General features: G+C 41.3%; 2 protein-coding genes across 4 annotated transcripts; one reads left to right on the forward strand and one right to left on the reverse strand.

Moving 5' to 3' along the window:
• Positions 1 to 15,536: 15,536 nt before the first annotated feature.
• On the reverse strand, positions 15,537 to 71,234 carry gkup (glucuronokinase with putative uridyl pyrophosphorylase). Its single transcript, XM_060846882.1, has 23 exons — positions 71,063 to 71,234; positions 60,920 to 61,026; positions 60,089 to 60,133; positions 58,699 to 58,852; positions 58,542 to 58,613; positions 56,862 to 56,950; positions 54,550 to 54,706; positions 50,776 to 50,853; positions 49,671 to 49,762; positions 47,693 to 47,798; positions 41,714 to 41,793; positions 37,753 to 37,821; positions 36,948 to 37,008; positions 35,521 to 35,537; positions 32,689 to 32,746; positions 31,794 to 31,886; positions 27,801 to 27,861; positions 26,451 to 26,564; positions 24,851 to 24,908; positions 22,690 to 22,758; positions 20,884 to 20,947; positions 19,954 to 20,025; positions 15,537 to 19,181 (listed from the first exon to the last, which is right to left on the reverse strand). Exons 1-23 carry the CDS (start codon positions 71,117 to 71,119, stop codon positions 19,113 to 19,115), a joined length of 1,842 nt encoding a protein of 613 aa, XP_060702865.1. The 5' UTR covers positions 71,120 to 71,234; the 3' UTR covers positions 15,537 to 19,112.
• A 14,121-nt stretch (positions 71,235 to 85,355) lies between these two features.
• On the forward strand, positions 85,356 to 95,525 carry sc5d (sterol-C5-desaturase). 3 transcript variants are annotated; one of them, XM_060846823.1, is made up of 6 exons: positions 85,356 to 85,445; positions 86,513 to 86,605; positions 91,088 to 91,305; positions 92,721 to 92,853; positions 93,706 to 93,806; positions 94,475 to 95,525. In XM_060846823.1, exons 3-6 carry the CDS (start codon positions 91,096 to 91,098, stop codon positions 94,919 to 94,921), a joined length of 891 nt encoding a protein of 296 aa, XP_060702806.1. In that variant the 5' UTR covers positions 85,356 to 85,445; positions 86,513 to 86,605; positions 91,088 to 91,095; the 3' UTR covers positions 94,922 to 95,525. The 3 variants fall into 3 exon arrangements, with proteins under 3 accessions (XP_060702806.1, XP_060702808.1, XP_060702809.1); XM_060846825.1 differs by lacking the exon at positions 86,513 to 86,605 and having other exon boundaries at positions 85,362 to 85,445; XM_060846826.1 differs by lacking the exons at positions 85,356 to 85,445; positions 86,513 to 86,605 and adding an exon at positions 87,661 to 87,709.
• The last annotated feature ends 7,705 nt before the right edge of the window (positions 95,526 to 103,230 follow it).

Here is a 103,230-nt window from a genome sequence, read left to right on the forward strand (position 1 = left end):
TGCAGTGCCCTCTCTGTCCTTGATTCGGAGATGCTGGCGTTGGACTGGGGTGTGCAAAGTTAAAAATCATACAACACCAGGTTATAATCCAACAGGTTTAATTGGAAGCACACTAGTTTTTGAAGCGCCCATTCCTTCATCAGGTGGTTGTCCACACAACCACCTGGTGATGGAGATGCGCTCTGAAAGCTAGTGTGCTTCCAATTAAACCTGTTGGACTATAACCTGGTGTTGTGTGGTTTTTAACTCACTGTGCTTAGCAGGGATGTAAAATGCCAGTCAGTGGCTTTAATTATTATGCTGTCAAAGGTGATGATTTGAATAAAGTTCTAGGAGGCCGGCCCAATTCCTTGCAACTGTTGTGGCAAACAACCCAATAACTTAACAATTACATACTGTAGATTAATATCTGTCAGTTTGCAAAAGGTGAAAACTATCCTAGTAAAAAGCAAAATCACAAAGCTATCAAAGTCTTCTTTCAGTTAATTTGTCAGTCTAAAACGTTCAGGGATACCAGCCTAGTCATAGGATTTTTATAGTAGCAGTCGATAAATTATGTTCACATGATGGTACATAACATGTCCAGAAATTTGGAGTTCAATGATAAGGTCCTTTGAAGGACACCGGATTGGAATTTATCTGGACAGTTTTCACCATTTGTAGCAGGCTCGTGTGACGCAGTGATAGATCCTAACATCTGAGCCAAAAGGCAGAGGTTCAAGTCTCATCTTCTCCAGAAGTGTTTGATAACAAGTCTGAATAGATTGATCAGGAAAAAACCTTACTTAGGAAAATGAGCAGACTGAAGTAAATGTGATTTTACATGAGATGGCAAAGCGTATAAGTAAAATGATCAAAATAAAATTTTAAAAAGTTCTACTTAGCAACTGTCTTTTACAATTATCAGCAGCTGCATCTGGAATCTCATTACTAAGACAACACTAATTTTTAAAATATTAATTCACAGCATGTGATGTCCCTGGCAAAGTCAGCACTTGCTATCCATTCCTAGGTACCTTTGGTACTGGTACGGGGCTGTCTGGGCTGTGGTAGACCCACAGTGATGTTAGAAAGCGAGTTCCAGGATTTTGACTCTGTGACAGCGAAGGAATGGCATTATGTTTCTGAATCAGGATGTGTCTTAGAGAGATGCAGGTGACAATGTTCCCATGCATCTGCATCCCTTGTAATTTTAGGTGGCAGAGGTCATCTAGATCCTAATCTGCTTGAAACTGACAAACATTTTAAATTGATAGTAAGCATTAGTAAACTGCTCAAAATATTGCACTTAAAATATCATAAGCTGAAAAATATAATCAAATCCCATGGTAATGGTAAATAGAAGTATTTGCCCTAGACAATCACGGTTAGTGTGGATGGTACAAGTGGTGAGGACTGTACTGAGCAGCTACGATGCATCACTGATTTAAAGACCTGACACGGTCTGCTTTTGGAATCAGTCAATGATCCTGAGCTCAAGGAAAAGCTAAAATAAAATCAAAAAGTATATAATCTGTGAAATCATTTTATATCCTGCTGTCCTAGATCAGAAACCTGCACCTTTCAATCAAACATGACACATCTAAGTTTGTAAATACCAACTTATTTTGAAGTTGCTTTTTATTAATGTGCAAGCATGTTGCACAACACTTGTGAAACATGAAAAAAGTATTTGTGGTAAGTTATGAAGAGTTAATAAAAAAATGAGCTGAATATTTAATCAGTTTAAATTTTAAGAAGAATGTTTTTTAAAGAAGTTGGGAGTTAATCCACTTCCAACAAAAGAGGTAGTGTCATTCTGATTTCTTTTAAAAACGAAATGCTCAGTAAATATTACACTGATGCTGAATTACCTTGCAATAATTTTTCTACTGATCCTGAATTAGAAGAGCACCCGCCTCCATCTGAAGTAGAAGTCGAAGCCACATGTCTTTTGGTTTGCATGGGAGTTTCACAATATTCATTCTATGATATGCAAGATGTAGAGACAGATTAGAATTATACCCTTGAATTCTGCATCATATATCAAAAACTTTTGCCTTTTCACTCTGGATCAACAGTGCAAAGATAACAGAATTTTTTTTTATTTTGCTAAACAAATGTACTTTTTCTTCTTTCAGCAGCTGATTAGGCAGTATGGCCATTAGATCAATTCCATCAGTCTGTACAACAACATTAGTAGGATTGGCCTACTGATTTTGAAAGAAAATTCAGTGCATTGGAACACATCGACATTTAATTAATGTTTTTGGATGGAGAGGGAGTATGAGTATGAAAGTACGATGATTCGAACTGTGCAACAAACAGTCGGATCACCGGCAAATAGTTCAATAAGGTTTAATTTAGGCTGGTTTCTGATCTTTCTACTTGTTCACACAAAATATCTGATCAAGAAAGTATGACAACCTACCTACACGCCTTCAAGAACAAATAAACAAATCCAATAATGTAAGACAATAACAGCAGTAGCTGTAGCATTTGATCCAGTGAGAGAGTGAGGTATAACCAAAAGCATAGGACCATAGGGTGAAACTATTTCAATCTTTGGAACAGGAATTCTTTCTGCACATGTAATGACAGGTTGGTAAAGGTTAGATGGGGGGAGTTTTCCTTGCTTTAGAATTCTAACCCTCAAGAATCTCTCTATAAATTAATAAACTGAAATAACTGCAAAGGGGCCGGTATCCTGTCAGCAAGTCACCCTTTATTTATACATGCTCAATACATGGGCTCGGTCCAGCAAGCTCAGAGAAAACCTTCTGAATCTCATGTTTTTACCTGTCAGCCAGAGTTCCTTGATTGGCCCAAGTTAACTCCAAGCAAGGATTTCATAATCATTGAGAAAGTTTATAGCCTTAAAACTTGTCCTTAAACATTTAGACTAAAACGTAATTTTGAATTGTAGAGCACATTTGCTGCACACTGGGCAGTGGACAGGCAGGGAGGGTAGGATGGTTGAGAACATTTGCCTTAACATCAGCAAATCCATTTAAACAAGACACCGAGTGATAACATTCACGGCTGTTCCTTCGTGAAATGAATAAACAATGTTTAATTCTGACCTCGGAATGAAACTCGGTACCAATTAACTTCTCTCCCGAATTATTGTCCTTCACTATTACCTGTCTAGTTCAGAACATGCAGTGCTTTCATTAACTTTTGTGTTTAAACAGTGATGCCTTTGTAAACCTGTGTATAAAAATAGTCTGTTTTTGATAGTATGACAGTGTGGCCTGCCACGACTCTTAAAGAGATCATGCTCTATTCTCCTGGATTAATAGAATCTAGTTAGCCTGTCCTGTAGGTATCAGTGTTATGTTGTAACAGTGATGCTATTAGTAAATGTAGGGAATGATTAAATTAAACTGTCTGTAAGAGTTTTTTTATTCCAGACTACCTAAGAGTACAATCTCTGGGACAAACCGTGAGAAAGGCTTACAGGTCTGAGTCCACAAGAGATTCCCTGAGCCGACTCAAATCTGTACTTCAACAAACCTGGCCCTAGTTTGAATCACTGTCGATATCAACTGAATCCATGTTACTTCCACCTTCAGTGGTCAACATCAATAACATGCACAGTATCCTAGATAGGCAAACTGAAAATATTAGCTAAGCCAGTTAATAGATGGAACATAATAGGACCTTGTTTTCCTGGATAAGAGCCAATAGAACTCCAAATAACTTGCACTTGAGTTGCCTGAATGTCTCCTGACCTTTAGTTTAAACACAGGCTGTAATTTCCAATAACCAATTTTCCTTTGCAAGATCATTAAAAAAAGTTACCTAATTTGATCTACCCAATTTGTCAGTCTTTTCTCTAATGATCCTTTACACAGCAATTCCCCATGTTCAAAGGTTTAGTTCTTAGTACTGATGAATGAACAAGGTTCATTCACAATCATTGGTAGTGATAAACAGTTCACACGAATAAAGTGCCTGTAACAAATGGGCAGCTCCAGTTTGAACTGAGAGGACCAGCTGATTGTTTGAATAATCCTGGCGCAATCAGATACCATAACAGGACAATTTTCACAGAATCACAGAACTATTATTGTGCAATGGTGCTATTGCTCAGTCCATCATGTCTGCATGGGCTTGCCAATTTCTTGTCCTTTTCCCCATAATCCTGCACATTATTTGAAACAATCATCCTTTGCTCTTTTGAATGCCCCAACTGACCTGTCTCAATCACAATTCCAGGCAGTGCATTCTAGACCCTAACTACATATCTCTTCTCAGCTTCCATTTGCTTCTTTTGCCAAACAGTAATTCTGTGCCCTTGGTTCCCAATCCTTTTACGAGTGGGAACAGTTTCTCCCCAACCACTCTGCTTGGGCTCCTCATAATTTTGAAAACTTCTGTCAAATCTCTTCTTATGCTTTTCATCTGGAAACAGAACATTCCCAACTTCTTGAATCTTTCCTCAAAGCTTAAGACTTTCATCCCTGCAACCATTCTCATAAATCTTTTCTGCTTAGTCTACAGTATGATAACATGCCACTTGAAACAAAACACAATACTCCAGATGATGTCTAACCAGTGTCTTATACAAGTTCATTATAACCTCAAATAATAGCAAAATAATGCAGATGCTGCATATCTGAAATATAGTTCAGAAGAAGAATCATTGGACTCAAAATAATAACTGCTTCTCTCTTCACAGATGCTGTCAGACCTGCTGAGTTTCTCTAGTATTTTCTGTTTTTATGTCATAGTACCCTCCCTGCTCTAATATGCTATGCCCCTATTAATGAAACATCAAATACTGTATGCTTAGTAAAAAACCAATCATGCTACTTTTAACGACCTATTCATCAAACAGTATTATCTCAAACTTTTCCGCACTGAACCCTCATCTACCTTTCCATTCTGTCTTGTTGATAATCTTTTAAAGTTCCAAACATTCTCCTCATAGTTTACATTTCTCCAAAGTTGTCTGTCGTCTTCAAAATTTGTAATTGTTCCCAGCACACCGAGATCTATATTATCATTATATATATAAAATAAAACAAGGATCCCAACTCCAAAACCTGAGAAATCCCATGACAAATGCTCTAGCCAAAAAAATGCATATAAACTGTTTCTTATCCCTCATTTAATCTTTATCCATGTAACTCATGTCCCTTTTACAACTTTAATATAATTTTAAAGCTGACACCACCAATTAGTCTGGATTAGATTGGGACGTCTTCAGAGATTTGAGTGCTAGAGGATCATTTGCCTGAGGTAGACACTCTTGATTGATAAACAGCAAGAATTGAGACGTATTGGCCACAGATTCACATTATGTCATGATGAGATGTTAAATTAAAATAGCTGCCCATATTATCTTATCATGTAAACGTCTTACTTATATTTACTATCACTATTAGTCTACTGAAAGCAAAATCTAAACTCAGAATACAAATATATCAACAGAGCAACAATGTGAAAATAACTAATAATGAACAGATTACAATATCAAAATCAAAAATGGCATTACACATGATTCTCTCCAGTAGTCTTTTAGATTTACTGCTTGTATCAAGTAGTGCATACCTGTTATGAAGTTAATCGTTGCACCGATAACATCATTTATCACCCAGCCCTAGCTGTCCTTGAGAAGGTGATGGTGAGCTGCCTTCTAGAATTACTGCAGTCTATTTTACATAGGTACACTCATAGTACCATTATGGAGGAATTCCAGGATTTTGATCCAGCAACATTGAGGAAATGGCATCTTATCTGCAAATCAGAATGGTGAGAGCCTTGGAGAAGAACTTGCAGGTGGTGGTATCCCTATGTATTTGTTGCCCTTTTCCTTCTAGGTGGTAGTGGTCAAGGGTTTAGAAAGTGCTGTCTATGGAACCTTGGTGAAATTCACCATTGCATCTTGTAGATTGTGCTCACTGCTGCTACTGAGTGTTGGTGGTAGAGGGAGTGAATGTTTGTGGATGTGGTGCCAATTAAGCAGGCTGCTTTGTTCTGGATGGTGTCAAATGTCTTAAGTGTTGTTGGAGATGCACTCATCCAAACAAGTGAGGAGTATTCCATCACATTCCTGACTTGTGCTTTGTAACTGGGCGGCACGGTGGCACAGTGGGCGGCACGGTGGCACAGTGGGCGGCACGGTGGCACAGTGGTTAGCACTGCTGCCTCACAGCGCCTGAAGACCCGGGTTCAATTCCCGACTCAGGCGACTGACTGTGTGGAGTTTGCACATTCTCCCCGTGTCTGCGTGGGTTTCCTCCGGGTGCTCCGGTTTCCTCCCACAGTCCAAAGATGTGCGGGTCAGGTGAATTGGCCATGCTAAATTGCCCGTAATGTTAGGTAAGGGGTAATGTAGGGGTATGGGTGGGTTTCGCTTCGGCGGGTCGGTGTGGACTTGTTGGGCCGAAGGGCCTGTTTCCACACTGTAAGTCTAATCTAATCTAATCTAAACTGGTGGGCAGACTTTAAAGAGTCAGGAAATGAAACATACATACCTTGGACCACTGATGCACAGCAGCAATGTATGAATGCTCCCCTGACAGCACCTTCTAAACTTGCAATCTCTATTATGTGGAAGGACAAGGACAACAGATGCATGAACATTATCTCCTGCAAGATGTGCCCCAAGCTGCACAACATCCTGTTTTGATCTAAATTGCTGCTCCTTCACCGTTGTTCCAATGGAATTCCCTCCTTACCCTGACCCCAGGACCACAATAGTTCAAGAAGGCAGTTCACTATCACCATTTCAAAGAAAATTAGGGATAAGCAACAAATAGTGGCCTAGCTAGCAACATCAATATCCTGTAAAATAACGCATGCTCAAAACTACTGAAAACGTATAGTTAAGAGTATTTATTTTTAACTCAGGCAAAGATCACTGGAGTACAAATTTGCCTTTACTGCACAAATATAAAGTTGGCAAAAGCAGAGAGAGACACTCGGCCAGAATTACATGCTTACAGCAGAGTCTGTCCACTGTGGTCTCCATTTAAATTAACAGAACAGCAAGGGGGTTTATAATCCTCTCCACCAAATACTTAATACCCAGATATTTGAAGCAAAAATCTATTCCTTTGAATAAAAGTTGCATGATGCTGCATACCTCCATTTCTTTTCTACGTTTTATCCCTTTAGTTTCAATAATTTTCACTGGAACAGCTGACATCTGACTCTAAACATATGAAGAGAAAGTCATATGAATTACTATTCCAATACGAAAAGCATTATATGCTATCAACATTGTTAAATGCTTACAGCACATCTTTCTCCATACTGTGATACAAATTATAGAGAAAATACAATGTTACAATGGATAAAATGGTGATTTTTTCTTAAGCCTACTGTTAAATTTCATGCACTATGAATTAACATTTTCAGCACATATTAGGGATGAAAAAGAACAAATTCATTGTGAAATGTTCAATTACACTTGTTGTAATATGGAGCATTGATGTTACATGGGTCCATGTTTGAGGCAGTGATTCTGGGCAGCTTGTCAAATGATAGAACCTCTATACTTTCAAATTGGTATCTACACACTTTGCGAATGGGCTTCACTGCCATCATTTTCTGTTTCTTTTAGGAGAATAAACTACAAATGCTTTTATCCAGAAATTGTTTGGCAAATGAAGCAGATGCAGCTAAGGTATATTCTTTACAATCAGGAAGTACCTGAATGATCCTTGCTAGCTACTACAAATATATCATTCCTAAATTCATATAATTTGGAGATGCCAGTGTTGGACTGGGATGTACAAAGTTAAAAATCACTCGACACCAGGTTATAGTCCAACAGAATTAATTGGAAGCACACTAGCTTTCGGAGCGCCGCTCCTTCATCAGGTGATTGTGGAGGACACAATTCTTAGACACAGAATTTATAGCAAAAATTTACAGTGTGATGTAACTGAAATTATACATTGAAAATACCTTGATTGTCTGTTGAGTCTTTCATCTCTTCGAATACCATGATAGCTTCACTTCGTTCATGTGTAAATCACAAAACCTTTTTTAAAAAAGTTGCATTCTCAGGTTAGCTGTAACAATGCTAGACAATATGTTGAAAGGTGTTAGCCCCCTGTGTTCTCTAGGTAAAAACAATGATTGCAGATGCTGGAATCCAGATTCTGGATTAGTGGTGCTGGAAGAGCATAACAGTTCAGGCAGCAAACGAGGAGCAGCGAAATCGACGTTTCAGGCAAAAGCCCTTCATCCTGATGAGGGGCTTTTGCCCAAAACGTCGATTTCGCTGCTCCTCGGATGCTGCCTGAACTGCTGTGCACTTCCAGCACCACTAATCCAGCCCCTGTGTTCTCTGTCTATGTCAAGATGTTTAGATTGATTCTAATCTAAAAAGTGAGATAACAGAGTTTTACATGAATTCATGCAGTCTTTGAACAAAGTAAAATGTGACTCTGCAAGAGATTCACCCCACAAAATGTATGTGTGCATGTGGGTCTTTGTGTCTGTCTGTGTGTGTGTCTATCTGGGTTGGGTTTGTGAGTGTGAGAGAAAGTGCATATGCGTGTGTAGTGAGTGTAGTGTCCTAAGTCTGTGAGGGGTGCATGTTTGAGTGTGTGTGCGTGTCTGGGGTGGGGGGTTGTGAGTGTCTGTGAGAGAGAGTGTATATGTGTGTGCATGAGTGTAGAGTGGTCTAAGTCTCTGAGAAGATGCCTGAGTGTGTGGGAGTGTGTATATCTGTAAGGATGTGTGTGAGTGCCTGTGTATATGTGTGTCCATGTGTATAGGAGTGCCTGTGTGTGTGTAGGAGTGTCTGTGTATGTATAGTGCAATGGTAGTCACCTGCAATGTGACAGGAACCCAAGGTCCCAGTTGAGGCCCTCCCTATGGTACCGAACTTAGCAATCAGCCTCTGCTCGACCACTTTTCGCTTCTGCCTGTCCCGAAGTCCGCCTGGGAGGATGGTCACCCGAAGGTCCGAGGTTGAATGTCCTGGACCACTGAAGTGTTCCCCAGGTGGGAGGGAACACTCCTGTCTGTTGATTGTCATGCGGTGTCCATTCATCTGTTGTCGTAGCCTTTGCTCAGTTTTCCCAATGTACCATTCCACACTCCGACATGTCTTGCAGCACCTACTGTGACAGGGTTGTATGGAGTAGCCCTGAGAGCCGGGCAGCTTGCTACGAACAATGATTTGTTTGAAGTTTGGCGGATGTTTAAAGGCAAGCAGTGGAGGTGTGGGGAAGGTCTTGGCGAGGTGCTATCCTCATTGATAATGTGTTGCAGGTCACAAAGAACATGGCATAGTTTTTCAACTCCTGGGAAGTACTGAACAACGAAGGGCACCCTTTCAGTTGCAGCACGTGTCTGTCTCCTGAGGAGGTCATTACGGTTCCTTGCTGTGGCATGTTGGAACTGGCGGTCGATGAGTTGAGCATCGTACCCCGTTCTTATGAGGGCATCCCTGAGTACTTCCAGGTGCCTCCTTATCTGAGCAGATCCGGTGTATGCGTAGGGCTTGTCCATAGAGATGGCTGTTTTAATGTGTTTTGGGTGGAAGCTGGAACAAATCATTATTCGTAGCAAGCTGCCTGGCTCTCAAGACGACTCCATACAACCCTGTCACTGTACACGCTGCAAGACATGTCCGAATGTGGACATGGATACCACCATTATACGTGGGGACACCTCCCACCTTGTACATGGCAGGTACTCATGTGGCCCAGCCAACGTTGTTGATCTCATACCTTGCAGGAAGAATGCCCTGATGCATGGTACATTGGGGAAACTGAGCAAAGGCTACAATGGATGAATGGGCACCGCACAACAATCAACAGACAGGAGTGTTCCCTCCCAGTTGGGGAACACTTCAGTGGACCAGGACATTCGACCTCGGACCTTCAGGTGACCATCCTCCAAGGCGGACTTCAGGACAGGCAGCAGCAAAAAGTGACCGAGCAGAGGCTGATTACTAAGTTCGGTACCCATAGGGTACCCTGGGTTCATGTCACATTACATGTCACACTGCACTATACACACACACACCCCTACAGACACACACACTCCCACACTCACACAGGCATCCTCTCAGAGACTTAGACTACTCTACACTCACTACACACATATACATTCTCTCTCACACTCACAACCCCCAACACAGGCAGATATACAGACAGACACGAAGACCCACATGCACACATATTTTGTGGGGTAAATTTGTACTTGCAGAGTTACATTGTACTTTGCTCAAACACTGCATGAATTCAGGTAAAACTCTGAACTCAAAAACTGCACAAATTCATGTAAAGCTCTGCTATCTCACTTTTTATATTAGAATCAATCTAAACATCATGGCATAGACAGGGAATACAAGGGGCTAACACCTTCAACATATTGTCTAGTTAACATCAATTGTTACAGCTAACCTGAGAATGCAACTTTTAAAAAAAGGTTTTGGGATTTACACATGAAAGAAGTGAAACTATCATGGTATTCGAAGAGATGAAAGACTCAACAGACAATCAAGGTATTTTTCAATGTATAATTTCAGTTACCTCACACAGTAAATTTTTGCTATAAATTCTGTGCCTTACAATTGTGTCCTCCACAATCACCTGATGAAGGAGCGTCGCTCCGACAGCTAGTGTGCTTCCAATTAAACCTGTTGGACTATAACCTGGTGTTGTGATTTTTAACTAAATTTCTATATGGTATTCAAAGATTTAACCACATAATCATGGTACTAAATAGGAGGTGGGACAGACCACCAATACCGTATCAAAACAGATTGACTATGTCACTCTAAGGAGGTGACGAAACGTCTGAAGAAAACCACAGCCGATCGGCAAATGAATATACGACCTCAATAATAATAGTACCCAATGTTTCATTGAACCTAAAAATCTGCCTCTGGAAATACTGTCCAATTGATATAGCATGACAAGAATAACCAAAGATATATACTCCGAACTTTGTTAGCTGCATGCTATTTTTATTCATAACAGTTACACATTCCACACAAATGTCTCAGCAAGTAGAACTAAATGTTTAGAAATAGTTAAACAAAGAAAGAATTTATAGGACAGCTTCAAGGCAGAAATTTAAGTAATGTTGCCAGCTAAAAGTGCATTGGTTTTCATCCAAAACTGCTTGTGCCTGTTAGGCTATTTGGCAAAATATTGAGATTCACCAGAAATTGTGAAATTCAGTATAGGATTGTAATATGAGCAACATTAAATTTTTATTTAACTCTTTAACACATATAGAACTTTCTCATTGCTCCTGTGAATCAGAATACAGCATGAAGGCTTGCATAACTTGCATAAAAATAAAAACTTTATGACGGTCGTGGAAGAGATGTTAGGTTTGGCCAATACTTTTCATCACCATTAGACAGAATTGATAACAGCTGATAATTGTATAAATGGACTGTGGGCCATGGAAGTAGTATTAAGGGCAGACCAAAGTAATGATTTTTGAGGAAGAAGATACAGGAGTGAGATGGGGAGGAAAAATGAAGTATTTGGAACTAACAACACAAAAAGCAGAGCCACCAATACTATAGCAAACGACTGATGTTGACAATTATGATCAAAATGTGTTTTCAGCATCTAACTTGACCTCACATTCCAGCCACCTCTTCCTAATAGATCTGTAAATAGCTCCACATCCCAGGAACTGCAACAGTTCAAGCAGTACATCGCAGCCTAGTAATGGGCAAATAAAGTGATGCCTACACGGCGATGCCCAGATTCCATGAACAAATAAAAAATACCAATGGGATTTTGCGGTGCAGTGGTAGTGTCCCTGCTCTGAGCTAGAAGGCCCAGGATCAAATCCTACCAGTTCCAGACATTTCATCACACATCTGAGCAGCTTGATTAAAAAGATACCCTTCTTGTGACAAAGTAGTCTTCTAAACCAACTGAAAATCAAACTCACTATCCAATAAAATGCCATTTGACCATCAGCCAAACCAGCCCTTTTCCCTACATTTTGATTTTGAACTTTGTCCATCCCAGTCCAATACTAGCATCTCTACATCATGGCTACCATTTACATTTAGAGTTCAAAGAAAATGCACAACTGAATTTTGCTTGATGTCCCTATTATATTTTCTTCCCCATAGTTTCTGCACAGCAATATCCCGGAGATTTGTTCTCAACTCCTGGACACTCCAGGTCAATGTTGCATCAATGGCAACCTCAGAAGAGTCATAGAGATGTACAGCATGGTAATAGACGCTTCTGCCCAACCTGTCCATGCCAAACATATGGCCCAACTCAATCTAGTCCCACCTGCCAGCACCCGGCCCATATCCCTACTTCTTACACATATACCCATCCAAATGCCTCTTAAATATTGTAATTGTACTAACCTCCACCACTTCCTCTGGCAGCTCATTCCATACACGTACCACCCTCTGTGTGAAAAGGTTGCCCCTTAGGTCTCTTATACCTTTCCCCTCTCACCCTAAACCTATGCCCTCTAGTTCTGGACTCCCCGACCCCAGGGAAAAGACTTTGTCTATTTATCCTATCCATGCCCCTCATGAGTTTTTAAACCTCTATAAGGTCACCCCTCAGCCTCCGACGCTCCAGGGAAAACAGCCCCAGCCTGTTCAGCCTCTCCCTGTAGCTCAGATCCTCCAACCCTGGCAACATCCTTATAAAGCTTTTCTGAACCCTTTCAAGTTTCACAACATCTTTCCGATAGGAAGGAGACCAGAATTGCACAGAATATTATTGCATGGCCTAACCAATGCCCTGCAGTGATGTGTAAAAGACAAGACTTTGAGAAATTATTGGTTCAGAATGCAATGATAAGACCTTAACCTGAAACACTAGCTCAGTTTCTCTCTCCAAACCTGTTGAATATTTACTGCTTTTATATCAGCGTCCACAGGGGTTGATGGTTGGAAAATATTGAATCACTGAGCGATTACAACACAGGAGACCATTCTACCCATCATGGCCATGCCAGACCTCTGCAACATCAGCATATCCTGTTCCATTCCCAAGGCTGTTATGGTCTGCAGAGATTTTCCCTTCGCACAGCCCTCTAATTCAGTCAGAGATGATGGCTTCAAGGATTTTGTTTTTAATTTTGAGGCACTGAAAAGCCAGAAGCCCATTTAATTTTCTACTCCCATCATCTCTTGTCAAATGAGCAAAGTCTTGCACCCACCATCCGAAAGACTGCAAATCTCTACAGACATTTGCCACAATAGTTTGGTTTTCTTCCCAGGTTGTGAATATAAACAGGAAGATCAGTCACATTGCTGTCTCCCACGCGCTGAGGCCGCTCGGAAAACCGTTTCTCAACTGGCGCCAAAAGCGGACTCCACGGGCGCCCCAGAAGCCCCGCCCCTTCCACTGCCTCGCAATGAAGCTCCGCCCCTTCAATTCACCACGCCCCCGCCCCTGACCGCGCCCAGAAGCCCCGCCCCTTCCATGGCCTCGCCCAGAAGCCCCCCTTCCTCGATTGATCACGTCCACGCCCCTTCCTTCGATCGTCTCACTTAGCCCCGCCGCTTCTATAGACCACGCCCCAAGCCCCGTCCCTTGTATTGGCCACGTTCCCACTGCCCCGACATAAACCCCGCCCATTCATTGACTGCACTCCACTATGGCCCCACCCACTCAATAAACCCCGCTTTTCTATTGACCACACCCCCGTTGTGACCCCGCCTAGTTACTGACTCCGCCCACCCTTTGGCCCCACCCTACTGAATATTTTTATACCACCAGTAATTGACCACTCATTCATCATACCCCTTCCCTTGTTCTTTATATACACCACACACAACTCCCTTCAGCTCAACAAGCCTATGCCAATTCCTAATCCTTATTTAAACCCACTACTTATAGCCCATGCGAGGTTTCTATCCCATTGTTGGTCTCCCATTCATGTGTCCATCATGATACACCTTAATGGTGCTAATGGGCATACTTCCATCGCCTTCTCTGGCAGTGTGTTACAGACACTGTGTGAAAAACTTTCTTTGGACTTCTCCATGAACATTCCCCCTCTCACCTTGATCCCGTGCCCGCTTGTCGCTGGTCTTTTTCACCCTTGGAAGAAATCTCTGACTATCCACTCTATCTATGCCTCTCATAATTTTGTAGACGTCTATCAGGTCAACCTTCGGCATCTGTCTTTCCAGTGAAAACAATCAGAGTTCATCCAACCTTTACTCATAACTAAAATGCTCCAGACCAGGCAACATCCTGGCAAATCTCCTCTGCATCCTCTCCAAAGCATCCAAGTCCTTCTGGTAGTGTAGCAACCAGAACTGCATGCAATATTCCAAATGTGGCCTAACTAAAGTTTTGTACAGCTGTGACACAATTTGCCAACTTTTATATTCGATGCCCAGGTCAAAGAAGACAAGTGTGCTATAAGCTTTCTTGACCACCTCATGCACCTGTGTTGCCACTTGCAGGGATCTGTACACTTGTTCCGCCTAGATCCCTCTGTATGACAATGCTCCTAAGAGTTCTGCTATTTATTGTATATTTTGCACCTGAATTTCAAAATGCATCACATTGCATTTGTCCGGATTAAACTCCATTTGCCCAAATCACCAATCTATCTATATCCTGCTATATCCTTTAACAAACCTCCTCACTGCCAGCAACTCTGCCAACTTTTGTGTCATCCACAAACCAACTCAGAAGACCATCTACATTTTCACCCAGATTACTTATATAAATTACAAATAACAAAGGTCCCAGCTCTGATCCCTGTGGAACACCACCAATTACTGAGCTCCATTCCGAAAAGCAATCTGCCACTGCTACTCTCTGTCTATAACCAAGCCAGTTTTGTATCCATCTAGCTAGCTCATCCTGGATCTCATGAGACTCTACCTTCTGTACTAGCTGGCCAAGAGGTACGTCATCAAATACCTTACTAAAACCCATGTAAACAGCATCCACAGCCCTTCCCTCATCAATCATTCTAGTCAGCTTCTCAAAAAATTCAATCAAATTGGTGGGGATGGCCTTCCCGCACAAACCCATGCTGCCTATCACTAACAAAGTCCATTCACTTCTAAATGTGAACAAATCCTGTCTCTCAGTATCTTCTCCAAAGGCATCCCCATTATTTACATGGAATTAACTGGATTATCTCTGAATCCCTTCTTAAAGAGGATCAACATTGGCCATTCTCCTATCCTCTGGAACCTCACCTGAGGCCAAAAAGGATGCAAAGCTATTTGTTAAAGCCTCAGCTATTTCCTTCCTTGCATCCCAGAGTATCCTGGGACAGATCCTGTCTGGCTCGAGGGACATGTCTACCTTAATTTATTTCTAAACACTCAACACTTCATCCTTCATTATATTGACCTGCCCAAATATATTCACATGCCTGTCCCCCTAACCTCAACAACCCTCATGTCCCTCTCTTTGGTGATTAGAGGTTATGGTTATTAAAATCTGAGATAAGAGACAAGACAGCTTTTTGATGTAGAAAATGTTTTAATGTTATTAATTCTTTCAATTAAAAAATATCCTTAAATCCATCATAGAAAAACACATACATCTATTATCAATCTCAACATAATTGTACCAATAAAATGACTGATAAGACATCAGGTACCATAAACTAAAGATGTGCAATTTTCTATATATTACATTATTAAGGCAGTGTATGATCAATATGCATCTAACATCACAGTATATTTGATTCATTATAAGAGCTTATTTATACATGTAAAAACTCACAACTCATTGGGGACAGATTTTGACATTCGGGTAATTGTTTATTCCATGACAAAGACAGAGTGATGAATTTGCTACTTGAACCCATCAGATAAATGGCCAGGCACGGTTGTGTAGCTTGATGTAGTAAAACTTGAAAGTCAGGTTAGTATTTCAACCAGCCAAGCCAGTTGTTTCAAGACTCTGTAACTGTGTTTGTGATCTCTGTAGCAGCAACAATCTCTGTGATAAATCAGTCCTGGTTGTCACATACATAAAGAAATGATAGGAGAAACTTCCAAAAATCTACTATTCTGGATAACATATATTTGATGTCCTGACTGCAATCTGAATTTAGAAATTGGATTGTTCGCCCCCATCCCCTGCCGCCACTTGAATTAATGGTAATAGTCCAGGCTTGTTCCATAGGAGGCAACTAAAGAACATTTCTTGCCATGAAAGGTTACAATAAGCTTGCAGCTGAATTCACAAGTTAATCAACACCGATTTATTTTTAGATACACAAAAAGTATTGCAGCAATTATTAGTCTCAAAGAATGAATGGAACAGCCCATCAAATTTAAAGGTAGAAGATGTCAAAGCCTTACCAGACCATAAGACCACTCTCTTATCAGAGAGAGATGACTGATGGAGGTTTGACCCAAGGGCCGCCATGCCTCAGACAAGGGCAGAAGGCAAAAAGGGGAGTCCTTCATAGTTACTTCAGCCAGTGTGGAACTTGAACTTCATACTCTTGTCATTATTCTGCAATACAAGCTAGCTGTCCAGCCAACTGAGCTAATAGATCAAATTTACTTTCACTATTAGTCATACAGATGACTTGAAGCAGTTTATAATCTTTGCTCCTGATTTCTAAATGGTATTAGCCTGGATTTACATTTATACTAGCTGTGGGACAGTCAGGATTCACCATTACTGTACAGTAAAAGAGACAACAATTTCTTGTGTTTACACATTTGCAAATCCAGAACACAGACATCCAGAAGCTGCTTTCAGAAATATCAACCTACCAGAAGGTGAACCACGGCAATTGTTAATGGGAGTGACATTAAGGTAACCCAACCGCATGAAGGTGGAGTACTTCCATGCTACCTCCTGACTAAGGATGCCAGAAAAGGTCAAGGCTGGTGTAATCAGGGTTAACAAAAATAATTTTTAATTACATAATTGTGATAATTGCTCCAAGTTCATTACTCTGCTTGAAAATATCATTTTACAAATGTGGAATTTTATTTCTTCTGAAGTTTATTAGTGCTTTTCTTTTACTTTTTCTGTCTGTCTCTTTGATCTCTTCTCCTAAGTTCCATCAGTCTCCCCTAACATTTATTTCACTTTCTTTATATGTAATTTAAATCCAACTTTTACCTCCTCCACCCCAATGACCTCAAAATCAGAGAGGTAGTGATAGATTAGGTAAGTGGACAAAAAGTAGGCAAATGGAGTATAATGTGGAAAAATGTAAAGTTGTTCAATTTGAAAGGAAGGACAAAAAAATGGGGTGGCACAGTGGCTCAGTGGTTAGCACTGCTGCCTCACAGCACCAGAGACCCAGGTTCGATCCCTGTCTTGGGTGACTGTCTGTGTGGAGTTTGCACATTCTCTCTGTGTCGATGTGGGTTTCCTCTGGGTGCTCTGGTTTCCTCTCACAATCCAAAGATGTGCAGGTCAGGTGAATTGGTCATGCTAAATTGCCCATAGTCTGGGGTAAATGTTGGGAACGGGATTAGGTCTGGGTGGGTTACTCTTTGGAGGATCGGTGTAAAAGTGTTGAGCTGAAGGGCCTGTTTCCATACTGTAGGGGATCTAATCTAAAAAAAAACAGAATATTATTTAAATTGAGAAAGCTGGAACACAAAAGGCCCTGGGGAGAATGATGCCTGAAACACAGAAAGCTAGCATCCAGGGGCTGTAGGTAATCAGGCTAATGAAATGTTGACACTTAATTCAAGGGAGTTGGAATTTAAGAGTAGGGAAGTCTTACTGCAACAATCTACAAGGGGCTGGTGAGACCACATCTGGAGCACTGTGGGCAGTTTCGGTCTCCTTTTTTAAGGTAAGATATTATTTCATTGGAGACAGTTCAGAGTCGGTTCACCACAATGATCCCTGGGATGGAGGAATTGTCTTATGAGCAAAGGCTAAACAGGTTGGGACTCCACTCACTGGAGTTTAGAAGGTTGAGAGGTGATCTCATTGTAACAAAGCAGATTCTTAAGGGGCTTGACAGGGTAAATTCTGAGAGGATATGTACCCTCACGGGAGAGTCGAGGACCAGAGAGCATCGTCTCACAATAAAGGGGAGCCGATTTAAGACTGAGATAAGGAGGAATTTCTTTTCAGAGGGGTAAGAGGTTTTGGAACTCTTTGCCACAGACAACTGTGGGGGCAGAGTCTTTGTACACTTAAGGCTGAGATAGATTCTGGATCAGTAGGGGAGTCAAGGATTATGGGGAAAGGGTACAAGAAAGAGGACATGTCGAATTTCAAATCAACCATGATCCAATTGAATGTGGAGTAAGTTGAAGGGTCGAATGGCCTGCTGTTGTTTCTAGTTCTTTTATCTTAATTTTCCTTCAACTCCATGTTCTATGTAACTCATTACACTATCTTGGGAAAAAGGGGTGCATCTTAACACTACCTTAACATTGAGTCATACAGCACAGAAACAGACCCTTCGGCCCAACCAGTTCAAGCATAATCCCAATCTAAACTAGTCTCACCTGCATGCTCCTGGCCCATATCCTTCCAAACCTTTCCTATTCATGTACTTACCTAGTGCCTTTTGTTCTGAAATAATTGTCTATTTTAGGATTATAAGCAGGAGTTACTCAGAATCAGTAAAATGGATGTCGGAAGCTTATTTTGGAAACAAATATTTCCCATTGTTCTGGAACTAGATACAATTCAGAGAGCATGGTAGTTGGATACAAATAACAATTCATGGCTGTCATTTATCCACTGGGCTCAAATGATATTTGTCAACCATTTTTGCAGTTGATAATGTTATTTAATATGCATTAGATCTCTTTGTCACTTCCTTTTGTGTATCCATTAGTGTATGATTCAGTAACATATTTAAAATTTGAGACATTATATAATGCATGTCTTAAACTCATTAGATCGGTGGATATTCACCAATGTTATGAATTTGGAAAATTGTCCATTAGTTTCAGTCAGAGATCCAATGGTCTTACCATGTTTGCAACATCTCTCAATCATCCGAACATCATTTCACATCAGCATCAGGTAGCTGAGCTTTTGTTCTTTGCAAGACAAAGTATCCTCTAAACTAATAGTGTTTAAACAAATTGTACCGTGGTAGTAGTTTTCTTCATTTTTCTTTCCAATTCAAGTCTAAGTGAATCATTTTGCTATTACATTTTTCATTTCAACCTACTTTCCTACTGATATAGCTCCTTTACAATTAATATGTTCAAAAAACTTTCATGAAACTCAAGGCCCATATGGAACAACATCGCAGATAACAAACCCAGCTTCCTGGAATGCTTTCTTTAACTCAACCTTGAAAGAAAATGGAAGAACATGTCAGCAATACATCAAATTCAATTCAAGGAAATCTTAAGTAAAGCAGACTAACAATAAACAGAAAACAGCTGGCTCAGAGTTTGCCGCAAAACTAACATGGTCAATGGTTGTGCCTGTTAGTCTCATTGACATTAAAATTTTTATCCTTTCCTGGGATGTGAGTATCACCGGTGCGGTCAGCATTTGTTGCTCATCCCAAATTGGCCTTAATAAAGTACTGGTGAGCTGCCTTTGTTAACCACTACAGTCCATGTGATAAAGGCACACTCATAAACTCAGGGAGTTCTAGTCAACTGTGAGGTAACATTGCTATAGTTGTAAGACTGGATGGTATATAATACGAAGGAAATTTTGAAAATGGCAGTGTTCCACACATCTGATGTTCTTGCTCTTCTTAATGGTAGAGGATACAGCTATGAAAGGTCTGTCGAAGGACACTGCAGTGCATTTGTGGATGGTATACACTGTTGCCACTGGAGCTGAAATAACTGAACTCCAACAAACACAACCATCTTCCTTTGTGACTTCAAGCAGTGGAGAGTTTCCTCTCAGATTCACATTGAACTCAATTTCTGTAGAGATGCTTGATGCCAGACTTAGTCAAATGTTGACTTGATGTCAAGGTCCTAAAGTGGGAACACATGCTTGCTTCTGAACGATTCTCAAAAGGATTTTGGTGAATTTCTTTTCTAACTCACAACTCCTGCAACTGACCTACTTTAATGCAGAAAGAATTATTTCGACCTACCAAGTTATCAGGATCTAGGCAGAGACCAATCACTGCTCCTCCACTGCCAGGAAGCTTTACTGCTGAGCCAAACTGCCAAATTAACAGACAGATAGTAAAGCATTTTCTTTCTGTAAATACTGGACCAAACATTAAATTTTGACAGTGCAGCATACAAACTGAAAACTATCAATTTAACAGAACATAGTCATTTGGTTAATTAAATCAAAAGTAAATTTTGCAACTTAAAATTTTAACCAAGAATCCTGGTGTTCTTAAAATTTTCATTGCGACAATGTCATACTGGAATTAATTTTGTTAGAGGTGACTTGCATTAAGTTTGTTGTTAACCATTCTGAAACAATAGTTTATTGCTTTTTACCATGTGACCAGAAGGCAGTCTGAAAGCAAAGTTACAGTAGTTTATGTGATAAGTCACAGTTTCTTAAGCAGGTTTTCCATTTTTAATTCTTCTGTCACATTTTAAATTCCATCTCCTTTAGTTTCCCTTAAACATACAGTCCCCAGGATATGAAAGGATTCCACTCCTGAGTACAGTCATAAGTTGATTTGTACATAATTCAGTATAAAACAGCCGTTTGTAAATATGAGTAATAATTCACATATCGGATCTTTACAGTTTTGTTAATACAGGATCTTGATCGAAAGTACACGTGTTTGTAAGTTGAATGTTTGCAAACTGGGGACTGCTTGTACCATCGTTTTTTGACAAATTAAACTACAATTAACTAAAATTTAAGGGAAATGTGCCACCACATGACAACGGAACCTTTCATTTCAATTGAATATAATGCATTTGTGACTACATTGTCAGTTGTCATGCAGTTGATAATGTACTTTATTTAAATATTTTATTACACCTAAATCCATTATTATACTTAATGTAAATATAGATTGTATTAGCCAGAAAAATAACAGTTTTGAAGAGACCTGTCTGCCAAGTTCCACCATCCTCAAATTTCCTTGGCCCAGACAAGCATCTGTGTATATAGACCTGTAACAACAGAAAATATTTAATACAGGCATTCAGAAAATATAAGTTTATTATTTAATCACTTAAGAACATTTTATTTCCCAATCAAATTTAACCATGGAACAGAATATTAGTATTATATCAGTTTCTCTTTCCTTTCCTAAGAGCTAAACTAATTGCTCAGCTGGTCCTGTCAGTGAAAGTGAACAGTATTGTACCAGGTGATAGGTGTGTATAGTCCAAAAATGATTTTCCTGACTGTTTTCCCATCAAGTCTGTGGGTAGTTCATGTGGTGTTCAAACGCAGCTGCCAAACATGAGACAGCAGATCAGAAACTTGTTCTCTTAGGAATTGTGAGCATGTAATCATGACATACCCGACCGGATTTCAACAACTTGCTCAATCTCTTGCTGAATGGTGTCATATAACGTAAACCTAGGATTGTTCTTTGTGTATTAGGACTAGAGGACATAGTCTCAGAATATAGGGATGTCAATTTAAGACGGAAATTAGGTGGAATTTTCTTACATAGTGAATTGTGAATATTTGGAACTCCTTGCCACAGAGAGCTATGGGGGCAGGGTCCTTGCGTATATTGAAGACTGAGATCGATAGATTATTGGTCAGTAGGGGAATTAAGGGTTACAGGGAAAGGGCAGGAAAGTAGATATGAGGAATTTTGGATCAGCCATAATCCTATTGAATGTCAGAACAGGGGCCGATTGGCCTGTTCCTATTTCTTATGGTTTTATGCATGTTTGTTGAACCACACTTTTTAATGTTTAATATACCATATAATTCAGCAAAATGCAAAATTTAAATCAAATTCAATGGATAGCACAAGCCATTTAATGTGAAAGTAGTAATATAACACAGAGTAATTTTAACGTAACTCACAATGCAGAAAACACGCAGGATAAGGTAGAATGTCAGTTTTGTACCTTGCCCAATATTGCTCCCTGTTAATTTCAATTTGATTTGATTAATTATTGTCACATGTACCTAGGTACAGTGCAAAGTTTTGTTTTCCATGTACTAGAGGCAGGTCATACTATACAAAGTGCATTAGAGTAATAGAACAGAGCAAAGAATAATGTTATGGCTGCAGAGAAGGTGCACAAAAATGGAGATCAACATGAAATTTAAAATTTGAGAGGTCCATTCAGAAGTCTATTGACAGTGGGGAATAAGCTGTTCTTGAATCTGTTGGTATGTTGTATACAAACTGCCCGATGGAAGAGGATGAAAGAGAATATCAACCAGGTTGGGAGGGGTCTTTGATCATGTTAAATCACAATGTGTGTAAGACAGCATTGTACTGAACTCCTCAGTTTTCTGGTGAACGGTTTATGTTTATATTGCTTCTACAGATTGAGAGAATTCTCAGTTTAGACCTAAAATTAGATATCTTCCTTTCACAATCTGTGACTTCAGCTCTTTATAAAGTCATTTGAAGCCAGCTGAACAGTATTAGTTTTAATTAATATCTGTCAAAGTCAGATTTAAACACTAGGACAGAAATTGCGAGAAAGGCTCAGCAGCTGTGCCAGCATCTATGGAGAGAAAGCAAAAGTTAATGTTTCAGGTTCAGTGACCCTTCTTCAGAACTAAAGAAGGGTCATTGGACCAGAAATGTTAACTCTGCTTTCTGTCCACATTTGCTGCCAGAACTGCTGAGATTTTCCAACTACTTCTGTTTTTGTTTCTGATTTCTAACATCTGCACTTCATTGACATTTTTAACAAAAAACATGAGATCTTACCTGCGTAGTTCAAAATTTTTGTTCATCAGCTCAGAAAGTTGACTCCAATTCCTAGACTCTATGGCTAACCTGTGCAAAGGAGAAAAGGGATCCTTTTGACTGACAAAGGTGTGCCTTTTCCATAAACAAAGTAATACAGGTTTTCTATAGGTTATAGTAACTTTTTTTTAGCTCTGTCACAAAACTGTGATGTCAAACGTGGAGGAAGAAATCATTTTCAGAATTTACCAAGTAAAATGGAAAAGGTAGATTCATCACTGTGCATTTACTGCTATCTTTCATACAGGAATGAACTTTATAGAGGAATACAAATAGCTAGGAAATAAATAGCAAGCCAAGGAAAAGAGAATGCTTTTAAAGATAGAAGCAGGAGAGGAGGGGTGGAGGCATTTAAAGGGTTTCATACAGCTCCAAAAAAATGTGCAAAAAAGAGATACGTAAGAGTTTGAAAGACAATGGAGGTACAAGAGGGGATTTGGGAAAAATATGGAACGATAAAGTAGGGTAAGTCAGTGAAGGGTCTTGAAGTTTTTTTTTCTACATTAAAGCCATTATATCAATCCACACTGGGATTAATGTCAACTCTTTGAGAAATGTATACTTTGGTAGGACAGTAAACTTTGTTTTAACTGGCACCTTATCAACGGCACTATTGATAAACTGACAAAAGAATGGCATGGTGACTCAGTGATTAGCCCTCTGCCTCACAGCACTAGTGACCTGTGGTCAACTCCAGGTTTCGGCTGACTGTGTGGAGGTTGCGCATTCTCCCCGTGTCTGCGTGTGTTTCCTCCGGTTTTCTCCCACAATCCAAAGATGTACAAGTTAGGTGAATTGGCCATGCTAAATTGCCCATAGTGTTGAGGAATGTATAGCTTAATTACATTTACCCTGACTAATGCAAAGTAATAGAAAATGGGTCTAGGTAGGATAGTTTTTGGAGGATCAATGTGAATTTGTTGGGCCAAATGGCTGTTTCCACACTGGAAGGGTTCCATGAAACATTATCAACCATAATGCGTTAATGCTGTAAATAAAATATAACAATGATAATGTGCACCCCTGCATTATGCTTCTATGTGTTTCTACATTGATTTTAGGAAGGATGCTGATGTCTCAAAGCTTTGCTTGCTTACTGCGATATGCGTACCTCTTGATTATCTGGCATATTCGATCAACTGGAACGTACCTGGTCCAATAGGTGTTGATAAATAAAAGGTTTGCTGTAATTAATTTTTGAGTATCTTGTCCACTTATTAGACAAAGTTCCAGTAGAAATGGCAATCTCCATGGATGACAATTTATCTCTTGCTCTCTCTCGTTCTCTTTCTCTCACCCTCTCTCTGCCCTTTCAGACTATTTTGTTATATCAGAAATTGGCCAATGAAGATATAGGTGTATTGTACTACCACGTATTTTTCTACAAGGAGAAAAGGTGCATTTGCTTTGGCATTATCCGTTGAGCATGCAACTTCCCTGCCCCAAGTCAAAAGCAGCACCATCCTTATTATCAATCCTGTAAAAGGTAAACTGTCATCTCATGTTGCTGTATTTCTCTACACAAGCAATGAGGGAAAGGATTATACAGCCACACAGGAATTTGGAGTAACCAGGTCAGCCATGATATTGAATGCCAGAGCAGAATTGAGGGGCTGAATGGCCTACTTCTGCTCCCAATTCATTAAGTCGACCTGCTAGCCCTTGCCTCAATGTTATTCCAATTTCATCAATGCATAAAGTTTAAATTTGAATAGAATGCACCTTTTTGCTTTTTTTCTTCTTTGTCAATAGTTTGTAGATTTTTGCATGACTGAACACATATTTTAGTGGCATTGCGGTGCTAATATCATTGAAATATTTAGTTTTGCAATCCTGGTCTAAAATTTAAAACAATAATATTGGCGATCCAAGATAGTTCCTCTATAAATATCGTGCACAATAAAAAAAGCTCTAGATGTTCAATTTTAGCATTAATCTTATCAACATGAGAGGGTTGAAAAGTTTCTCTGGAAACTGCTGTTTCTTCCTCTCTTACCATTTACAGGCCATGGAAGAAAATTCTCCCCAACGCCAGTTAAGTTAACCACAATAAACTACTATGTAGAAAAAGTTTCATAGGTAATTCACCAGAATTATGCAACTTTTCTTAACAGTCACTTACTTAGCCAGATCAGTAAGTTCTGCAAATGTTTTCATTGCTGCCACAACATCAGAATCACCTGAAAATTAAAAACATTTACTATAAATTCCAATTCATTAGCAAAAACAATGTTGAAGATGCCACTGATTAAGACATTGACCCAAGTTACCCATCAACATTGAACAGGTAGAATGAATTTACTTCAGAATAATGAGGGTTGATGCTCCCAAATTCCTTGAGTATGGCTATGACGAGATGTGATAAGGGATGAAGATATGGACAGCAATAAGTGCAATTCTGAATAAGTCATACCAGACTCAAAAAGTCAATTCTGTTCCTCTCTCCATGGATGTTATCAGACCTGCAGTTTCTCCAACATGTGCTGTGTTTGTTTGATATGAAACGCAAATTCTCTTTGCAAGAGAGTGTGTGAATAAAAGGGCAAAGAACCGCAGATGGAACTGAAACAGATCTTGTGCACATTAATAGCCCCAATAAGACAGAACTGAAACTCAAATATCAAAAACAGAGGATGAAATAAAGAACCAGGGATTTCCTGCAAAATTCAACCAAACCCACAGCAGGTGTGGTAGAGTCCCTGAGAAAAAAAAAATGATAAGGAATTGATTTCTGTACTAAAACAATTCAAGAGGATAGGTCAAAAAAGTTTGCATTTCACATAGCTATTTCTTAACCAACCTATTCAGAGATGTGGAGCAGGAAGGACTCAACCCTGGGCTTCCTGGCTCATAGGTAAGACACTACAACATGCCAGAAGAATGCTCTACTTGAGTGTGGATACACTGCAAGCATTCAGATTGGAGCAGAACATGGTTCTTCAAGTGACAAACTCTATGTATCAAAGGTACCTTACATTATATAAAAGGTGCACTGGTAACTGTTTCATCCTGTCACCATGGGCTTCCAACACTTTCCTCTGTGAGTAACATGATTTCCCAGATTTCTTCCTTAAATTGTCCCTAAGTTTCTTTTCTCCCATTTCCTCCACCACTACATTTCAAGCATATACCTTTGGTCACAAAGCACTTCAGAATATCCTGAGGTTGTGAAAGGTGCTATGTAAATATAAATCCTTCTTTGCCAATAGTTTGCACAAGGGCCACTGGTTGATGTGATGATAAGTGGAAGTTACATCAAGCCAAAATAGCATGTAGTCTGGCAGATTATACCCTGTCCTTTCCCGAATCTTTGTACAACATGGACATCTAAACTACACTTGAATGTACACAACTGGTGCTCAGCTGGTATTGTTCCTTCCAGAAAACAATATTTAGCTGGAAATTGCTGCAGGTAACATTTCATACATGGGAATAAATAGCATTAGCACCTGCACTGTACAAAAGTAAGGTTAAACTGGAATTAGGTACCCACTCTGATATCATTTTCACTTCCTTATTTCTGGGTGGAATTAAGATCATGTTCTTTTCTATTTTTTGTTTAAAGCCCATTTTCTAATCAACCTGCTTGGAGATGTTATTACACATCTCCAGAGCAGGTAGGACTTGAACTCAGATCGCTTAGTCCAGGGGTAGGGACACTACCACTGTATCACAAGAGGGCTCCTTTAATATGCTTGTACCTAATAAAACAAGTAACAAACCATTGAGCCATCTCTGTCGCACGTTACTATGGATCTTCCCAGAATCACTTGGATCTCCCATATAAGCAAGCCAGAAGTGTGGCGCACAGCTTATATCCATGGGAACATAGCTACCTAAAATACAGAAGAGAAAATAAAATATATTAAGCAACAAGGACATTTATCTCAACAGACCTGTGATTAGAAGACTAAGGACAGGTGCATGATAATGATTATGTGTCACATCCAAGTTTCCTTCTATCATAGTGCATTCCTGACTTGGAAAGATATCATCATTCCCTCATCATTGCGGGATATTAGAATAGTCTATAGCAGCTTCATATCTTCAGTGGTTCAAGTCCAAAAGTCCACCATCACCTTCTCAAGGACAAATAAGCCAGGCACTAAGCACTGGTTTTGCCATTAATACTATGACTCAAAAAGAAAGCAAATAAATAATGAATTTATTTTACTTAATAGTAATCTGGAGATTTTAAAGAACATGACCCCTTTTACTGTAACTGACTGTTCTACCATTGCATTCAACTGCTGTTGCTAGATAAAAGAGGTACGGCATGATATTATAGCATAAAACTCTGGGTGTTATTCTGTGATGGGAGTTGTGTTGTAACAATGGAAGTGTATGGTGCAGTGACCTGATCTTAAATATGAGTTTCTGATTCACTCGTGAGACCTGGACATCATTGGCTGGACCAATATTTACTGTCCATCCTTAGTTCCCTTTGAGAAGATGGTGCAGTCAATTTGTTATTTCCTTTAAAGTTTAGATTAGATTCCCCACAATATGGAAACAGACCATTTGGCTCAACAAGTCCACACCAACCCACCCAGACCCATTTCCCCTACCCTACATTTACCCCTGACTAATGCACCTAATACCATGGGCAATTTAGCACAGCTAATTCACCTAACCTGCATATTTTTTGATTGTGGGAGAAAACTGGAGCACCTGGAGGGTGCCCACACAGAAACAGGGAGAATGTACAAACTCCACATAGAGAGTCATCCAAGGTAGGATTTGAACCCAGGTCTCTGATGCTGTGAGGTAGTACTCCTAACCACTGAACCACCATGCCACCCGAAGTTCTTGCTACTTTTACACGTGCACTTGTTATATTAGCAATGCAGAAACAGGCTGTCTGGCCAAGTGAGCCCAGGCTGATATTTATGTTGCATGTTAACTTCCTCCCACACTTTTTTTCAGCCAACGTATCTTTTTTCTCCTATCTACCTCATGGGCTGAATTTTCATGTCAATGACAAGTCAAGGATGACTCTAGCCCAAAGGTGATTTTACAGATTCTCTGATGGCACACAGATAAATACACAATTTTAAAAAGCATTCCCTCACCATAACCTTGTTTCTCCAACAACTCCTTGTTGAAATCCATGTAAACCAATCCCTCATAAACCTAAATTAAGAAAGAAAATTCACTTGTTGCCGATGTGACAGAGGCATTTTAAATGATGCATTCAATGTGTTATATTCCTTGGTACTGTAACATAAACCAACTGTTTCTGCAAATACTTTAGCACACCAATTTGCCACAGTGGTTGTGATCAAATGCAACAGGTGTTTTGGGCACAACAAGTTTCCACACTCAATACTAAGATAAATTATAAATTAATTATTTTTTAAAAATCCTTCACAAGAAGTAGACAAAGCCAATCTTTATTGCCTATCATTGAGCAGCCTTTTAGAAGGTGGTGATGAGTTGCCTTCTTGGTAAATGAGTGACTGGCTAGGCCATTTCAGAGGATACTATTTTGGGTCTGACTTCACTTACGGCCATATTTATTGTGAATGAGCTCAGAAACACAGCGTAGTGATGTGATGTCGCTGCCCAATGAGACAGTGGCAGTCGCTTCTCCCAAATATTTCCCAAACTGGGGAGGTGATGGCCTAGTGATAGTAATACCTGAACTATTAACCAAGAAACTCAGGTTCTGGGGACCTGGGTTTGAATACCATCACAGCAAATGGTGGCACTTGAATTCAATAACAACAAAAAAATCTGGAATTAAGCATCTACTGATGACTGCAAATCACAACGGTGCAGATAGGGGGAATTTGGCCAATCAAGTCTGCAATGACCTTCCAAACAGCATCCCAGACCCAACCTGTCCCTATAGCCCTGCCATAACTATGGCACAAACACTGAGCCTGTACATCTTTGGACTGTGGGAAGAAACCAGAGCACCTCGCAGAAACCCACTCAAACACAGGGAGAATGCACAAATTCTACATAGGCAGTCACCCAAGGTTGTAATCAAACCTGGGTCCCTCATGCTGTGAGGCAACAGTGCTTGTCACTGTGCCACCCAATTGATTGTTGCAAAAACCCATCTGGTTCTCTAATGTCCATTAGAATGAAATCTGCCAACCTCACCTGATCTGGCCTACATGTGACCCCAGACCCACAGTAATGTGGTTGTTTGTCTCAAGTGCCCTCTGAAATGGTCCAGCAAACCACTCAGTGCAAGGGCAGCCAGGGATAGGCAATAACTCCACCCAGAGACACCCACGTCCCACGAGTGAATAAAAAAGAACATCGTGCCAACCAGTGTCATCATCTACCCCCCTGTTCCAAACTGAATTGGTTTGACGATCTGGGAGAGCGTGCAATAGGGAGAGGCCAAGGGGATTCTTTTAAAATTAATCCACATTAATTATGCTGAAGCCTGTCACAGTGAGGTGCCATGACCAGCCTCATCTATGCATGCACTAGCGGTCATTTTATCCACCATTTTAGCATTAGGAGCAGTCACTCTGTTTATATGTTGACAAGATCAGGTATTAGCACTAGACTATTAATCAAGAAACTGAGGTTCTGGGAACCTGGGTTTGAATCACCCAGGTGAGAAGGGATCAGATTTACTTCCCTAAAGGGTAAGAATGAACCACTGGGTTTTTTTTTAATTACAGTATAATATTTCACTATTGCTAGGCATTATTGAGGTAGGCCAGGTCAATGGGAGAGCAGTTTCCATTTGGAATAGTGCAATAGAATCTTTAATGTATTCTCCAAACCAGATCAGGTTAAGTGTGGCCAAAATTTAAAATTTCTCAGGGTTTCTGAAAGGCAGAACTCCCTCAACATTGCACTGGAGTGCCAGCAGCATGTAGTGGATTTTCTCAAAATCCAGAATGAACAGATTTTTTAAAAATCTGGTCACGTCCAATTTGAAAAACAGGCTCATAATACATAAGACTTGTTTCTGGATCAGTGGTGCTGGAAGAGCACCACAGTTCAGGCAGCATCCAAGGAGCAGCAAAATCAATGTTTTGGGCAAAAGCCCTTCATCAGGAATAAAGGCAGGGAGCCTGAAGCGTGGAGAGATAAGCTAGAGGAGGGTGGGGGTGGGGAGAAAGTAGCATGGAGTACAATAGGTGAGTGGGGGAAGGGGATGAAGGTGATAGGTCAGGGAGGAGGGTGGAGTGGATAGGTGGAAAAGGAGATAGGCAGGTAGGACAAGTCCAGAGAAGTCATGGGGACAGTGCTGAGCTGGAAGTTTGGAAGTCGGGTGAGGTGGCGGAAGGGGAAATGAGGAAATTGTTGAAGTCCATATTGATGCCCTCGGGTTGAATTGTTCCGAGGCGGAAGATGAGACGTTCTTCCTCCAGGCGTCTGGTGGTGAGGGAGCCGCGGTGAAGGAGGCCCAGGACCTCCATGTCCTCGGCAAGTTTGAGGGGGCCGTTGAAATGTTGGGCCACAGGGCGGTGTGGTTGATTGGTGCGGGTGTCCCGGAGATGTTCCCTAAAGCGCTCTGCTAGGAGGCGCCCAGTCTCCCCAATGTAGAGGAGATCGCATCGGGAGCAATGGATACAATAAATGATATTAGTGGATGTGTGGGTAAAACTTTGATGGATGTGGAAGGCTCCTTTAGGGCCTTGGATAGAGGTGAGGGAGGAGGTGTGGGCGCAGGTTTTACAGTTCCTGCGGTGGCAGGGGAAGGTGCCAGGATGGGAGGGTGGGTTGTATGGGGGGGCGTGGACCTGACCAGGTAGTCATGGAGGGAATGGTCTTTGCGGAAGGCGGAAAGGGGTGGAGAGGGAAATATATCCCCGGTGGTGGGGTCTTTTTGGAGGTGGCGGAAATGTCAGCAGATTATTTGGTTTATGCTTTGGAGGTGGCGGAAATGTCATCTGCCGACATTTCCGCCACCTCCAAAAAGACCCCACCACCGGGGATATATTTCCCTCCCCACCCCTTTCCTCCTTCCGCAAAGACCGTTCCCTCCGTAACTATCTGGTCAGATCCATGCCCCCCCTTCCTTCAACCCACCCTCCCATCCTGGCACCTTCCCCTGCCACCGCAGGAACTGTAAAACCTGCGCCCACACCTCCTCCCTCACCTCTATCCAAGGCCTTAAAGGAGCCTTCCACATCCATCAAAGCTTTACCTGCACATCCACTAATATCATTTATTGTATCCGGTGCTCCTGATGCTGTCTCCTCTACATTGGGGAGAACGCGCACCTCCTCGAAGAGTGCTTTAGGGAATATCTCCGGGACATCCACACCAATCAACCACACCGCCCCATGGCCCAACATTTCAACTCCCCCTCCCACTCTGCCGAAGTCCTGGGCCTCCTTCACCGCGGCTCCCTCACCACCAGACGCCTGGAGGAAGAACGCCTCATCTTCCGCCTTGGAACACTTCAACCACAGAGCATCAATGTGGACTTCAACAATTTCCTCATTTCCCCTTCACCCACCTCACCCTAGTTCCAAACTTCCAGCTCAGCACTGTCCCCATGACTTGTCCGGACTTGCCCGACCTGCCTATCTCCTTTTCCACCTATCCACTCCACCCTCTCCTCCCTGACCTATCACCTTCATCCCCTCCCCCACTCACATATTGTACTCTATGCTACTTTCTCCCCACCCCCACCCTCCTCTAGCTTATCTATCCACGCTTCAGGCTCTCTGCCTTTATTCCTGATGAAGGGCTTTTGCCCGAAACGTTGATTTCGCTGTTCCTTGGATGCTGCCTGAACTGCTGTGCTCTTCCAGCACCACTAATCCAGAATCTGGTTTCCAGCATCTGGAGTCATTGTTTTTACCTTATATATGACTTGTGCCACCCTCTAACTTTGTCATAAGGCTGTCTTCTGGTTAGCAGATGTTTATACTCAAAATGCCATTATATTAAAATTATAGTATAATTACATATTTCAGACCTATTCATAATTTCCTGGTATTTGCACTGCTCTTTAGTACTACCTATTGCCCGTTCATTCTACTCCACAAACTTCTGACTAAAGTTTCAGTCAGGTTAAAATGATGCCTATTCTATCATTTAAATTTAATTCATGACAAACAATTATATTTGAACTATACCTGGACTACCCGATCCTGAAGTCCTGCTGTAATAATTAACTCTTCAGTCTCTACATTCAGAATGAAGTTTGCCCTGAGTGGCTTTGGCAAATCCTGTAACAGAAACTAAGTTACTTCAAAAGATTGAGGATTGTTAAATCTTTATTCTATTAAGACAGTTTCTGACTAAACGTGCTTTGTTTCCCTCATTGCTTCAATATACATTAAAAAGACATTTTGTGAAGTGACGATATGCTGCAGTAGTCTAGAGTTGGAGACAAATTCAACCTAGGCTCATTGGATAAAAGGGTTTTGGTGCCTCAGGAGCTGGAGGGTATATTTTTTACTTGGTGCCATCAGCATTATCCATAATATTCTGTCTATTCAAGCAGATAGAAAACTGGTAATTGTGTGTACAATTGATAGACGCTCTCAACCTTCAATAGCCTAGTACTGCTAACTGTGTAGGTGGGCAATTTGTCCTCATACTCAAGTTCTGCAGAAGGGTCACTGGACTCAAAACACTAACCCTGCTTTCTCTGCACTATGCTTCCACATCTGCTGAGTTTCACCAGCAATTTCTACTGTTTGTTTATTTCAGATCTCTAGCACCCACAGTTTTTTGTTTTATTTACATATTCATATGTTAAACTAGATCATGTCTTACCTATATTGTAACTTCACCTAGCTCTTTTGTTCTGTAACTCCTAATACCCTTACCCAACCTTGATATATAAAACCCAGTTTTAAATTCTTCAACTTCCCCAGTGAGGTGTCAGTACTTTCAAGTGAGACGGGAAGATAAGAATATTGGCAAAAGGAAGAGAGAGGTTCACAAAATTACTCCAAATGTCTTCGACTGTCATATTATAAAGCTATTGAAGATAAAAGTAAAGGTAAGCACAGGATTACTCACGTCATCAATTAAATCATAAAACTTCATCAAACACTTAAGTGTAGCTGACACAATAGCACTGTAAAAAAAAAGTGAAATTGAGACTGTCATGATTCCAGCAATATAGTCAGAACATGGAAATTTAGCAACAGATGTGAACTGACCATAATGTGATGCATTTTTAACATTTAGACACTTAAATGAAGGCACAAGACACAGTCTATAACAAGCCGTCAAAGTTAGAAAGAGTAAGACAAATGGTAAGCTAGGTGACAGCAGATCTGTGTTTTAAATACTTGCACATAACAGGATAAAGATAATGGATTCCTCTGTTTTGGGCCACTGAAATAAAATCAGTTCAGATCAGCCAATGGACTAATGTATTTTTTATTGAACACACGAGAACTAAAGAGAAGGAAGTCTGTATAAAAGAATCACTTGGTGCTTTTCACAATGTTAGGATGTCTCAAAGTGTTTCCCAGCCAATGATGTACTTTTAAGGAGTTGCAATATTAGATACAGCGAAGTGCTACAATAATGTGAAAAATGCCAGATTTTTAAGGTGCAATTTCAGTTGAGGGATAAATATTGGCTAGGACCTGGGGAAAACCTTTCAAGTACTTTTCAAAATCAGCGATCTTTCAGACAGGACACAGTTCAAAATCATATCAATCCTGACAAGGCAGTGATCTCTCAGCACTGTAATGGAGTAACTGTCGAGAATTTTTACTCAATTTTCTAGAGTGGAAGTGGAACCCTCAACTTTCTTACCCAGAGGAGTACTTCTGTCAATTGAACCATGTGATGTAGGCTGATTAAAGATGAGCTTGTATCCATTATCATAGTTCCCACAATCTCATAAAAGAGGAAACCAAGTAGAATAAAATTATTTATGAGGAAATAGGTGAAGATAAATACATTAGAATGGCCAGGAACTGGAGAGGATCATACTGGCTGACTGATACAAAACAGGATTGATTATAACTTACAAACAGAGGCTAAATTTACTGGTGACAGATGTATTCCAGTGAGAAAAGGAAAACAAATAAGAAATTAAATTTTGAAAAAAAAAATTCTGTCAGTTATGACTAACTTTACCAGGGATACAAGAAGAAAGTCAAAATTAAGTGGCAGAAAAGAGAGTTTATCTGTATGAAGTAGCCAGAGTATTTCAAGGGTAACAGCTGCTTTTCCAATAAGTCCTAATGTTTTTTGACTTCTAAGAACTTTTGATCTTGAGCTGACAAACTATCAAAGTCAAATAAGGACAGGATTACTACAGGCGTAGGGAGTATGATGATGATGCCACCTCATTTATTAAAGGTTTGTATCCGTTTCATTATAATTTGCCTGTTTTGCGCAAAGGCTAACATACTATCTATTCTTAACCTTTCTGCTTATCATGAAAGAATTGCCAAGTTACAAGTTATGACACAGATGGCCTCAGCACTACTGAGTGCCACTGATATCACATACGAAACGATAAACCACCATTTCAGAAAGAAAATGACTTAAAAGTATTTACGCAGTGTTTTTATTTTCACTATTATCCAACCATGCTCCCCCACTGCTTTCATTGTACAGTTCTCGGTTGTAAAGGAATTGAGATGCAGTCAATAATAACCTTAATTCAGTCTGACAAGAGGCATCTTTGGACCATATCATCTGGTTAATCTCGAACTTTCCAAGTGACCTGGTTGACCTTTCCAAAATTTCCTTTCCTGAGCACATCAGGCAAAATGCTCAACAGAACTCAGCCTTGCATTTGGCTCTCTCCTACAAATCAAATCTTCAGTTTTGTAGCAGACAGTCAAAATGCTAAGTTGCAAAATTGTTACCAAACTCTCTAATTGTTAACATCACATCTTCACTGACCCATCATAGCTTCTCTTCCCAAATTGTATTAAAATAGTTATATCTATCAACTGTCTCATTTCTACTGTGGTATTTAATTCCTTCCAGCCTCAAACCTTTACAACTATCAGGCAGAATATGGGCTTGACATGAGAAAGCTGAGGTCTTTAAAATTATGAAGTTTGATAAGGGTGAATAGAGATGTTTCCACATTTCAAAAGTATGTACCATCGACATAAGATACTCATAATCATGTCCAGTAACGCATTCAACTTAAATTAGAATGTGGAACTCAAGGAGTAATTGAGGTGAAGAACATTTATGGGAAAGCTAGACAAGCACATGTAGAATGAAAGAACAGAAGTGGTGGCATGGTGGCTCAGTGGTTAGCGCTGCTGCCTCACAGAGCCACGGAACCAGGTTCAATTCTACTCTCGAGCGACTAAGTGTGTTGAGTTTGAACATTCTCCCTGTGTCTGCATGGGTCCCCTCTGAGTGCTCTGGTTTCCTCCCACAGATATGCAGGTTAGGTGGGAAATGCAGAGATAGGGTGGGGGGTTGATCTGGATGGGATGCTGTTTGGAGAGTCGGTGTGGACTCGATGGGCTGAATGGCCTCCTTCCACACTGTAGGGATTCTATGATTCAAGAATATGATGGTCTGAAGTTCTTTTTGTGGAGGTTTTTTCTCATTAACACAGGTGTTTGGCAAACAAGCAGTTAACCCAAGTCGACACCCACTCAATGCATGTCACTCAGATGTGACGTTCCTGGGGGGGGGGGGGGGGGGCGGGGGGGGGGTTGCTGTTCTTACTTAGAAGTCTGCTCCTCTGGTAAGATTTTTAAAAATTTCACCATTAAACTGTCACTTATTCTGAAAATCAAAAAATTCCAAAAAACAGCTGGTCCAAGCATTTTGGATAAAGGATCGTCTACCTGTACAACATTTATTTAAAGAAATGGATGATTCAGTGTATTTGTTTGACATTTTAACACTAACCTGCTTCCAGCAAGGCCCTGTAGAAAGACAATAACAGAGAAAGTGAGATGAGATCCATTCCAAAGCTACACTATAAGTACTCTCAAAATGATTCCCTCAGCTGGTTTGATACTTTGAGCCACAGAAATTAGAATCATTGGTTTGAGGTGGGTGCTTGTGGCTGTAACACCCACTTACTTCTGTTCATTTCCAGGCACTGTACCAGATAATTTGCATGTCCTCCCCACTAACCTTCACACCGGTAGCGAAACAGTAACTTGGATTTCTGGGGCTTAATTAATGGCATATCTCAGCTGCTTGCAGAAACATACTCACCAATAACCGGGACACCAGAGATGGGAATATTTGGTGGGATGACTAAGACCTCAGTCCCTTAAGAATGAAAAAAAAACAGATTCCTGAACACAAAAGCTAGGCAGCTAAAAGCATGGTTCCCAATAATGGTGTAAAGGGAGTGAGGGGAGATATGCAAAACAATGCAAATCATTTGAGAGTTGCAGTTTGTAAAATCACAGAATATTCCAGAAATAGAGATGTAAAGCCATGAAGGATTTAAATCAGAGGACAAATTTTTAAATTGCAAACATTGAAGGTGTTACACTAGCACCGGTAAGTTTGGATGTTTTACATGATTTGTTTGGCATCTAACCTAGTTTGTGAAGTTAAATTGGAGCGCATTTTATCATGCCAAATGTTTTGTGAAGATACAGATTGCAATTGCTCATTGTTGAGATGCAGGGAGAGTTTTGGATTGCTTTTCCCAGTTGATATCAATGAGGGAACTGCATGTGATGTGCAAATGAATGTGCTGTGATGGAGTCTGTCCCATTGAGTTGACATATAAATTGCATAACACAACTTTGAAGTAGCACCAAATTTTAGCCCTAAGAGTCTTCCTTGACTGAGGAAAATAAGTCAGGGTCACAGCAGGGGAGGAGATGGAAGCACTACCCTAAAATGTCTGCTTTGATTGATGGATTTGTTGAATTATTGTTGTCACGTGTACCAAGATATAGTGAAAAGTGTTGTTTTGTGTGTCACATCATTGTGATCATACCATTGTGATCATACCATTCAAAACGCATCAGTGTAGCATAACAGTGTGTAGAATACAGTGTTACAGCCACAGAGAAGGTGCTTTGTGTGTAGATGCTCATTCCAATCAAAGTATAACACTCAGTGCAGAAACAGGAATTTATCCCAAAAGACCTTGCTGATATTTACTAATACTTTACAGAAAACATTATCTCACCATATCAGTATATCCTTCAATTACATTTGCCATTCAGATGTTTGTCTATAGTTACCCTTGAATATATTGTGTGTTAAGCCAAGTTGCATTTTGACCTGAATACTTCATCAGTTCTTGATGTGCCATTGTCTCAAAAAGTATGAGGAAACCTGAATCTGTTCAGGAATATACTTACCACCTGCCGTGGTATATTAGTATCATATTTCAGAGTAAAGTTTCGTTTGGCCAAAGCGATTCTGAAAATTGGAATACAATTTCAATAACAAATTTAGTTGAATTGCAGAAAAGAAACGATTCTTCAAAATCACGAGAAGTTTATTCCTTTCGAAAAAGTAAGGTCCTTTTTTTGTCGAGCAACATGGAAATGACTTCGAAAGAAAGAACTTGCATTTAAGATTTGTCCTTCAAAATCTCAGGACATTTCAAAGAACTTTAAAGACAATGAGTCGAGAGTGGAGTACTGGAAAAGCACAGCAGGTCAGGCAGCATCCGACAAGCAGGAGAATTGGCGTTTCATGCATAAGCCCTTCATCATGAAGGGCTGATTCCTGATGAAGGGCTCTTGCCCAAAACGTTGATTCTGCTGCTCCTTGGATGCTACCTGACCTGCTGTGCTTTTCCAGCACCACACTCTCGACTCTGATCTCCAGCATCTGCAGTCCTCACTTTCTCCTTTAAAGACAATGAGTTATCTGAAGTGTAGTAATCCACTGGATGAAACACAACAGCCATTGCATTCAGCAGGGTCCATCAACAGACCAGATCACTTACTTTAGCAATGTTGGCTGAGGAATAAACATTGACTAGTTATAGGGGAAAATTTCCTTGCTGTCCTTTAAGCAAGTAGCCCTGGGGTCAATTACATCCATCTGAGAGGGAGGATGGCAAATTGGTTTAAAATCTCATTGTTATGAAAAGCATTAGGGATAGTGATCCATTACCTAAACTGATGAATTCACAGAATCTCAAATTTCTCTTACCCTTGTTCAGAGCAGTACTGGTAGAATTTCTTACAAGTTGCTTGAAGCAGTCTCAGGCCACCCAGATACCTGTAAAACAGCCTCAATTTAACACAAGCCCATGGAAGTCTTGTTTCCCAAACTTCAGTATCACTGGGTGAAAATCCTGGAATTCCATCCCTAATTAGAGTATACCTACAGAAAATAAACTGCAATGATTCCAGAAGGCAGCTCACCATCACCTTCTCATGAGGCAACGATGGATGGTAATAAATGCTGGCCTAGCCAGCATTGCCCAGATCCAGTGAATCAATTAAAAATAAAAGCAAGGTTGGTATTAAAAGGTCTTCCTCCCTTAAGAATACCTTTCTCCCCGACCCAAGTGAAATTATGTTTTAAAAGGAGCCAATGTAATAGGCTTTCTTGAATTCACAGAGTGGTTTATTAATTACTGTATACAAGAAATACTAGTGCACCACATACAGATGGATTAGAAAAAAGGGGTGAGTCCTAAAGATCAAAGTAATAAATATATACAGATAAGAATCTGAATTTTCACAGAGAAGATAATTGATCATTGCAGCCATTGTAGTGGGACAATGAGTAGTGTTGACATTGGTAGCTGAACAATCAGTTCCAATATCCTTAATTTCAGAGATTAGTTGAGATTCTGTAATTCTGAAGCCTTTTATCTGTGACTAAATTCCAGCATTTGGGGTGAGAGACAGTCCCTTTGTTGTCCTACTTCCCTCTTGTCTGACTGACCTTGAGCTCTGAGGAAAAAATAGCCTTCACCTACAACACCGGGGTGCCTAGGGGATAATCTTCTTCTGTGATCATCATAGCAAGCCAATGTTCAAATCCAAGCTGGTACACATAAAAACATTTAGTTCCACAAGTACTGCTGCAGTAGAGTTCAGATGAAATTTCTTTTGAACCTCTATCTCTGACTATTCTTTAAAAGGTAAAATACAAAATGTGCCTGCAGTTTGGGTCATAATCCCCTGGGGGTGGTTTGCTGTTGAACAGAGAAGTCAAGTCCTCATTATCTTAAATCATTCTCTCTCCGTTGAAATTTGTTTGGCATGTTAGGTATTACATTCCATTTGTCTCACTTTGAATTTTTGCTAGTCCGGTTGCTGAATTTCTACCTGCAGTTATTTTGGGACTGCAGCAATCCACTTTTAAATGACACATTTTAGAATAGAGTTGTACAGAGCTATAGCATAGAAAAAGACTCTTCAGCCAATCATATCCATGCCATCAAAACTAACCATCTAACCATTCTAATCTAATTTTCCAGCACTTGGCCCATTGCCTTGTATGCTTTTTAAATGTTAGGAGGGTTACTGCTTCTACCACCCTTACAGTCAGTGAGTTCCAGATTTCCAATACCTTTGGATAAAAAAAGCTTTTCCTCACATTTGTAAGGGCTAAAAATATCCATACTATTTCAGGGTTCCGATCTTTTGTCAAAATAAGTTTTTTCAATCTTCTCATGGGATGTGGCTATCACTGGCTATGCCAACATCTATAGCCTCTTCTAAGCTGCCCTTGAGAAGGTGGGGGTGAGCTATCTTCTTGAAGTGCAGCAGTCCATATGCTACAGACCCTCAATGCCTTTAGGGAAAGGATTTCTAGGATTTTGATCCTAGTCCAGTGACATTACTGTCATACCATTGCCCTTCCCTTTATTGGATTTTAAGTAATGGAAGTTCATTTTACTTCTATGCATTCAGTAAGTTGGAAAAGTGGGTGAAAGGTGGTAGATGAAACAACGGGTTCATATGAGCTTTTACTAAGTTGGCACGGCAGGGCATGAGGTTTCACAGTGATAGATAGAGGGCATTATGTGGCATACATGGGGCATGGGGAGTGTTGAAGGAGTGTGAGGGATTCTGTTATGTGAATTTTTGGACATACTGCCATGCTCCCGAGAAAGGCTTTCTGCCCAGCCACCTGTCTCTGCACACCCTATCCAACAATGAAGATTGGGGATGCAATGTCCAGTCAATGTATGGGATGGAGTAAGGGTAAGTTTGGGTGAGAGTATATGTTATTCACTGTGGATTCCTACTAACTAGGAACAGAATTCCATGCATAGTTTTACCCATTCAAAAGATATCAAAGGAAGGAAAAACAAGAAACTATTTAAAAAATTTTCCATTCTTCATTAAACTGCATTTTTATTTTTTCAAGCAGGTGGGGATCATGTTCAAAGCATCAATGAAGAATTAACAATGTTTAAGGCAGCCTGCATATTCACAACAAACCCTGAATAAAATGGAGAGACTTGATGTAAGTAATTGGAATGAATTTTACGCAAAATCGAGTAACTATCCAACTCAGAGCAGATCAGAGTCATAGAGATGTACAGCACAGAAAATGACCCTTCGGTCCAACTCGTACATGCCAAGCAGATGTCCTAAATTAATCTAGTCTGCTTTGCCAGCATTTAGCCCATATTCCTCTAAACCCGTTCTATTCATACACCCATCGAGATGGTTTTATAATGTACCGTCTACCACCACTTTCTCTGGCAGCTCACTTCATACAGGCACTACCCTCTGCATGAAAACATTTCCCCATAGGTCCCTTTCAAATCTTTCCCCTCATCCATGCCCTTCATTATTTTATAAACTTCTATAAGGTCACCCCTCAGCCTCCAACACTCAGGGGAAAAAGCCACAGCCTATTCAGCCTCTCCCTTTAGCTCAAACCCTCCAATCCCATTAACATTTTTGTAAATCTCTTCTGCACCCTTTCAAGTTTCACAAGATCTTTCCTATAGCAGATTGCTGGAGAAGTAATTGTGTTTGTTATTGGAAGATCTTGGTGTAGTTTTGATCATGACTTCTGTTTGTTGTGGCTTTTACGGGCTCTGTATAAATAGAGTAGTTTTGCTGTAGACTGTTTACTGTTCTGTCCTTCACTAATTTCCAATCCTCCAACAACTCATTGGCTGATGCAATGTTGTTAGCACTCCCTTCAAAGTTTTTAACGAATACCATATGTCTGTTAACAAACTATTCAATAATGTTAGAATTAAACAAAATCATGGATGCCATTTGGCCATTCCTGTATTTGAAGGAGTGATCAAATTAGTCCAATTAGAGTTTGGAGTATAAGAGTACTGAAGTCTTACTGCAACAAAACAAGGTGCTGATGAGACCACATCCGGAGTACCGTGTGCAAGCTTGGTCCCTTATTTGAAGAAAGATATTATCTTATTGGAGGCAGTTCAGAGAAGATTCACTAGGATTATCTCTGATGTGGAGCGGTTATCTTATTAGCAAAACCTAAACAAGTTGGGACTGAATGCTGTGAAGTTTAGAAGAATGAGAGGCAATCTTATTGAAGCATACAGGATTCTTAAGGGGCTTGACAGGGTAGATGCTGAGAGGATGTTTCCCCTCATGGGAAAGTTGAGGAGCATAGGGCCTAAACTCAGAATAAAAGAGTGCCAATTTAAGACTGTGGTAAGAAGAAATACTTGTCTCAGAGGGCTGAGAGTCTTTGGAACTCCTTGCCACAGACAGCTTTAGGGGTAGAGTCCTTGTTTATATTTAAGGTTGAGATGGATAAGTTCTTGATCAATTGGGGAATCAAGGGTTATGGGCACAAGTCAGGACAGTGGATGTTAGGAACTTCAGATCGGCCATGATCCGACTGAACGGAAGAGCAGGCTTGAGGGGCCAAATGGTCTACTCATGTTTCACGTTCTATGGTCTTATGCTCCTTACTCCTTCCCCCAGCCCTTATAATGTTTTCCTGTGGAGTATTTAACCTACTCCATTTTCAAGATTGTGCCTTGCAGATCATAACTACTTGTTCCATTAAAGAAAAACCTGATTGGCAGAAGAATCGGGGAGACAAGTCAAAGCTATACAAGTGTGTGCTGAATTGAAAATGTTACTTTGCAAACTACAGGTGAAACAACTCACTGCACTGAAACATGTTTACAGAAATAACAGATACAAACCCTTCCTTCCGACTGATCCTGTGTAAATCTTGCAAGCTACCGAACTCTGTGGGATCATTGAGAGGGTGTGGTATTAGCACCTGAGGGAAATCAAAAACAGAAAGCAACTGTAGAGGAAAACGTGAAGATACTTTGTGGGAAATTCTCAACTGTCCTCATAATAATCTGTTCTTTAGCTATGAATTTTGTCCCTGAGGATGCAGAGAAACCAATTCATGGGTAGAATAAACCAATTGACTGCGATGCAACTGACTATCATTTGCATGTGAGATTGAGACTGATCTCAGGTGAACTATTGGACTATCAATGCAGCCAGACCAAACTCATTCAGCCTCTACCCATCACAAATATACAACACAAAGCATACACATGTTATAACTACCAATACTTGCATTTATGTAGTGCCCTTCACAAACTTAGGATGTGCTGAAGTATTTTAGTTAGAAGTTTTGAAGAGTAGAGCCTGAAGTTATTGTAAAAAGTGGTTGTAGTCCAGTAGCAATTATGAACGGAATCTGGTAGACTTTACTCCTTCCTGTTCTCTGATCCTCCTCTGAGACATTAATTTTGTACATAAGGTACAAAGAGTTAAATGCAAAGATATATCATACCTGTACAAATCACTGGCTAGAATTCAGTTTGATAAGTGTGTCCAGTTTTGGTACCTTGTTAAGAAAAAGATGTTACAGAAACCTCACCAAATGTCACCAGGGATAAAAGGACAGGTGTAGAAATGACAGATAATTTTGGTAGGACACGAAGAACATTCAGAGATAATGTGAACTTGCTCAAAATTATGATGGGCTTTGATAATGGAAATGAGTTGGCAATTAAAGGGCATAATTTATAAATCATCATCATAAGGGTGAGTTTTCCCGCATTAAAAGGAACTTACCTTGGGAGTCAAGCCTCCATTTGCCAAGAGGTGCGAGGGAGGAGCGAAAGGCTTCTGCGAAGTCATATATTTGTGTGGTTGCGTTACCCGAAACACTACTCAGGTAGTGTCTCCCACCCATCCTCCTCCTCTAACCAAAAAGAAAGGATCTGTGTCCCAGATTGGTAAGGTAACTAGTTTTTTTTTAATTCCTTATTTTTCCAACAGTTTCTTTGGGAATTTAGAATAGTGGGAATGGAGGTTAGGGCAGTTGAATGTTCCTCCTGCAGAATGTGGGAGGTAAGGGTCACTACTAGTGTCCCTGCTGACTACATCTGCGGGAAGTGCACCCAACTCCAGTTCCTCGAAAACCGCGTTAGGGAACTGGAGCTGGAGCTGGATGAACTTTGGATCATTCGGAAGGCAGAGGGGGGTTATTGAAAGGAGTTACAGGGAGGTAGTCATTCCTAAGGTACAAGAAAAAGGCAGATGGGTTACAATCAGGGAAAGGAAACTGGCAGGCAGTGCAGGGATCCCCTGTGGCCATTCCCCTCAACAATAAGTATACCATTTTGAATACTGTTGGGGGGGGGGGACTTACCAGGGGGAAGCAGTGGGGTGCAGAGCTCTGGCACAGAATCTGTCCATACTGCTCAGAAGGGAAAGGGGAAGAGGAGCAGAGCAGTAGTCATTGGGGACTCCATAGTTAGGGGGACAGACAGGAGGTTCTGTGGGGACGAGAGAGACTCACAGTTGGTGTGTTGCCTCCTAGGTGCCAGGGTTCATGATGTCTCTGATTGTGTTTTTGGGATCCTTAAGGGGAGGGGGAGCAGACCCAAGTCATGGTCCACATAGGCAACAACAACATAGGTAGGAAGAGAGATGGGGATTTAAGGCAGAAATTCAGGGAGCTGGGATGGAAGCTTAGAGCTAGGGCAAACAGAGTTGTTGTCTCTGGTTTGTTGCTTGTGCCACATGCTAGTGAGGCAAGGAATAGGGAGATAGAAGAGTCGAACACGTGGCTACAGGAATGGCGCAGGAGGGAGGGTTTTGGAATCTTGGATAATCGGGGCTCTTTCTGGGGTAGGTGGGACCTCTACAAGCAGGATGGTCTTCATCTGAACCTGAGGGGTACCAATACCCTGGGACATTTGTTAAGGCTATTGGGGTGGGTTTAAACTAATCCAGCAGGGGGATGGGAACCAAAATTATAGTTCGAGTATAGAAAAGGTTGAGAGTAGGGAGGTCCAAAATCAAGTTTCAGGGACGCAAGATGGCACTGGCAAGCAAGAAGTTGGTTTGAAGTGTGTCTGCTTCAATGCCAGGAGCATCCAGAATAAGGTGGGTGAACTTGCAGCATGGGTTGGTACCTGGGACTTCAATGTTGTGGCCATTTCCAAGACATGGTTAGAGCAGGGGCAGGAATTGTCGTTGCAAGTTCCAGGATTTAGATGTTTCAGTAAGACCACAGAAGATGGTAAAAGAGGGGGAGGTGTGGCATTGTTAGTCAAGGACAGTATTGCAGTTGCAGAAAGGATGTTTGGGGACTCGTCAACTGAGGGAGTATGGGCTGAAGTTAGAAACAGGAAAGGAGAGGTCACACTGTTGGGAGTTTTCTATAGGCTTCCGAATAGTTCCAGAAATGCAGAGGAAAGGATAGCAAAGATGATTCTCGATAGGAGTGAGAGAGACAGGGTAGTTGTCATGGGGGACTTCAACTTTCCAAATATTGACTGGGAACACTATAGTATGAGAACTATAGATGGGTCAGTTTTTGTCCAGTGTGTGTAGGCGGGCTTCCTGACACAGTATGTAGACAGGCCAACAAGGGGCGAAGCCACATTAGATTTGGTACTGGGTAATGAGCCCAGCCAGGTGTTAGATTTGAAAGTAGGTGAGCACTTTGGTGAGAGCGATCACAATTCTATTATGTTTACTTTAGTGATAGAAAGGGATAGGAGTATACCACTGGGCAAGAGTTACAGCTGGGGGAAAGGCAATTACAATGTGATTAGGCAAGATTTAGGAAGCACAGGATGGGGAAGGAAACTGCAGGGGATAGGCACATTAGAAATGTGGAGCTTATTCAAGGAAAAGCTACTGTGTATCATAGATAAGTATGTACCTGTCAGGCAGGGAGGAAGCTGTAGAGCACGGGAATCGTGGTTTACGAAGGAAGTGGAATCTCTGGTCAAGAGCAAGAAGAAGGCTTATGTTAGGATGAGATGTGAAGGCTCAGTTAGGGCGCTTGAGGGTTACAAGGTACCCAGGAAAGACCTAAAGAGAGAGGTCAGAAGAGCCAGGAGAAGACATGAGAAGTTGTTGGCGGATAGGATCAAGGTAAACCCTAAGGCTTTCTATAGGTATTTAAGGAATAAAAAAATGATGAGAGTAAGATCAGGGCCAATCAAGGATAGTAGTGGGATGTTGTGTGTGGAGTCAGAGGAGATAGGGGAAGCACTAAATGAATATTTTTCAACAGTCTTCACTCTAGAAAACGACAATGTTGTCAAGGAGAATACTGAGATACAGGCTACTAGACTAGGTGGGATTGAGGTTCACAAGGAAGAGGTATTAGAAATCCTGCAGAGTGGGAAAATAGATAAGTCCCCTGGGCCAGACAGGATTTATCCTAGGATCCTCTGAGAAGCCAGGGAGGAGATTGCTGAGCTTTTGGCATTGATCTTTAAATCGTCATTGTCTACAGGAATAGTGCCAGAAGACTGGAAGATAGCAAATGTGGTTCCCCTGTTTAAGAAGGAGAGTATAGCCAATCCTGGTAATTATAGACCAGTGAGCCTTACTTCAGTTGTTGGTAAAGTGTTGGAAAAGGTTATAGGAGACAGGATTTATAATCATCTAGAAAATAATAATTTGATTAGGGATAGTCAGTACGGTTTTGTGAAGGGTAGGTCGTGCCTCACAAACCTTATTGAGTTCTTTGTGAAGGTGACCAAACAGGTAGATGAGAGTAAGCTGGTTGATGTGGTGTATATGGATTTCAGCAAGGTGTTCGATAAGGTTCCCCACATTAGGCTATTGTACAATATGCGGAGGAATGGGATTGTGGGAGATATAGCAGTTTGGATCAGTAATTGGCCTGCTGAAAGAAGACAGAGGGTGGTGGTTGATGAGAAATGTTCATCCTGGAGTCCAGTTACCAGTGGTGTACCGCAAGGGTCGGTGTTGGGTCCACTGCTGTTCATCATTTTTATAAACGACTTGGATAAGGGTGTAGAAGGGTGGGTTAGTAAACTTGCAGACGACACTAAGATTGGTGGAGTTGTGGATAGTGACAAAGGATCTTGTAGGTTACAGAGAGACATAAATAAGCTGCAGAGCTGGGCTGAGAGGTGGCAAATAGAGTTTAATGTGGACAAGTGTGAGGTGATTCACTTTGATCGGAGTAACCAGAACGCAAAGTACTGGGCTAATGGTAAGATTTTTGGTAGTGTAGCTGAGCAGAGAGATCTCAGTGTCCAGGTACACAGATCCTTGAAAGTTACCACCCAGGTTGACAGGGTTGTTAAGAAGGCATACAGTGTTTTAGCTTTTATTAATAGGGGGACCGAGTTCCGGAACCATGAGGTTATGCTACAGCTGTACAAAACTCTGGTGCAGCCGCACTTGGAGTATTGTGTACAGTTCTGGTCACCGCATTATAAGAAGGATGTGGAAGCTTTGGAAAGGGTGCAGAGGAGATTTACTAGGATGTTGCCTGGTATGGAGGGAAGGTCTTACGAGGAAAGGCTGAGAGACTTGAGGCTGTTTTCGTTGGAGAGAAGAAGGTTGAGAGGTGACTTAATAGAGACATATAAGATAATCAGAGGGTTAGATAGGGTGGACAAGGAGAGCCTTTTTCCAAGAATGGTGATGGCGAACACGAGGGGGCTTTAAATTGAGGGGTGATAGATATAGGACAGATGTCAGAGGTAGTTACTTTACTCAGAGCGTAGTAAGGGTATGGAATGCTTTTCCTGCAATGGTAGTAGATTCGCCAACTTTACGTAGATTTAAGTCATCATTGGACAAGCATATGGACGTACATGGAATAGTGTAGGTTACATGGGCTTCAGATTGGTATGACAGGTCGGCACAACATCGAGGGCTGAAGGGCTGTACTGCACTGTAATGTTCTATGTTCTATCACCTCAAAAATACTTAAATAAGTGGCCCTGAAAATAACTTGGGTTTTCTTCTGAGGTTAAGATTCTTTGAAAGCAGCATGCTCTAACAGAAGCACGGGCAGAAGCAGAATACATAACAATTATTAAAAAATAAATGGACAAATATTGACTACGTATATATTTAACGGCATTTGAGAGAGATAGGGAAAGAAAGGAAGGGAGATGTTGGAAGCCAGCTGATGGCTCCATTCTGTATTGGAGGATCACTTCATTGTAAAACGTCCAAGACCTGTTATCTCAGCAAAGAAATCTTGTTCGTACAAGAATTACAAATATAAATCTGTTAGCTTTAAGAAAGTATATTGCACACTGTTAATTCACATTGCACTCAATGTGCATCAATGATTCGGAGATGCCGGTGTTGGACTGGGGTGTACAAAGTTAAAAATCACACAACACCAGGTTATAGTCCAACAGGTGTAATTGGAAGCACTAGCTTTCGGAGTGCTGCTCTTTCATCAGTTGGTTGTCCTGATGAAGGAGCATCGCTCCAAAAGCTGGTGCTTCCAATTAAATCTGTTGGACTATAACCTGGTGTTGTGTGATTTTTAACAATGTGCATCAACACTGCAAAAGTGACAAATTTGCAATATTTTTGCTGTTTGTTACTCAGGCCCATTAAACACATGATACCTAAAAGATGAATGCATAAATGTCTTTGAATCCAGCAGAAGGAATGCATATTATAAAGTTTTTTAAAATCTAGCGGCTTAACATTGTAAACTACATGAAATTGTGTTGCGGCTGTCTCTGAGAACTCACCAGTGACTATCCCTTGTGCTTGTTACGTTGCTTTGAGTTTGGAGTTCAGACAATTAATAGCAAAGTTAATTTAGTTGTAAATGGATTGTGGAAACAGCCACCATCTGTCACTGAGCATACTATTTACTAGTTATCTTGCGTGAAGATTTCACTTACGACTTTTTTGCTTTCAAAAATCATCGCATCAGCCCAGAAATTAGATATCGTCATGGCAATGGTTTTTCCGTGGAAGCCATCTGATGGATTTCCCATAATTCCTATCCTGAAAACAAGTGAGTGTCAGTGCAATGGTTCATCAAATTTCCACTGGATCTCCGGTATGAAAGAAAACCCATTCCCAAAGGTGTTCGCATTCCAACAAACCATTCCAGGACAAAACAAGAGCAAACTTACAGCTTCATGCAAGTGAGATTTTATGTCTTTTACCTGTCAATAAATTTTTAAAAATCTATTGAACTATATGAAGTAGTCTGAGTCATGTAATGATAAGATCCTGGACAAAACTAAGTGATTCCATTCAAAAATGTTCCATATATATAACTTCTCATGACTTCAGGATGTCACAAAGTACTTTGGAACTGATGCCAAACTGTGGAAGACAATCCCTTGTATAGAAACAGGTGACAGCCATCTTGCGCACAGCAAAGTCTGATAAATTACACTGCGATAAATAAAGGGAAAGATGTGTATATGCAGAGCTCCATTCATAGCCTCAGGAAACTCCAAAATGTTTTACAATCAATGAAGTACATTTTTAAGGATACTCGTACTAGAAGACGTGGCAGCTAACTTTCACACAACAAACTTCCACAAACAGCGATGGGAATAATTACCACTCTGTCTTTCTGCAGAGCAAAAGTACTGCCCCTTCTGGTCTTCAAAGTAATGCCATGAGATCTTTTATATCTACCTGAGGGCAATAGTTTACCTCCACCATCTGAAAGTACAACAGCAGCAGCCAAATGAGAACTCGCGATCTGCTGGTTTCCATCCAGGTCCTAACACGGAACTATACGACCACTCCTGAGTCAAAATCCTGGAAATTGCTCCTTAACAGCACCTTGGATGTACCAGATCAACTTCAGTGGTTCAAGAAGATGGTTCACCACCACTTTGTCAAGGGCAGTTAGGGAGGGACAACAAATGTTGGCTTTGCCATTAATGCTCACATCCCAACAGCATTTAAACAATATGCCTCCAGTGGTACAGCACTTCCTTGGAACTGCAAAAATGACCAAACTATGTTTAACACTCAATGTATTTACATCCTTCCTTTAATACAGAAACCAATACTGTGAAAAGTACTCTAGATATGGTCCCACCAATAAGCTGTATAAACTGAAGTGGAATCTCTCTTTTTTTAAAATTCAATTCCCCTTGCAATGAATGATAACATTCTATAATTTTTTTCAAATTAAAACAAATTCCCTGAGATCCCCTAGCATGTAATTATTATGTTATTTCCACATTATCTGCAGCATGTTTTAAATGACGCTGCAAATTATTCCTTCTGCAACATCAAAGTCAGTACAAATCAACAACACAACAATGCTCAATACACCAGCAATCAGCAGATACTGCAGTGAGGAGAGACAGGTAAATAAATAAGGACATGTATCTCATAACCAATTATCAACAAGTGTAAACATCATTTAAGCCTCTTTATCAGATTACAGCCAGTAACCCTTCCCTCCAATCTATTGAGTGCAGTTTTTAAGCCTGTTTTTCTTCCCTCCAGCTTTCAGAATCAGTCATTTGTTGTCAGTTTGGAAGACAATAATACATTTGAGAAGAATGACTGAAACTCCGAAAAGTCAATCTGTATTTAATGGGGCCATAAGTTGATAATGAAAACTTATCCAGGTCCTAGCTCTTTTTTGAACAGTCCTTGATCCACAACACAGACGTTTCTCCACCAACCCCAAGTTTCCTGGTATTCCTTATGTAATAGAACAAACAGAACCTAATAATAAGTTGGCGCCACATGACCACAGTATTTCCAGAAAAGTGCTTGCCACCAACCACTAACTTCTCAATCAGTCATTAACAAGAAAATAAACCTTTTGCTATGATTGCAAGTTCTCAGGCTGCATAGCATTCTAGTCCACCACAGTGATGTATGAGCAATGCTAACCTTGCATAGGAACGACAAGTGATTGATTTGGCAGCAATACCATGTTGCTTTGAAGAGTAGCACGCCAGCCACTTCTTGTACTCAGAGAGATCCTAACAACAAATAAGAGTATTAGAAGCAGAGAAATACAAGGCACGAACTGGAAAATCTCTACTGACAAGTGAAATTCAACTGGTAACCCTAGTTTTCCTAATTAAGAGTTTGTGAGTGATATATTTAAGGGAATTCTGGATAAACACAAGAAGAAAGGAATAGAAGGACATTCCGACAGAGTGCAATAAAGAGGGACACAGAAGGAAGCTTGCATGGGGCAAAAATACAGACATGGACCAGTCACACTGTGTGTCCTGTTTCTGTGCTGCAAGTTCTATGTAAACCTGACATCATCAAGTAGAAGAGAGATAGCGAGACAGAGAGCATTCTGAAGAGAGAGTTCTTAATGCTAAGCAGCTGCCGATACAGGCCCCACTAGGGGACAGGATTTGGAGATGCCACTGTTGGACTGGGGTGGACAAAGTTAAAAATTCTCTGAAGATTTTTGTGTTTTTCTGAATCTGTGTCTCTTGTTCCACCAGTTAAAAATCACACAACACCAGGTCACAGACCAACAGGTTAATTTGGAAGCACTAGCTTTCAGAGTGCTGCTCCTTCACCAGGTGGTTGTGGAGTATCTTATACGCCACAGCTATCTGACAAAGGAGCAGCGCTCCAAAAGCTAGTGCTTCCAAATAAACCTGTTGGACCAAAACCTGGTGCTGTGTGATTTTTCACTGGTGGAACAAGAGACACAGATTCAGAAAAACACAAAAATCTTCAGAGAATTATAGGGCTGCAGAAAAATATGGAGGGAATGATTTAGAGAGAGTAGTTTGGGCTTGTATTCACTGGAGTTTAGAAGAATGAGTGGAGACCTTATTGAAGCATACAAAATTTCTAGGAGACTTGACAGGGTAGATGTGGACAGGTTGCTTCCCCTTGTGGGAGAGTCCAGACCCAGAGGGCATCATCTCAGAGTAAGGGGTTGCACATTTAAGCATAAACATAGCTGTGTCAACAATCCATTGTTTAACCATAAAAGTCTGGGAGAACATATTGTCAATCTTACCACTTGTCCAATTAGCTGGAATCCAGTAGGCAGCTTCATTCCAAACACTGTGATTCCAGTCTTGTTGATAAGCCATTCCTGGAATTATAAAAGAGGAAATAATGAGGTTTCAAACATCACAATGTCAAAAGAAACACTAGTTTCATATGATATGAAAACAGTCTCTTTGTGGTTTGATTCAGAGAGTTATTATGAACCAACCAATTTCCTTCTGCAAGCTTCCACCAGCAGGCCTCAAGCTCCACATGGTATGTACATCAGGAAGCAACAGATTATTGACATTAAAAACACTCAATAATGTTTTTGTTTGTCTTTTCTGTAATTTAATAAAGTTTTCTCCTTTGCAAGAATAGCAGAGCAGGAAAAGTAAGTGTCTGGCCAACTCTCAGCTCCGAACCAAAAGGTCATGAGAAAATCTAGGATGACACTCACAGTGTAGTTCTAAGGAACAGCCACACTGAGAGAGGTGCTGAGAATTTAAATCATGGCTCTATCTACCTGCTCAGATAGATTTAGAGATCCTACAGGGTTCAATCAACCAAAAAGTAGGGATTTTCTCCTAGCTAATATTTATCACTGAATTAATATTAGAAAGAAACAAAATATCCGGTCATGACCACAATAGGGTTTGTGTGAACTTGCTGTGTGCAAATCGACTGTACCATTTCCTACAACACTACATAGCTTTGCCAAACCATCCAAACACTGCAATAAACAGAAAGCGCTGGAGAAACTCAGCAGGTCTGGCAACATTTGCAGAGAGAGAAACAAATGTTTCAAGTCCAGTGTGACTGTTCTTCCATTCTGACCTACTTTGTATGATTTAGATGTTGACTTCCAAGGTACCTTCGATTGTTTCTAAAATCAGTAAAACATTTATGGATGTCATAGAGTCATAAAGATGTACAGATGGAAACAGACCCTTCGGTCCAACTCGTTCATGCCGACCAGATATCCTAAATTAGTCCCATTTGCCAGACCTTGGCACATATCCCTCTATACCCTTCCTATTCATATACCCATCCAGATGTCTTTTAGATGTTGTAATTGTACGAGCCTCCACCACTTCCTCTGGCAGCTCATTCCACACACACACCACCCTCTGCATGAAAAAGTTGCCCCTCAGGTCCCTTCTAAATCTTTCCCCTCTCATCTTAAATCCCTGAGATCATAAAATGGAATTGTTTTTGACAGTCAACTTCTCCCAAAAAGATAGGATGGATTTACACCAATAACTTAAATTGAGACTTAATTCACCCAGTAAGTGCAAAATCATTTTATATGAATTCTTTGTCCCTTAAATAAACGTATGACTAACACTATAAACACGGTGACCACTGGTGGTAAAATAAATTTCTTAACTTATCTCATCCATCTGGCAAAACTCTAACATCATCCCTCTCTATCTCTGTATCCTCTTCCATCTCCACAAGTCGTTGAAACCTCGATGCTCCTCCAGCCCTAATCTTCTGTGCAACATATGTTTTATTCACTCTCACTGACAACCATGCCATAAGGCTATTTAGGCCTTGGGCTCTGAATTCCCTCCTTAAATATAAATCCTTTAAAATTTAAAGAATTTTTGTAATGTGAACATTTACAGCTAATGAAGTCAATACATCGAGTATAGTTACCTGACAAAGGAGCCGTGCTTCGAAAGCTACTGCTTCCAAATATTATCCTTTATGATACTCCTTAATACTAACCTCTTAAGCAAATCTTTAGTCATTTGCCCCAAGAGCTTGTTGTGAGGTTCAGTGTGAAATGGTGTTTGGCAAAGTCTTGGGATAGTTTAGTGTTTCACAGAGTGACATTCAAATGCAAGTTACTTTGTAGAAATGTAAAATGACAGTCAAAGGAAATGGCATTGGAGAACCCTAGTCCCATTTGATATACATAATGTAGAGGAGCCGGTGTTGGGCTGGGGTGGACAAAGTTAAAAATCACACAACACCAGGTTATAGTCCAACAGGTTTATTTGGAAGCAGTAGCTTTCGAACTCTGCTCCTTTGTCAGGTAACTATTCTCGATGTATTGACTTCATTAGTTGTAAATGTTCACATTACAAAAATTTTTTAAATTTTAAAGGATTTACAGCTGTTCACAAGATGATTCCACCTGGTAGGGGAGTTGAAAACTTGTGTTTCATTAATGTAAGATAATTTCCAATGAAACTAGTAGAGTATAAGACTAAGAAATTGGAGTAGGTGATTCCACCCCTCAGGCCTAAACTTCATCATTCAGTATCATGGCTGATCCAACATTCTTCACATCCACTGTCTTGCCCTTTCCCCATAGTCCATGATTCCCTGACAGATCAAGAATCTCTCTATCTCAGCCTTAAATATAAACAAGGATTCTACCCCCACAGCTCTGTGGCAAGGAATTCCAAAGACTCACTATCTACTGAGAGACAAAATTACTCCTCAGCTCAGTCTTAAATTGGCACCCTTTTATTTCAAGACTGTGCCTCTGGTCCTAGACTCTCTGATGAGGCGAAACATCCTCACAGCATTTACTCTGTCAAGTGCCTTAAGAATCCTTTATGAGCTCTCCTCTCATTGTTCTAAACTCCAGGGAGTAGAGTCCCGACCTGTTTAGCCTATGCTTATGAGACAATCCCTCCACACCGGAGATCATCCTGGTGAACCCTTTCTGAACTGCATCCATTGAAATGATATCCTTCCTTAAATAAGGGAACAAAAGCTGTTAACAGTATTCTGGATCAGGTCTCACCAGCAGTTTACACTGAATTGAATTGAATTTATTTATTGTCACATGTACTGAGGCACAGTGAAAAGCTTTGTCTTGCAAGCAATACAGGCAAATCACATAGTTAAGTAGCATAGATAGGTAAGTATAATTCAAGAGAAGTGTCTTGTCCAGAGTCCAGGTAGGATATGGAACTTGCTTATTGAAGTGAAGGGATTTGAAAGGAAGCCAAACACAAGAGAAAGGAAAAGAAGGATGTAGTGCCAAGGTGATATAAATACTGTTAATTTATAAAATCTCTTTGACTACCTTAAAATCTTTGGAATAAAGCAAAGAACTGCTGATGCTGAAATCAGAAACAAAAATAGAAATTGCTACAGAAACTCAGCATCTGTGAGGAGAAAGCAGAGTTAATGTTTCAGGTCCAGAGACTCTTCATCAGAACTGATAGCAGCTGGGAAAAGTAGTAATTATGCTGAGGATGGATTTGCGGATGGGGTGGGGGGAGAGATGAGCAGAAAGGTGGAGACGGAGCCCAGAGAGAGGGAGAGAGAGAGAGAGAGAGAGAGAGAAAAGGTGGGGGGGGAAGATGAGCAGAAAGCTGGAGACGGAGGCCAGAGAGAGAGAGAGAGAAGAGAGGGGGAAAGATGAGCAGAAAGGTGGAGATGTTGCCCAGACAGAAAGAGAGAGAGAGTGAGAGATGAAAGGGGTAGGTAAATGAGAGGATTATTGATAGCAAGCTGTGACAAGAAATCAGCTGAATAAGTAATAATGACAGCAAAGTGTAGGAGAGAACGTGCAGACCTTGCTGAAAGCAACATATGTCAATACAGGTCTGGGTTTCAGGGTGAATCACGCATGCCTGTGCACTTCCCTCCATTTCACCTGAGAAGGAGCAGCGCTCCGAAAGCTTGTGATTTTAAATAAATTTGTTGGACTATAGCCTGGTGTTGTGTGACTTCTGACTTTGACCATCCCAGTCCACCACAGGCATCACCATATTAAAGCGAACTGACAACTTTTGGTGGCAGTTTTACCCAATTGAACAGAAGATTTCCTCACCATATACTTCCCAAGCTTTCGATCCTCCACCAGCAGATGCATCTTCAAATATTCCCCGAGAGTCGGCAGTGTCTTGTTTTGGAAACAATAAAAGACAACACTTGCCAGCCTCGATTCTGTAACTTCTGAAGAGGGCTTCTCATAAAACTTGGTGATTCTGAAAAAAAACGGTCTTCAATATCTCTGCTCCTTGGAAAACAACACATGCGGATAGATTAGTAGGTCAATGATCATTTAGCAACTCACTGTAGAATTTAACCAGCAAGAGAAAATGTTATAAAGATTCATCAGATAATACAGAACAGAGTTAAGGTCTTTAATGTTTGTGAGCTCTGAAATCAGAAATGTTCAGATAGAGGTCAGAGTATAGAATCCCTAAGGTGTGAAAGCAGGCCATTCAGTCCATTGAGTCCACACTGACCCACCGAAGAGCATCACACCCATATCCATCCTATCCCTGCAACCCTGCATTTCTCATGGCCAATCCACTTGGCCTGCATAGTACGGAGCAATTTCCCATGGCCAATCTACCTAATATGCATACTTTTGGACTGTGGGAGGAGAGCAGAGCACCCAGAGGAAACCCACACAGGGAGAATGTGCAAACTCCACACAGACAGTCACACAAGGGTAGAGTCAAACCCACTCCCAGGCACTGTGAGGCAGCAGTACTAACCACTGAGCCACCATGCCGTAGGATCAATCAACTTCCAATACTTGCTTTGACTATGATGCCAGCATTTCTGAGAACCTCAGCCCATAAGCAGACCATTCACCCATTGTCCACATGCTAGTTCTAGTTACAAAACAGATTCTATATCCTTTCTCTTCACCTGTATTTTGTCCATTTCTGGGTCCCAAATAACAGAAAGGTTGCAAAGGATATTTATTAAGAATGGTGAAGAGCAACACAACACTGTCACATAGCTTGAACTCATCCAAAACACTCCTCACTCCCGTGAAGTTTATCTATCACACTTGTGCCCACAAATGTCTACTGGTTCCCATTCCAACAAGGCACTGATAATAAAAGATTCTGTTCTATTTCAAATCCATCTGTGACCATGCCCTTCATTCAAAGGCCATCCCCAAATCTTCAAGATGTCTGTGCTCCTTCTGACATCTTGGCACACATCCAATTTTATCTGCTCCATGGATGAAGCCCATACCTTTGCCTGGTTAGACTCCAAGCTCTGGAGCACTGTTACTAATGTATTTATGTTTCTTTTCTTGTTTAAGATGTGCCTAAAAACTACAGTTTGTTCTTATATAATGCGATAGTTCCATTCACATACGATTTCATGTTACAAGTTAAACTAATGGGGCTGGAATCGTGTTGTAGCCAATACAGGTAAGGAAAGTTCACATTCTACAAATAACAGTCTAAATTCTTCAATCGCATTCAGGTGACCGTATAGAGGCTTACAAAATTATGGGGGCATATAAAAGAGATATAAAAGAGACCTAAGGGGCAACTTTTTCACACAGTGTTTGCTACACGTATGAAATGAGCTGCCAAAGGAAGTGATGGAGGCTGGTACAATTTCAACATTTAAGAGGCATTTGGATGGGTATATGAATAGGAAGGGTTTGGAGGGATATGCGTGGGTGCTGGCAGGTGGGACTAGATTGGGTTGGGATATCTGGTTAGTATGGATGAGTTGGACTGAAGGGCCTGTTTCCATGCTGTACATTTCTATGATTCTATAACTCTTTAATTCGCGTTGAGGAAACACACATTAGAGCAGAACCAACTGTACTTTGATCAACCATTTGGAAACGTACTGTAGCATTCCTTTACAGTAATTCCTAACCCATCTGGGATGTTTTACATATATTAAATATGCCATAAAAATACACATTGCTGTTGGATGGACGAGAGAGGCTAGGACTGTTCTCTTCAGAGCAGAGAAAGTTAAGGGGAAATTTAATAAAGCAGATCAAGATCATTATTTGGCCATGGCATAGGAGTACTCTTGTGGGACAGTAGTAGTGTCCCTACCTTTGAGCCAAGTGGTCCTGGTTCAAATCTCATCAAATTCAATTGTGAGTAATTTCATCTCTGAACAGGATACTTAGAAAATACCTTTACAGTGATAGAACCGGTGTTTATTATCGGAGACAGATTTATGGTAATTGTTAGAAGAGCCAGAGGAGAAAGGAAACTGGATGAAGACTTGAAGTTTAAAAAGTTACAGGATGATTGGGAAAGGAAATAGGAAAGCTCTTACAAAGAGCAGACTTGGTTATGATGGACTGAATGGCATCCTTCAGGACTATTTATAAGAAAACTGACCGACTCACAAACATACCTGTGTGTCAAGGGGCACACCTCAACTATTCCCCGAGATTCTGTCTTCTCTCCTTCTTCCATTTCATAGTAAATTGCCAATTCTCCCTTCTGTCAGGCAAGTTAAAAAATAGTGATAATGTTAGCATTACTTCACATGAGCCAGTCATGACTCAGTTGGGAGTTGATTTTTATATTAAGTCCTGAGCACAAAACCTAAAATCACGCTTTATTGTCAAAGGTCTATCTTCCAAATGAGTCATTAAAGCAAGGCCCCATATTCCTTTTCTCAAGTGGACATGAAGATCACACAGTACAGTTTCAAAGCAGAGCAGATGAGTTATGCTGGTGTCTTGGTCAATATTTAATGCCAAACCTATATCACCAATCAGATGATGCGGTCATGATAGCATTGCTGTTTTTGGAAGCTTAAAGTCGGAAAATTAGATGTCACGTTCTACACTGCAACCTGACTTCATTTCAAAGATTATTTAATTGGATCTAAAACATTTTGTAATGTTCTGCGGTCATGAAAGGTGATATAAATGTGCATACTTTCTTCTCACTGTTTAAATTTGGCGTTAAACAAAATAACATATTTTGGTAACTAATTGTACATTTTTTGAAATGCTCCAAAATGCACATTGTTTGCAGTGTTCCAGGCTGGTGATAACTTTTGGAGTTCAGCTGGGCTCTGGAATGTTACAAGTGGCAGTCAAGTTTAACACTGCCTGAGGGGCTGGTGTGGGGGGGGACGGGGAATAAGCTCTCAAAGAGGGACTGTTACTAACCGTCTCTCCTTTCAACCTGGACACACTTTTCCCTTGCTTCTGCAAAAAGGAGGATCCTGGTCTTATTGTGTAAGATTCTTCCACTGAAGAAAACATTGCTTGCTCTCCAAACAGGCCAACTTTCTCAACTCTAACACTGAAAGGACTTTTTCCAAGATAGGTAGACCCCTCTTTCCCCACCGCAACAAACCCTTAAGACGCTATATAAATGTTATTGGTACTATTAATAAATGTGGACAAATGGTTTGGGCCCCAAGAAAAGTTAAAAAAGCAAACAATATAATCAACATTATGTTAAACAAAAGTGCCAGACTTGAGCAAATAGTATACAATCTCAGGATTTATCTCAAATCGTGTTTACGCTCATCTTGAATAAGCTTAGGAGCTAATCAATAAAAGCTGCAATCTGTGAAACAAGAGATTTAGCACGTCTCTAGTTTGAATGGTAATGCTACCAAGACTTTTTTAAAGTACAATAAATATTTATTTTTCATTAATATCTTGCATAAGGAAGTGTTTTTTGACTGAAGAAGGAATGGTCAGTGTCAGACTAAGTGCGTATGGAATGCAGATGAGCTAAAAATGATAATTTTGTATGTGGTTCCCTAGTCTTTGTCATACAACTATAAAGTCTTGACAACTCATGGACAATTTGCATTACATCCTTCGCACTATTGGGAGTTGTCTACGGCTAGTATATTTCTATCTAATTCTATCTGATGATCATGCCAGATACTGAGCTGAGCCATTAGGTGATTTCATTTATTTCACCTAAGCCTTTCATGAGCAAGGTTACATAATTTAAATTTCAAGCCCTGATCCCCAAGGCTATTTACATTAAACCAAATAGCTTTTCACATTAGGTCAATTCAACACCATGAAGAAACAAGAAACTATTGGTTCTTACTGACCTTAAACTTAAAGAACTTTAGAACTTCAGCTATATCAAAGTTCAAATCTTCACACAGCATATCCCCAGCAACCTGGAAGTACGTAAAGTTTGTGGTGAGACAGTGAGAGCAAAGAGCCTAAGATTCAGTAAACGGCCAACAATGAAATGTAACATACCACCATGACATCATCATTGAATCTCTTGCTCCTGATCACAAGCTCCAAGTCAGCCACTGCCCCTAACTGTGTTTGGCTGGTTGTTGACCCATCGTTAATAATGTTTTCCACTGGAAAATCATTGGCAGTTGCCCATCGTTCATAGTACTTGTACCTACATGTAGAAAGTTAACAATTAATTCAGACCAGTGCCCACAGTATTTCCATATCACTGAACAAGACCATACCAGCCCTGCTCACATTTTGGTGACTGTAGTAAACTAAAGATTTCATTCATCCAGCAGCTTTCATCACTTCAAAACATCCCAAAGCACTTTAAAAAGAACTGTTGCGATGTAGTCAATGTTCCAATGTAGGAAATATATCAGACAATCTGTACAGAGCCAGCTCCCACAGTCTGCAGTTGGATAATGGCCAGGCAGCTGCTTCATTTATGTGATGCTGACTGGGTAAAGTTTTGCCGTGGAGACTGCAGACAACTCCCCTGCTCCTCCAAGTCATGCATGAGACCTTTTACTCCTGACTCTCATTCCATTTATAGCTTTCATAAAGATAAAATCCTGCAGATGCTGGAAATCTGAAACAAAAACAGAGAATGCTGGAAAATTTCAATAGATCTGGGTATAGTTATGGAGAGAGAACCTGGACAGTTTGATGGCTCAGTGGTCAGCACTGCTGCCTCACAGCACCTATGACCTGCATTCAATTCCACTCTCAGGTGACTGCCTGTGCAGAGTTTGCACATTCTCCCCATGTCTGCATGGATTTCCTCTGGATGCTCCGGTTTCCTCCCACAGTCCAAAGATGTATAAGTCAGGTAGTCTGGCCATGCTAAATTGCCCATAGTATCCAGGGATGTGCAGACTTGGTGGATTAACCATGGGGAATGCAGGATTACAGCCTTAGAGTGGGGGTTGGGTCTTCAGACAGTCAGTGTGGATCCAATGGGCTGAATGGCCTGCTTCCACACTGTAGGGTTTCTATTAACTATTTGTCTTTCCACAGATGTTGTCAGACATGTTGAGATTCTCCAGCATTTTCTGTGTTTATTGTTTTCAAACCTTTGCACTCTTTTCTTGTAATCTGAGGTGGTGGAAGGATTCAGTTGCATCTCCATGGACACAGCCATGGACACAGCCATCTCTCCACAGCCATGAGGGTTGTTAGTCCCATGTTTCACATCATTATTCATTCCATACTCTCTTTGTCCCAGCTTACTACACTTGCTTATAAACTTCACCACGAACTGGGAAAAACAGCTGGATTGATACATCTGCCTGCTGAGCGTTTCTGGCATCTTCGTTTGTTATTTCAGATTTCCAGCAGTTTCCCTTTAGTTTTACTGACCATACTCTGCTTTGCTTCTAGTCTCAGCAGCAAGTATACTCACTTGTCTGCATTTGTGACAAGGTAGACATCACTGAAGAGCTGGCGTCTGCAAACAGAACAGAGAAGACATCATGATGTATGGCAAGTCAAATTAAGTTTCATACCGGAAGATAGAGGGTTAGAAGAGAGATTAGAGTTTGCATTTATATAGTGCCTTTCACAGCCTTGGTTTTTGACAGCAAATTAATTCCTTCCTGAAGTGTTTATCATGTTAGAAGCATCACTGCTAAATTGATAACAGTGAGATTCCAAAAACAACAATGAACTCAATAGCCAAGAATAATCTCTGTTTGTAATATTGGATAAAGGATTAACACTGGTTAGCTTGAATTCCCATACTCTGCCAAAATAGTCCAGGGGGATTTATAACATCCACCTGAGGGAGCAATCAGGGCCTTGGTCAAATACAGCTGTTGAAAGCCAGCACCTCTGCGAGTATAAGACAACTTTTACACATAACCAGAATTATCAACCTACAACTAAAGCTCAGATCTCTCGAGTGGGATTCGATCCCACAAACTCCTCAGCCAGAGGTAAGAGTGATATCTACTCAGCTAAAGCCGACACTAGAGAAAATCTGGTTAATCTTCATGGAACCTGAGTGTTCCATCCTCTTGACTGTGGAAAAGCTTGCTTCTGGAAGAACATTTTCCGGTGGTCACAATTCCTTTCTCACCGTCCCCTGTTTTCTAATCTTTTACATTACTTGTCCTAGACTGGTTATCTTAGTCAGGTGAGATTTAAATGAAATTAATTTAAAAAATAAATAATACTACAAAACAAAAACAGCTCTTGCATGCAACATCAGGAACAAACGTGGTAGCACACTCACATGTTCACAACTTCCCACCAGAAATCCAGAATCTTTTTCCCACCAACTCCCGGTAACAGAGCCTTTGGGATCCCAACTAAATGGCTGTAGAGGCCTGTGGCTTCATTCTGTGAAGAAATTATTTCAGTGAACTGCACAGTACACCAAAAGACCTGTTCACGGTTCATGTAGGAAATAACAGAATACTACTTGCATTTATATGGTGCTTATCACAATCTCAGAATGTCCTAAACTGCTTTTTTTTTGAAAATATAGTCACTATTGTAGGAAAAGTGGAAACAAACACACGCAGCAAGCCCCTACAAACAAATATGGGAAAACGATCAAATAACGTGTCTTAATAATAACATTAAACAAGGTTCTGTGAAATAAAAGAGTAAAAAGTGAGGTCTGCAGATGCTGGAGATCAGAGCTGAAAATGTGGTGCTGGTTAAAGCGCAGCAGGTCAGGCAGCAGGTTAAACCTACTGCAAATCCTCTTGCAAGGATGCTTCCTTGAAGAAGCTCTCTTCCTCCCTCTCCAAGGATTTCAGTGAGTCTCTCTCTCACTGCACCCCCCAGGTCATCTCCTCTGCACAGAAGCTCCTCCATCGCCAGAACATAACAACACGACGGTTGGAGGAAGAGCGCCTCATTCTTCCGCCTGGGAACCCTCCAACCACAAGGGATGAACTCAGATTTCTCCAGTTTCCTCATTTCCCCTCCCCCCACCTTGTCTCAGTCGATTCCCTCGAACTCAGCACCGCCCTCCTAATCTGCAATTTTCTTCCTGACCTCTCCATCCCCACCCCACTCCGGCCTATCACCCTCACCTTGACCTCCTTCCACCTATCACATCTCCATCGCCCCTCCCCCAAGTCCCTCCTCCCTACCTTTTATCTTAGCCTGCTGGACACACTTTCCTCATTCCTGATGAAGGGCTTTAGCCCGAAACGTCGAATTTCCTGTTCCTTGTATGCTGCCTGACCTGCTGCGCTTTAACCAGCAACACATTTTCAGCTCTGTGAAATAAAAGCACATGTTCCAAGAAAGCTCTATTTCTGTACTTCAAAATAATATCATGAGAATCTTGTGCCTATCTGCAAAAATCATAGAATCCCCACAATGTGAAAACAGGCTATTCAGCCCATCAACTCCACACTAACCCTCTGAAGAGCATCCCACACAGACACAGCACATCCCGTGGATGATCCACACACCCTGGACTCTATGGGCAATTTGACATAGAGTCCAGGGTCCACCTTTCTGATACTGAGTCTTTGAAATCTCTATTAAGTGTCTCCTTCATGTTTCTCATCCCACTCTTTCATTCTGCTACTCAGAATTGTTTCTCATTGTTTTCTTTTGACAATCCTTCCTTCAATTAGCAGCTCACAGTACATGTAGCCTAAACAAATATAAGACAAAATAAAGGCAAAATTCTGCAGCTGCTGGAAATCTGAAACAAACACTGAGCATGCTGGAGAAACTCAGCAGGTCCGTATGTAGATTAGCTCGCTGAGCTGGAGGGCTTATTTTCAGATGTTTCATCACCATACCAGGTAACATCATCGACTGGGACAACGTACACATCCTAGGACACGTGAAACAAAGACACACCCAAGAATTCTTAGAAGCATGGCATTCTGACCAGAACTCCATCAATAAACACATTGATTTGGATCCTATCTAACTTCGTTTGAAAAAATGAACCGGAAATGACATCACCCACTTTAAGAAACCAAGACCTATAAATAGAGAGGCAGGATATACCACCAGCACTTCACCGGAGACTCTCTCTGATGATATTACTTAGTCTTGATGACAAAACATCTGAAAACAAACCCTCTAGCTCCGTGAGCTAAATTACATATTTATCATCAACCTGAGCTACAAATCTCAAAAATCACTAACTCAGCAGGTCTGGTAGCATCTGTACAGAGACAAACAGAGTGAACAGTTTCAATCTGGTATGACACTTTTTCAGAACTGTTCTGGACTCAGGACACAGTATTGACTCTGTTCTTCGATCCACAGATGTTGCCAGACCTGCTAAGTTTCTCCAGTATTCTCTATGTTTAGTTCAAATAAAAGCACAATAGCATGGAGTTTGGATACTGTGGATGCAGGGTCACCTGGTTAAAATAGAGATGAAGCAACTTTATTTTTCTCTCAGAGGGTCGTGAATCTTTGCAACTCTTCCTGAAAAAGTAATGGAGATAAAGTCCTTGAATATGGTTAAGATAGATTCTTCTTAACTAAGGGGTAGGTGGCCATCAGGAGTAGGTGTGAATGTGGATTTAAGAATACTTTCCAATCAATCATGATCTTGTTGAATGGCAGAGCCAGGCTCAAGGGAACTGAATGTCCTCCTCCTTCTCCTAATTCATAAGGAAATCTAAAACAAAAGCAGAAATACTGGAAAATACTCAGCAGATCAGTGTGCATCTGCAGAGAGAGAAGCAGACCTTAAAAATTTTGGGTCATGACCTTTCATAAACCATTAATGCTATTTCTCTCTCCAATGATGTTGCCTGACCCACTCTGCCTTTGCAGTGTCACCTGTTTTTATTGGGATCCAACTAACACTGCTCACAGCAGTAACATTTTGTTTCTGATCTGTCCCTGATCCGGTTTAGTGCCTAAGTAGTACTTCCACTGTAGACGAGTTCCATATAGGATTTCTGGTTTTTAGCTATACCAGTATCACACAGCAGAGACCTCTCCTCTGCCATCACCCACTCCTGACACCAGCACCACCTTTCTGTTGAAAGAACTCTGAGGGTTTGAGCTTCTCCTGTGTCCTAACTCCAACCCTCACACAAGAGGTCTTGTTATCATATGGTCTGCTATTTCACAGAATTCATGATTAGCCACTAACAGTCCCCACTAATAGCTATTCATTCTCCCAGGCAGGCCATTATCCATTCCATTATCTGTCAACCATTCTTGTCTCTCTTTGGGCTCTATCTCCACCTATTGCTTATCCTTACCCACTCTCCCTACCCTATCTTCTGCAAAAAAGCCACATTTTCCCAGCTATCCCCATCAGTTCAAAGAAGGGCCACTGGATCCAAAATGTTAACTCTGATTTCCCTCCATAAATGCCAGCGATCAGCTCAGCTTTTTCAGCAAACTTTGATTTGACTCCCATTTTCCATTCCTTGATCCTTTGGTAGCTATTTCAGGTTTATTATCCACACTCAATCATATCTACTCCATACTGAGTTTGCATTGTTCCTCCTTATGGGAAAACTGCTACAAATCAAGGATTATGTCAGAGGTTAAAAATCACACAACACCAGGTTATAGTCCAACAGGTTTAATTGGAAGCACTAGCTTTCGGAGCGCTGCTCCTTCATCAGGTGATTGTGGAGGACACAATTGTAAGGCACAGAATTTATCACAAAAATTTACAGTGTGATGTAATTGAAATTATACATTGAAAAATACCTTGATTGTCTGTTGAATCTTTCATCTCTTCGAATACCATGATAGTTTTTCTTCTTTCATGTGTAAATCACAAAATCTTTTTTTAAAAGTTGCATTCTCAGGTTAGCTGTAACAATTGGTGTTAGCTAGACAATATGTTGAAGGTGTTAGCTCCCTGTGTTCTCTGTCTATGCCATGATGTTTAGATTGATTCTAATCTAAAAAGTGAGATAACAGAGTTTTACATGAATTCATACAGTTTTTGAGCTCAGAGTTTTACATGAATCTATGCAGTTTTTGAGCAAAGTACAATGTAACTCTGCAAGTACAAATTCACCCCACAAAATGTATGTGTGCATGTGGGTCTTTGTGTCTGTGTGTGTGTGTGTGTCTGTCTGTCTGTCTGTCTGAGTTGGGGGTTGTGAGTGTGATATGTATGTGTGTAGTGAATGCAGCTCAAAAACTGTATGAATTCATGTAAAACTCTGTTATCTCACTTTTTAGATTAGAATCAATCTAAACATCATGGCATAGACAGGGAATACAGGGAGCTAACACCAATTGTTACAGCTAACCTGAGAATGCAACTTTTAAAAAAAGGTTTTGTAATTTACACATGAAAGAAGTGAAACTATCATGGTATTCGAACAGATGAAGGACTCAACAGACAATCAAGCTATTTTTCAATGTATAATTTCAGTTACATCACGCTGTAAATTTTTGCTATAAATTCTGTGCCTTACAATTGTGTCCTCCAGAATCACCTGATGAAGGAGCGATGCTTCAAAGGCTAGTGTGCTTCCAATTAAAACACCTTTGATCACAAGTCCATCAGGAAGTGGTCAGCACGTAGCATCCTTGAGACCCTTCGGGAAAAGGAGAGGGTGGATCCTGTCGAGTGGTTCCCTGAGCAGACTGTCAAAGCAATTTGGCAGAATGCCTCATCGCCAGAACTTTCCAACAAGCACCAAGACATGGCTTGGCTGGTGGTGAGAAGGGCTCTACCTGTGAGATCATTTATGCACGCCCGGACTCTCAGCCGCACCGCACGCTGCCCTTGAAGTGGCTGCGGGGGGGAAGAGACTGTCACACACCTCCTTCTGGAATGTGCCTATGCAGAGGAAGTCTGGAGAGGAATGCAATGGTGTTTGTCGAGGTTCATCCCGAGCAGCGCCGTGACGCGGGACTCCGTGCTCTACGGCCTGTTCCCCGGGACACACACCGAGACGAACATCAACTGCGCCTGGAGGATCATCAACTCGGTGAAGGACGCTCTCTGGGTGGTCCGAAACCTGTTGATCTTCCAGCTGAAGGAGTTGACTCCGACTGAGTGTTGCACATTCCAAGGTCCAGGACTACGTGTTGAGGGATGCGCTGAAGCTTGGGGCAGCTGCCACCAAGGCACGGTGGGGAAAGACCACCATTTAACATCTGCCCGTCTAAAGAAGATCAGGGGGCCCTGCAGTCATTTGGGCTCTGCTGACGCCTCAGCTCAATATGTGAGTGAGAAATGCACAGATCTGTATGTAATAATGAAAATTCTGAGCTGTGTATGTAAATGTTGACATATGTATGGCATTACCAAATGTACAGTGTATCAAATATTTTATGAATATTTTATGAATAAAGTATATTTTTGAAATAAAAAAAAGTGTGCTTCCAATTAAACCTGTTGGACTATAACCTGGTGTTGTGTGATTTTTAACTTTGTACACTCCAGTCCAACACTGGCATCTCCAAATTATGTCAGAGGTAAAATGTTACTTCACAGAAGACATTACAACATTGAAATATTTAAAATAGTGTAGGCATAAACTATCATGTAATCTTAGAATCACAGAATCCCTACAGTGGGGAAACAGGCTATTTGGCACAACCAGTCCACACCAACCCTCTGAAAAGTATCCCACCCAGACCCATTCCCTACCCTATTACTCTATATTTCCTCTGACTAATGCACTAACCTACATATTTCTGAATACTATGGGCAATTTAGCATGGCCAATTTACTTAACACTTAATCACACCTCTCTCCCCTTCTTTCTCAAGCAAAGGTAGATACAGAAATAGACTGAGAAACAAATAGAGAAGGGATGCTTTCTCAGCACTCATAGGGAATGCTGAAGATAACTTTATTGGTCAAGCTTACTGAAATAACTCCACTAAGGCTGGTATTCCGTCACCATTTATATAAGTGGAGAGTCCTGAACAGTGATCCAGCTCCCTAAGAACCAGCTCTAAGAGTGAACAGAATGACTTACATTCGTGTTCTTATGTGTCAGCCAGGGCTCCCTGAGTGGACCAGATTGACAGCCCCAATCAGGGAACTCATATTCATTGAGGTCCACCTGGCTGACCCCATTACATTCACTACACTTACCCTTTATGAATTTAAGAACTATTGGAACGGGAAGTTTTGTTAAATCTTTTGAAGAATGACAATTGGTTCCAGAAAATCTTCAACAAAGGAAAACAAACAAGTGTTGGAGAAACTCAGCAGGTCTGGCACAGTATTTTGCTATTACTTCAACAAAGAAAAGTAAGTAGGGTCTCAAGGGATGTGGAGTGGGAAGGTTGAGTGTGAGAGTATTTAGTGGACATGGAGTTAGTACACAGACACAGTATGATTTGAAAGGACTCTGGGTAGACTGGCACTGAGGCTTGTTATTGAATGGATAGGGTTCTGTGGGCAGGAGATATTGCAAATCTAGGGTACTGCAAGGATCACTGGCTTTGTGTAACTAAGGCACTGTGCAATTTAGAGACTTGGTGTGCGACGTGCTGACTGCATGGGCCCCTGGTACACCACCATTCAACTTGTGAAGGATTTTAAATGATAACATAGACCCTAACAGCAAAGGCAATGACAGTTTCACATTCCAAGCACATTCCACTCACAAATTACAACATCCAAACATACATCAGCAATCTAATTTAGTTTTGTTCATTTTTTGTTAGTTTAAAAACAAATAATTAAAAGTTTTAAATGCAAGTCATTTAAATTTGGAACATTACAATGCTTTGAGGATTTTTTATTATTCTTTACACCTTGTAATTATTCGATAATCTTAATTTGCTCCTTACAACTGGATGGGGTCATTAATTAAGTCTGGTTATTGTTTTGGATTTAGTGCTGGAGCAATTGTTGATTACAACCTGTGAGAAATACTGCATTTGATTAAAATTCACACTGACTGCTTGAACCGTGTAATTAGGGCAGCAACATGATGCATCTCCTGTCAGTGTATCCCTAGTCAGGATATGACAATAATTAACACACTTAATAATATGATAAACAAAACAGACCTGGAACACTTTATATTACCAGATCAGCTGAATAGGCTCAAGACCAAGAGTCTATGGACACAGTGTCCAATGACTATGGATTGTATATGGAAAGTAGCATGGGATCTCTGCAGTCTCTATACATACCTCTGCCCATGGTTACATAGCAATGTTTCAATATTTGTTCACTTTACATGTTATCTTGAAAGGACCCCTCATATATTAGAGTTGATCTTTCTCTGCACCTTCTCTTTCACAGTAACACATTCTGTTCGTTACCCTGATGTACTTACAGATTTAGAGAAAGTGAGGACTGCAGATGCTGGAGATCATAGAGAAGTGTGGTGCTGGAAATGCACAGCAGGTTAAGCAGCATCCGATGTCACAAAGCTAGTTCCTTTTTTCTAGAAACTGTTCTTTGGCTCAAGGAGATCCTGTCCTTGATTTTTTTCAGAGGGGCAATAAACCAGACCAGGCTCCGATCAGTCTGATTTGGTACAGAGATGAAAAGGATTTTGAGGAGCCTTTTGTTAATATGTAAATAGATGAGACTTCAGGCCAAAGTGGTCATGTTTTAGAAGTGACCTGTATATTGAAAGGAGAGTGGTCAGCTTTTGAGCTGAGCCGAGCAGTTTTAGTTCAGTCTTATTGGGAAGGTCAACAGGGAGCTGTGTGGAAACTCTCTCTCTCTTTTCTGCCCTTCAACTTCACCCTGTAAGCGTGTGTTCCATTTATACTGGCTTTTAAAGGCAGTTTGCTTATTGGGATTGTTGTGTATATTTGGATCAGCATAATTAAGTCTAGTTGGATAGGCTGACTTCTGTAGGGGTTCTTTATTCTGTTCTTTGTGTTTCATTGTGTAATTTTGTGAATAAATTTTTTTGTCTGTTTTAAAATCTAGTAGTCAACCTATCTATCTTACTCTGGGTAATTTTCACTGTACACTTACTGAAACAAATTGCAAAGTTATGGTCTGGGACTGCCTGTTTAAGAATGTTTTGTGTTGTCTGGCCTAGTCCATAACACCAAGGAGCAGGAGAATCAATGTTTTGGACAAAGCCCTTCATCAGGAATTCCTGATGATGGGCTAATGCTGAAATTTAAATTCTCCTGCTCCTTGGATGCTGCCTGACCTCCTGTGCTTTTCCAGCAGCACACTCTCGACTCGTACTTACAGATTTGTTTGGAAAGCCAGCAAAACAATACTTTTCACTGTATCTAACAGTGACAGAAACCAAATCAAATCAAATCAAAACTTGTGCTGTAATGACAGCACTCTACCCTTCAGAGTATCCTTCAGGTATTTAGAGCATGGAGCGGGCATGAGCGATAGGTGGAGACAAAGCCCAGATAGAGAGGGGAGAGAAAAGTTAAGCAGACATAGGAATTGTGGATAGTAAGCTAGGGAAGAAGATAAACTAGATAGGTGATAATGGGGAACCATGATTGTGTGAAACATGGGTTGGCTGAGCTGAAAGCAACCCATATCATGGCGGGAAAGGGGGGTAATGGGTAAAGCACACGGTGGTCAACAGGGAGCTGTGTGGAAACTCTCTCTCTCTTTTCTGCCCTTCAACTTCACCCTGTAAGCGTGTGTTCCATTTATACTGGCTTTTAAAGGCAGTTTGCTTATTGGGATTGTTGTGTATATTTGGATCAGCATAATTAAGTCTAGTTGGATAGGCTGACTTCTGTAGGGGTTCTTTATTCTGTTCTTTGTGTTTCATTGTGTAATTTTGTGAATAAATTTTTTTGTCTGTTTTAAAATCTAGTAGTCAACCTATCTATCTTACTCTGGGTAATTTTCACTGTACACTTACTGAAACAAATTGCAAAGTTATGGTCTGGGACTGCCTGTTTAAGAATGTTTTGTGTTGTCTGGCCTAGTCCATAACACCAAGGAGCAGGAGAATCAATGTTTTGGACAAAGCCCTTCATCAGGAATTCCTGATGATGGGCTAATGCTGAAATTTAAATTCTCCTGCTCCTTGGATGCTGCCTGACCTCCTGTGCTTTTCCAGCAGCACACTCTCGACTCGTACTTACAGATTTGTTTGGAAAGCCAGCAAAACAATACTTTTCACTGTATCTAACAGTGACAGAAACCAAATCAAATCAAATCAAAACTTGTGCTGTAATGACAGCACTCTACCCTTCAGAGTATCCTTCAGGTATTTAGAGCATGGAGCGGGCATGAGCGATAGGTGGAGACAAAGCCCAGATAGAGAGGGGAGAGAAAAGTTAAGCAGACATAGGAATTGTGGATAGTAAGCTAGGGAAGAAGATAAACTAGATAGGTGATAATGGGGAACCATGATTGTGTGAAACATGGGTTGGCTGAGCTGAAAGCAACCCATATCATGGCGGGAAAGGGGGGTAATGGGTAAAGCACACGGTGGGAGGTCGTCAGGCTCTAAACGTATTTAATTGGTGAGTTTTGAGAAGATTTGTAGCTCAGGTTGAGGTTCTGGATACCTACATCCACTTATTTAGCTGCATTGCGAAGCGAGTGCTGCTAGGTCCCCACGCTGAAATGAGATGTTGTTTGTCCAGCCTGTGTGATATGGCTGTTGTGAGGAAAGAGCCCATCAGTACATGGGTGATGGACAAGAACCAGGAAGTTAAGGCATTGGGAATAATTTCAATTTCTCTACAACCATGATTACACTTCAAAGAAACTTTATAGTCTATAATTTTTTGTGAGACCCTTGAGGTAATGAACGGTGACATATAAATTTGCCCGAAACGTCGATTTTCCTGCTCCTCGGATGCTGCCTGGCCTGCTGTGTTTTTCCAGCACCACATTTTTCAACTCTGGTGACATATAAATGCCAGGTTCTGTCCCTCTAACAAGGATACAGCTGTTGTATTATCACCCTTGCGTGGCTACTGCTGAACCTTAATGTCTGTAGCAGGAGAAACGGAGGTTGAGGGTGCTAGGACTGAGAGGTGATGTGAAACATTGCCATTTGATGGAGTATTCGGTTGTGAAGCAGTTAGCTGTGGGGACTCACAGGGTTTTCTGACTGTAAAGATTTGCAGCTAAGAACCAGCCCCGTATCAACTTTGGACTTGGACACGAAACCTTTACACACGAGATAAAAGCAAGGCTTCCCCAGAACGAGCTGCAGTTATTCGCCCCCAAATTTCTTGTGAACAATTGCAGAAGCGCCATAAGTGAAGTCTGCTGGTGCAGACTGGATGTGAACTTGCAAGCACGCGGGAATGAGGCCCAAGAGGTGTTGCAGAGACCGGGAATCCAGTCTAAAACCCTGCAGGGATGCTGACTGCTCTGCTGCATGTACAACCCTGTCGCTCCTCACTCCTGAATCATGGCCGAAAGAGGCCCCGAGGCGATAGAAATCCGTCACTTTGGGACTATTAGATGCGGAGCTCTCAATGGGTTCAAACTCAATGCACTGTTTGTGAGGCAAGTTGCAGTAATCACCTTGATCTCGCTCTCCAGCAATGTCCCATGTCCAGCGACTAGCAGCACACAGATCATCAGGGCGACCCCACTAACCGGCTGGGCTGTCAGCACTGACTGGGACAAACTTGCATCAGCTCCCCCCAAGTTGATTTGTCAAAGAGATTAGTCGAGTGTCTCACAGCGTCTCTACTCAATGCACAGCGTCCTTACATCACAGGTTACAGGCGGAGTTACACCGATGGGATATCTCTTCCCCCGTGTGTTCAGTGTCTTTGCCCGTGCAATACATTCCGTGTACTGTAACTGAATGTAAAACCACACGCCGGATAATAGCTTCCTGTTACCTGTTTGTTGCTGCACCTGTCTCCAACAATGGAAATTGTCAGGGCTAGACTCAACGGTGACAAAAACAACCTGCAAAAATATTAAAAACAGGACGTGCTGGAGAAACTCAGCAAGTTTTGTGGAGAGAGAAAGAGAGCTGTGCCTGAAGAGTTAAAAAATATCACACCATATCAGGTTATAGTCCAACCTGCAAGTAGAATGTTTCGGAGCGGTGTTGGGGTGGGGAAGGATCATAGTACACAGAATTTATAAGAAATAAAATCAACGTGTCATACAACTGATGCGATGTATTAGACAAACCCAGATGGTTGTTAAATCTTTAATTACTTAGAATGGGGTGTTGCAGGTTTTGTTTAATATGTAAATCCCAGAATTTACTGCCCCGAGATAACTTAAGGTTTCATCAGTGTATTAAAAAAGTGACATCTCAGCTCAGACAATGCATAAATGATGTGAGTTTAGACTCTGTCTATATCTCAACTTTGAGTCAGACTGGGTCTATTTTCAAAGTAGGAATTTATAAAATGTCACATGGACTGACTGCCTACAGACTGTGTGCCTTGTGAACAAAATGGAATGTATCTGCAAATACAAGTCTGCAATTTCAACATAGACTGATATGTGTGTGTGTGTGGGAGAGAGAGGGAGAGAGTGTGTTTGTGTGTGTGTTTGGGAGAGAGAAAGTGTGAGAGTATGTGTGCATGTGTCCGTGCTTGATAGTGTACACAAGTGTGACAGAGTATGAGAAGGTGTGTATGTGAGTGAGGATGTGTGTCTGAGAGACAGCATGTGTATGAGAGAGGGTCTGTGCGAGTGTGATTGTGTGTAAGAATCTGTGAGTACATGTGCGAGAGTGTATAATGTAGTGGGGTCGCCAGTATTGTGACATGAACAATAGACAATAGGTGCAGGAGTAGGCCATTCTGCCCTTCGAGCCTGCACCACCATTCAATATGATCATGGCTGATCATCCTTAATCAGTATCCTGTTCCTGCCTTATCTCCATAACCCTTGATTCCACTATCCTTGAGAGCTCTATCCAACTCTTTCTTAAATGAATCCAGAGACTGTGCCTCCACTGCCCTCTGGGGCAGAGCATTCCACACAACCACCACTCTCTGGGTGAAGAAGTTTCTCCTCATCTCTGTCCTAAATGGTATACCCCGTATTTTTAAGCTGTGTCCTCTGGTTCGGCACTCACCCATCCGTGGAAACATGTTTCCTGCCTCCAGAGTGTCCAATCCTTTAATAATCTTATATGTCTCAATCATATCCCCTCTCAGTCTTCTAAACTCAAGGATATACAAGCCCAGTCGCTCCAGTCTTTCAGTGTAAGGTAGTCCCGCCATTCCAGGAATTGACCTTGTGAACCTACGCTGCACTCCCTCAATAGCCAGAATGTCTTTCCTCAAATTTGGAGACCAGAACTGCACAGAGTACTCCAGGTGTGGTCTCACCAGGGCCCTGTACAGCTGCAGAAGAACCCCTTTGCTTCTATACTCAATCTCTCTTGTTATGAGGGCCAGCATGCTATTAGCCTTCTTCACTACCTACTGTACCTGCATGCTTACCTTCATTGACTGGTGTACAAGAACACACTCTCTGTACTTAAATTGATTCCATTTAGGTAGTAATCTGCCTTCCTGTTCTTGCCACAATTGTGGATAACCATACATTTATCCACATAAACTGCATCTGCCATGCATCTGACCACTCACCTAACCTGTCCAGGTCACCCTGTGATCTCCTAACATCCTCCTCACATTTCACCCTACCACCCAGCTTTGTATCATCAGCAAATTTGCTAATGTTATTGCTAATACCATCTTCTATATCATTAACATATATTGTAGAAAGCTGTGGTCCCAGTACTGATCCCTGGGGTACCCCACCGGTCACTGCCTGCCATTCCGAAATGGAGCCGTTTATCACTACTCTTTGTTTCCTATCAGCCAACCAACTTTCAATCCAAATTAGTACTTTGCCCCCAATACCATGCACCCTAATGTTGCTCACTAACCTCCTATGTATGACTTTATCAAAAGCTTTTTGAAAGTCCAGGTACACTACATCTGCTGGATCTCCCTCGTCCATCTTCAGGGTTACATCCTCAAAAAATTCCAGAAGATTAGTCAAGCATGATTTCCCCTTCATAAATCCATGCTGACTCTGACTTATCCTGTTACTACTATCCAGATGTGTCATAATTTCATCCTTTATAATAGACTCCAGCATCTTTCCCACCACTGAGGTCAGACTAACTGGTCTATAATTTCCTGTTTTCTCTCTCCCACCTTTCTTAAAAAGTGGTACAACATTAGCCACCCTCCAATCCACAGGAACTGATCCTGAATCTATCAAACTCTGGAAAATAATCACAAACGTATCCATGATTTCTCGAGCCACCTTCCCTTGGATATAGACCATCAGGCCCCGGGGACTTATCAACCTTCAGACCTAACAGTCTCTCCAACACCAATTCCTGGCAAATATAAATTCCCTTAAGTTCAGGTCCTTCAGCTACTGTTACCTCAGGGAGATTGCTTGTGTCTTCCCCAGTGAACATAGATTTGAAGTACCAATTCAATTCTTCTGCCATTTCTTTGTTCCCCGTAATATATTCCCCTGTTTCTGTCTTCAAGGGCCCAATTTTAGTATTAACCATTTTTTTTGCCTTTCACACACCTAAAAAAACTTTTTACTATCCTCCTTTATATTTTTGGCCAGTTTACCTTCGTACCTCATTTTTCTCTGCGTATTTCCTTCTTAGTAATCCTCTTTAAAAGCTTCCCAGTCCTCCATTTTCCCACTTATCTTTGCTATGTTTTACTTTATCTCTTTTAACTTTATGTATCTTGACTTCCCTCATCAGCCACGGTCACCCATGCCTCCTCCTAGGATCTTTCTTCCCTTTTGGAATGAACTGATCCTGCATCTTCTGCATTATACACAGAAATATCTGCCATTGTTCCTCCACTGTCATCCCTGCTAAGGTATTGCACCATTGAACTTTGGCCAGCTCCTCCCTCATAGCTCCATAGTTCCCTTTATTCAACAGAAATATTGTCACTTCCGATTGTACCCTCTCCCTCTCAAATTGCAGATTGAAGCTGATTGTATTATGGTCACTACTTCCCAATGGCTCCTTCACTTCGAGGTCCCTGATCAATTCTGGTTCGTTGCACAATACCAGATCCAGAATTGCCTTCTCCCTGGTCGGCTCCAGCACTAGCTGTTCTAAGAATCCATCTCCACAAAGTCTCTTTCTTGAGGTCGAATATCATCCTGATTCTCCCAGTCTACCTGCATGTTGAAATCCCCCATAATAACTGTAGTAACATCTTTGCGACAGGCCAATTTCAGCTCCTGATTCAACTTACATCCGACATCCAGACTACTGTTTGGGGGCGTGTAGATAACTCCCAAGAGGGTCTTTTTACCCTTAGTATTTCTCAGCTCTATCTACACTGACTTTACATCCCCTGATTCTAGGTCCCCCCGAGCAAGGGACTGAATATCATCCCTTACCAACATGGCCACCCCACCCCCTCTGCCCGTCAGTCTGTCCTTACGATAGCACGTGTAGCCTTGAATATTTATTTCCCAGGCCCTGTCCACTTGAAGCCACGTCTCAGTTATCCCCACAATATCATATCTGCCAATTTCCAAAAGAGCCACAAGCTCATCCATCTTATTTCTAATGCTTCGTGCATTCATGTATAGTATTTTTAATTTGTTACTGCCCTCACCCTTCCCATCAACTCCTATTTCACTCAACCTTACAGCATGATCCTTTTCTGAGTTTTCTGCCTCATTGATACAGTTGTCTTTCTTGACTTCCCTTGTTCTAACTTTCCCTTCAATTTCCTTCTTAAACATCCAGTTTGTTCCCCCCCCCCCCCCACTACTTAATTTAAACATAGCTGTGTTGCAGTAGCAAACCTGCCTGCCAGAATGCTGGTCCCTAACCTATTAAGGTGCAAACCATCTCTCTTGTAGAATTTATGCTTACCACAAAACATACCCCAGTGATCCAAGAATTTAAATCCTTGCTTCCTGCACCAGTTTCCCCAGCCACACGTTCAAGTCATTATCTCCCTGTTTCTGGCCTCAACAGCCTGAGGAACTGGAAGCAAACTGGAGATAACCAGCTTGGACGTCCTGCTTTTCAGTCTTCTTCCTAGTTCTCCGAAGTTCCGCTGTAGTATGTTCCTCCTCTTCTTCGACATCATTTGTGCCAACATGTACCACCACCTCTGGCTCTTCACCTTCATCCTTGAGGATTTCCTGCACTCTGTCTGTGATGTCTTTAACCCTGGCACCAGGAACCAAGATCGCAATTGAGGTCGTCCTCACAGGTACCAAACTTGGCTATCCATCAACATCAACTTCACCAGTTTCCAAATGTCCCCTCCCCCCACCTCATCCCAGATCCAACCCTCCAACTCAGCACCGCTCTCCTGACCCGTCCTACCTGTCCAATGTCCTATCCACTGTCCTATTGTTACTATCACCCCCCTCCCCCCCACCCTGTATCCACCTTTCACCTTCCCAGGAACCTTCCCCACAGCCCCACCCCTCTATTTATCCCTCAGCCCCCTTCCCACTCCACGTTCCCAATGAAGGGCTTATGCCCAAAACATCGACTCTCCTGCTCCTCAGATGCTACCTGACCTGTGCTTGTCCAGTGCCACATTTTTCAACTCTCCAGCATCTGCAGTCCTCACTTTCTCCTATCAACCTCTGCTTGGTAACTCTACCTTGTTGTGTATCCTGAAGTCCACCCTGGAGGATGGTCACCCGAAGATCCGAGGTTCAGCCTGACCACTGAGGTGCTAGCTGACCGGGAGGAAACACCCCTGTCTGGTGATTGTTGCGCAGTGTCCATTCATCCGTTGTCATAGCGTCTGCTTGACCTTGCCAATGTACCAGGCCTCAGGACATCCTCGCCTGCAGTGAATGAGATAGGCGACATTGGCCAAGTCACATGAGTACCTGCTGAGTACATGGTGGGTGGTCTCCCCACGTGTAATGGTGATATCCATGCCAACACATGGGCTAACTCTTGTTGTATGGTGTTGTGGTTGATGTTGCTGGGCAGTTTGCTGGGAACAATAGTCTGTTTAAGGTTTGGTGGCTGTTTAAAGGTGAAAAATGGAGGTGTGGGGAAGATCATGGGGAGGTGCTCATCCTCACACCTTTAATGCATTGTCTGAGCTGAGATGTCACTTTTTTTATAAAACCTTAAGTTATCTCCGGACTGTGACTTGAAAGAATTCTGGGATTTACATATTAATCAAACAAAACCTGAAACCCACTCTAAGTGATGAAAGACTTATCAGCAATCTAGGTTTGTTCAATACATCGCATTAATTGTATAACACTTTGATCTTTTACTATAAATTCTGTGTCCTATGATCCTATTCCACTAGCTACCTGATCAACACTCTGAAAGCTTGTACTTCCAAATAAATCTGTTGAACTATAACTTAGTGTTGTGTGATTTTTAACTTTGTCCACAGATGATGCCAGATCTGCTGAATATTGTGCTGTGTTTTTCCAGCTATTTCTCTTTTTGACTGTTCCAGATCTCCAGCAACTACAGTTTATTTTTAAATTTTACTAGAGAAATATTACTTTAATTTCACTTCACCAAAAGGAATGAAAATCTTAGAATTACCCTGGTTAAACTCAGGGGTTGTTCATTTAAGATCAGGGAAGGTTTGATGGAGATGTTCAAATTCGTTCATGCTTTGATGGGGAGAAAATAAAACTGAGAAAAATGTAAAACCACAGTAGACAGATTCAAAATGATACATGAAAGAATCAGGCGTGCAAAGGAAGCTTTACTTTTACATGTTGAGTTGTTCGGACCTAGGACACAGTGTCCAAAACAAACACAGAGGTAGATTCAATGGTAACATTGTGAAAAGGGGATTGGTTAAGTACCTGAAAGGTAAAATGTGAATGAGTAGTGAATTGAGATTAACAGAAGGGCTCTACCAAAGAGCTGACACAGTCATGGTGGACTGAATGGCCTGGTGGATTAAATCAGTCTGTGATTCGGCACAAACCCATGGCAAAGGTTTACATTCCAAACATTTGGGTGTATTCAATTTATTTGTTACTGCTTTACACTGTTGCCTGACCAAGAGAGCAGCATCCAATTCACAGTTCTCAATAAGTCATATTTGACTTGAATCATTAACTCTGTTTCTCTCTGCACAGATGCTGCCAGGCCTGCTGAGTTTCTCCAGCACTCTCTGGTTTAAAGTCAGCATCCAACTCACCTTCTTAAAGTTCCATATCAAACAAGGAGATAGGTAGAAGTTTTATATTCATTTGGAAGTTCATGGAAGACCTCAATGATTTATGTCCCTCACTCTAAGCACTAAGCACAGACCCCAGTGCTTCTCTTGACCTGAAAATTTACTTCTTAGCCCAAGCACAGCTGTAAATCCTGCAACCTCAGCACTGTGGGCCCTTGGAGCTCTGGGTCTTAGTTGTTGAGCTTAAACCCATCTCCTGCATCTCCCAGACCACTTACACTTCACCAGCCAAAAATGCATAGAGAAAACTTTGAATAGATTCCTGGTTCTTTCTCCTTTTAAGAAAATTGTAACTTTGAATCGCTTGAGCAAGCGTTGTCTTTCAGACAAGATGTTTTCATAGACTCCCTACAGGGTGGAAACAAGCCATTAAGCCCATAAGTCCACACCAACTCTTTGAAGAGTATCCCACGCAGACCCATTTCCCCTACCCTAGTACTTTTAGATTTCCTCCAACTAATGCACCTAACCTGCACATCCCTAAACACTACGGGCAATTTAGCGTGGCCACTTCAGCTAACCTGCGTATCTTTGGACTATGGGAGGAAACCAGAGCACCCAGAGAAAACCCATACAGACACGGTGAGAATGCGAAAACTCGACACAGACAGTCCACCAAGACTGGAATTGAACCCGGGCCTCTGCTAACCATTGAGCCACCATGCTGCACAAGGCCCATTGTCCTCTTTGGTGGATATAAATGATTCCATGGTATTAATTTTGAAGAAGAGAAGGGAAATCCTTTCCATGTCCTGGAACAATATTCATCCTCAATCGACATTACTTAAACTTATTTGATCATTAACACATTGCCATTTGTGGGATCTTGCTATGTGTAGTTGTATTGGTGTGTTTCATGCATTAAAACAAAGATTAAACTTCAAAAGAACTTAATTGCTGTAAATCTCATTGAGATGTCCTGAGGTATGAAAGTTTCTTTATAAGCTTACTTTTCTTTAAATATTTAAAGGATTCAAGATTAAATGCACCTTACCAGGATTTGATGTAGAAATTGTTGTTTGAAAGCGTGAAGTCACACAACACCAGGTTATAGTCCAACAGGTTTATTTGAGATTACCAATTAATGATGTCAGAATGAAATTGAGAAACACCTCTTCACACAGTGGTAAGTGGAAATCTGGGATGTACTCTGTCCAACCAGAATGTAAAAACTGGAGAAAAGGTTTCATTAGCTCAGTTGGCTAAATGGCCAACTTGTGGTGCAGAGTGGGTTCAATTCATACACCAGGTGAGGTTACTGTGAAGGACTATCCTTCTCACCCTTTACCTGAGATATGGTGACCCTCAGGTTAAACCACCACCAGTCATCCTTCTGTAATGAGAGGACACCTCTAATGTCTGATAAGCCTGTGGTGACTATACATTTTGATGTTGTAGGTCAACTGAAATGTTCAAGACCAAGACTGACTAATTTTTATTCACCAAGAGTGTCAAAAGAAATGGAATCAAAATGACTGAATGGAATTTAGGTACAAATAAGCCACAAACCACATAAATGGTGGAACAGATGTGAGGGACTAAATGTATGTTATGCAAATGCTGAAGTACCAACTGAGATTGATCAAGTCCCTAGAGTGTCGCTTGAACCCACAAGCTTCAGACTTCACCATCATTAGGTTGTGTTAATGAGCATACTCAAATTATATCAGAAACCAGAAGAAGAGGTAATGATCATGTCACTTCCCTAATTTGTCCCACTATTATTGATGTTGACCTACATTGGTTCCTGGCTAAGCAACACCTTGAATAAATTCAAATAATCACCTTTATTTTTAAATGCTATGGCCCCACCCCTCTTTATTTCCTATCTCCTCCAACCTCAGATCCTCTAAGTTAAGCACTCTCCTTTAATTCTGGTCTCTTGAGCATCCCCAATTTTCTTCCCCTCTCGACAATCATGTTCAACTGCCTGGGCAACACATGTCTTTTAAATTCCTTAAGTGATAAAATCAAGATGAAATGTTGGAATACCACATTCCATTTTGACAAAACTGCCAAACAATTGCCAGAGTTGAGATATTGGAGACTCAGTCAGGGGACAAACCTTAAATGTCCTGAACAAGAGTCGGCCAAAGTGGTCAGTTTATGACACAAACAGAGTAATTGGCACCTTGATAGAGTAGTGTTATGGGCATCTTGGGTAACTCAGTACAAATGACGATGCCTGGAATTAAACTGCATTAAAAGGAACATATAAAGTTAAAAATCACACAACACCAGGTTATAGGAGAAAGTGAGGTCTGCAGATGCTGGAGCATCAGAGTTGAAAATGTGTTGCTGGAAAAGCGCAGCAGGTCAGGCAGCATCCAAGGAACAGGAAATTTGACGTTTCGGGCATAAGCCCTTCATCAGGAATGAGGAAAGTGTGTCCAGCAGGCTTATGCCCAAAACGTCAAATTTCCTGTTCCTTGGATGCTGCCTGACCTGCTGCGCTTTTCCAGCAACACATTTTCAACACCAGGTTATAGTCCAACAGGTTTAATTGGAAGCACACTAGCTTTTGGAGCGACGCTCCTTCAAGGACTATAACCTGGTGTTGTGTGATTTTATACACCCCAGTCCAACACCAGCATCTCCAAATCATAAAAGGAGCATGTTTGGGATAGAAATGCAATTCTGTAAAATGTGTCTCCTAGCTTGCATTAGTCATGTGACTTCTACCCTGAGGCCCACACTGGAGGTATCCACCTTTACCCCAGTTCACTAAAGACAGAGTAAATCTAAGACTGGTGTCCCATAAGCCTGTGACAAAAACTATCACATTTGCTTGTACTATAACAGTGGCTGCACATTAAAACAATTCACTGCACAGATAGTACATAGAGATCATTTCCATTAAAACCAGTATTCTCTTAACAAGAACATTGAGTAGAATCGCCTCAGTGGTGAAGTGGCCAAATTCAGACCTCAATATGCTGCTATGAAATCACTTTTAGGTAATTCAGTTCACTAAAGCAGGTAATTTCAGTTTTTTTTTGTTATTGGATCAACTCCAGTAAAATCTCCCTGACTTTATCCTGATCATTACTGATGAAGGGCTTTTGCCTGAAACATCGATTTTCCTGCTCCTCGGACGCTGCCTGACTTGTTGTGTTTTTCCAGCACACTCTAATCTTGACTCTAATCTCCAGCAACTACAGTACCCATTTATGTCCAGTAAAATCTTAGCTGGTGCAAAATTAACTTTTAAAAATATTTCATGTGATTGAAATTAGGAACTCAGCATTTAAAATCAGAAACCAAATAAAAATTGTGGAACAGTTTCAACAAATCAATTGCCTATAAACTGTTTGTACATTTTAAACTTCATTAATGTGGACAATGGTCAGAAAAGCTTTGACTATGGATAACCACTACTAAATCTTATTTAACCAGAGTAACGTAGCATTCCTACATAAATAGTATGAGCATTTTCTGAGACACTTGTTATAGACTACAACAAACCCCTCAAAATATATTAAGTCGATAGCCTAGACTCTAACTTTTATTCAAAGGCAAGTGTAAAGCGCTGTGTTCCAGATATGATTTGATTGGTCACACTACTTGGCTTTAAGTAAAACACACTTTACTCTTACACTAAAATTAAATTACAAACAAAAAAATTGGCATTAATTTTTATGCTATTAAAAGACTTAATGAGTAATATATTATTCAGCTGCTACTCATCAACTATCCTAATATAGCAGCATCCCATAAACATTTGCTTGGCAAGGACAAATTCAGTAAAACAGATTTCCCTCACTTGCTATCTCTTCCAGTCCAGGAGAAAGAACACCAACAGAATTAATCTAGCAGCTGAGAGAGAGAGAGCTGTATCTAACAGCTTTCACTCCAAAACTCCAACTTCAAAAATTGAAAGCAAAAACTAAGACCCTGAGTTTGTGTGAGTCTGACTCCATCACCTGTGCATCATTTGTATAAATTTCTTAAAAATTGATTTTGGTTTCCATGGAGCAGAAACCATTTCAACAGTTTTACAACACCCCGCTTCAAGAGAAACAGGACAGATCAAATCCTTCTTAAAGGCACATACCATCTCATACTAAACATGTAACGTATTCAGTCAGCACACATGATGCAAGGCATCATATTTGTATTATTCCAGCAATTATTCATTTACATCGAAATAGGTCATCATCTGCACCACATCTGACAAACCTGAACATCAGCATTAATGGAATAAGCAGAACACAAATACAGTATTAGGGAACAATGACCGACTTTAAATGATTAATTACTAGTTTCAAACTTGCCAGTTCCTTAATCAGGAACATATTAGCTGACAAGGCATGATTTCAGGGTCATAAATATTGGATTGACATTGATCAGAATTCATATTGATGTTTAAACTGATACAGCCACAGTCACAGAATGTTCATGTTGATCAGCTGATGTTCTCTGTCATTGCTCCAGACGGCAAAATACTCCAGGTGACAGAAATTTGAAGAGAATAAAAGTAACAAAGTGAGACACAGATGTGTTCTGATGAAAAGTAATTGACCTAAAATGAACTCTGTTTCTCACACCACAGATGCTGCTCAACCTATTGAGTATTTACAGCAATTGCTATTATTTCCAGAACTCAATTACACAGGCAATACTTAGTCAAGCAGCTTTTTCCAGAAGTGATTTGCTGTGAGTTTCCTCCATCATGATCCCTTGGTATGAACTACACATTGAGAGGATAGCTTCACTAAAGTTCAATGCACAATGATGGGTGATACATTTAACTTTGCTACCCATTTTATATTTTCCTGCCTTGATAAAATTGAGGTCATCCACAATTCTGTTACCATGCACTGGCTCACAATTAAGCAATGTTGCAATTTTTAAATTCTACTGCGTTGTTTCTAATCCTTTTGTGGTCTTGCTTCTCCCTAGTTCTGGAACCTCCGCCAGCTGCACAAACCACCAAACTGTCTGCTTTCCACTTGAGCATTCCTAGTTTAATTGATTCACCACTGGCACTCGTGTCTTCAACAACCAAGTCCTAAGTTCAGGAATTCCCTTCCTAAAGCTCTCTCCCATTTTTCTCTCCTTTCTCCTTAAACATTACCTTTCTGACCAAGATGAGAAGGTGCTGGTGTTGGAATGGGATAGACCAAGTCAGAAGTCACACAACACCAGGTTGATTTGAAATCGCAAGCTTTCAGAATGCTGTTCCTTCATCAGATGAAGTCACCTGACAAAGGAGCAGTGCTCTGAAAGCTCATGATTTCAAATAAACCTGTTGGACTATAACCTGGTGTCATGTGACTTCTGACCTGCCTTAGGTGTTCTTGGTGGCAAGAAATTTTGTTTGATTATTGCTTTCATTAACTACCTTGATGCATTTTACTATTTTAGAAATGCTCGTTAGATGCAATCTATTCGTTAATTTCAAAGATTGCAGTCCACTTAATTTCCAGGGTTACTGTCATTTTAAATTTTTCATTTGAATGATCAACTAAGATAAAAATTATCATCAACAGTAACAAGTACTCCTTTTGTTAATGGTGAAAACTTTAATGATTAACTCAAAGGAAATTTAATAAGTCAAAGCATGTTTTTCCCTGATCATAACTATGCATTTCAGTTCCTCTGGCACCTACATGTCAAGTAAGGCCTTGAGCATACCATTCAAAATCAATTGCTCATTCCCCAGAGATTCCTGGTCATTTTCATTTTGTGGAAGTGTAACAGACAGATGGTCTGCTATTATCTAATGGTCATCCACATTATTGTAGCCCATTAGAACCCCAGAGTTGAGGTTTCCATAACTGAATGATATCAGTAGACGAGAGTACAGATGGGAGGTTGAGAAGGGATTTGATTTCACACAGAACACAGCTGAAACATGCAGTCTGAAAGAACAGTAGAGGCAGAGGCACTGAGAATATTTAAGAAGTGGTTGGATTACACCTATGAAGTGCTGTGGATCAAGAGCTGGAAAGTGGAACTAGACTGTACTAACTAAACATTAACATTAAACACAAAACATTATAGAAAGCTGGAGAGAATCTGACTGAGATCCTATACTCTCCTATTCCATCCTCTTGTGATAATAATCTGACATAACACCCATGCACATGCTCAGTAGCTGTCAGTATTGATGCCCCATTAAATGCCAGTATTGTTTCCCTTTTAAATCCCAGAATTGCTACCCCTTTAAATGATAGGGTTACTGCCCCTTTGAATCCAAGAGATACTGACACTTTAAATCAAGAGTTATTGTCCCTTTAAATCCCAGGTTGACTGTCCCTTTAAATCCCAGGGATCTGTTCCTTTAGTCCCTGGGGTACTGCCCTTTTAAATTACCTTTAAATCCAAGGGTTACTGCCCCTTAAATCCAACGGGGTTGCCTCTTTAAAGCCTAGCATTACTGCCCCTTTAAATCCCAGGGAGCTGCCCCTTTAAATCCGAGGGATCTGCCCCTTTAAATCCGAGGGATCTGCTCCTTTAAATACCAGGGATCTGCCCCTTTAAATCTCAGGAGTCTGCCCCTTTAAATCCGAGGGATCTGCTCCTTTAATTCCCAGGGATCTGCCCCTTTAAATTCCAGGAGTCTGCCCCTTTAAATCCCAGGGATCTGCCCATTTAAAACCCAGGGATCTGCCCCTTTAAATCCCAGGGATCTGCTCCTTTAAATCCCAGGGATCTGCTCCTTTAAATCCGAGGGATCTGCCCCTTTAAATACCAGCAGTCTGCCCCTTTAAAACCCAGGGATCTGCTCCTTTAAATCCCAGGGATCTGCCCCTTTAAATTCCAGGAGTCTACCCCTTTAAATCCCAGGGATCTGCCCCTTTAAATACCAGCAGTCTGCCCCATTAAATCCCAGGGATCTGCCCCTTTAAATCCCAGCGATCTGCTCCTTTAAATCCAAGGAGTCTGCCCCTTTAAATCCCAGGGATCTGCTCCTTTAAATCCCAGGGTTCTGCCCCTTTAAATCCCAGGAGTCTACCCCTTTAAATCCCAGGGACCTGCCCCTTTAAATACCAGCAGTCTGCCCCATTAAATCCCAGGGATCTGCCCCTTTAAATCCCAGGGATCTGCTCCTTTAAATCCCAGGGTTCTGCCCCTTTAAATCCCAGGAGTCTGCCCCTTTAAATCCCAGGAATCTGCCCCATTAAATCCCAGGAATCTGCCCCTTTAAATCCCAGGGATGTACCCCTTTAAATCCCAGGAGTCTGCCCCTTTAAATCCCAGGGATCTGCCCCTTTAAATCCCAGGAGTTCTGCCCCTTTAAATCCCAGGAATCTGCCCCTTTAAATCCCAGGGATCTGCCCCTTTAAATCCCAGGGTTCTGCCCCTTTAAATCCCAGGAATCTGCCCCTTTAAATCCCAGGGATGTGCCTCTCTAAAAGAGAACGTCTGATGGTTCTATTAGTGACGTTACCATCAGGCCACCCAACAGCCAATGGGAGCCAAGGAGGTGTTCAGTCGGGCGAGCCATAAGCCCCGCCCATCCCCACATGAATGGTCAGAACGTAAGTACCGCCCTTTCTATGTCTTCACTTCATTGGCCTAGCCTGTGACATCAGGCGTCACAGACAGGCAGATGGTCCAATCGATGTGGAGGCTGCGGGCCCTGAATGGCTGAATCCTGCTGTCACTCACATCCTGGGGAGGCGAGGCCTGCGCGTTGCCTTAGCAACCGACCGGCGGAGTGGCCTGAGAGAGCTCGGCGCTTTAACATCCTTGTGCCTCCCTGGAGGATCGGGCAGCAGGTAGGAGCGGGGTAACCGGACCCGGGGAGACCTTAATGATCGGGGGGGGGAGGAATGGGGCAACCGGCTGGGGGTACGGGCATGGGGGGGGGGGTCAGAGAGAGTGGGGTACCAGGGTTAGGGGAGGGTTAACTGACCAAGCCCAGGGATACCTGACAAGGAGGCATCTCCTCCCCACTCCATCCCTCCAGTTTCCTGCTGAAGGTTGCACAGTCAGATTGGATTCTGGATTAACAAAAACCTTTGCATTCAAGTGCAAGGGTGTTAATTTCTGAGCCAGGAGTTAGCACCTCTGGCAGTGCTGCACCCCCTCAGTGCTGCAGTGGGTGTAACATCTGACCCTCTGCATGGATGGTTGCTCTGGACCCCCATTCACAAGCAGCTGGCTCCCAGATCATGAGCTAAGCCCCTGGGGAATTAATGTTGCTCCCTGCCACTACCACCACCCAATCCAATCCACCCATTCACTCCTCCTTGCCACCCCCCCCCTTCACTCTGCAAACAAAAACTGAAAGAACTGCAGATGCTGTAATCCTGAGTCAAAAACAGAAATTGCTGGAAGAGCTCAGCAGGTCTGGCAGCATCTGTGGAGAGAAGTCAGAGTTAACGTTTCAGGTTGAGCAAGCCTTCCTCAACTCTGTTCTGAGGAAGAGTCACTCAACCTGAAACATTCATTCTGATTTCTGTCCACATATGCTGCCTGACCTGCTGAGCTTTTCCAGCAATTTCAATGATCCTCCTTCAGAACTGAAGAGTATTAACATAAAGACTGCAACTGTTTTTTTATTTCTGTATTTTTGACTCTGGTCTAAAATGAAAAAGAACTTTTGTTAAACCTAGGAATGTGGAAGGAATAGCTGCATTTTTGAAAACAAGTTATGGAGCTTATGAGTTATGTTTACAGTGTTGCTTTGCAAGCAGTTGGGGAGATGAGATAAGACAGTATCACACCAGGGTATGGACTGAGTGAGATCAGTGAGCAGTTGGGTGTTGATTGGTTGGTGCATTTTTTGAACAGTTGTAAAACCCAAAGGTCATCAGCCTGATAACAACAATCTAATTCGCAGGCAGCTGAGTAGCTTATGTGGGTGAATGGTGCAGCGGTAGTGTCCCTACCTCCAAATGAGGATACCTGGATTCAAGTTTCACCTGTTCTAGAGGTTTGTACTGACATTGAAAGTTGATAAAAAAATTTCTACAGTGGTAAAAGGTCTTATGGAGCTTTGAGAAGATTTGTAGTTCAGGTTGAGTTTCTGGGTGTAGGTTTGATCGCTGAGCTGGAAGATTTATTTCCAGACATTTTATCACTCCACTAGGTAACATCTTCAGTGGGCCTTAGGGCGAAGCACTGCTGATGATGCCTGCTTTCTATATATATGTTTGGGTTTTTTGAGATGGTGATGTCATTTCCTGTTCTTTTTCTCAGGGGGTGGTATATGAGGCCTAATTCGATATTTAATAAGCTGTTGATTTTGACCAGTGACCTATGAAACTGAACAATTGATGAGTAAATTCCCTGTATCTTTGAAAAAGAACTGAGAATCTGGAATGAAGAACTTTGGAGAACCAAAAGTTTTGGGAATTAAAAAAAAAACACCTCCATCTAATGAGGACTGGTGCTAATGAACTGTGTTTCCCCAGCATTGTGTGTGTGTGTGTGTGTGTGTGTGTGTGTGGAGGGTGGGGGAGGGGTTTAAAAGGAGTGTTAGTTTCAGTTGTAGAATTGTATGTTGATGGTCATAACTGTTTACTCATGGTTAGAATTTACTTGTGACAAATTGTTTTATTAAGTACAGGATTCTGGTCAGTTTTCTGATCACCTGATTCCATCAAACTGGTAAACCTGAGGCTTTACATACTCTGGTTATATCATCAGTTTTTGCTATGAATCTGGCAGTAATGGGGTTCAAGAATTGGTGCACTTTTCCAAGTGGATTGTGGCAATAGATTCATTTTAACTTTGGTTCTCTCTCCACGAATGCTGCAAGACCAGTGGTTTTGCCTAAACTGCTTTTATTTGAGTTTTTCAGCAACCATAGTATTTTGCTTTTATTTGATCTCGAACTGAGCAATTTGGTTAGAGTCCAAAATAAAAAAAAATGTCTTGCATTTGTTCAGTCCTACACATGACCCCTGGACAAACTCCAAAATGCTTTACAGACAACAGTACTTTACTGAAGTGGAGTCATTGTTATAATTTTAGGAAGTGTTGAAACCAATGTGTATGTGGTGAGCTCAACAAACAGCAATTGGAAAATGACCAGGTAGGTTTGTTTTATTGTGAGGCTAATTAGGGGATAAATATTGGTTGGGGCACAGGGGAGAGCTATGTCCTGCTCTTCTTTGAAGTAGTGCCATGTGATCTCTTACATCCACAATTGTGGGCAGATGTGAGCCACTGGTTGATGTCCCATCTAATATATACAATAAATGAAACCACTGAAAGAAAGTGGCAGCCTAAAAGTTTACACAGCTGCTTTATCAGTGTTTACTGTTTACGATCTTGATTATAACAGTAAAGAGGTTTATATCTGTGAAATCCAGTGTGCCAGATTAATTGTGGCTTCGCAGTTGTCAGCTTTATAAAAGCTCCCACAAAAATGAAGCATGTTCCAGATTTTCACTTTATTTCAAAATAAAATTAAGATAATTGAGAAATGAAATATTAGGGTTGTTCTAACTTGCGTTTATATTTTTATTTGGATAACCTCAATGTGGCTGTCATCATTCTATATGTTTTAATGCAAAATAATTTTATTTGGAATTCAGCAATTTATCAGGCTGAATCCAGTGTTCTGTTTTAGGGTCATACCTGTTCAGTAACATTACTTTGTAGAATTTAATGGAAGAGTTTAAATATTTTGTGAATGAATATCTTACAGTAATTTCTGAGCATATTTTCTGTACTTAAGAGTTTCTGATATTGTGAATTACCAAACTCTTCTGATTTGAACTCCATCCTGGCTAACTTCCCACACTCCATCCTTCATGAACTTAAGCTTACCCAAAACTCTGCCTGTGTCTGAATTAGGACCTAGTTCCAACCATTTAGATTAGATTAGATTACTTACAGTGTGGAAACAGGCCCTTCGGCCCAACAAGTCCACACCGACCCGCCGAAGCGAAACCCACCCATACCCCTACATTTACCCCTTACCTAACACTACGGACAATTTAGCATCGCCAATTCACCTGACCTGCACATCTTTGGACTGTGGGAGGAAACCGGAGCACCCGGAGGAAACCCACGCAGACACGGGGAGAACGTGCAAACTCCACACAGTCTGTCGTCTGAGTCGGGAAATGAACCCGGGTCTCAGGCGCTGTGAGGCAGCAGTGCTAACCACTGTGCCACCGTGCCGCCCACTAATACCATCCCTAATCCTCACTGATATATGTTCGGTATCAGATTTAGCAAGGCATGTATTTTAAAGTTCTCTTTAGTTTCCAATCCTTGAAGCCTCACCCTCCTTAAAATCTCTATCCCTAAAATCTTCAGATTAATTCTGTTGACATTATTCAGCCATCTTGATTTTAAGATCCCTCGAGTCTTTCCACCTCTTTGTTCTCCTTTTTTAATGAAGTTCTATAAAACTTGAGTTTGTGTTCAGCTTTTGGACACCTCTCTTAATATCTCCTTGTGTTATTTGGTGTCAAACTTTATTTGATAAAGATTGCTGCACAGTGATGTCCCGACATATTTTGTCTGCTTGTTTCTCAGCAACAAACAGAACATTGTTTCAACATCAGAACATTATTTCATTGAGCCAACACACACTGCAGCACAGAGGAACTACACAGAGCAGCGGAAAATCACTTATACTGTGTATTCAAAAAGAATGGGTACTCAATGAACACAGTCCATCGATTTCTCGGCAACAAACCCAAATAAGCAGACAAAACACATTGGGAAACCTTAGCCACCCTCCCCTACAACAAAAACAGCTCGGGAGTGACTGCCAGACTACTCAGACCCCTTGGCATCATGATAGCCCACAAACCCGCCAACACCCTAAAACAGCAGCTAATGAACTTGAAAGACTCTATACAGGCAACGAGCAAAACTAAGGTCATTTACAAAATACCGTGCAAGGACTGTAACAAACACTACATTGGACAAACAGGGAGAAAACGAGCCACCAGGATACAGGAACACCAACTAACCACAAAACAACATGACCCCCTCTCACTAGTATCCTCACATACGGATGAGGAAGGACACCTCTTCGACTGGGAAAACACACCCATCCTAGGACAACCAAACAAAGACACGCACAAGAATTCCTAGAGGCACGGCATTCCAACCGGAACTCCATCAACAAACACATCGGATTAGATACCATCTACCACCACCTGAGAAAAAGAACAGGAAGTGACATCACCACAGGAAATGACATCACCAACCCAAAGAAACCCAAACATATGAATAGAAAGCAGGAATCATCAGCATTGCTTCACCTGAGGCCCACTGAAGATGTTCGAGGAGAAAGTGAGGTCTGCAGATGCTGGAGATCAGAGCTGAAAATGTGTTGCTGGAAAAACTTATGCCCGAAACATCGAATTTCCTGTTCCTTGGATGCTGCCTGACCTGTTGCGCTTTTCCAGCAACACATTTTCAGCTCTGGATTCCTGAAGAAGGGCTTATGCCCAAAACGTCGAATTTCCTGTTCCTTGGATGCTGCCTGACCTGTTGCGCTTTTCCAGCAACACATTTTCACCACTGAAGATGTTACCTAGTAGGGTGACGAAACATTTGGAAATGAACTTTCGAACTCCGTGAGCAAACCTACATCCAGCACTTTATTAGTCATAACTGTTTATGTAGCACCTCTCACCTCGAAATGACTGAGCACAAGAATTTAGACTATCACTAAACAGACTGATTTGAAATTCTCTTTTGCTTATTTAATGTTTTTGTATAAGTGAATGACGTAAGCATTATTGTTGAGCAATACCAGAATCTCTTTGAACACAGAACATTACAGCGCAGTACAGGCTCTTCGGCCCTTGATGTTGTGCCAACCTGTGAAACCAATCTGAAGCCCATCTAATCTACAATATTCCATTCTCATCCATATGCCTATCCAGTGACCATTTAAATGCCCTTAAAGTTGGTGAGTCTACTACTGTTGCAGGCAGTGTGTTTCATGCCCCTGCTAGTCTCTGAGGAAATCTGTCTTATACCCATCATCCCTCAATTTAAAGGTATGTCCCTTCATGCTAGTTACCGCCGTCCAAGGAAAAAGGCTCTCGCTGTTCAGCCTATCTAACCTCCATGATTATCTTATATGTCTCAATTATGATTTGGAGGTGCTGGTGTTGGAATGGGGTGTACAATGTTAAAAATCACACAACACTGGGTTATGGTAGAACAGGTTTATTTGAAAGCACCAGCTTTTGTAGTGCTGCTTTTTCATGAGGTGGTTGTGAAGGTGCAGCGCTCCGAAAGCTAGTGCTTCCAAATAAACCTGTTGGACAATAACCTGGTGTTGTGTGATTTTTTTTTAACTTGCATCTCAATTAAGGCACCTCTCCACCTTCCTGTCAGAGTCAGTGCAAATGAAGATTTGGGAAGAATGCTGTGTTCACAGGGAATTAATTTTCATACATGAATCACTAAGACCTCTTCTTTTGGTTTCCAGGTTATGCCATGGATATTATATTACATTATACAGACTACTACTTCTTCACACCGTATGTGTACCCCAGTTCCTGGCCAGAGGATGCTGCTGTTCGCCAGATAATCAGCCTCCTGGTTGTAACAAATCTGGGAGCTGCTGCTATCTACCTCCTCTTTGGAATGTTTAGCTATTATTTTATTTTTGATCACATGCTGAAAAAACATCCGCAGTATTTACCGGTATGTACTATATCCCTGATGTCTGTATTTGTGTTAGTTCATCTGATTTTTACATGGATTTTAAAGGAGCTGGCCAATTAGTCTCAGAAACCCTGACCCCCCCACTCTTTGTTGACAATCCTGAACATCTTTCCTGTTTTAGTACATATTCTGATCATAGTTTTTATAAACAGTGGAATTAAAGGCTTCATGACAGCTTGTGAGATGACCTACTGCATTGGCTCATCTGCAGGTAGAATATCTGTTATGTTGCATATAAAACCCTCTGCACCACGAGTTTCCATCATCCATTTGGAGGAAATGGTGTGAGAGTTCCTGAGACAGTACTTGATAGAAAAATAGAATCCTTATGTGATTTTAAAATTATTTTTTTCAACACTTGTTCAGACTAGCAAATGGGATTTATTTTAATTTGGAGTGCCTAATATTTTCTTGCTTATAAGTTACTATTTTGCCGCCACGTTTCACTAATTTCTTTTTATTTTACTTCCTATTCTTCTTTTCTCTGCCCAGCCTCTGCAGAGCAACTAGCCTCTAGCTGCCCTCTTAGATGGAGAGGCCGTACTGAATGAGGTGACAGCCCAGCAGCTCTAACCTCTCCTTCTTGCTTGCACTGGGGTTTTAAAATGTGAAACTTTCTAATCATTTTGGAATGCTGGCATCTCAATTTTTGTGTGTTACTTTATTATTTCTTCAAAATGAGATGCATTGTCTATGACTTGTTGTGCATTACTATTAACGAGGTTACAGTAAGGTACTGGAGGAGTCAGGGCTTCGATGTGTGGAACTGAGAAGGTTGAGATGAGTGATCTGATTAAGATCAAAGTAAATCGTTTCCCCTGGTCAATGGGATGTTGTTAAAGGCAGATGTTTAAGGCAGTCCAAACAGCAACTAAACTGGGAGTTAGGAAACATTTCTTCACACAGAATGATTGAAATCACAGAATCCCTACAATGTGGAAGCAGGGAATTCGGCCCATTGAGTCCACATCGAACTTTCGAAGAGCATCCTGTACAGTCACCTGAGGCTGGAATCTAACCTGGGTGCATGTTAAGCAGCAGTGCACACCGCTGAGCTGCTGTGCTGGCCTCAGGAATGTGGAAGCTCCATGCTGCAAAGCATTGTTGGAGCAGAGTTCATTTCATTCTCTCAAAAGGGAATTAAATAGTTTCTTGAGAGGTTATGATGTACAGTTCATGCGAAGTGGGCAGGATTTGTGATATATTTGGCTAACTGATGTGTAGAGAGAAACTGGCTCAGATATACTGGACCAGATTACCTGTTTCTGCCCTGAGACTTCAAAAACAAACACACATTCCATATGTGGTTCTTTGGAAATGTTGGTAATTGAATTTGATTTTCTGGATATTTTTAAAACCAATTTCTTTTTTTTTATCCCCCACCTCTTTTATAGAACCAAGTGCAGCGGGAGATAAAGTATGCTTTGAAGTCAATGCCTTGGATGAGCATTCCAACAGTGGCGTTATTCTTTGCAGAGGTCCGAGGCTACAGCAAATTGTATGACAATATTGAGGATTCCCATTATGGTAAGCGTTTTTAACAAAATAGGAATTCGATGCAGGGAAATGGATTCCAGCCAACATTTTATTTCATTCCCTAACACTGGGCAGCAAGCTGAACTCTGAACTCTGCATTGTTCTTGAACCCTGAGAGCAGGTGACACGGAAGGGCACGAGGAAACCATTTTCACCCTCCAGCCTGCTCTGCCTTTCTAGATCAGGACTGAATCGAAAATCTGATAGACTAGTTGCTTTGGAAATATCACCGTTGTATGAAACAAATTGTAATCTTATTCTCTGTAGCCTGCTATTGATTCCACTATTGTAGGACTTCGAGTTCTATTTTGAATTGGTTGCCTACGCCCCAAGCTGAAGCATTCCCCTTTCCAACATTTTTCATCTTTCATTCTTCCGTTCATTTGTGATTTGATCATTCTTCTGATCTTTTTCTCCCCTTTTTAATAACACTTCTTAAAACCTCCATCTTTTCCAAACCTTTGACCACTTGTCCCTTACCTTTTGAGTGACATGAAATAAAGTTTGTACAACAGCACACATGTGCAGGATCTTGGGATATTTCACTACTTTAAAGGTGCCATTTAAATGTAGCTGCTATTTATGGGCATTCGGTCTGAGTAAAGAGGGCCAAGGAAAGAGCCACTTTTTAAATAGCTGCAGAGCAGGGAAAGAGCAGTCCTTGGATATTAACTCTGGTGGGAGTTCTACCATCTCTCTCACACTCTTTCCCAAAACCCTCAAGCTTATGAACTGTGACTGTGCTCATAGCCACATGTGTATGATGAGCTGGAATAGGTGGGTAACCTGTGATTGTATCCTGAGCAGACTACCACTCTAACATTGGTCTTCCTGTTTAATCAGGTTGGTTTGGAGTAATCTTCAGTATGGCCTCCTTTCTTTTCTTCACGGACATGTGTATCTACTGGATCCACAGGTTTCTTCACCACCGGCTACTCTATAAGGTAAGTGTTAGAGTCACAAGGAAGTACAGTTTTTGTACACAGACAGAGTGACTTGAAAATTAAGTTTAGATTACATTTGTCACGATTAGATACACTTTTCAATGAAAAGGGGTTACTCAGGCATGTTAGCATTGATAACAATATTGATAGACCAGAAGGAGACTATTCGCCCCACTGAGGCAGCTCTCCATTTGACCCACTCCCCAGGTGTTGCCCCATACCCTGTAAATTTCTCCTTGAATACTGTTCAGCTTCCCCCTTTGTAAATTAATATTGATTGTCTGAAGAGAGTGTGTCAAGAATCTACTAATAATCTTATTTCCACTTCATAGGTTTATTTAAAAATGCTGATTTTTCTCGTTATTACATCTAGCCCAAATTTTGGATACTGAGAGGCATTTCAAGGCATGAGAACTGCATCATAATTGAACAGCATCTTGCGTAAATATAGAATTGCATCCCAAAAGAATCTTACGGCACCAACATTAATGTACACGCCTCTGGGCCAAAAGATCCATATTCAAGTCCCGTGATTCTTGGAGTTGTCATAATATGTCGAAACCAATCGAATTGTAAATGTTTGTTTAGCTTTTTAGAACTGCATTTTTTTCCTTTTTAAGCAATCACTAATGTGCTGATTATATATAATTTCTTTCTCTTATTTGCAGCGACTACACAAGCCCCACCATACCTGGAAGATTGCAACCCCATTTGCAAGTCATGCTTTTCATCCTGTAGATGGGTTCCTGCAGAGTATCCCATATCATATCTATCCCTTCCTGTTCCCGCTACACAAGCTGGTCTACCTGGGTCTTTACATCTTTGTCAACATCTGGACAGTGTCCATTCACGATGGGAATTACAGACTGCCTAAAGTCCTCGAGGAGGTCATCAATGGTGCAGCCCATCATACCGACCACCACCTGTACTTTGACTACAATTATGGGCAGTACTTTACACTCTGGGACAGAATCGGAGGCTCCTACAAGTGCCCGTCTGCCTATGAAGGTAAAGGACCCCATGACTATTTGAGGAAGCTGACAGCTGAGGGAAAGCTGTGTAGTTCTTCCTCCAATGGCCAGGCAGCCATCGAAAATGTCAGCAAAGAGGAATGAGCTGCTCCCATTGTCTACTTCCCTTGCTTTGCTCCAGTGAAGCACTATCATCTCTGCCAAGAGCAATACAACGAATAATACATAGTCCAGGCATCGCTCAGTATTTTAATTTGCCCTATCTTATTACTACAAAGTAAAATCTATTGGAAATGGGTAGCAGTAATAGACAGTTTGTTGCCTTGTGAATGAGGGGAATTTGAATTTACTAGCTATTCACAGACTGGAAATACTTTCTTTTATAAATAATTTATAGTACAATAATTGCTTAGGGCATTGACATATTACTGACTTAATAACTTTGTTAATGCTGTGCATGCCATTATCTAGGGTCTGGGTGATTATTGGTTGTCTTCTCATTGTAATTATGTATGATATTACCATAATTCATTTATTCTAATGATTCTGAGGAATTTTGAAACCGTGTGCTGTACAGCCTTTTATAAAGTAAAGAATTGAAGGGCAGAATCAAAGATTCCCATGTACTGGAGATGATACTTCATTTCAGATGCACTATTGTGAACCATTATTGAAGGTTGAGTTCATACCTTAAACAATTCTGTTTAATGTTTACTGCCTACATAATTTTGTGGTATTTCTTGGATTATTCTGTGGAATGTACAGTAAAATTCAATACTGCTTTCATGAGTGGGTTACTTATTTTCATCAAATTTTTATTTTTTATAAATATTTTTATTAAAAACTTCAAATCTTTTACAAAACAACTATATATAGAAATAAAGCAAAATACAAAAAATATAGAGATAGTATAATAGTCATATCACAATACTATTTAATGATAAACTACCTACTATTCTACCAGAACAAACGTATCTACTTAAACAAAACTACAATTAAATTAAGTTGAATTCAAATTAGCTTAAATTATATCATATTACTTTATTCTATTTCACTCACCACATCTCCACTAAAACTCCTACCTCTGGGGGCACAAGTCGTTGTACCTGTATTTCTTTTCACCTAGTTGACCCCTCCCAGGGCCCTACAGGCACCAAACTGATTTCCATGGCTATATCACAGCCCTAATTAATATTGTTGATAAGTCTGCGTCAATATAATTTAGAAAGGGCCGCCGTGTCTTATAAAACTGCTTCGTCCAACTCTATTTTGATTTAATCCCTGCCCTCCCCTTCATTGTTTGATCATACAGCGTTGCCCTCTGAGAAGGGCACTGCTTGTCACTGGCCACCCTGGGGTTTTGTTTTGTGGTGCACCATATTTGTGAGGTAATCTTGGGGGGGATGCTCCATCACCAGCCTACACTGCCCCATAAGACCTGGGGGGTTTTCCAACTTCCAATTCATTAAAATGTCCTCCCTTGCAAAGTGGGTAAGAATGTTACACAGTCTCTTTCCATGCTCCTTCAGACAGGGCAAATTTGGCAACCCCAGAAGAAGAAATACCAGATCCACTTTGAGTTCGATTCCCCGGATTTCCTTCAGCTCCCTTACTATGGCACTACAGAATCTCTGAATCTTTAAACATGACCAATAGCAGTGTATGAGAGTGCCTATGTTAATTTTACATTTGGGAAACCCTGGTGATGCTCCTGTCTTGAACTTAGCTAGCCTCTCTGGCACATATGAGCCCTGTGTAAAATCTTCAATTGCATGGCCTGCGCTTTGTTACATATTGAGATTTTCTTTACATTTTTCCATATATCTTCCAATTTTTCCAATAAAATATCCTCTCCTGGTTCCTGATTCCAAGTCCTACAGAGTCTCTCCACATCTAAGGCACATCCTTTCTGTAAATGATACAAAGTACTAACCGAAAGAGCGCCCGTGCACCGGAGTAGTCTTTTCTCTACGTCTGACTGGTAAGAAGCGTGGTCCTCCTCTGTGTATAATCCCTTATCTGAAAGTACCTGAAAAGGGCCCTATTAAACATTCTATATTTCTGACTTCGTTGGCTAAATGACACCAAGACCTCCCCCTTGAATAAATCTCCCAAACAGGAGATTTGCCTATTCTCCCACAGCTTAAAGCTGGAGTCCATTGCTCCAGGTTTAAATCCTGGGGCTCCCACCAAATGGGTAAATGGCGAGGTCTTAAGCCAATTGCCCTCGTCTTGCCTCATTACCCTCCAAGCTTTTACTGTATTCAAAATGATTGGGCTCTTACACTGTTTGATCACATTTCATCTTATCCATGAATAATAGATTAACTAGGGGACATCTCGATGGCGGGGCTTCAATGTCACGCCAAATTGATTAAGAATCCTCCCTGTACCCAGTTACCCACATATGCTAACAGGGTGCTTATTTGATATCTCTTTAAGTCTGGAAGGGCCACACCACCATCTCTCTCCCCCAATTTAATTAGAGGTTGCCTGCAACACAAATAAAGGACTGTCACCAACCATTGAGCCTCAGTAACACTCATCTGGGTAGCAACACCGGGAGCATTCTCAAGGGGTACAACAGGTGAGGAAGAACATTCATTTTAATCAGGGCTATTTGGCCTAACCATGATAATGGTAATCCCTCCCACTGTTGCAAATCCTGTTTTATCCTCTCCAGTAGTTGTGCATAGTTATCTTTATACAGCTGGTGGAAGGCAGGGGTAATATATATCCCCAAATCCAAAAAACCCTTTGGCGACCATCTAAATGGGTGATGCAGTCCACCATCAGATCAGGCACCTCCCCTAATCCCCTCACTGGCATAGCTTCTGACTTTTGTAAAGTTGATCCTGTATCCCGCTAAACTGCCAAATAAATTAATTTTTTGAATCAATCGAGGAACAGACTCCTCTGGATTGGCCAAGAACAAAAGGACATCATCAGCGTATAGGGTGATTTTATGGTCCCCCATTCCCACCCCTGGTGCCACTATTTCAGGATTCTTCCTGATTGTCTCGGCTAACAGCTCAATTGCCAAGGTAAATTACAGTGGTGAGAAAGGACAAACCTGTTGTCTACCTGTCCCAGTATTAAAGTTATCTGACTTAGTACCATTCATGATGACTGTTGCCTTCAGATCATTATACAATATCGCCACCCACCTGGCAAAGGCTCCCACCAGACCAAAGCGCTGTAGGACCCCAAACAGGTACAGCCATTCTATCCAGTCAAACTCCTTTTCTGCATCTAGGGAGACCACCAAACTTGGGATCCATCAATGCTGGCATACCTGTCTATGTTCAGTACCCTACTGATATTGTTGGAGGAGCTACGGCCCTTGATAAAACCCATCTGATCTACTTTTGTAAAATAGGGCAATACCTTTTCCAACCTCAGGGCCAGCATCTTTGATCGAATTTCAAAGTCTACATTCAACAGTGAAATTGGTCTGTATGAAGCACATTCTTCAGGGTCTTTCCTCTTCTTTAAAATAAGGGCGATATTCGCCTCCCTAAGAGAGGGCAGCAGACAAACCTGTGTATATAAATGGCTATAAATCCCCAAAAATGACTCCATCAACACATTTATGAATTCCTTATAAAACTCACTCCAGAATCCATCTGGCCCTGGTACTTTGCCAACCTAGTGATGCTTTATTGCTTCCTGCATCTCTTGTATCGTAGTAGACGCATTTAACAGGGAGACCTGTTCCATATTTATACTGGGGAGGTCCAAGTTCCAAAAAAAGAATGCATTCTCACTGTACCGTCTTTGCCGCCCTCTGACCAGTATAACTCTGCTGTATAAATCTAACATTGGTCTTCTTCAACTCATGGGTAACTGTGCCAGCCTTTTCTCTAACAGACATAATGGATTAGGAAGCATTTTTCTTTCTAGCCAGATATGCCTGGTATCTACCTGGCTTATCAGCAAAGTCAAATAATCTTTGTTTAGCAAAGAAGACGTCTTTTTTTTGCCACCTATATGTGCATTGAGTCATGAGTGGCCTGGAGAGCCGTGACCCCCTGCAGCTTGACCAATGAAGGCCCATTATAATATTCTTCCTCAGCTACCTTCAGCCGGGTCTCCAGCATCCGTTGCTGCTCCTTCCTCTGCTTCCTTCTAGTCATTGAATACAAAATAATGAGGCCTGGTAAATATGCCTTAGCGGCCTCCCAAAGTATTGCCGGATTACTGGCCATACCCGAGTTGATATCCCAGAAGGCTCTGAACTCACTTGTAAGGCACTCAACAAATTTCTCTCCCTTAACAGGAATAGATCCATGCGCCAGCACCGTATATCTATTCCACCACCCTTGATTTTAATATCTAAGTACATTTGAGGATGGTCCAAGATAGTTATATTCCCAAATGTTCTGTCCAAACTAACCAACGGCATAAGGAACATGTCAATTCGTATGTGGCACTTGTGTGAATTGGAATAAAAAGTAGTCTCCTCCTTTCAGGTGGAGGTGCCTCCACACATCCACTAATCCCATTTCCTCACTTATGTCCTCCAACTGTCCAGATTGCGCAAGTGTACCTGCCGGGCCCCTTAGTATCCTGTCTACCCCGGGATTCATTCGGAGCTTAAAATCCTCTCCTATGATCGTGTGGCGCACCTCAAGATTCATTAATTTAGCAACTGCATCAATTAGAAATTTAATTTCTAATTGATGCACTGGGGGACAATAAACATTCAGGACGCCATACTCTTCTCCTTGTATCGAGGTCACAAAACCAACAGCCTGTGACCTACCCTGAGCCATTACCCATTTACCTGCTACCCTATCCATCACTTACCTTTTGTAAGCCATAGAATACAGCAGCTACTTCTTCAAAAAGGGGCGTGGTCTTGGCATCAATTCTCACCACTACTGCTGGCTTGGTTTCCTGCACTGGATGGTCCTACTTTAGCTGGGAAGATTTCTGGCTTGGAAGTTTACCCAGGACACTCTTCTAAAGGCATCTGGTCAAACTCTGGGTTGGAAATAGGGATCCTGAGCAAGGTTAGATGATTGAGAACTTTATGCAGAGTTTATGACCACATTATATGTTCATGTCCAACCCAAAAGACCAAACACATAGCTAGGGATTGATTTTAACCAAATGATTAGTTTTGAAATTCCAAGCAATAATAACCAAGATGCTGCCAGCATCGACTTAGTTTGATAGTTTTTAATGTTTGAGAAGGCACATCACCTTTTAATAGTTTGACCATTTTGGGTAATGTCAGAAAGCATATCTTTGCACGAAGGATCAGGAAATCTGCAGTACACTCCTCTGAAGCAGAAAATTGATGGATTTTGTTTTGCATTTTTAATATTAAGGATTAGATAGATGGAGTTAAGATGTAGATCAGCTTTGACCTAATTAATTAGCAGAACAGACATGACAAGACGTCTGTTCCTATTCCTACAACATTACTGGTTACTGAATTATTTTATAATGTGTTTGAATTGATTACAGTTTCTGTCCATCATGATATAACCGATTAAACATCCCACTTAACATTACTGTCTAGGTGTACCTCATTGCGATACTGCTTGCCAAACTCCTCTTTAAAGTCACATTGTTCTTTTTCCAAAAGACCAATTGACCTCTCCTCCACAAAGGTGCTGACTGATCTACTTCTGGCATCTTCTGTCTCCTTTATAAATCTTCTGCATCTCCAGATTTTCTGTTAACAGCATCCTGATGGTGAGAAGTTAATGAGAACTATTTTCAAGCTGGTTAAAGGGGCCCTGTTGTAGTGCAAGTGTAGATTCCCCAACACTGAGGTAGGAGGAGAAAGTGAGGACTGCGGATGCTGGAGAGCAGAGTCAAAGAGTGTGGTGTTGGAAAAGCCAGTCAGGCAGCATCCGAGGAGCAGGAGAGTCGACACTTTGTGCATAAACATTCCTGGTGAAGACCTTATGTTTGAAACGCCGACTCTCCTGCTCCTTGGATGCCGCCTGACCAGCTGTGCTTTTCCAGCGCTACACTTTTTGACACTGAGGCAGGAGGCCGAGGTTCAAGTCTTGCCTGCTCTAGAGATCTGTAATAACTTCTGAACAGATTGGAAAATAACTTCAAGCTGTGAAAACTAATCTCGAAATTTGTGTTAATCAGCAATACCATCATTGTCCACTTGGGTGCAGCTCTGAGCACAGATCATATTTGCAGATAAGGTCATTAAAGTTTTGTGGTTGAAGATAAAGTTTAATTTAGATTCAAAACGTCATCACTCCTCCCCAAACCACTCTCACGGTTTCACTGAGGGGTCCCACAAGTTCCAAGCCTTGATGATGGGGTTACCAGACCAACCAACCCAACCACCCCGTGGCTCAACACTTCAACTCCCCCTCCCACTCCACCAAGGACATGCAAGTCCTTGGACTCGTCCATCGCCAGACCATAACAACACGACGGCTGGAGGAAGAGCGCCTCATCTTCCACCTAGGAACCCTCCAACCACAAGGGATGAACTCAGATTTGAAAATGCTTTGCTGGTTAAAGCACAGCAGGTCAGGCAGCATCCAAGGAAAAGGAAATTCGACGTTTCGGGCATAAGCCCTTCATCAGGAATGATGAAGGGCTTATGCCCGAAACGTCGAATTTCCTATTCCTTGGATGCTGCCTGACCTGCTGTGCTTTAACTAGCAACGCATTTTCAACTGTGATCTCCAGCATCTGCAGACCTCATTTTTTACCCCATGAACTCAGATTTCTCCAGTTTGCTCATTTCCCCTCCCCCCACCTTGTCTCAGTCAAATCCCTCGAACTCAGCACCGCCTTCCTAACCTGCAATCTTCTTCCTGACCTCTCTGCCCCCACCCCACTCCAGCCTATCACCCTCACCTTGACCTCCTTCCACCTATTGCATCTCCAACGCCCCTCCCCAAGTCCCTCCTCCCTACCTTTTATCTTAGCCTGCTGGACACACTTTCCTCATTCCTGAAGAAGGGCTTCTGCCCGAAAAGTCGATTCTCCTGTTCCTTGGCTGCTGCCTGACCTGCTGCGCTTTTCCAGCAACACATTTTCAGCTCTGATCTCCAGCAGCTGCAGTCCTCACTTTCTCCTCAGAGTGGGAAAAGGTTTGGGAAGCAGTGTCTTGCTGTAATTCCTTTCCTGTCTTGTCTCCATCTTGTGACGTGCTTTCGCTGTGTATGGAGGGAAGGTCGGCATGAAGTGCTTTTGTTTCGCAGAATCTCTGTTGTGGTATAACTGAAAACCATATCGGTGCACCTGAAGTCACCAGAGATTTTGGGGAAGGCAGAGGTCTAACTGTAATTTCTTCTGTGGTCAATTTCAAGGTGATCTCCCCAGCTACAGCTTCAGGTTATGTGCATTAGTTGGGGATTTCTCCATAAATAAAAATTGGCCACTAGAGGTAGTACGCTGGTAGTGTCCCAACCTCTGAACTAAGAAGCTCAGCTTCAGATCCAGAGCTGTGAAATAATGTTCTGAACAGGTTGATTAGCAAATATCAAAAATGCCCATTAATGATTAGATATTCCAACTCAAAAGAAGATTGCACGCTGCAAGACTTAGGAGTAGAAATTAGGCCATTCAGCCCATTGAGTCTGCTCCGCCATTCAATCATGGCTGATAAGTTTCTCAACTCCATTCTCCCTCTTTCTTCCCATAACCCTTGATCCCTTTGACAATCAATAACCTACCTATCTCAGAGTTAAATACACCCAATGATCTGGAATCCACAACCTTCTATGGCAGTGAATGCCATAGATTCACCACTCTGTCACTAAAATAACCCGTCTCCAGCAACCACATGTGTAGACTTGCTCATTAATGAGGTCACTTTTGCTGTGCAAAGTTTCCAACGCAACTGATTCCAGAAAGGAATGCGACAGGGGAAAAAAAACGCCCAGAGTTTCTCCAGGCTTCCCATTTGACAGTTGTTAAACTCTTGCCATCCAATTAGGTAGTCTCTAGAAAAGCAATCACTTGTATTTTGTGCACAGAAAGTTCCCACTGATTACAATGTGATATTGACCAGCTCGTCTGTTTCTCAAAAACAAACTGTTAAATAATCAATGTCCAAGATGGTCAATTCATCTGAAATAGCATAAGGAGCAATTAATTTGGGGCACAACTGGAGTTTGGGTGGATCTGGGAGTAGGGTGTTGTTTTTGGTAATAATAGGGAAATGGGGGGCTTTGGTAATAATGAAAATGGAATTATTAAATAGTCCTGATTGGAGTGTGTGTATTACTGGCTGGGCCAGCATTTATAAACCATCCCTAAGTACCTTGGAGAAGGTGATGCTGAGCTGCCTTCTTGAACTGCTGTAGTACTTGCCATGTAGGGGCACCCACAGTGCAATGAGGAAGAGAGTTTCAGAATTTTGACCCAGCAACATTGAAAGAGGGGTGATAGTACCAAAGGATGATGTGCAGCTTGGAAACCTTAAAGCATCTAAAACTTACAAGTAATGTGATCACCTT

This window comes from Hemiscyllium ocellatum, chromosome 29, assembly GCF_020745735.1.
Source record: "Hemiscyllium ocellatum isolate sHemOce1 chromosome 29, sHemOce1.pat.X.cur, whole genome shotgun sequence".
NCBI lineage: Eukaryota > Metazoa > Chordata > Chondrichthyes > Orectolobiformes > Hemiscylliidae > Hemiscyllium > Hemiscyllium ocellatum.

What these genes read in the sequence shown, in the direction of transcription:
- gkup (XM_060846882.1), bottom strand. Translation starts at nt 71,119, where the DNA reads ATGATCTGTGTGCTGCTAGTCGCTGGACATGGGACATTGCTGGAGAGC. An exon ending in GTGTGCCCCTTGACACACAG is followed by an intron (nt 54,707 to 56,861) that starts GTATGTTTGTGA and finishes GTTTTTTTTCAG; the next exon opens with AATCACCAAGTTTTATGAGA. An exon ending in ACTTGTCGTTCCTATGCAAG is followed by an intron (nt 47,799 to 49,670) that starts GTTAGCATTGCT and finishes ACTTGTTTTCAG; the next exon opens with GATAGGAATTATGGGAAATC.
- sc5d (XM_060846823.1), top strand. Translation starts at nt 91,096, where the DNA reads ATGGATATTATATTACATTATACAGACTACTACTTCTTCACACCGTAT. An exon ending in AACATCCGCAGTATTTACCG is followed by an intron (nt 91,306 to 92,720) that starts GTATGTACTATA and finishes CCTCTTTTATAG; the next exon opens with AACCAAGTGCAGCGGGAGAT. An exon ending in TATTGAGGATTCCCATTATG is followed by an intron (nt 92,854 to 93,705) that starts GTAAGCGTTTTT and finishes CTGTTTAATCAG; the next exon opens with GTTGGTTTGGAGTAATCTTC.